General features: G+C 49.2%; 6 protein-coding genes, 1 long non-coding RNA gene, 1 other non-coding gene and 1 pseudogene across 17 annotated transcripts; 3 read left to right on the top strand and 6 right to left on the bottom strand.

The window, feature by feature from the left end:
• Window positions 1–1,967: 1,967 nt before the first annotated feature.
• Window positions 1,968–8,004, bottom strand: DCTPP1 (dCTP pyrophosphatase 1). Its single transcript, XM_003918678.2, has 3 exons — window positions 7,815–8,004; window positions 6,988–7,098; window positions 1,968–2,807 (listed from the first exon to the last, which is right to left on the bottom strand). The coding sequence occupies exons 1-3, from the start codon at window positions 7,913–7,915 to the stop codon at window positions 2,507–2,509; spliced, it is 513 nt and encodes a 170-aa protein (XP_003918727.1). The 5' UTR covers window positions 7,916–8,004; the 3' UTR covers window positions 1,968–2,506.
• Window positions 8,005–17,888: 9,884 nt separating this feature from the next.
• Window positions 17,889–20,453, bottom strand: SEPHS2 (selenophosphate synthetase 2). The gene has a single exon (XM_003919512.5). It carries the CDS (start codon window positions 19,988–19,990, stop codon window positions 18,635–18,637), a length of 1,356 nt encoding a protein of 451 aa, XP_003919561.2. The 5' UTR covers window positions 19,991–20,453; the 3' UTR covers window positions 17,889–18,634.
• Window positions 20,454–53,053: 32,600 nt separating this feature from the next.
• ITGAL (integrin subunit alpha L) lies at window positions 53,054–106,067 on the top strand. Of its 5 annotated transcripts, none has more exons than XM_009198842.4 (31): window positions 53,054–53,289; window positions 54,598–54,700; window positions 55,669–55,763; window positions 55,876–55,943; window positions 59,048–59,165; window positions 59,287–59,417; window positions 61,979–62,124; window positions 64,799–64,931; window positions 65,085–65,235; window positions 70,494–70,567; window positions 70,666–70,798; window positions 75,303–75,454; window positions 75,798–75,935; window positions 77,187–77,384; window positions 77,526–77,656; window positions 80,319–80,479; window positions 80,585–80,736; window positions 86,617–86,706; window positions 87,728–87,781; window positions 87,870–87,943; window positions 88,895–89,036; window positions 91,851–91,961; window positions 92,371–92,450; window positions 92,540–92,626; window positions 96,710–96,785; window positions 99,581–99,694; window positions 100,260–100,316; window positions 100,408–100,506; window positions 101,230–101,325; window positions 102,465–102,575; window positions 104,382–106,067. In XM_009198842.4, exons 1-31 carry the CDS (start codon window positions 53,229–53,231, stop codon window positions 104,553–104,555), a joined length of 3,510 nt encoding a protein of 1,169 aa, XP_009197106.2. In that variant the 5' UTR covers window positions 53,054–53,228; the 3' UTR covers window positions 104,556–106,067. The 5 variants fall into 5 exon arrangements, with proteins under 5 accessions (XP_009197106.2, XP_021788969.2, XP_031514176.1 ...); XM_009198844.4 differs by lacking the exon at window positions 53,054–53,289 and adding an exon at window positions 53,811–54,062; XM_021933277.2 differs by lacking the exon at window positions 86,617–86,706.
• Window positions 64,111–64,171, bottom strand: LOC116271357. Its single transcript, XR_004179920.1, has one exon. It is a non-coding gene; the product is annotated as a U7 small nuclear RNA (small nuclear RNA).
• An 847-nt stretch (window positions 106,068–106,914) lies between the features above and the next one.
• On the bottom strand, window positions 106,915–115,302 carry ZNF768 (zinc finger protein 768). Of its 2 annotated transcripts, none has more exons than XM_009198840.4 (2): window positions 115,115–115,302; window positions 106,915–108,988 (listed from the first exon to the last, which is right to left on the bottom strand). In XM_009198840.4, the coding sequence occupies exon 2, from the start codon at window positions 108,981–108,983 to the stop codon at window positions 107,433–107,435; it is 1,551 nt and encodes a 516-aa protein (XP_009197104.2). In that variant the 5' UTR covers window positions 108,984–108,988; window positions 115,115–115,302; the 3' UTR covers window positions 106,915–107,432. The 2 variants fall into 2 exon arrangements, with proteins under 2 accessions (XP_009197104.2, XP_017810039.2); XM_017954550.2 differs by lacking the exon at window positions 115,115–115,302 and adding an exon at window positions 109,273–109,538.
• On the top strand, window positions 109,770–111,202 carry LOC116271304. Its single transcript, XM_031658315.1, has one exon. It carries the CDS (start codon window positions 109,919–109,921, stop codon window positions 110,252–110,254), a length of 336 nt encoding a protein of 111 aa, XP_031514175.1. The 5' UTR covers window positions 109,770–109,918; the 3' UTR covers window positions 110,255–111,202.
• LOC116268593 (zinc finger protein 764-like) lies at window positions 113,267–118,415 on the bottom strand. 5 transcript variants are annotated; one of them, XM_031658310.1, is made up of 3 exons: window positions 117,848–118,415; window positions 117,043–117,156; window positions 113,267–115,987 (listed from the first exon to the last, which is right to left on the bottom strand). In XM_031658310.1, exons 1-3 carry the CDS (start codon window positions 118,209–118,211, stop codon window positions 115,335–115,337), a joined length of 1,131 nt encoding a protein of 376 aa, XP_031514170.1. In that variant the 5' UTR covers window positions 118,212–118,415; the 3' UTR covers window positions 113,267–115,334. The 5 variants fall into 5 exon arrangements, with proteins under 5 accessions (XP_031514170.1, XP_031514171.1, XP_031514172.1 ...); XM_031658311.1 differs by having other exon boundaries at window positions 113,267–115,984; XM_031658312.1 differs by lacking the exon at window positions 117,848–118,415 and adding an exon at window positions 117,297–117,837.
• Window positions 118,200–119,958, top strand: LOC110742267. Its single transcript, XR_004179810.1, has 2 exons — window positions 118,200–118,314; window positions 118,554–119,958. It is a non-coding gene; the product is annotated as an uncharacterized LOC110742267 (long non-coding RNA).
• LOC108584008 lies at window positions 119,948–121,099 on the bottom strand (annotated as a pseudogene).
• Window positions 121,100–139,046: the final 17,947 nt, after the last annotated feature.

Raw genomic sequence — 139,046 nt, 5'->3', positions numbered from 1 at the left:
CAGACACCCAATTAAGGAGAGGAAGGAATCAGGGCTTCGTAAGGATGCGGATCCCATTATCACTGGAGAGCCAGAAGAAAGGCGGGTTTGGGCACATAATCTGATGCGCTGTTTTACCTGGGAAATAAGAATGGGGGTCACTGGATAAGAAACGTAAGAGAGTGAGGCCAGGAAAGGAGAATGCCTCATTTTACTGATGTGCAGACTGCCTCAGAGAGACAGCAAATCAGCGATCATTGTAGATTCTGAAAGCACGGATGTCCTTTGGTATACGTGGGGGACTATTTCCAGGACACACCCCACCGTGTTCACAAATCCACGCATACTCAAGCCCCTGTCAGCCCTGCGGAACCCACGTATAGGAAAAGCTGGTCCTCCACACACATGGGTTTTGCATCCCACAAATACTGTATTATTGAACCATGTTTGGTTGAAAAAAATTCAACCAAATGTGGACTCATGCAGCTCAAACCCATGCTGTTCAAGGGTCAACTGTAGTTTAAAAGTCCTTTCCCCTGCATTAGCCTACCCTGTGACGGAGGCAGTCAGAGATATCTCAGAAAAAAGTGATGTGCCCAAAGTCACAGAACAGGCAAATCTTACACACTCAACACTATCTTTTTTTTTCTTTTTTGAGACGGAGTCTTGCTCTGTCGCCCAGGCTGGAGTGCAGTGGCATGATCTTGGCTCACTGCAACCTCTGACTCCCAGGTTCAAGCAATTTTCCCTGCCTCAGCCTCTGGAGTAGCTGGGATTACAGCCACCCACTACCACGCCCAGCTAATTTTTGTATTTTTAGTAGACATGGGGTTTCATCATGTTGGCTGGGTTGGTCTCGAACTCCTGACATCAGGTGATCCACCTGCCTCGGCCTCCCAAAGTGCTGGGATTACAGGCGTGAGCCACCGCGCTCGACCCTCAACACTATCTTTAGGTGGAGAGGAAAAACAATAAATTGGCCTTAGTGTGGCAGGGTGGGTAGCCTTTACTTCTACCAAGGAGGAAACCCTGTTTCGCCCCACATCAGAGACCTGACCCTGATTTCCTGCTCTAGGCCCCTGATAGTTGAGTTAAAAAGGCAAATAAGGCCAGGTGCGGTGATTCACGCCTATAGTCCCAGCACTTTGGGAGGCTGAGGTGAACGTATCATGAAGTCAGGAGATTGAGACCAGCCTGGCCAACATAGTGAAACCCCATTTCTACTAAAATTACAAAAATTAGCTGGATATGGTGGCATGCACCTGTAATCCCAGCTACTTGGGAGGCTGAGGCAGGAGAATTGCTGGAACCGAGAAGGTAGAGGTTGCAGTGAGCCGAGATCACGCCACTGCACTCCAGCCTGGGTGACAGAGCGAGACTCAGTTTCAACACTATATTTAAATAATAATAATAAAAAAAGGCAAATGGCTGGGCGCGGTGGCTCGGGCCTGTAATCCCAGCACTCTGGGAGGCCGAAGCGGGCAGATCACCTAAGGTCAGAAGTTCAAGACCAGCCTGGCCAACGGGGTGAAACTCCATCTCTACTAAAAATACAAAAAATTAGCCGGGCGTAGTGGCGGGCACCTGTAGTCCCAGCTACTTGGGAGGTTGAGGCAGGAGAATGGTGTGAACCCAGGAGGCGGAGCTTGCAGTGAGCTGAGATCGCACCACTGCACTCCAGCCTGGGAGAAAGAGTGAGACTCCATCTCAAAAAAATAAAACAAAAAAAACTGGGCGTGATGGTGGGCGTCTGTAATCCCAGCTGCTGGGAGGCTAAGGCATGAGATTCACTTGAACTCAGGAGGCAGAGGTTGCAGGGAGCCGAGATCACACCGCTGCACTCCAGCCAGGCCAACAAAAGTGGGATTCTGTCTTTAAAAAAAAAAAAAAGGAAAACAGGTGATAACAATAACCGCAAACTTACCCTTTACTACGTGCCAGGCCCCACCCTGAGCACTCACGTAACTCATTGAAACCTCACAACCCTATTGGGCAGGTACTATTCTTTTTATTTTATAGACAAGGAAGCTGAAGTGCACAAAGATTAATTTGAGTAATGTCATCCAGCTTGCAAGTGTCAAAGATGGCATCTGAACCCAGACAGCCTGGCTCCAACATCTGGACTCTTATAGCCTCCAATCTCTAAAAGGAGGGGGAAGGAACTTACATGACATCCTACTGGGAATTTGCTAAAAACCAGATCTCTCTGCCCTGCAGGCAAAAGGTAAAAACAGGGAAACACGAGAATGGGGCTCAGAGGCACCCCTGGTCCCCTCGCCATCACCTGCAGAGACAGAGAGCCTCCCTGGCCATCCAGGAAGAATCTAGAAGTTATTGCCCAAAACCATTTTACTGGGAGAGCAAATACCAGGAGGCTACCTTCTAGAGGTTGCTGGGCCTCAGACCTCAAGAAGTGGAGACCTCAGGCCCATGATCTATTTGGAAAAGACTAGAAAATGGCTCCAGGGCCGGGCCACCCTCTGCTCTTCAGACACCACCCTGAGTTGCAAGTCCTGCGGCCACCTTTCTAGGTTGAGGTCTGGCCCGTGGTGTCACAGGGAAGGTCCGCAGGCCCCACAGCCTGGTCTTCAGAGATGGCACCATGGGGCAATTCTGTATACTTGCGGGAAGAGCTGCGGGCCAGATGGGCTGGGTAGCGTCGCCGGTTGATGTCCATTTTGGAGAGCACTGCTAGCGGTAGATCCACACGGCAGCGGGCTGCTAATGCCACCAGGTAGATGAGGACGTCACTAAGCTCCTCTTGAAGGGCTAACCGTTCCCTGGGGGACCAGCCTTGGGGGCCAGGTTCCCCATCGGTTTTCCACTGACTAGGGGCAGAACACAGACAGACACACACTCAGATGTAACCTGGAACAATGGGCTCTGCCAGTCTTTGCAGTAATAACACTCACCTCCAATGATGACCCAACCCATCTGGGCCCTGGGAAGAGTCAGGTGGGGAAGAAAGCCCAACAGATGATATCAAGATGTCTGTGTCTCTCCCTGGGCCAACGAGTGGCCAAAAGAACATTTCATTTGTTGAGACAAAGCTTTGAGGCCCAATTCTAATTCTCCCCAGCCCTAGCCATCACCACCCCAGACCAAACCTTGGACCTAGACCACTGCAGAAGCCTCCCCACTCATCTCCCTGCTAACTCATCTTTTACTCCTGCCCAGACCATCTTTTCTTTTTTTTGAGACAGAGTCTCACTCTGTCACCCAGGCTGGAGTGGAGTGCAATGGCGTGATCTCACTGCAACCTCCACCTCCTGGGTTCAAGCGATTCTCCTGCCTCAGCCTTCCGAGTGGCTGGGATTACAGGCATGTGCTGCCATGCCCAGCTAATTTTGTTTTTCTAGGAGAGACAGGGTTTTGCCATATTGGCCAGGCTGGACTCGAACTCCTGACCTCAGGTGATCTGCCCTCCTCGGCCTCTCAAAGTGCCGGGATTACAGACATGAGCCACCGCAGCCAGCAGAGACCATCTTTTAAAATCACAAATCAGGCCGGGCGCAGTGGCTGACGCCTGTAATCCCAGCACTTTGGGAAGCTGAAGCGGGTGGATTACGAGGTCAGGAGTTCAAGACCAGCCTGGCGAAGACAGTGAAACCCCGTCTCTATTAAATAAACAAAAAAATTAGTTGGGCGTGGTGGGGGGCACCTATAATCCCAGGTACTCAGGAGGCTGAGGCAGATAAATTCTTGAACCGGGAAGCAGAGGTTTCAGTGAGCTGAGATCGCACCACTGCATTCCAGCCTGGGCGACAGAGCAAGACTCCATCTCAAAAAAACAAAAACAAAAACAAAACAAAACAAAAATCTGCTGGGTGGTGTGGCTTATGCCTGTAATCCCAGCACTTTGGGAGGCTGAGGTGGGTAGATCACCTGAGGTCAGGAATTCGAGAATCACCTGGCCAACATGGTGAAACCCCATCTCTACTAAAAATACAAAGTAGCCAGGCGTGGTGGCACATGCCTGTAATCTCAGCTACTGGGGAGCCTGAGGCAGGAGAATCACTTGAACCTGGGAGGCGGAGGTTGCAGTGACCTGATATCATGCCCTCACGCCATCACACTCCAGACTGGGCAACAAGAGCAGAACTCCGTCTGAAAACAAACAAACAAAAAACCCCACAAATTACATTTTCCCCCTTCTCTGCTAAAATCCAAACTGTGCTTAGAATATAATCTAAACTCCCGACAAAGCCCTCCTGTCCTGCATGGGCTGATGCCTGCCTTTTCCAATGCCCCTGCCCACCACTCTCACTCCCCACCTAAGGCCACTCTGGCTTGTTCTGCCTTGCACACAGGCCAAGCTGTCACAGGGCCTTTGCACTCACTACTCCCTCCGCCTTGAACGCTTCCCCATCCCCCAGCATTCCCCGGGCTAGCTCCTTCCTGTTATTTAGGGCTCAGCCTAGATGTCACCTCCTGGCTCGTCACCTTGTGGTTTTTTTTTTTAAGACAGTCTCGCTCTGTCACCCAGGCTGGAGTGCAGTGGTGCGATCTCGGCTCACTGTGCAAGTTCCGCCTCCCGGGTTCACGCCAGTCTCCTGCCTCAGCCTTCTGAGTAGCTGGGACTACAGGGGCCCGCCACCACGCCTGGCTAATTCTTTTGTATTTTTAGTAGAGATGGGGTTTCACCGTGTTAGCCAGGATGGTCTTGATCTCCTGACCTCATGATCCACCTGCCTCGACCTCCTGAAATGCTGGGATTACAGGCATGAGCCACAGTGCCCGGTGGTTTTTTTTTTTTTTTTTTTTGAGACAGAGTCTCGTTGTCGCCCATGCTGGAGTGCAATGGCGTGATCTCGGCTCACTGCCATCTCTGCCTCCCGAGTTCAAGCGATTCTCCTGCCTCAGCCTCCCAAGTAGCTGGGATTATAGGCGCCTGCAACCACACCTGGCTAATTTTTGCATTTTTAGTAGAGACAGGGTTTTGGCATGTTGGCCAGGCTGGTCTTTTTTGTTTTGTTTTGTTTTTTGAGATGGAGTTTTGCTCTGTCGCCCTGGCTGGAATGCAGTGGTACAATCTTGACTTACTGCAACCTCCGCCTCCGGGGTTCAAACGATTCTCCTGCCTCAGCCTCCAGAGGAGCTGGGACTACAGGGGCATGCCACCATGCCCAGCTAATGGTTGTATTTTTTAGTAAAGACAGGGTTTCACCATGTTGGCCAGGCTGGTCTTAAACTCCTGACCTCAAGTGATCTGCCCGCCTTGGCCTCCCAAAATGCTGGGATTACAGGCGTGAGTCACCGCACCTGGCCCTTTTCTGTTTTTTTAAGACAGAGTCTTGCTCTGTCGCCCAGGCTGGAGTGCAGTGGTGCGATCTTGGCTAACTGCAGTCTCTGCCTCCCGGGTTCAAGCGATTCTTGTGCCTCAGCCTCTTGAGTAGCTGGGATTACAGATGCCCGCCACCATGCCTGGCTAAGTTTTGTATTTTTAGTAGGGAATAGCTGGGTGTCTCTACTGGGTATTGTCCAGGCTGGGTTTCACCATGTTGGCCAGACTGGGTTATCACGTTGTGTTCTTTTCCTCATAGAACTTGTCATAATTCCACATCTTCTAATATGAGATTACTGATGTACTGTCAATCTCCTTCCATTGTGAAGGCGGAAACCTTTCTGCCTTGTTCCAGGCCATATCTCGATTCTAGAAGACCTAGCACATAGGTGATGTTCATAAATCTGTCATGAGGTCATGTGCAGTGGTTCAACCTGTAACCCCAGTGCTGTGGGAGGGTGAGGCAAGTGAATCACTTAAGACCAGGAGTTTGAGACCAGCCTGGGCAACAACAGCGAAATATCCCACCTCTAAAAAAAATAAAAATAAATTAGCCAGGCTGGGTGGTGGCGCATGCCTGTAGATCCAGCTACTCGGGAGGCTGAGGTAGGAGGATCGTTTGAGCTCCCTGGGCTGCAGTGAGCTATGATCACATCACTACACTCCAGCCTCGGCAACAAAGTGAGACCCTTTCTCTTAAAAAAATGACTGTCCTGGTCTAGGGCTCATCGCCTCTTGCCTGGTCTACACCAGCCAACTCTCTGGTGTACCCTGCCCCATTCTCTCAGTGATCCATCCAATCCACCCTGTAGACACAGTCATCTTTCCAACACTCACCTCTGGTCAGGTCTTCTGTCCAAACTCTCCATCACGCTCTAGCCCTAATCCTATCTTCATGGGTTCATCTCCCACCCCTCTCCTCCACAGCCCTATCACTCATCCAACACATGCCTGTTGAGTGCCTACTATGCACTGGGCACTTGGGACACATCAGAAAAAACAGATCCCAAATCCCTGATTTTTCCCGAGAAGATTACACTGAAGGAGCGTCAGATTCTCCCTGAATTGAACTTGCCCTATCTTGCCTCACTGCCCCTGCAAATGTAGTTTCCATGTCTGGAATGCCACAGGCAGGTCCTCTACGGAATACCTTCCTTTCAGCCCCAGAGGCAGAGGAAAAGGGTTGTTGGGCCGGGCGTGGTGGCTCACCCTTGTAATCCCAGCACTTTGGGAGATCAAGGCAGGTGGATCACCTGAGGTCAGGAGTTCGAGACTAGCCTGACCAATATGGTGGAACCACTAAAAATACAAAAATTAGCCAGGCATCTGTAGTCCCAGCTACTCGAGAGGCTGAGGCAGAATTGTTTAAACCCGGGAGATCGATGTTGCAGTGAGCCGAGATCAAGCCACTGCACTCCAGCCTGGGCGACAGAGTGAGACTCTGTCTCAAAAAAAAAAAAAAAAAAAGGAAAAGGGTTGTTGCCACTACTTCTTCCTAGATGGGACCTACCCTGCTGCTTTCACACCTCACACCTCTGTCTTCCAGGAGGCTGGGTGCCCCTAAAGGGCAGGGACCCGTGAGTCCTTTCTGCATCCCCGACAACAGCAAAGAGCCTTGCAATGAGGAGAGGAAATTGAACCCATGAATGTTTGAAGACCAAATAAATGCTCCCCTCCCCTCCCCCACAACTCAGACTCTACCAGGAAGCTTTCCATCTACTTACAAGAGTTCTGCGAGCTCCCCCACTTCCCCGACCAAGGCCAGGAGGAGGTTCCGAGGCTGATGGAACTGTTCCCAGTCTCGTTCTGCAGCAAACTCGGCATGGAGGCGGCGACTGAAACAGGACAAAGGCGTGTAAGCCCAAGTCTCAGGGTTAGAGAGTGATGCAGGGCCCAGAGGCAGCTACCCCAGTAGTATGTAATGGGGGCCTGGGACCAGGAGATTCTGCAACTAATTCATTGGATGGTACTGTGCAGATCATTTCCTCTTTCTGGAACTTGGTTCCCTCATCTATAAAATGGGCGTGCCCCTGAGCTGCCCTTAACATCTTGCCAAATGTAACAAAACCTTCTTCATTATTCCATCTCCTGCTGCTACTTCTGCAGTTTCTTTCCTCCACCTGGAATCGCCGCACATCAAAATCCAATTTCTCTTACAGAAGGCAGTTCCACAGGCCCTTCCTCTAAGAAGCCTTTCTTGACCTCCTCCAGCAAGAAATACCTCTCCCACCTCTCAGCACACCATTTGCCCCTCTCGTACGCCCGGCGCCTGGAGAGCAGAGGCGGTATCGGGTGCCGGTATCTTCCCAGGGCTAGGCTGAAGGGCGTTCCTAGTGATCACTCGGGGCCACCACCCAATTTCCCTTGCCTCAGGTGTGCACCGCTGCGCCCATTTTGCAGATGAGGTAAGAAGGCTCGCCCAGGGACAGCCCGCAGAGCCAGGACCCGAGCCCCGCTGCCAGCCCGCTTCCCGACCACATGCAGGAACCCTCCCCAAAACGCGGGAGAAAGGGGCGACTTCCCCACCCCGAGCTGGGCCAGGCCTGCTTACATGTCCTCAAGCGTGGGCTCCGGGCTGAAGCTGAACCGGCCGGGAGCAGCAGTGTCCTCTCCCGCCGTGTCTCCACGAATCTCCCCACCGGCCACAGACATGCCGCCCACCCGCTGCAGCCGCGACTGCACGGAAACCCACGCGCCACGCTAGAAGCCCCGCCTCCAGAGCTCTGACCAATTATGGGCGTTCTCTTTTGCCTCACGGGGCGGAGCCTGAGTAAAGAGACCAGTGACTTTTGTGGAGTTTGCTACAGCCCGCCCCTTCCCTCACTGGACCAATCTGAGGGAGCTTCAAGCGCGCGCTCTAGTCTTAGGCCCTGGAATTCTTCCGCTAGGCCCTGCGTCTTAAAGGTATAGGTACCAATTCGACTCGAGGAAGAGACGAAGAGCAGAGGACGCGGGAAGCGCAGGCGCGTCACTTCTTTTATGGGCTCCAGAGGGCGCCAAAGCGAAATGGCGGCAGAAGAGGGCCTGCCAGGTGGAAAACCCTATAAATGAAAGGTCCTATGCATAGATATTAAATCTCTCAGGGCTTAAGGACATTGAGAACCTTCGAGGCCAACCCCCCCAATATTTGGATGGGATTGAAGGGGAAGAGTGGAGTAAGATCAGGCCACAGTAGGACTTCAGCTCCCTGCCATCGCTGTGTCCTGTGGTTGAAACGATGGAGGGCGCCCCATCCCTGTCCTAAGGAAAGTAATAGGCCCCAGCGCAGAGTACATTGCCCTGAAACACGTGGCCTGTTATGGTCTGGCCTGTGCCGGCCTCTCCAGCCTCATGGGTCTCGAGCACCTCCTCCACCCCACACACTGGAACTCCAGGCTCACTCACACCTGGGAATATGCGAGGTGGCGAGTCACAGAGTTGCCGCTTTCAAATCAGAACCACTGAATTATTGGCCATGGGAGAAGCAGAGATCTTTATGAAACCCTAGAACAGGTGTAGTCTTGTAAAGAATGATTTATTATTGTATCCTTATTAGGGCTACTATCTCTGATTTCCACATGTTTAAAGAGGCTTCCAGCTTGGTGGAAGTGAAAGCGTAAGAAAGTGCAGGAAAAGGCAGAGTCAGATTTTGGAAATTAAAATACCAAGGCTGTGACAATTGCAATTCTAGGTATATGCCTTAGAGAAACTAATGAATATGTGCAGAGAGACACATGCAAGAAGTTCATTACAGTTTTGTTTCTAAGAGTGAAAACAATTGAAAATAAAATGACTATCAACAGAAGAATGGGTACATGGAGGTATATTTATACAAATGATATTATCCAGCAGTCAAAATTGGATACATGCAACAGAAACAAATTTAAACTGGTTTTAGCGAGAAAAAAAAATCTATTATTTTTATTTTTTTAAGTTTTTGTAGAGACAGGGTTTCACCATGTTGCCTAGGCCGGTCTTGAACCAGGACTGCTGGATTGGGCTCTAGCAATCCTCCTGCTTCAGCCTCCCGAAGAGCTGGAATTACAGGCATGAGCCACCCCCACCGGCCAAAAGGAATTTATTTTAAGGATACAAGAGTGTCTTTAGAATACAGTGAGACCTCAGGAATGAACTGGAACTGGGGTAGCTGTTTTAAGCATTTTACATATTTATCCTCATAGCAACTGATTTAATCCTTACAACAACCCGATATGGTAGGTAATATTGTTGTCATCCCCATTTTAAAGATAAGGAAACTGAGAGGTTAAATAACTTGACAGCTAGTAAAGTGTTAGAGCCGGCGTCAAATCCAGGCAGTTTGGCTTCACAGTCTGTTGTTAGACGCTATGATGTACTGCCTGAAATGGCGATAAATATTATGAAAAAAAAATGTGACTGTATTTTAAATACTATGAAAGGCTGGGCATAGTGGCTCACGTTTGTAATCCTAGCACTTTGGGAGGGCAAGGTGGGTGGATCACTTGAGGTCAGGAGTTTGTCAAGACCAGCCTGGGCAATATGGTGAAACCCTGTCTCTATTTAAAATACAAACTTAGCTGAGTGTGGTGGTGCACGCCTGTAGTCCCAGCTACTCGGGAGGCTGAGGCATGAGAATCGCTTGAACCTGAGAGATGGAGGTTGCAGTGAGCCGAGATTGTGCCACTGTTCTCTAGCCTGGGTGACAAAGCAAGACCCTGTCTCAAAAAAAAAAAAAAAAATCTGGGCATGGTGGTGCACACTTGTGGTCCCAGCTACTTGGGAGGCTGAGGTGGGAGGATCACCTGAGCCTAGGAAGGTCAAGCCTGCAGTAAGACATGATTACGTCATGCTCTGCAGCCTGGGCAACAGAGTGAGACCTTGTCTCAATAAATATTTACATACATACTATGAAAAGTGACTGGGGGCATGTTTAGATTGCATAGTCCAGGAAGATATATAGTAAGCACTGTAGGTTACCTACTTAATTGCTCTTTTTCCTCTTCTCCAGTCTTTTTTTTTTTTTTTTTGAGGAAGAGACAGGGTCTGGCTCTGTTGTCCAGGCTAGAGTGCAGTGGCATAATCACAGCTCACTTGTGTAAAGACTACAGGTGAGCATCACCATGCCTGGCTCCTCTTCTTTTTTTTTTTTTTTTTTTTTTTTTTTTTTTTTTTTTTTTAGGAGTCTGGCTCTGTCACCCAGGCTGGAGTGCTGTGGTGTGATCTCTGCTCACTGCAACCTCCGTCTCCTGGGTTCACGTGATTCTCCTGCCTCAGCCTTCCAAGTAGCTGAGATTACAGATGCACACCACCACACCCAGCTGATTTTTGTATTTTTAGTAGAGATGGGGTTTCACCATGTTGGCCAGACTGGTCTTGAACTCCTGACCTCAAGTGATGCTCCCCCTTCTACCTCCCAAAGTGTTGGGATTACAGGCATGAGCCACTGCGTCCGGCCACTTATAGAATCTTGATTTTGTTCGGGAGTCCACGCTCCTCCACTTATTGTTCTACTTGACTGGTCATAGTATTCCCATTGCCCTGGCCATTGATTGGTTTATGAATGAGCATGTTATGGATAGTAAGTTGGAGGAAGTCTTTTTTTTTTTTTTTTTTTTTTGAGCCAGAATCTCACTCTGTCACCAGGCTGGAGTGCAGTGGCGCAATCTCGGCTCACTGCAACCTCCACCTCCTGGATTCAAGCGATTCCCCTGCCTCAGTCTCCTGAGTATCTGGGACTACAGGCACGCGTCACCACGCCCGGTTAATTTTTTGTATTTTAGTAGACACGGGGTTTCACCACGTTGGTCAGGTCTCGATTTCCTGACCTCGTGATCTGCCCGCCTCGGCCTCCCAAAGTGCTGGGGTTGCAGGTATGAGCCACTGCCTGGCCAAGTTGGAGGAAGTCTATTGGAAATTTCTGGGACATGTTCTTCTTAGTGCTTTAAAGAAATTACAGAGGCTGGGCATGGTTGTTGATGCCTGTAAACCCAGCAGTTTCAGAGGCCGAGGCAGGAGGATCTATTGAGGCCAGCCCTGGCAACATGGCAACACTCTACACAAAATTAAAAAAAAATTAGCCAGGCATGGTGGCATGCACCTGTATTCCCAGCTACTCATAGGCTAAGGTGGGAGGATCACTTGAGCCCAGGAGTGTTTGTTATAGTGAGCTATGATCAACCTGCTGCACTCCAACCTGGATGATGGAGACCTTGTCTCAAAAAAAAAAAAAAAAAAAAAAAATCAAACAAACAAAACCCCAAAAGACACAGGATGTTTCTACCTCTAGATGTTGGTATGTGAAGAGAGGATTGAGAGGAAACCTAGTCCGCAGGCTGAAATTGGCAAGTCAGCCAGATAGAAAGGAACTTGATCCTTCCTAACATTGCTGAGCCACTTATTGTACAAGTTCCAGAAATACCCTAATTTAGGACTCTGGCTATATAAGAAAATAAACCCCTTTAATGGCCAAACTACTTTTAGTTCGGTTTTCTGTTACTTGCCTTTTAGAAAGTGACATTTAAGCTGAGGACAAATCAAGGGGAATAGAGTTCTAGGCAGAGGGAACAACCAATGCCTAATGCAGGAAAGGCCTGGCATATTGCAGTGTGGCAGGAAGGTAGTGAGCAAAAGAGAGAGTGGTTGCATGTGTACGGTGTAGGAGAAGTAAAAAGAGGTCAGATCAGACCAATTCACCATGAGTTTCATTTTAGATTTTTTTTTTTTGTAGTCGTAGTCTCCCTCCGTTGCTCAGGCTGAAATGCAGTGGTGTGATCTCAGCTCACTGCAACCTCTGCTTCCCGGGTTCAAGAAATTATCCTGCTTCAGCCTCCCTAGTAGCTGGGATTACAGGCATGCACCACCGCACCCAGCTAATTTTTGTGTTTTTAGTAGAGACAGGGTTTCACCATGTTGGTTAGGCTGGCCTCGAACTCCTGACCTCAGGTGATCTGCCTGCCTTGGCCTCCCAAAGTGCTGGGATTACAAGTGTGAGCCACCGCTCCCAGCCTCAGAGGGTTTTAAGCAGGAGAGTGATCATATTTTGGGCAGATCATTTGAACCCAGGAGTTCGAGGCTGCAGGGAGCTATGATTGTGCCACTGCACTCCAGCCTGGGTGACAGAGCGAGACTCTGTCTCCACAAAAAAAAAAAAAAAAAAAAAAAAAAAGAATTAGAGAAGGCAAGAGTAGAAGCAGGGGGATGAGTTACTGCTGTTGTCCAGGCAAGAGATGATGATGACTTGAGCCAGGTGATGGGGGGTGAAGATGGAGAGAAGTGGATGTCTTGGGGACGTATTTTGAAGGTAGATTTGGAGGTTTTTGTTGATTTTGAATGGGGGATGGGAGAAAGGATAGAATGGCTTACAGATTTTGAGGGTTTGGCAACCCCGTGGGTGGATGGTGACTGATTTGGGGATGGAAAAGATGAGGGGCAGGACTGAACACGTATGGCCTCAGGCGTGTGGTTTAGGGCAAGGCAAGTTGAAGAGGCATGGTGAGTTGGCAGTGAAGTTTTGAATCTAAGGTTTAGAGGAGCAATCAGGGCTACCATTCAGATGTGGCAGTCTCAATCATTTAGACAATACTGAAAGTCAAGGAACTGGAGATGAATAACTAACACAAGAATCTAGGCAGAAAAGACCAAGATTTGGAGCCAGGTATGGTGGCTCACTTCTGTAATCCTAGGGCTTTGGGAAGCTGAGGCGGGAGGATTGCTTGAGCGCAGGGGTTCGACACTAGCCTGGGCAACATGGTGAGATGTTTTCTATATTATTAATGTTTACTTATTTATTTATTTTTTTATTATTATTTTTTGAGGTGGAGTCTTGCTGTGTCACCCAGGCTGGAGTGCAGTGGCATGATCTCAGCTCACTGCAACCTCCGTTCAAGTGATTCTCCTGCCTCAGCCTCCTGAGTAGCTGGGACTACAGGCACACGCCACCATGCTTGGCTAATTTTTGTATTTTTATTAGAGATGGGGTCTCACCATGTTCGCCAGGCTGGAGTACAGTGATGTAATCACAGCTCACTGCAGCCTCGAGCTCGTGGACTCAAGTGATCCTGCTGCCTCAGACTCCCAAAGTGCTGGGGTTACAGGCATCAGCCACTGTGCCACAGTGACTTGCCCTTTATGAGCCTATCTTCCCAAGAGATGGAATGCCTGAGTCTTTTCAAATCAAAGGTGTTTTTCCAGTGCAAGCCAATAAAGGTTTAATGACAGGATGGATGGATTGGGCCAGGCGAGCAGGCCATGCCTGCAGCACATCCTTCTGCTACTGGGAGAAAAGGTGCTGCTATAATTCAGAATATTTGTTGTTAAATTTTTCAGGGGGAGTCACGACAGAGGCTTTTAGGAATCTCCAGCCTAGCTCATTCAGGCCAGAGAGTCCCCAACACCCTTTGAAGGCTTCTTTCAACCTGCTTTTCCATCCTGTGCCCATACACACTTGCTGAAGTCCAGACAGATGTTCTGGACTCTTCCCTCCCAACCTTTGCTTCCTCAGTTCCCTCCATCTGGAATGCCTGCCCCGTTCTGTGCACATCCAAATCCAAATGCCACCCATCCTGCAGAGCCCCGTTTCAAGGCCACCTCCTCTGAAAAGCCTTCCTACACTTCCTCCTAAAAGGAAATAGGGTCAGGCGCAGTGGCTCATGCCTGTAATCCCAGGACTTTGGGAGGCCAAGGCAGGAGGATCACTTGAAAAACCAGGAGTTTTCTTCTTTTTTTCTTTTTTTTTTTTTTTTTTGAGACGGAGTCTTGCTCTGTCGCCCAGGCTGGGGTGCAGTGGCCGGATCTCAGCTCACTGCAAGCTCCGCCTCCCGGGTTTACGCCATTCTCCTGCCTCAGCCTCCCGAGTAGCTGGGACTACAGGCACCCGCCAACCCGCCCGGCTAGTTTTTTTGCATTTTTTAGTAGAGACAGGGTTTCACCGTGTTAGCCAGGATGGTCTCGATCTCCTGACCTTGTGATCCGCCCGTCTCGGCCTCCCAAAGTGCTGGGATTACAGGCTTGAGCCACCGCGCCGGGCCTGCTTTATTGTTTTTAAGCTTCCAATTTGAGGTTGCGAAGTCTGATGTCACTATGACATACAAAGGTGTGTCATTATTCCCACACCTTTGTATGTGATCATAGTGATCAGAAGCATGAGTTCTGGAGTCAGACCGCCTACAAGACTGACTATGCAACCTTGGACAAATTTCTTATTCTCCCTATACCTCAGCTTCCTCATATGCAAATCGGGGTTGTTAGAAGATTGGGTTAATACATATAAAGCACTTACTTCCTGCACAGAGTATGTGCTGTATAAACATTTGCTATCATTATTATTAGGATCTCTTCTTCATACCTGGCATTTTGAAATTTAATAAAATTATCATGGGTCTTTTAAAATGTACTATGCTAGGAATTCAAGAGGTATGTGGTTTATGACTTTTAAGTTCTAGAAAACTTTGATAATATTTTTTCTTCCATCTGCTTTACTGCCTTATTCTAGAACTCCACTTAGATGTTGAACCTCCTGCCTCATTTGATCTTCATAGATTTTCTTTTATTATGCATCTTTTTGGGCTACTTTTTGTTTTTAATTTTACTTCAAGTTCTGGGATACATGTGCAGAACAGGCAGGCCTGTTACATAGGTATACATGTGCCATGGTGGTTTGCTGCACCTATCAACCCATCATCTAGGTTTTAAGCCTCGCATGCATTACCTATTTGTCCTAATGTTCTCCCTCCCCTTGCCCCCAACCCCCTAGTAGGTCCCGGTATGTGATGTTCCCCTCCCTGTGTCCGTGTGTTCTCATTTGTTCAACTCCCACTTATGAGTGAGAATTTGTGTTTTTTGGTCTTCTGTTCCTGTGTTAGTTTGCTAAGAATGATGGCTTCCAGCTTCATCTGTATCCCTGCGAAGGACATGAACTCATTCCTTGTTATGGCTACATGGTCTACTTTCTTATTTATTTATTTATTTATTTATTTATTTATTTTTGAGATAGAGTCTTGCTCTGTCACCCAGGCTGGAGTGCAGTGGCATGGTCTTGGCTCACTGCCAGCTCTGCCTCCCAGGTTCACACCATTCTCCTGCCTCAGCCTCCCAAGTAGCTGGGACTACAAGCACCTGCCACCACGCCCGGCTAATTTTTTGTATTTTTAGTAGGGGTTTCACCGTGGTAGCCAGGATGGTCTCTATCTCCTGACCTCGTGATCCACCCGCCTTGGCCTCCCAAAGTGCTGGGATTACAGGCGTGAGTCACCGCGCCCGGCTTATTTATTTTTTGAGACAGGGTCTCACTGTGTCACCCAGGCTGGACTGCAGTGGTGCAATCTCAGCTCACTGCAGCCTCCACCTCCCAGGCTCAAGCGATCCTCCCACCCTAGCCTCCAGAGAAGCTGGGACTACAAATGCACACCACCATGCCCTGCTAATTTTTGTATTTTTTGTAGAGACAGGTTTTTGCTATGTTGCCCAGGTTGGTATTGAACTCATGGGCTCAAGCCCGCCTTGGCCTCCTAAAGTGCAAGTTATTACAGGTGTGAGTTACTGCGCCTGGCCTTTTGGGGCTACTTGCTGATGAATTTCTGCAACTTTATGCCTCCTATTAGAAATTTTTTTTTTTTTTTTTTTTGAGACAGAGTTTTGCTCTTGTCGTCCAGGCTGAAGTGCAATGGCATGATCTCGGCTCACTGTATCCTCTGCCTCCTGGGTTCAAGTGATTCTCCTGCCTCAGCCTCCCAAGTAGCTGGGATTACAGGCACGCGCCACCAAGCCCAGCTAATTTTTATATTTTTAGTAAAGGTGGGGTTTCACCATGTCGGCCAGGCTGGTCTCAAACTCCTGACCTCTGGTGATCCGCCCACCTTTTGGCCTCCCAAAATGCTGGGATTACAGGCATGAGCCACCACTCCCAGCCCCCTACTAAAAATTTTCAAGTTTTATCTTTATCTTTATATTCTAAGTGGCTGGTTCTCTTAATTATTGCTTTGTGGATTTTTTTTTTATTCTTTTTTCCTATTTCCTGTATTGTCCCTCTGAGTTTCCTTTTTCTGTTTAAGTTAGAGGCTCTCCTCACATGCCTGGTGATCCTTGACTGCTCATATTTAAGAATGAAGCATTAAAAAGCTTAACATTAGCTGGGCGTGGTGGCTCACGCCTGTAATCCCAGCACTTCGGGAGGCTGAGGTGGGTAGATGGAGGTTAGGAGTTCGAGACCAGCCTAGCCAATTTGGTGAAACCACATCTTTCCTAAGAACACAAAATTCACCGGGTGTGGTGGCGCACACTTGTAATCTCAGCTACTTGGGAGGCTGAGGCAGGAGAATCACTTGAACCCGGGAGGCAGAGGTTGCAGTGAGCCGAGATCGTACCACTGCACTCCAGCCTTGGCAACAGAGTGACTCTGGGGAGAAAAAAAAAAAAAAAACAAAAAACAAAAACCCCCAAAAAACCAGCTTAACATCATTCAATAAAGGCTTTCACCTAGGAGGCCTTGTGGTACAGTGATTTTGGGCTTTTTTTATTTTTTTGAGACAGGGTTTCACTCCCATTGCCCAGGCTGGACTGCAGTGTTTGTGCACTGCAACCTCTGCCTTGTGGGTTCAAGGTTCTCCCACTTCAGCCTCCCGAGTAGCTGGGACTACAGGGGCATGCTATCACGCTTGGGTATTTTTGTATTTTTTTTGTTTTAGTAGAGACAGAGTTTTGCCATATTGGCCAGGCTGAACTTGAACCCCTGAGCTCAAGAGATCGGCCCACCTTGGCCTCCCAAAGTGCTGGGATTATAGGCCTGAGCCACTGGGCTTGGCCTGGCCAGTGTTTTTAGTAGCTAGTTGAGGAAGCGGGCTGGGCAGTCTCATTTTAGATTTTTATTCTCTTTTCAGTTAGGCTCCCTATCCTCTGCTGTGTGTGGTGCTCCCAACTTTACCTGCGTAGGTGAGGGGCAGTCACCTGGCTGTGTGAAATAAGAGTGTGGAGAACGCTAGAGATCTAATTACCGTGTATAAACTCTCAACCAGTATGTTTTTTTTTTTTGAGACGGAGTCTTTGCTCTGTAGCCCGGGCTGGAGTGCAGTGGCCGGATCTCAGCTCACTGCAAGCTCCGCCTCCCGGGTTTGTGCCATTCTCCCGCCTCAGCCTCCCGAGTAGCTGGGACCACAAGCGCCCGCCACCTCGCCCGGCTAGTTTTTTGTATTTTTAGTAGAGACGGGGTTTCACCGTGTTAGCCAGGATGGTCTCGATCTCCTGACCTCGTGATCCGCCCGTCTCGGCCTCCCAAAGTGCTGGGATTACAGGCTTGAGCCACCGCGCCCGGCTCAACCAGTATGTTTTTATCCCCAGCCCTTACCCCATCTTCTGAGCAATCTTCTTGCTTCTTGTTTTCCCCTACTGTGAAGGATTCCTCTAAGTCAGTTACCCCTCTTCCACCTCCTTTCCATCTTTCAAGAATTGTTGACACCTTCCTTTTGCTATTTCCTGCCCCATCCTCTAACCCTTGGGGTGTATGCCTGCTTTTGAGTCCTTTTCTGTCATCTCAGGGGGAAGGTACAACCCTAAATCTGGGTGTTAAATCCCCCAATTCACCAGGATCAGGGAAAACACTCACTCTGCTATGCCAGACTCAATGTATCGTTTTATGACTGTATTGAATTTCAAACAACCAAACATTAGCCAGAAAAGTTTTTCAAGGTCTCTTTTATTTATTTAGCAAGAAATTACTCTTTATTGATCAAATCACCAGGAATTTGCAGCAAAAGACTTAACATCTTAATGACCACCAAGGCCTGGGCTCTGAGGCTTGCTCTGCCTCTCCCAGTCCTTAATGGAGTTTAGAGGGAGAGACGTCATTAACAGAGACCAAGTCAGATGGTTGCAGGTCCTCCTTTCCCAGTCATCAGACAAGCTGCTCAATTCTTGTCCAGAGCAGGAAAGAGCCAGTACTTCAGTAACACTGAATAAAGAATTTGATGTTGCATTATACGATCTCTCTTGACAATTTAGTTATCAACAATATTGGTCCAAAACTCATTTGCTTCTGATCTAAATTTTTTTCATTTTGCAATTTACTTTGTGTGTTATTTTAATAATTTCACTCCCTGTGCAGAAATTAATCAACCCAGTGCAAAGAAAAATCCCTCAACCTGGAATAGCCTCATCTTACTTTGGAAAGAGAAAACAGAGGTATTTTTGCTCCTCTTCTACCCAAGTGATGAACAAACATCCCCCCAAAGTTCAAAATGTTACTCTGGCCTCAGAATGTACGTAAAGGCTGTTTTTGATGGGCTGATTCCAATCACCTAGAAAGGGCAGCCAGAACCACTATGCAGGCAGCCTTCTTTGGAAATTTCTTAAAATCAACTCTTGAGAACCATCCGTGATTGTGGACAATGGCTCTAAAGTCCAAACAACTTCTGTTCTTTCATCTCACGAGCTAGGCTCAGAGGAGGCATTTGAACTGTCAGGAGCAAGAGCAGCAGCTGTGGCCCCACGAGGTAGGACTTCAATAACTCGCGGCTTGTCAATGATCCGGGCCGTTCGGTTTCCCTTTTCCACAATGCCAACGATCCACGCTTGGTGACCCTCTCCGTACTTGGAGGATTTGATTTCGGAACAAAAGCGAGCCGCCTGTTCTCTTGGCAGACAAATCAGTAATCCCCCAGAGGTTTCAGCTGAGGTTCCTTGAAGAAGCCCAAACCGTCCACTGGCCTTGCTGACGGCAGCCATCTTGGCAATTATCGGCAGATTATGAATAACAAAGGACACTTCATTTCTTTGTTGTTTTGCAAGGTTCTGGGAGTGTCCCAGAATGCCAAAACCTGTGATATCTGTGGCCGCATGGGCATTAAATGTGTGCATTAAACCTGCAGCAGTTCTGTTGAGGGTAGCCATATTGAACATGGCTTCCTGATAGGCCAGCTCCACCTCTTCTCTGGAGACCACCATCTTTACTTTATTCCATCTTTCAGGATTATCCAGCCATTGGTGGGCATTGACAGCAACCTGGGTTCCTAATGGTTTGGTTAACACCAGCACGTCCCCAACGACGGCACTGTCCGGCATTATGAACTCATTTGGCTGGCATACCACAGTGGCAACTCCACCGATTATAATCCAAGGGTTGACCACCGTTTGCCCACCGGTCACTGCCGTCCCTCCTTCCTCCGCGGCATCCCGAAAGCCTTTGACCATGAGTGGCGTTACCTTTTCGCGTTCCTCCTCACTCATACTCTGGCTGACGCTGAGTAACATCAACATGTTGTCACACTCAGTAATCCCCATGGCGTAGAGGTCACTCAGCACGTTGGCACAAGCTATGCGCCCCATCATGTAGGGATCTTCCACCAAGGGGTAAAAGAAGTCCGTGGTCTGCACCAGTGACAGGCCCCCGTGCCTCAGGGGGATGACGCAAGAGTCCATCCCGATGCCCAGGGCTGGAAAGGTGGGGCTGGAGCCCGCTCCTGTTGGCATGCCGGCTTCCTGGGACGCCTCTTCCTGGCCGCCCACCAGGCCCCGGCCCAGCTGGGGCCGCACGTCCGGCCGCGTCAGTCCCGCCAGGAGTTTGAGCAACGTCTCCTGCGGGACCTTGCAGCCTCAGCCCTTCATGCCGGAGAAGCCCGTCAGCCGCCAGCTCGGGCTGAGGCCCAACGCCTGGGGCTCGAAGGGCCGGTAGTTCGAGAAGCTCCGGCCCACAGTCAAGCCCGCCGGGCCCGAGGAGCCTTCCGCTCCTGCCATTGCCGCCATCGCCTCTCCGCAGGCGCCCGTCGCCGAGGCTTCCGCCATCGCGCCTGCCCGGCAGGGAAGGGAGGGGAGAAGAGGGCCCTTTTATTTTCCACTCAGGTTAATATGAAGTAAAAGTCAAATATTACCTGCAGGGATTCTACGCAGCGCGACTCACACCGCCAGCCCCACGGCAGGCGCAATCTTCCTGATAGAGGAGCCGCCGGACTCCCTTATTTATACCCCAGGTGATTGACAGCTGCAACATCCAATGACGACTCCGCCACCGAGAGGCGGGCTTCCTAGACTCTAAAAGGCGCAACAACCTCAGGCTTGCAAAACCCATCGCAGAGGGATAGCAGAACGTCACGTGTTTTCCTTCGCTCTCGTAGTAATGTAAATGGTTTCTTGGCAGCGGCTGACGGAACATTGCTCCTTTCGAGTAACTTTTCCAAGTCCAACAAATTGTAGACGAGGGAAGATTGGTCACTCGACAAACCTCATGATCGGCAGGATTCAAGGGTCACTTGACAGCGCACATGATCGATCCAGGGTAGCAACATAGCCCAAGGGGAAAAACAGAAAGCTTGAGAAATTAGAAATTAAACTACTACCATTAAGTAAGCAAACTGCAGGCAGCATCAGTATAATGAAATGTTAACATGAACTTCAAGAACTCTAGGACTCAGGAGGTCAAGGCTGCAGTGAGCTGTGACTGCGCCACTGCACTCCAGTCTGGGCGACACAGCGAGAAACTGACTCTAAAAAAGCAAACAACAATAACAAACAAACAAACAGCCCCCGACAAAAAAAAAAAAAAAAAAAAAAAAAAAAAAGAGAGAGAGAGAGAGAGAGATTTAGGACTGAAAGTCCAGACACCTGCATGGATTCTAATGGTGCTTCCCACCAGCTGTGTGTGGAGTCACTTTCAGCATCGGTTGACTCATTCATCTGTGGAACAGAGTAGGTTACACAGGACTGGTCTATTCTAAAATTTCTATATCGCTGTAAATATATATAGCCATGAAGGGCAGTTTGCCAATATCTATTAAAAACTCCACCTCCTGGGTTCAAGTGATTCTCCTGTTTCAGCCTCCTGAATAGCTGGGATTACAGGTATGCACCACCACACTCGGCTAATTACTGCATTTTTAGTAGAGACGGTGTTTCACCATGTTGACCAGGCTGGTCTCAAACTGCTGACCTCAGGTGATCTGCTGGCCTCGGCCTCCCAAAGTGCTGGGATTACAGGCATGAGCCACCACGCCCAGCCAATAAAAACTTTTTAAAAGACAAGAGAATAGAAAACTTAGCATAGGGGCTATTTCTAGGGAGGGCTACATAGGGAGCTTCTGGGCTATGTTTAATTCTGTTCCTTGCGCTGGTGGTGGGTACACGGTACATGGTTGTTCTTTTTTTTTTTTTTTTTGAGACGGAGTCTCACTCTGTCACCCAAGCTGGAGTGCAGTGGCGCGATCTCGACTCACTGCAAGCTCCGCCTCCCGGGTTCACGACATTCTCCTGCCTCAGCCTCCCCTGTAGCTGGGACTGCAGGCGCCCACCACCGCGACCGGCTAATTTTTTGTATTTTTAGTAGAGACTGGGGTTTCACAGTGTTAGCCAGGATGGTCTCGATCTCCTGACCTTGTGATCCACCCATCTCGGCCTCCCAAAGTGCTGGGATTACAGGCGTGAGCCACCGCGCCCGGCCCATGGTTGTTCTTTAAACTGTACATGGATATTTTCCCACACTCTTTTTGTAAGTATGCTATATTTCAGAATTTAAAAAACAAACAAAAAGAAAACATGATGGAGTGGGAAAATAGAGTGAAAGCAAAAGACCTTGTGTAATGTCTGCATTGTGGTCAGTGAGCTGGCTGACCTTGAGGAAGTGATCTAGCCTCTCTGCACTTTAGTCTCCTCTTCTGTTAAACCAGGGTCACAATCTCTGCTAGTGGAAGGGCCACAGGCAACCTCAGCTGAGAAGTGTTTTGCAAAATGTTCAACCTATTGTACAGGGAAAGGATCTCATATCTCTAAGGGAAAGAGGAAAACATTGTATTACGTCTGTAATCACCTCACCTGAGTTAAAAAGTGACTAGGTCAGGAGCTGCTGGTTATACATTCTCTTAGTTCTTTGGACTTCTTCTCCCTCTCCACACTTAGCACAATTTGTAATTCTTTTTTTTTTTTGGAAACAGAGTCTCACACTGTCACCCAGGCTGGAATGCAGTGGTGCGATCTCGGCTTACTGCAACCTCCACCTCCCGGCTTCAAGCAGTTCTCCTTCTTCAGCCTCCCAAGTAGCTGGGATTACAGGCACCCGCCACCATGACCAACAAATGTTTTGTATTTTTAGTAGAGATGGGGTTGCACCATGTTGGCCAGGATGGTCTTGATTTCTTCACCTCGTGATCCGCCCCGGTCTGCCTCCCAAATTGCTGGGATTACAGGCATGAGCCACCGCGCCCGGCCCTGTAATTTTTTAATCATGTGATAATGCCATGCCTATCTGTCTGGCCCCCTTGTTTGTAAGTTCTGCAGAGCAGGGGCTGCTCTGTTGTTTTTGTTTGTTTTGTTTTGTTTTGAGACAGTTTTGCTCTTGTCACTCAGGCTGGAGTGCAGTGGCTTAATCTCAGCTCACTGCAACCTCTGCCTCCCAGGTTCAAGCGATTCTCCTGCCTCAGCCTTCCAAGTAGCTGGGATTATAGGCACCTGACACCACGCCTGGCTGATTTTTGTATTTTTAGTAGCGATGGGTTGGCCAGGCTGGTCTTGAACTCCTGACCTCAGGTGATCCTCCTGCCTCAGCCTCCCAAAGTGCTGGGGTTACAGGCATGAGCCACTGCGCCTGGCTGAGGGGCCTCCTTGATAATACTCATAACCTCTACTCCGTGCCCTTCTAGGAAGCAGAGGTCTTTGGGGGAAGGTTTTCATCCATACAGTTCCCTGTTGCTTCTACTTGGAACAATATTCACTTGGGCCGATGCAAAGAAAGTCACAAATCTGCCTTGGCCAGTCACCAACCTGCTGTGCTTAGAATGACACATGCATGTGCCTCTGTGCAGGTGACCCATAGGGGCCTCTCCAGGGTGACCGTGTGAGGGCTGCAGCATCAGCACCTGGAAGCATTCCTTTTGTTCTTTTTCTCACTGAGAGGTCCATTGAGCTATGTTTACTATTTGTGACTGGGCGCAGTGGCTCATGCCTGTAATAGCAGTACTTTGGGAGGCCAACGTGAGCAGATCACCTGAGGTCAGGAGTTCGAGACCAGCTTAACCAATATGGCGAAACCCTATCTCTACTAAAAATACAAAAATTAGCCGGGCATGGTGGTGCATGCCTGTAATTTCAGCTCCTCAGGAGGCTGAGGCAGGAGGATTAATTGAACTCGGGAGGCGAAGGTTGCAGTGAGCAGAGATTGCACCACTGTACTCCAGCCTGGGTGACAGAGGGAGACTCCATCTCAAAAAAAAAAAAAAAAAAAAAGAACAAGAGGACCTCGCTTGAGCCTGGGAGTTCAAGGTGACAGTGAGCTATGATGGCACCACTGCACTCCAGGCTGGGAAAAGAATAACAGGTTTGGAGTCCCAGTCCCTGGTTTGCTTTTCACACACAACAAAAGCATTTGGGTCAGGCATGTGGCCCAATTATGATAATCATTTGGGGTTATAACACTACACTTGAAGGATCAGTACACCTAAGAAATTCTTATTTTTCACTGTGGTAAAATAATACATACCTTTAGTACACTAGTCCCATTTTCCCCTTTATTTTCTCTTTTTCTTTTTCTTTTTTTTTTTTTTTTGAGACACGGTCTTGCTATGTCACCCCAGCTGGAGTGCAGTGGTTTAATCATAGCTCACTGCAGCCTTGACCTCCTGGGCTCAAGCAATCCTCCCACCCCAGCCTCCCAAGTAGCTGGGACTACAGGTGCACACCACCACTCCTGCTAAATTGTGTAGAGATAGGGTCTTGATATGTTTTCCAGGCTGATCTCCAACTCCTGGGCTCGAGTAATCCACTCACCTGAGCCTCCCAAAATGCTGGGATTACAGGTATGAACCACAACACCCGGTCCCATTTTTTTTTTCTTATTGCAAAATCATTCTGTTGTCATTGTAGAAAAATCATAAAATACAGCTTCGTTAAAAGGAGGAATATTAAAACAACTTGAAATCCCATTTCCTAAAGAGAACTCCTATTAATACCTTAATGGATGGTGTTTTAAACATTTTCCACCTACACACGTCACCACCTCACACCGAACTCCAGCGGGCGCCCTGTCACCCTCCACCCTGTGGGGAGCCCCGCCCTATGTGCTGTGTATGTATATATATTTTTTTAATTAGCAAAAATGGGATAATCTCATTTATTTATTTATTTTATTATTTTTTGGTGAGACGGCGTCCCACTGTCGCCCAGGCTGGAGTGCAGTGGCACGATCTTGACTCACTGCAACCTCCACCCCCAAGGTTCAAGCGATTCTTCTGTCTCAGCCTGGCGAGTAGCTGGGATTACAGGCCCCTGCCATCATGCCCAGCTAATTTTTTGTATTTTTAGTAAAGATGGGGTTTCACCGTGTTGGCCAGGCTGGTCTTGAACTCCCAACCTCAGGTGATCCGCCTGCCTTGGGCTCCCAAAGTGCTAGGGTTACAGGCGTGAGCCACCGCGGCCAGCCTCATTTATTTCTAGTAAGAAATAAAATAATGGTTAAAAATTACCGGGCATACCTGGTTATAGATGCTTAACAATCCCTTGGTTCATTCACAAGTATTTACTGAAGACCTCCTCTGTGCCAGCCACTGTGCTAGATAGACCTGGGGATACAGCAGTGAACACAACAGACAAAATTGTCTCACAGCAGTGAGCCGAGATCACGCTACTGCACTCCAGCCTGGGCAACAAGAGCAAAACTCCGTCTCAAAAAAAAAAAAAAAATAAATTCAAGAGGTTCGGAACCTCTGAAACGTCCTTCCCACTGAATGAGTGCTCCCTTTGTCGGTCCCTGACCTGGGCCTGACCGAGGCCTGGCATGGTCTCAGTTCCCAAGCCCCACTTCCCCTGGACTTGCCTGTGGGACTTAACAGTATCAGGCTCTGCATCAGAAAACTTGAGAGATGACACCTATGACCACCACTCTCACACCTTCATCAGCTGCCACCAACCCAAGCGACAGAAAGCTTCAGCTCTGTATCTGTGGCAAATGTGAGAAGCCCTAGTGCATCATCTCTTGCCACAAGGGCAAGAGAGCCACATGTGCTGGGGCCAGCCTATAGTCCCAGCTAGTTGGGAGGCTGAGGCAGGAGGATCACTAGAGTCCAGGAGTTCAAGGCCATAGTGTGCTATGATGGCACCTGTGAATGGCCACTGCACTCCAGCCCAGGCAACACAGTGGCTGCTCTCAATTGTCCTTTGGAATGGCTGTTTCTCTGCCCAAGAAACACTATTATCTTCAAGAGGAAGTCCCTCCTCTGTGATCTCACACCTTGGTCTTTCCTCTGTTCCAGCATTTACCATGCTGAGTTTTCTGTGACACCTGTGAGCTCCTACAGCTGGAACCCCTCTTCAGTGGTCTCCATGTGCCCAAGGCTCAGCATGGGGTCTGGTACAAAGAAAGTCTTAGACAGTGTTTGTTGAATGAATAAATGCTAAGAAAAGTGAAGAAGGAAACAGTGCAACACCCTGACTTTCAGAGGTCATCAAAGCATTGCAAATCCTTTTTAAAAATTGTAATTTTTTGACCGGGCAAGGTGGCTCATGCCTGTAATCCCAGCACTTTGGGAGGCTGAGGCAAGTGGATCACAAGGTCAGGAGTTTGAGACCAGCATGACCAACAAGGTGAAACCCTGTCTTTACTAAAAATACAAAAACTAGCCAGGCATGGTGGCACATGTCTGTAATCCCAACTACTCGGGAGGCTGAAGTGGGAGAATCACTTGAACCCTGGGGCGGAGGTTGCAGTGAGATGAGATCGCGCCACTGTACTCCAGCCTGGGTGACAGAGCAAGATTCTATCTCAAAAAAAAAAAGAAATTATAATTTTTTTGAGACAGAGTTTTGCTCTGTCACTGAGGCTGGAGTGCAATGGCACAATCTTGGCTCACTGCAATCTCCGCCTCCCAGGTTCAGGTGATTCTCCCGCTTCAGTCTCCCCAGTATCTGGGACTATTTTTAGTAGAGATGTGGTTTCATCATATTGTCCAGGCTGATCTCGAACTCCTGACCTCAATGGATCCGCCTGCCTCAGCCTCTCAAAGTGATGGGATTACAGTTGTGAACTACCACATCTGGCCAAAAATTAATTGATTTTTTTTGAGACGGAGTCTTGCTGTGTAGCCCAGGCTGGAATGCAATGGCATGATCTCATCTCACTGCGACCTCTGCCTCCTGGGTTCAAGTGATTCTCCTGCCTCAGCCTCCCGAGTAGCTGGGATTACAGGCGCCTGTCACTTTGCCTGGCTAGTTTTTGTATTTTTAATAGAGATGGGGTTTCACCATGTTGGCCAGGCTGGTCTCGAACTCCTGACCTCTGGTCATCCGCCTGCCTTGGCCTTCCAAAGTGCTAGGATCATAGGCGTGCCCAGCCAATTATTTTTTTAAAAAGAGATTAAGTCTCTCACCCATGCTGCACTCACCCGGGCTGGAGTGCAGTGGCGCAATCACAGTTCACTGCAGCCTGAAACTCCTGGGCTCAAGCGATCCTCCTGCCTTATCTTCCCACCATGCCATGCTTATCTCAAATCCATTATTAATTTTTTTATTTTAAAAGTAATATGTGCTCTTTATTTGAAAGCAAACATTATGGAGATATGTACACAGACAGCCCTTCGTATCTGTGAGTTTCATGTCCGTGGATTCAACCAATCATGCATTGAAAATGATTATAAAAGAAAGAATGAATGGTTATCTCTGCACCGAACATATACAGACTTTTTTTCTTGTAATTATTTCCTAAACAATACAGTGTACTAATGATTTACATGCCATTTACATTGTATTAGGTATTATAAGTAATCTAGAAATGATTTGTGTAGGTTACATACGAATACTATACCATTTTATATAAGGGACTTGAGCATCTGCGGAACTTGTTATTTGCAGGGCTTCCTGGAATCAATCCCCCATTGATATAGGAGGGACGACTGTGTATGTCAATATCAATATCATTGCACATGGAAGGTTCCCAAAACCTCATGTCTTCTGTGCTCTATAAATAAGACATTTCTAAAATCTAGAAATAACTGTGCAGAGTTCCTTGCACCAATTTGTTTTAAAGTATACCTAACAAATGTTTAGTAGGCAGAGATGTGGAAGTGAGAGGCTGAGAAAAAACAGATTTCCTGCCTAATGGATAAATAAGATGTGACACACACTGTTTTGTAACTTGATTTTTTTCTGCTTACATTATCATAACAATCTTTCTATGCTAGCACATGTAAATTTACCTTTTTATTTTCGGGACAGGGTCTGGTTTTGTTGCCTAGGCTGGAGTGCAGTGGCGTGACCTCAGCTCACTGCAACCTCTGCCTCCTGGGCTGAAATGATCCTCCCACCTCAGCCTCCCAAGTAGCTAGAACCACAGGCATGCACCACCATACCCGGCTAATTTTTGTATCTTTTGCAAAGATAGGGTTTTGTCACGTTGCTGAAGCTGGTTTCAAACTCCTGGGCTCAGGCGATCTGCTCACTTTGGCCTCCCAAAGTGTTGAGATTACAGGCATGAGTCACTGTGCACAGTCAATATTTTGTTAAAGGTTGGATAGTATTCTATGAAATTGATATATTTAATTGATTTAACCAACTGGTTATTGCTGTATATTTCATTTGTCTTGTCTTCTTCCTCTTTTTTTTAATTAAAAGATTTCCTTGGTTGGGTGTGGCGGTTCATGCCAAGTAATCTCAACACTTTAGAAGACTGAGGTGGGAGGATTGCTTGAGCTTAGGAGTTCTAGACCACCCTGAGCAATGTGGCTAGACCACGTCTCTACAAAAAATAAAGTTGGCTGGGCATGTGGTACTTGCCTGTGGTCCCAGCTACTTGGGAGGCTGAGGCGAGAAGATCACTTCAGTGAACCAAGATTGTGCCACTGCACTCCAGCCTGGGTGACAGAATAAGACCCTGCATTAAAAAAAAAAAAGATTTCCTGGAACATGCCTTTGCATTGATTGATTGACTGATTGATTGATTTTAGGCTAGTCAGGTGAAGCAGTGGGAGTGGAGAAAGATACAGGAATCTGTAACTGGTTGTGATCAATTGCTGTAAACACCACTGCACTTGGGCCAGCCCCTCTTGCTTTTGAGGAAAGAGAGAGACCCTCTCATGTTGTTTTATATTGTTTTATACTCAGTACCTGTTTTAAGAAAAAACAATGAAGTAAAACCAAAGACAGGCAGCCCGGCGCCGGGCCCGGAACCAGGCCTGGGTCTGCCTGGCCTAAACCCAGTAGTTAAAAATCAATTCATGACTTAGAAACCGATATTCCTTACATTGTGTAGAAGAACACTGTGAAACTCCTGGCCCTGTTCTGTTTCTCTCTGACTACCAGTGCATGAAACCCCTGTCACGTATCCCCTAGACTGCTCAATCAATCACAACCCTTTCATATGAAATCTTTAGTGTTGTGAGGGACAGAAATTGTGCACTCAGAGAGCTCGGATTTTAAGGCAGTAGCTTGCCAACGCTCCCAGCTGAATAAAGCCTTTCCTTCTACAACTTGGTGTCTGAGAAGTTTTGTCTGCGGCTCGTCCTGCTACACTTTTATTCTGAGGCATCAGATGTCCTAAAATTTGAAGCACGTGTTCCCCGTGTGGTGATCAGAGGACTTGGGAATTTGTCTTATGGGGGAATATTAGTTATAACTAAGGATGATCAGCCAGAAAGAGAGAAGACTAAGAGGTGACATGAGCCCTGTCCAAATTTCTGACGGGGCTTCCAGGTGTGGAATGAAACAGACTCGTCCTGGGCATTTCCACAGGGCAGAGCCAGCTCTCAGCATGGGAGTCACAGGGAAGCATTTCCTATAGGCAGAGCTGCAATGGATCTCTGTGGGAAGTTGTAAGCATCCTGTCTGGAGGTGCATAAGCGGGGCTGGCTGAACACTTAGTGGGAGGGAATAGAGAAGGGACTTGTGTGAGGCAGGGGAGCATTGGATTAGATGATATTTGGGAGTCCTTTCAAATCTGACGTTTTATTACTACACTTCCAGTTGATGTCTCACGGGTACATGTGAAGAGACCACCAAACAGGCTTTGTGTGAGCAACAAGGCTGTGCTTCTCTTTTCACGGGAAGCATAGACAGGGAAGTCCAGGAGTTCGTCTGTTTTTATGGGCAGTAGGAAGAAAGATGGTTTAATAGTACCAATAACACAACTACCTGCCCACTGGTCAGGTAATTTGGCATAAGCTCTATGCCCACATATCCAGTATAATTCAGTGGGGGCTGTCCAGTCCCGGTGGGACTCTGGGTGGGTCCACACGGTTTACAACTTTGGGAATTTGCTAAATGGATTCCTCTCTGTGTGATTTGAACTCCACCAAGTGACTGTTTTGTGGTACAGTTTCTGTCTCAGACAACTAAGTTGTCCTATGGGGTGAGTGAATTCTTTTCCTTCTCTAGCTTTGCAATATTGTCCAATAATTGAGGCTTTTAGGACCCAGAAATTATCAGGGTGATTCTTCTGAGCCAGGAATTCATCAGGAACTGGGTCTGTAGGTACTAATTCTTGGGCTTCCCATAGCCATTGATCTCTTATTACAGTTCCTCCACATACATAACATGAAGTGACATTGAGAGACTGGGCTACATGCTCAACTAATTGCAAAAACAAATTTCTTGTTTTTCCTGGAATTTCCAATTTACATTTTTATTAACTGTTACCCACCAAAATATTGACTCACATCCTGCAGCTATTTGATTTTAAGCTTTAAATTGATCTGGTATTGCCCATGGGACTCCAGTTGTATCTAAATGGATGTGAGAGTTGAAAGACCCATAAGGGGCTTCTCTCACTTTACGATGTCTTATTTTTCCTCCCTCTGGTTGATGAAATGCCAGGGTGAGAGGGATAGACAATTGGACTAAAGCACAAGTGCCACTCCAGTTATTTGGCAGAGTGCCCAGTAAAGGTCCACCACAATACCACCACACATCCGCTCGGGGATGAACAAGGGCTGACTGATTGATAAGCTCTTGAAAATTCTTAAGCTCATCACATCCCTTCAGGTCTCCAAGGAATGCTAAGGTTCCTCCCTGTCGTGAGAGACACGAAGTGAACTTAGGGTTGGGAGACGGAGGCTGGATGGCCTTCGGAGGCTGAACTGCAGGGTGCCCGACTTTGGGATATAGCAGAGAAAGCTTGGCATGACTTATTACTCCAGGCTGTAGAATCCTGGGAAAAAGCTACCATGCAGCCTCTGCCTGGTCGACTGGAGGACCACCTTAGTGGAAAGGGACAATCTGGGCCTCTGGCCTGCCATGTGCACAAGCATAACAAGTGGTTTTTTTTAACGTGCAGATGGAATATTTGATCCATTTTAAGCAGGCATTTGCATCTTGGTATCCTGTGTTAATTGCTAAAGTTTGTTTTAAGTCTTTAGCTTCTATGATCCTCTAGTAAAATGAACATATGGTTTTAGGGAAATTACAAAAACCAGTTGGGGCAGTCCATCCTTTCAGCTAATATATTTACACACAGAATTTTCTTTACAATTAACATTTTAAAACTTGCTTAAACCTTCAAAACAATAAGTTTTTTTTTAACTTTTTAATGTAGGTAAAAATGTACATTCTTATGCCTCCTTATAATCCTTTTACCAAAGGTATATTTTACTTTTCTTACCCACCTTGCACATAAACTGTTTTTCTTTTTTTTTTTCAATAGTTTTACATTCAGGAGGCCTAGTTACTTTTAAATTATACAACATTTTTTGCATAAATCTTTTCTTAACATACATTTTTTCTCTTTCAAGACTTTCGCAGACAATTCTTCGACATGCCTCAACTTTCTGACTTATTATAAATATTTCTTTCTTTAAACAACCAGTTAATTTATTTCAGGACAAGAATTTACCATATAATACTCTTTTTATATAAATTCGGCCCCCCCTTTTTTTTTCCTTTTTTCTTCCCCCCTCTTAGGATACTTCTGAACTAGTGAGGTGTGCTCACAATGAGGTTTCCTCTAAAAGTCACTTTTTTTCACTTTTTTTGTTGTTGTTGTTAGCAAAGCAGTTGCTGCTACAGATTGCATGCATTTGAGCCATCCGTGGGTTAAGGATTTTTGATAGGAAGGCCTCAGTGCTTTCGGGATACACCCTTGTTTACACTGACAACAAAGTGGTACTGAAGTGTTATAGGGTTATGGAGAATACCTTCAATTATCAATTATAGGTTTTAAATTTATCTTGGCTTTTAACAGAATAGCGTATACTTTTTTTTAACTACTTGTATACCTCTCTCCTTCTCTCTTTCTTTCTCTCTTTGACTTTGTCTTTCTCTCTTTGACTTTCCTTTTGCCTGTCTCTTCTTCTCTCTCTCTTCCTCTCTCTTTCTCTCTCTCTCCTTGACTCCCTCTTTGTCTGTCTCTTCCTCTCTGTCTCTTTCTGTCTCTCTTTGCCTCTTGTCCTCTCTGTATCTTTCCTTTCTCTCTCTCTGCTGGTCTTGCTTTGCCTCTGCCCGCTGCTTATGCTGCTGTTCTCTCAACCACTGTGTGTTGGGGGTGGGGGGTCTAAAACCAGCTGGTCTGGGTTCCCTGGCTTACAGGTTATCTTGTGCCATACCTTTGAAACAAGGGACCTGTCCAGGCTTCCTTCTAATGGCCAACCTACCTCTAATGCTGGCCAGTCTATCTCACACAAAGTCTTAAGTTTTCCTGGTGTCATAGTATTCCACAGTCTCCCTTAAACCTTTTTTTTGAAATTTTTCTTTTTTTTTTTTTTTTTTTGAGACGGAGTCTTGCTCTGTTGCCCAGGCTGGAGTGCAGTGGCTATCTCGGCTCACTGCAAGCTCCGCCTCCCGGGCTCACGCCATTCTCCTGCCTCAGCCTCCCGAGTAGCTGGGACCACAGGCGCCCGCCACCTCGCCCGGCTAGTTTTTTGTATTTTTTAGTAGAGACGGGGTTTCACCGTGTTCGCCAGGGTGGTCTCGATCTCCTGACCTCGTGATCCGCCCGTCTCGGCCTCCCAAAGTGCTGGGATTACAGGCTTGAGCCACCGCGCCCGGCCTGAAATTTTTCAACATAGTTCCTAGTAGCGTGGGCTTCTTTGTGCCTGACCTATGCTTCTTCAAGACAAAACACCATGCTCACACCACACGCATACCACAAAACAAAGAACGGGTAAAAAGGGCACACACACACTTTTGCAGTTTGCACCAAACCAAAATCAAAATCAAAATCAGAGTATCCAGAAATCCAAGCCAGGTCAAAACCAAAACCAAAGTGTCAAGCAATCCAAGTCAAGTCAAAAACAAAAACCAAAGTGCCAGTACAGGCACCCCGTGGGTGATCAAGCCACGCTTCCACTCAAATGGAGTAGGCAAGTTCCCAAGACCAATCCTGTCAAGGAATTCAAACCAAGTCAAAACCAAAACCAAAGTGCCGATAAAGGCACGCCGTCGGTGATCAGGCCACGCTTCCCCTCAAATGGAGTGGGCAAGTTCCTAAGACCTGTCCTGTCAAGCAATTCAAACCAAATCAAAGCCAAAACCAAAACCAAAGTGCCGATAAAGGCACACCATGGGTGATCAGGCCATGCTTCCACTTAAATGGAGTGGGCAAGTTTCAAAGACTAGTCTTACGAAGTTTTAGATGTCCAGACTCCAAGTGTCCGTTCCTTCCCGGTGTTCAGCCACTGTGTTGATCCTCCACGGGGGCCTGCCACACACTGCTCTGGCGAGGCGTCCAACTGGGGCAAATGCTTACCTGGGAGCGCTCTCAGGATCCACATCGCTGGGGCTGGTCTGAGTCTCCCGCAGGGATGTTCCACAGGGCAGGCTTAAGTCACCTAAGGAGCTGCCTCGATCATCTGCCATTCACCTCGCTTTCCGGTCAGGGAACCAAGAAATGTAGCAGGACGTGTGGCAGACAAAACTCCTCAGACACTGAGTTAAAGAAAGAAGGGGTTTATTCGGCTGGGGGCATCGGCAAGACTCCTGTCTCAAGAGCCAAGCTCCCCGAGTGGGCAATTCTTGTTCCTTTTAAGGGCTCACAACTCTAAGGGGGTGCGTGTGAGAGGGTCGTGATCGATTGAGCAAGCACAGGGTACGTGACTGGGGGCTGCATGCACCAGTAATTAGATCGGAACAAAACAGGACAGGGATTTTCACAGTGCATTTCTATACAATGTCTGTAATCTATAGATAACATAACCGATTAGGTCAGGGGTCGATCTTTAACTACCAGGCCCAGGGTGCGGCGCTGGGCTGGCTGCTTGTGGATTTCATTTCTGCCTTTTAGTTTTTACTTCTTCTTTCTTTGGCGGGAGAAACTGGGTGTAAGACGATATGAGGGGTGGTCTCCTCCCTTATGGGGATATTTTGGCAAGTGGTGAGGAGGGGTGTGTTTTCCAGGCGAAGGGAACAGGCTGATCAAGAGACTGAGGAAGGGAAGCAGGGTGTAAGATCAAAGAGAGAGGCTGGGCCAAGCTATGGCATAAGATTGAACATCACCGCAGGTGACAAATAATTTTATTGTGTCTGCCTAGCGCGACAACCTCCACGTGAGAACTACTTCCCCATGCAGGTGAGGTGGCCGGGTGCTGGGTTTGTGTGTAGGATATGACCCTGTTCCTTTGACCATAGGTTATAGCAGGCTGGACATTTGACTCCAGCTGGGCCAATCAGATCCTCCCTCCTAAGACCTAAGACTGTGGAAATTGAGATCATAGACTACATGGTCTTTCTTTTTTTTTTTTTTTTTTTTGAGACATGATCTCACTCTGTCACCCAGGCTGGGGTGCAGTGCGAGATCTTAGCTCACTGCAACTTCCACCTCCCAGGTTCAAGCGATTCTCCTGCCTCAGCCTCCCAAGTAGCTGGGACTACAGGCCGTGCCACCACCCCTGGCTAATTTTTGTATTTTTAATAGAGACGGGGTTTCATCATGTTGGCCAGGCTGGTCTCAAACTGCTGACCTCAGGTGATCTGCTGGCCTCGGCCTCCCAAAGTGCTGGGATTACAGGCATGAGCCACCACGCCCAGCCAATAAAAACTTTTTTAAAAGACAAAAGAATAGAAAACTTAGCATAGGGGCTATTTCTAGGGAGGGCTACATCAGGAGCTTCTGGGCTATGTTTAATTCTGTTCCTTGGGCTGGTGGTGGGTACATGGTACATAGTTGTTCTTTAAACTGTACATGGATATTTTCCCACACTCTTTTTGTAAGTATGCTATATTTCAGAATTCAAAAAACAAACAAAAAGAAAATATGATGAAGTGGGAAAATAGAGTGAAAGCAAAAGACCTTGTGTGATATCTGCATTGTTCTCAGTGAGCTGGCTGACCTTGAGGAAGTGATCTAGCCTCTCTGCACTTTAGTCTCCTCTTCTGTTAAACCAGGGTCACAATCTCTGCTAGTGGAGGGGCCATAGAAAACCTCAGCTGAGAAGTGTTTTGCAAAATGTTCAGCCTATTGTACAGGGAAAGGATCCTCATATCTCTAAGGGAAAGAGGAAAACATTGTATTACGTCTGTAATCACCTCACCTGAGTTAAAAAGTGACTAGGTCAGGTGCTGCTGGTTATACATTCTCTTAGTTCTTTGGACTTCTTCTCCCTCTCCACACTTAGCACAATTTGTAATTTTTTTAAAATGACAGTCTCGCACTGTCACCCGGGCTGAAATGCAGTGGTGCGATCTTGGCTTACTGCAACCTCCACCTCCCGGCTTCAAGCAGTTCTCCTTCTTCAGCCTCCCAAGTAGCTGGGATTACAGGCACCCGCCACCATGACCAACGAATGTTTTGTATTTTTAGTAGAGATGGGGTTGCACCATGTTGGCCAGGATGGTCTTGATCTCTTCACCTCGTGATCCGCCCCGGTCTGCCTCCCAAAGTGCTGGGATTACAGGCATGAGCCACCGCGACCGGCCCTGTAATTTTTTAATCATGTGATAATGCCATGCCTATCTGTCTGGCCCCCTCGTTTGTAAGCTCCGCAGAGCAAGGGTTGCTCTGTTGTTTTTGTTTGTTTTGTTTTGAGACAGTTTTGCTCTTGTCACTCAGGCTGGAGTGCAGTGGCTTGATCTCAGCTCACTGCAACCTCTGCCTCCCAGGTTCAAGCGATTCTCCTGCCTCAGCCTTCCAAGTAGCTGGGATTATAGGCACCTGACACCACGCCTGGCTGATTTTTGTATTTTTAGTAGCGATGGGTTGGCCAGGCTGGTCTTGAACTCCTGACCTCAGGTGATCCTCCTGCCTCAGCCTCCAAAAGTGCTAGGGTTACAGGCATGAGCCACTGCGCCTGGCTGAGGGGCTTCCTTGATAATACTCATAACCTCTACTCCGTGCCCTTCTAGGAAGCAGAGGTCTTTGGGGGAAGGTTTTCATCCATACAGTTCCCTGTTGCTTCTACTTGGAACAATATTCACTTGGGCCAATGCAAAGAAAGTCACAAATCTGCCTTGGCCAGTCACCAACCTGCTGTGCTCAGAATGACACATGCATGTGCCTCTGTGCAGGTGACCCATAGGGGCCTCTCCAGGGTGACCGTATGAGGGCTGCAGTATCAGCACCTGGAAGCATTCCTTTTGTTCTTTTTCTCACTGAGAGGTCCATTGAGCTATGTTTACTATTTGTGACTGGGTGCAGTGGCTCATGCCTGTAATAGCAGTACTTTGGGAGGCCAACGTGAGCAGATCACCTGAGGTCAGGAGTTCGAGACCAGCCTAACCAATATGGCGAAACCCTATCTCTACTAAAAATACAAAAATTAGCCGGGCATGGTGGTGCATGCCTGTAATTTCAGCTACTGAGGCAGGAGGATTACTTGAAGCCGGGAGGCGAAGGTTGCAGTGAGCAGAGATTGTACCACTGTACTCCAGCCTGGGTGACAGAGTGAGACTCCATCTCAAAAAAAAAAAAAAAAAAAAAAAAAGAACAGGAGGACCTCGCTTGAGCCTGGGAGTTCAAGGTGACAGTGAGCTATCATCGCGCCACTGCACTGCTAATTTTTGTATTTTTAGTAGAGATCGGGTTTCACCATGTTGGCCAGGCTGGTCTCGAACTCCTAACCTCAAATGATCCACCCACTTTGGCCTACCAAAGTGGTGGGATTACAGGCATGAGCCACCGCGCCTGGCTGTCCATGGTCTTTCAATTAAGTAAATGCCAAGTTGGGAACTAACGTTGCCACTGAAGGGCAGTTATCTTCACTGTGTGTTGAAGAGGAGAAGGTGACCTGCAGAGAGAGGGCGAATGGAGGGATGTGGCGGCCTCCTCCAGCCTCCCAGAAGACCTAATGTATTTGGGTTCCTCTAAGGATTTTTTGATAGACCTTAAATTATTGGGGGGTATTGTTTGTTTGTTTGGTTGGTTTTTGAGACAGGCTCTGGCTCGTCACCCAGGCTGGAGTGTGGTGGTATGATTTTAGTTCCCTGCAGCCTCGGCCTCCTGGGCTCAAGTACTCCTCCTGCCTCAGCCTCCTGAGCAGCTGGGACTGCAGGCGAATGCCACCATGTGCGGTTACAAATTATTCTTTTAGTTCTAGCCAGCTCTCAGGGGCTCCTCCTACTTGCCACAGTATGAGCTTTGGCCAAGAACTTCCAAAATAATAGTGAGCCATCCAGAGCTTTGAAGGGAGTCATCCATGGCTCCCCAGTGAGCTTCAGGAATATTCAGCTGAAGGAGGAGTGGCAGAAGGGGCTGAGAGGAGTCCAGCAGCTGGTGAAGCCAGCAGGAGGCCTTCCTAATCATTCAGCTATTAGAGGTGCTATTGGAGATGATTAGAAAGATGCTATAGGAATTTCCCCAAACACTTTAGCGCCTTACACCATGGAAACACATCAGTCACTAACAGGTGCCCCACTTTCTGTTTCTATTTGATATTTCCCTTCCCTTCTCTTCCCTTCCCTTCCCTTCCCCTTTCTTTCTCTTTCTTTCTTTTAGATGGGGTCTTACTCTGCTCAGCCCAGGCTGGATCACCACTCACGGCAGCCTCGAGCTCCTGGGCTCAAGGGATCCTCTCATCTCAGCCTCCTGAATTGCTGGGACTACGAATGTGTGCCACCATGCCTGGCTAATATTTTTATTTTTTGTAGGAATGAGAACTCAATACATTGCCCCCAGGCGGGTCTTGAGCTCCTGGCTTCAAGTCATCCTCCCACCTTGGCCTCCCAAAGCCCTGGGAATACAGGCATGAGCCACTGCACCCAGCCGAGGAACAAAATCTTAGTCATCCTTGGGGAGTAGTGACACCACCGGTGGCATGGTGGCTATTATTCAAGTGTGTTTCTGGCTCAGTCTCCCTGAATATAAATCTGGTTTCAAGAGGCAGAGGGAGACAGAAAGAAGAATCGGTAAAAACTGAAAGAGCTGGCCGGGCGAGGTGGCTCATGCCTGTAATCCTAGCACTTTGGGAGGCCGAGGCAGGCGGATCCCTTGATGTCAGGAGTTCGAGGCCAGCCTGGCCAACATGGTGAAACCCCGTTTCTACTAAAAATACAAAAATTAGAGGGCGTGGTGTCACACGCCTGTAGTCCCTGCTACTCGGGAGGCTGAGACAGGAGAATTGCTTGAACCTGGAAGGCTGAGGTTGCAGTGAACTGAGATCGCGCCGCTGCACTCCAGCCTGGGTGACAGAGCAAGACTCCGTCTCAAAACAAACAAACAAACAAGACGGGAAGAGCTACTTCGCTAGGCTGTTCACCCTGGAGCCCAAGCAGTAGCTTTGGGACACCTTCTGCATGACGCAAAGCAGGGAGAGCCCTTCTCCCCAGCTCTGCCACAGCTCCTTCAGCTCTGGCACGTCCGGGGCTCAGGGCCAAAAGCAAGGGGAATGGCTATGTCTGAAGTCGGGCTTTAGAACAGCAGCCGAGGGGCAAAGCTTGGAGCAGATCACACTCCAGGAAGAGGAGTGGAGCACCAGTGAGATAGCGCTGGAGGCTTTCTGCAAGAACTCGGGTTTGCAGGAAGCTAGAGAGCCTGGACTGGCAGGTGGAGGCAGTGAGGCCACAGCATGGGTATGTGAAAGTTAGTATGATGCTATTGGAACTCACAGGTTGGTGAGTTCTGTAGAGGTGTGAGCTATATATATATATATACAGAAGGAGGCCCAGAGAGAGGAATACCTTCATCCACATTATTTGTTTGTTTTTTGTTTTGAGACAGAGTCTTGCTCTGTTTCCCAGGCTGGAGTGCAGATAAGTGATCTCTGCTCACTGCAACCTCCACCTCCGGGCTCAAGCAATTCTCATGCCTCAGCCTCCCGAGAAGCTGGGATTACAGGCATCTGCCACCACGCCGAGCTAATTTTGTGCTTTTAGTAGAGACAGGGTTTAACCATATTGGCCAGGTTGGTCTCAAACTTTTGGCCTAGGTGATTCGCCTTTCTTGGCCTCCCAAAGTGCTGGGATGACAGGTGTGAGCCACCGTGCCCAGCCCATTCATCGACATTAAAGGCAAGAGAGTGTTGCCCATATCTGGTTCCCAGGTCTCTGGCCCTCAACTACATACTTGTTTGCAAACACACACACACACACACACACACACACATACACACAAATCAACCATCCACTTAGAGGCTGGAAATGAAGCCCCTGGAGTGAGCTCACCCCGTGACAACAGACCCTATGGACTGCATGTGAACACCCCCAAGGGATGCCATCCTTCCAAAATCCTGCCTGTGGTGCATTTAGCTCAGCCCTTCCTCTGAAAATCCAGGTTGAGATTCTAGAACTTTAGTATTTATTTATTTATTTATTTAAGACGAACTTTCACTCTGTCACCCAGGCTGGAGTGCAGTGACGTGATCTCGGCTCACTGCAACCTCTGCCTCCCGAATTCAAGCAATTCTCCTGCCTCAGCCTCCCAAGTAGGTGGGACTATAGGTGCCCGCCACCACGCCTGGCTAATTTTTTTTTTTTTTTTTTGTATTTTTAGTATAGACAGGGTTTCACCATATTGGTCAGGCTGGTCTGGAACTCTTGACGTCAAATGTTCCACCCGCCTCAGCCTCCCAAAGTGCTGGGACTACAGGCATGAGCCACTGTCCCCGGCCTTGAGTTTTTAGAACTTTGGAATGCCCAGACCCACCTACCACGAGATCACAAGGGCCTTGGAATATGATGGTGGCCTTCAAGCCTCACCCATTGTAAGCTCCCACCACCACCTTAGAAACCACTCCCCTGAGGTGCAGACTCCCCTTAACCTCTTGGCAGGTGGGAAGAAGGGGAAGGAGCAGTGTGGTGACCCACAAACATCTGTCAGAGCCATCCTAACCGAAGTGGCCTTTGTCACGAACCCAGGAGGAAGTGGTGGGTGGGGAGCCAGGCTGGCGGGGAGAGCGGCAGCTGTCAGTGAGGCAGCGCCTGCCCCAGCAAGGCCTCTGTGAAGTTGCAGACAGACCTTTAGCCCTGAGCCCTCCAGGGACTGGAGGCAGCCAGGCCTGGCAGACTGGTGTGGGACAGGGAAGCCCTAGCCTGCTTCTCCAGCCCAAGCCCTGCTGCCGGCTCCATATCCGTGGCCCATTTGTCCCAAGTGTGCCCAGCAGCCTCCTACTGCCACACCCCAGCTTACTCCTTTTTTTCTTTTTTTGAGGCAAGGTCTCATTCTGTCACTCAGCAAGGAGTGCAGTGGCGCTATCTCGGCTCACCGCAGCCTCGACCACCCCAGGCTCAGGAGATCCTCCTACTTCAGCCTCCTGGATAGCTGGACCACAGGCACATGCCACCACAGCCACCTAATTATTTTTTTTTTTTCATAGAGAAGAGGTTTTGCCATGTTGCCCAGGCTTACCCTAGATTTTATTCATTTTATTCATTTAAAAGCCACAAGAGGCCAGGCATGGTGGCTCACACCTGTAATCTCAGCACTTTGGGAGGCCAAGGTGGGTGGATCACGAGGTCAGGAGTTCAAGACCAACCTGACCAACATGGTGAAACCCCGTCTTTACTAAAAATACAAAAATTAGCTAGGCTGGGCGTGGTGGCGTGCACCTGTAATCCCAGCTATTCAGGTGGCTGAGGCAGGGAATCGCTTGAACCTGGGAGGTGGAGCTTGCAGTGGGATGAGATTTCACCACTGCACTCCAGCCTGGGTGACAGAGTGAGACTCCATCTCAAAAAAAAAACAAGAGGAAGGGGAAGGGGAGGGGGCGCAACTGTTGCTAATGGAATGCTATAATGCACAAGGTCAAGGATTGAATAATTCTAAGTCTCCACATGAATCAGGGATAACCACATTATTAGAAATATAAATGCATAGAATATAAAGTATATGGTATTAAAAACAGACCTTGCTAATATAAACATATATAAAGTATGTCACTTCTCTTGTAATAACAGTATAAAGATCGATCTACAGTTTGCCCTTTGCCTGGTACTCTTTTTTTTTGAGACGGAGTCTCGCTCTGTTGCCCAGTTTGAAGTGCAGTGGCGCGATCTCAGCTCACTGAAAGCTCCACCTCCCGGGTTCATGCCATTCTCCTGCCTCAGCTTACTGAGTAGCTGGGACTACAGGTGCACGCTGCCACGCCCAACTAATTTTTTTGTATTTTTAGTAGGGACAGGGTTTCACCATGTTAACCAGGATGGTCTCAATCTCCTGACCTTGTGATCCGCCCCCCTTGGCCTCCCAAAGTGCTGGGATTATAGGCGTGAGCCACTGCGCCCAGCCTGCCTGGTACTCTTAAACCACTCCCCCTATGGTCAATGTTGACCTTGAAGCAACAGCTGCTGAACCCAGGAGACCCCACAGATGTCTAGATTCAGCACCTGGGGGCCCCACCTACCCTCTATGGTATGTGTTCCCATGACTCCAGAAATAATTAATTGCAATTTGCATTATCAAGTCTACAGGCAAGTTTGAAATCTAGCTAGAAAAAGTAGCAACAAAGGCAAAATAAGCTGGAGTTTGTTAGAAAAGCAATGAGAAGATTTCTTAAAATGCTTCCAGTTCAAGTCAGAATTAAGGTAAACATTAGGTCCCACCAGCTTTGCAGAACTGTAGATATTTTGTTCTTTCCAAAAAAAAGAATCTATAATAAGCATGTTTGGCCTGGCATGATGGCTCATGCCTGTAATCCCAGCACTTGGGAGGCCAAGGCGGGCAGATCACCTATGGTCAGAAGTTTGAGACTAGCCTGATCAACATGGTGAAACCCTGTCTCTACTTGAACCTGTGCCTCAGCCTCCCAAGTAGCTGGGACTACAGGCTTGAGCCACCATGCCTGGCTATTTTTTTTTTTTTTTTTTTTTTTGTATTTTTAGTAGAGATAGGAATGTAAATTAGTGTAGCTACTATGGAGAACAGTTTGGAGGTTCCTCAAAAACTAAAAATAGAGCTACCATATAATTCAGCAATCCCATGCTGAGAATATACCCAAAAGAAAGATAATCAGGGCCAGTCGTGGTGGTTCACACCTGTAATCCCAGCACGTTGGGAGGCTGAGGCAGGCAGATCACTTAAGGCTGAGGCAGGAGAATCACTTGGATCCGGGAGGCAGAGGTTGCAGTAAGCTGAGATTGGGCCATTGCACTCCAGCCTGGGTGACAGAGGGAGACTCCATCTCAAAAAAAAAAAAGACAATCAGCCTATCAAAGAGATATGTGTACTCACATGTTTGCTGCAGCACTGTTTCCAATAGCTAAGATTTGGAAGCAACCTAAATGTCTATCAGCAGAAGAATGGATAAAGAAAATGTGGTTCAGGCAGGGCGTGGTGGCTCACGCCTGTAATCCCAGCACTTTGGGAGGCCGAGGCAGATGGATCACTTGAGGTCAGATGTTTCAGACCAGTCTGGCCAACATAATGAATCCTTGTCCCTACTAAAAATACAAAAATTAGCCGGTCATGGTGGCAGATGCCTGTAATCCCAGCTATATGGGAGGCTGAGGGAGGAGAATTGCTTGAACCCAGAAGGTGGAGGTTGCAGTGAACCAAGACTGTGCCACTGCATTCCAGCCTGGGTGATGGAGCAAGACTCTGTCACCTTGTCAAAAAAGAGTAGAATGAACCAGACCCATTATTTGCTAACACAACAGGGTGACTATAGTCCACAATAACTTAACTGTACATTTCAATATAACTAAAAGAGTATAACTGGATTGTTTAAAACATGAAGCATAAATGCTTGAAGGGATGGAGACCCCATTCTCTATGGTGTGATTATTTCACATTGCATACCTGTGTCAAAACATCTCATGCACCCCATAAATATATACACTTACTACATTCCCACAAAATTTGAAATAAAACTATTTTTAAAAAAACTGCAACAACAGCTAGGCACAGTGGCTCATGCCCGTAATCCCAGCACTCTGGGAGGCCGAGGCAGGCAGATCACCTGAGGTCAGGAGTTCAAGACAAGCCTGGCAAACATGGTGAAACCCTGTCTCTACTAAAAACACAAAAATTAGCTGGGCATGGTGGCGAGTGCCTGTAATCTCAGCTACTTGGGAAGCTGAGGCAGGAGAATCACTTGAACCCAGGAGGTGGAACTTGCAGTGAGCCAAGACCATGCCATTCCACTCCAGCCTGGGCAACAAGAGCAAAACTGTGTCTCAAAGAAAAAAAAAATGCACCAACATAGATGAATTTCAATAGCATTATGCTGAGTGAATGAAGCCAAGCACAAAAGGCTACAGACTATATGTCACCCAAAAGCATGTGTTAAAAAAATGAACCCCCAATGCAACAGTGTTGGGAGGTGGGGCCTAATGGGAGGTGTTTAGGTCATGAGGGCTCTGCTTCCCTAAATAGATTAATACTGATTATAAAGGGACTGGTGGGAGGCTGAGACAGAGAATTGCTTGAATCTGGGAAGTGGAGGTTGCAGTGAGCCAAGATCACGCCACTGTACTCCAGCCTGGGCTACAGAGCGAGACTCTGCCTTTAAAAAAAAAAAAAAAAAAGGGACTTGATGCTATGAGTTGAAGCTCTTGTTAGTTAGTTTGTTTGTTTTGTTTTTTTATTGTTGCTCTTTTTTGGAATGCTGTCTCCTTCAAAAGATGTGATGTGCTACCTTCTACTGTGGGATGACACAGCAAGAAGGCCCTTACCAGATGCAGGTCCTTTAGCCTCAGACTTCCCAGCCTCCAGAACCATAAGCCAAATAATAAATCTCTGTTCTTTATAAATTACCCAGTCTCAGGTATTCTGTCAGAGCAGCACAAAGCAGACTAAGACTCTACATGATTCCTTTTTAGGATATTCTGAAAAAGCAAAACTGTAGGAACAGAGAACAGATCAATAGTTGCCAGGGAGTTGGGGTAAATGGAAGAAATTTACTACTAAATAGCAAAAAAGGGGCATTTGAGTGCGATGGAAATATTCTATATCTTGATTGTCATAGTGGTTAATCAACAGTATACATTTGTCAAAACTCATGAACTACACTCTTTTAAAGGGTGAATGTTAATGAGTATAAATGATACATAAACAAATCTGGCTTTTAGTTTTTAATTTAATTTTTTTTTTTAAATAGAGATGAGGTCTCACCATGTTGCCCAGGCTGGTGTCGAACTCCTGGGCTCAAGTGATCCTCCCGCCTCAGCCTCCCAAAGTGCTGGGATTACAGGTGTGGGCCACAACACCCACCCTAAATCTGGCTTTAAAGAGTCCTGGGAGGTTTATGTATTTCAAAAATTAGATGGAGGGTTTTTGGTCTTCCCTGTCTTGGTGGCTATGGGGATGCTCATGTCCAAGCTGTCTGTTTCATGCTAAAGTAATGGTTCTACTCAAGGGATTTCGTATCTTCATGTCCAGATTGGACACTGGAACCTGTCTTGCAGCCTCTAAATTCAGGGGTCTGGGATTCTGTCTCCAGACCTCCATACATCACCCTCCAGGACTGCCTCTTCCAGCACAGAGAGTCACAGACACAGATCGTCCTCACTTGCAGAACCAGAAGCATTCTTCACGGCCCAGTCACTGGGAATTTAGCCCTCTTGTTTTTCTTTTTTTTTGAGATGGAGTCTTGCTCCGTCGCCCAGGCTGGAGTGCAGTGGTGCAAACTCTGTTGACTGCAACCTCCGCTTCCTGGTTCAAACAATTCTCTTGCCCCAGCCTTCCCAGTAGCTGGAAGTACAGTCACGCACCACCATACCCAGCTAATTTTTTGTTTTGTTTTGTTTTTGAGAAGGAGTCTCACTCTGTCACCCAGGCTGGAGTGCAGTGGCGCCATCTCAGCTCACTGCAAGCTCTGTCTCACAAGTTCATGCCATTCTCCTGCCTCAGTCTCCCGAGTAGCTGGGACTACAGGCACCCGCTACCACGCCCGGCTAATTTTTTTTGTATTTTTAGTAGAGACTGGGTTTCACTGTGTTAGCCAGGATGGTCTCGATCTCCTGACCTTGTGATCCGCCCGTTTCAGCCTCCCAAAGGACTGGGATTACAGGTGTGAGCCACTATGCCTGGCCATACCCAGCTAATTTTTTGTTTGTTTGTTTGTTTTGTTTTGTTTTTTGAGACGGAGTCTCACTCTGTCGCCCAGGCTGGAGTGCAGTGGCGCGATCTCCACTCACTGCAAGCTCCACCTTCCGGGTTCACACCATTCTCCTGCCTCAGCCTTCTGTGTAGCTGGGACTACAGGCGCCCGCTACCACGCCCGGCTAATTTTTGTATTTTTAGTAGAGACGGGGTTTCACTGTGTTAGCCAGGGTGGTCTCGATCTCCTGACCTCGTGATTCGCCCGTCTCGGCCTCCCAAAGTGCTGGGATTACAGGCATGAGCCACTGCGCCCGGCCTTTACCCAGCTAATTTTTATGTATTTTTTTTTTTAGTAGAGATGGGGTTTTGCTATGTAGGCCAGGCTGGTCTCGAGCTCCTGACCTCAGGTGATCCGCCCACCTCAGCCTCCCAAAGTGCTGGGGTTACAGGCGTGAGCCACCATGGCCCAGCCTAACCCTCTTCATTCAACCCCTACAACCCATCCCTTTTGGACAATACAGCTCTTTGCTTCTAAGAATCTAGACCTTCAAAAGCAAAAGGCTCTTTTTTTTTTTTTTTTTTTTGAGACAGAGTCTTGCTCTGTTGCCCAGGCTGGAGTGCAGTGGCACCATCTCGGCTCACTGCACCTTCCGACTCCCGGGTTCAAGTGATTCTCCTGCCTCAGCCTCCTGAGTAGCTGGGATTACAGGCGCCTGCCACTATGCCAGGCTAATTTTTGTATTTTTAGTAGAGATGGGGTTTTACCATGTTGGTCAGGCTGGTCTTGAACTCCTGATCTTGTGATCTGCCTGCCTCAGCCTCCCAAAGTGCTGGGATTACAGGGGTGAGCCACTGCACCCAGCAAAAGAGAAAGCCTCTTAACTCTCCTTAGGGGCAGGGGCAACCCCAAACATTTACTCATTCAGTAATATTTACTGAGCATCTACTATGCTCCAGGCACTGTTTTAGGTCCTGGGGATAGAACAGTGAAGAAAAACAAATAATAATAATACTTCCTCTGTGGAGTTTACATTCTAGTAGGAAAAATGGACAATAAACTGTACAACTAAGTAAATTAGATAGTATGGGGTCAGGCACAGTGGCTCAGGCCTATAGTCGCCACACTTGGGGAGGCCAAGGCAAGTGGATCTTCTGAGGTCAGGAGTTTGAGACCAGCCTGGCCAACATGGTGAAACCCCGTCTCTACTAAAAATACAAAAATTAACCAGGCATGGCAGTGCGTACCTGTAATCCTAGCTACTCAGGAGGCTGAGGTAGGAGAATCGCTTGAACTCCGGAGGTGGAAGTTGCAGTGAGCCAAGATCATGCCACTGCACTCCAACCTGGGCAGAAGAGCGAGACTCCATATCAAAAAATAAAATAAAATAAAATAGATAGTATAGGAGGAGGCTATAAATGTAAAGGAGAAGCTGATGGTCAAGCAGAGACCGAAAGGACACGAGGGTACAAGGGTACAAGCCATGTATGAGGCTTTCTTTCTTTTTTTTTTTTTTTGAGATGGAGTCTAGCTTTGTCACCAGGCTAGAGTGCAGTGGTGTGATCTTGGCTCTCTGCAACCTCCGCCTCCTGGGTTCAAGAGATTCTCCTGCCTCAGCCTCCCAAGCAGTTGGGACTACAGGCACGCGCCGCCATGCCCAGCTAATTTTTGTACTTTTAGTAGAGACAGGGTTTCATCATGTTGGCCAGGATGGTCTCAATCTCCTGACCTCATGATCCACCCACCTCGGCCTCCCAAAGTGCTGGGATTACAGGCATCAGCCACCGCGCCCGGCCATGTATGAGGTTTGCTTGGCAAAGAGCATTCAAGCAAGAGAACAGGCATGCTGGAATGATCATAGTCTAGGGCAGCAGCGTGACTGGCGAGGAGAGGGCCAAAGGGCCATGAAGTCAGAGAGGAAACGAGATCTCTGACGGGTTAAGGCTCTGTAGGCCACAGTGAGAACTTTAGCTTGTATTTTGAGTGAAATATGGAGCCACCTGAGGTTTTTATTTTTCTTTTTTATAATTTTTCCTTTCAGTTTTAGAGATGGGGATCTCACTGTGTTGCCCAGGCTGGTCTCAAACTCCTGGCCTCAGGTGATCCTCCCACCTCGGCCTCCCAAAGTGCTGGGGTTACAGGTGTGAGCCACTGCCCCTGGCTACACTGGAGAGTTCTGAACAAGAAAGTGACATGATCTGGCTTTCCCCACCCACACCCCTACCCACTGTTTCCTGATCCTCCCAGCCCCTAGCAACTGCCATTCTTCTTTTTCTTCCTTTTCCTTCCTTCCTTCCTTCCTTCCTTCCTTCCTTCCTTCCTTCCTTTCTCTTTTTCTTTCTTTCTTTCTCTCTCTCTCTCTCTCTCTCTCCCCCTGTCTCTCCCTCACTTTCTTTCTTTCTTTCTTGGGTCAGAGTCTCACTCTGTTATCCAGGCTGGAGTGGAGTGACATGATCTTGGCTCACTACAACCTCCGCCTCCTGGGTTCAAGCGATTCTCATGCCTCAGCCTCCCGAGTAGCTGGGATTACAAGCATGTGCCACCATGCCCAGCTAATTTTTGTATTTTTAGTAGAGACAGGGTTTTACCATGTTGTCCAGGCTGGTCTCGAACTCCTGATCTCCAATTATCTACCCGCCTCGGCCTCCCAAGGTGTTGGGATTACAGGCATGAGCCACCTATGCCCAGCCTTGCTTATTTTAAATCTGAAAACATAATGTGATAAATATGTATAAGCTTGCCTGCTGAAACTTAAACCCTAATTCAAGTATCTAAATTTTGAAGATAGCCTGAGGGAAAACCTTCACACAGGAGACGGCTGACTTAGCCATTAATTCTCAGTTGGATGTTCTGTGGTGAGATAATTACAGTTTTTCCAAACAGGTCAAACCTGTATGGTTAACTAACAACTCAATTTTTTTCTTTTCTTTTTCTTTCTTTCTTTTTTTTTTTTTTGAGACAGAATCTCGCTCTGTTGCGCAGGCTACAGTGCAGTGGCTTGATCTCGGCTCACTGCAATCTGCGCCTCCAAGGTTCATGTGATTCTCCTGTCTCAGCCTCCTGAGTAGCTGGGATTATAGGCGCGCGCCACAATGCCCGGCTAATTTTTGCATTTTTAGTAGAGACGAGGTTTCACCATGTTGGCCAGGCTGGTCTTCAACTCCTGACCTCAGGCGACCTGCCCACCTCAGCGTCCAAAAGTGTTGGGATTACAGGCTTGAGCCACAGTGCCCGGCCTAAGTTTTTCTTAATTCATGAAAAATATATGGCTTCAATTGTTAACAATGATTCCTCCTGGGGTTTAGGGATGGAGAGTGGACATTAAGACAATACTTATTCTTCTTTACACATTTCATAGTGCTTGAATTTAAAAATGTATATTCTTTTTGTAATTTCAGAACAAAACAAAAGAATTTGGTTGGAACTGCTCTACAGAGAATCAAAGAAATCAGCCTGAATTATCTGATCGTAACTGAATTTTCAAAAGACTATCTAATATCTTCTAATTACCACAAGCCAGCTTGTTCCGTTCCAACCACCTGGCAGTACAGATAATAGATAATCTGCCTGAAAAAGGCTTCCTCAGGGCAATGACGTCTTTGCAGGTTGAACAGGATTTCTTCACAGCACAGGGAGAATCTGAAGATCCTTCCCAATGTCTTATAAACGAATACAGTTCCTTACTCTGTTGTGTTTTAAATATTTTTATGTTTTGGTTTGTTTGCTTGTTTGTGTATAAAGATAGGGTATCGCTCTGTCACCCAGGCTGCAGTGCAGTGGTCTGATCACAGCTCACTGCAGCCTCTACCACCTGGGCTCAAGTGATCCTCCCACGTCAGTTTCCCAAGTAGCTAGGACTACAGGCATACACCAGCACGCTTGGCTAATTTTTTATTTTTATTTTTAGTAGACACGAGGTCTTGCTAAATTGCCCAGGCTGGTCTCAAACTCCTGAGCTCAAGCAATCCTTCCACCTTGGCTTCCCAAAGGGCTGCAATTACAGGTGTAAGCCACCATGCCTGGCTAATATTTTTGTGCTTTTTAAAGGTAGTTTAATTGTTTTTTTTTTTTTTTGTTTTTTTTTTTTCCGAGACAGAGTTTCGCTCCTGTTGCCCAGACTGGAGTGCAATGGTGCACTCTGGGCTCCCTGCAACTTCCACCTCCTGGGTTCAAGTGATTCTCCTGCCTCAGCCTCCCGAGTAACTGGGATTACAGGCATGCGCCACCACACCCGGGTAATTTTGTATTTTTAGTAGAGACAGGGTTTCTCCATGTTAGTCAGGCTGGTCTTGAACTCCCGACCTCAGGTGATCCACCCAACTTGGCCTCCCAAAGTGCTGGGATTACAGGCATAAGCCATGGCGCCCAGGGTTTTTGTTTTTTTTTTTTGAGACAGAGTCTTGCCCAGTCGCCCAGGCTGGAGTGCAATGGCGCGATCTCGTCTCACTGCAACCTCCGCCTCCTAGATTTAAGCTATTCTCCTGCCTCAGCCTCCCAAGTGGCTGGGATTACAGGCACACGCCACCACACCCAGCTAATTTTTGTATTTTTAGTAGAGGCGGGGTTTCACCATGTTGGCCAGACTGGTCTCAAACTCCTGACCTCAGGGGTTCCGCCCGCCTCGGTCTCCCAAAGTGCTGGGATTACAGGTGTGAGGCACCACGCCTAGCTAATTTTTTTAATGGTAAAGTTATACGTCCTCGTTGTAAAAAAATATGCAGACCATATAGAAATGTATAAACCTCATTCTGCAGAGCTAACCACTGTTTAAAGTACAGTTGTATATCCTTTCCAATTTAACAAATATGTACATACATATATAATTTCATGTTTATTTTTTATTGAGATACAATTCACATACCATAAAACTCACCATTCTAAAGTATACAATTCACCAGGCACAGTGGCTGCACTTTGGGAGGCTAAGGAGAGAGGATCAATTGAGCCCAGGAGTTTGAGACCAGCCTAGACAACATAGTGAAATCCTGTCTCTACAAAAAATACAAAAGTTAGTTGGGTGTGGTGGCACACACCTGTAGTTCCAGCTACTTGGGAGGGTGAGGTGGGAGGATTGCTTGAGCCAGGGAAGTCGAGGCTGCAGTGAGCCATGATTGCACCACTGCACTCCAGCCTGGGTGACAGAACAAGATCCTATATCAAAAATTTAAAAAAAAAAAAGTATTGGCCGGGCGCAGTGGCTCAAGCCTGTAATCCCAGCACTTTGGGAGGCCGAGACGGGCGGATCACGAGGTCAGGAGATCGAGACCATCCTGGCTAACACGGTGAAACCCCGTCTCTACTAAAAATACAAAAAAACTAGCCGGGTGAGGTGGCGGGCGCCTGGAGTCCCAGCTACTCGGGAGGCTGAGGCAGGAGAATGGCATAAACCTGGGAGACAGAGCTTGCAGTGAGCTGAGATCCGGCCACTGCACTCCAGCCTGGGTGATGGAGCGAGACTCCGTCTCAAAAAAAAAAAAAAAAAAAAAAAAAAAGTATAGAATTCAGTGGTTTTTAAATAGATTCACGAAATTGTGCAATCACTACCACAGTCTATTTCCAGAACATTTCATCACCTAAAATGAAACCCTATGCCCATTAGCACTCACTCCCTAGCCTCCATTTTCACGGCAAGCACCAACCTGCTTTCTGTCTCTCTATATTTGCCTGTTCTGGATATTTCACTTACTGGAGTCAGACCATATGTGATTTTTCTTTGCTGCCTTCTTTCACTAAGCATATTTTCAAGGCTTACTCATATAGTAGTATGTACTAGTACTCTATTTTTTTTTTTTTTTGAGATGGAGTCTCACTCCATCACCCAGGCAGGAGTGCAGTGGTGTGATTGCCACTCACGGCAACCTCTGCCTCCGGGTTCAAGCGATTCTCCTGCCTCAGCCTCCCAAATAGCTGGGACTATAGGCCGTGCCACCACCCCTGGCTAATTTTTGTATTTTTAATAGAGACGGGGTTTCACCATGTCGGCCAGGCTGGTCTCGAACTCCTGACCTCAGCTGATTTACCTGCCTTGGTCTCCCACAGTGCTGGGACTACAGGCATGAATCACTGCACCCGGCCTGATTCTTTTTTATAGGCAAATAATATTACATTGCATGGCTATGCCCTATTTTGTTCATCCATTTGTCAGTTGATAGACATGTGGGTTGTTTCCAGTTTGGGGCTAGTATGAGTCATTATTGATACTGCTATGAGCATACATGTATAAGTTTTTGTAGGAACATATGATTTCAATTCTTTGGGGTATATACCTCGGAGGAGAACTTCTGGGTCATATAGTAACTCTATGTTTAACTTTCTGTTTTTGTTTCCTGAGATGGAGTCTCACTCTGTTTCCCAGGCTGGAGTACAGTGGTGTGATCTCAGCTCACTGCAACCTCTGCCTCCCAGGTTCAAGCAATTCTCCCGCCTCAGCCTCGCGAGTAGCTGGGACTACAGGACGCACCACCACACCCGGATAATTTTTGTACTGTTAGTAGAGACGGGGTTTTTCCATGTTGCCCAGGCTGGTCTCGAACTCCTGAACTCAGGAGTTCTCACCTCAGCCTCCCAAAGTGCTGGGATTACAGGGATGAGCCACCATGCCCAGCCTATGTTTAACTTTTTTAAAGAACTGTTGGGCTAGGTGCAATCCCAACACTTCGGGAGGCTGAGGCGGGCAAATCATTCGAGCTCAGAAATTCAAGACCAGCCTGGGCAAGGTAGAGAGACCCCCATGTCTACAAAAAATAAAAAATTAGTCAGGTGTGGTGGCCTGCAACTGTAGTTCCAGCTACTCAAGAGGCTGAGGTGGGAGAATGACTCAAACCAGTAAGGTTGAGGCTGCAGAGAGCCGAGACCACACCACTGCACTCCAGCCTAGGCAAGCCTCTCTCAAAAAAAAAAAAAAAGAACCATCAAAGTGTTTTGCACAGCATCCACACCATTTTACATTTCTTCCAGCAATGCGTTTGGCCTCCAATTTCTTCACATCTTCACTAACTCTTATTTCCTTTGTTTTAAACTCTAACCATCCAAGTAGGTGTAAAGGGTATCTCACTGTGGTTTTGATTTGCATTTCTCTAATGACTAATAATGTTGAGTATCATTTCATGTGCATGTTGGCCATTTATATGTCATTGGAGAAATGTCTACTCAACCCCTTTGCTCATTTAGAAACTTAGGTAGGTTGGTCTGAGTGCAGTCGTGTTTAAAACTAATTTTTTTTTTTTTTTTTTTTTTTTTTTTGAGACAGAGTCTCACCCTGTCGCCCAGGCTGGAATGCAACGGTGAGATCTTGGCTCACTACAACCTCCATCTCCTGGGTTCAAGCAATTCTCCTGCCTCAGCCTCTCAAGTAGCTGGAATTACAGGCATGTGCCACCACGCCTGGCTAATTTTTGTAATTTTAGTAGAGACGGGGGTTTCACCATGTTGGCCAGGCTGGTCTCGAACTCCTGACCTCAGGTGATCCACCTGGCTCGGGCTCCCACAGGGCTGGGATTAGAGGTGTGAGCCACCGCACCCATCCATTTAAAACTAATTGAGCACAACCAGTTACTAATATCTTTGTTCCTTCTGCACTGCCTCTGCTTCACTTCACTAGCCTAAAACAAATAAATAAAAATAAACTGGGCACAGTGGCTCATACCTGTAATCCCAGCTCTTTGAGAGGCTGAGGCAGGAGGATTACTTGAGCATAGGAGTTCAAGATCAGCCTGGGCAACATAGTGAGAAACCATCTCAAAAAAGAAAAATTAGCCAGGCATGGTGGCATGCACCTGTGGTTCCAGCTACTTAGGAGCAGAGGTGGGAGGATTGCTTGACTCTGGGAGTTCAAAGTTGCAGTGAGCTGTGATCGCGCCACTGCACTCTCACTTGGGTGACAGAGCAAGACCTTGTCTCAAAAAATTTAAAACAAAACAAAAAAAAAAGTGGTTATTTGTCTTTTTATTGTTGAATTATAAGAGTTTTAAAAAATATATTCTGGAGACAAATCCCTTATTAGATATATGATTTGCAAATATTTTCTCCAATTTTTTTTTTTTTAAAAGACAAAGTTTCACTTTGTTGCCCAGGCTGGTCTTGATTCCTGGCTTCAGGCGATCCTCTTACCTCCACCTCCTGAAGTCCCACAGTGCTGGGATTACAGCCAGTGAGCCACTGAACCCAGCCTCCAATTCTTTAGATTTTGCATTTCAGAACCAAAATGGGTCACTAAATACACTGTTCTGTAATCCATTCTTTTCTTTAATAGTGGTTCATGTACATCTTCTCCTCCTGTTTTATTTTCCTTCCCTCATTCTTTTTCACTGCGGCATAGCATTCCATTGTAATTTTGCCACCGTTTATTGGACCAGTCCTCTGCTGAGCTTTACAGAGCCCTTAGGTGGGATGTTCGTGAGAAACTATGTCAGCAGTGGAGACAGTCATCTCCCTGCTATGCTGTCAGCTTTTGGATGATGTGAAAATGCAAGCAGGCACAGGAAATGTCTCTAACTTGCTTACACTTCCTCCCTGAACCCTTGCGGTTTCACAACTCCTGCAGGCACGCCTCCCTCCCCGCCTGCCAGTGTCACCAGCCTAGTGCTTCTGTGAGAAAGTACCATTGTAAGAGGCCAAAGGGCATGATCATTTTCCTCTTTCACCCTGTCTAGGTTGCCAGCAAATCCCACGGGCCTCCTGACGCTGCCCCTGGGGACACAGGTCCCTTGAGTGCTGGAAGGATGAAGGATTCCTGCATCACCGTGATGACCATGGCGCTGCTGTCTGGGTTCTTTTTCTTCGGTAGGCAAGGGAGGAGGCAGGGGAAGGGACATGTGTCTATGACCAGAGAAACTGCAGAGCTTGGTGGAGCTGGAGTAAACAAGGAGCTGCCCCCTAAAAGTGGAATTGGCCTTAGGGATACGGGGCCCAGGGATCTTGGAAGGAGAAAGTGGGGAATGGGGAAAGAAAAGAAATAAATAGGCAAGGGGTGGAAGCAAAGATAGAGAAGGGAACATAAGAAGGGGCAGTGGGTTCTTTAAAAAGGCAGATGGGGCTGGGTGCTGTGGCTCACGCCTGTAATCCCAGCACTTTAGGAGGCTAAGGTGGGCAGATTACTTGAGGCCAGGAATTTGAGACCAGACTGGCCAACATGGCAAAAACCTCATCTCTACTAAAAATACAGTAAAATTAGCTGGGCGTGGTGGTACAGGCCTGTAATCCCAGCTACTTGGGAGGCTGAGGCATGAGAATCATTTGATTCCAGGAGGCGGAGGTTGCAGTGAGCCAAGCTTGTGCCAATGCACTCTAGCCTGGATGACAGAGCAAGACCCTGTCTCTTAAACAACAAACAAACAAAAGGCAGATAGTTAATGAGTAGCTAAAGCTGGGAGGAGGGTGCTGGGTTCTGGGGCCACCCGTGGTACCACCTCTGTGCGTTTTAGGCAAGTCCTTTCCCCTTTCCAGTCCCACACTCTTCATCTAAACAAATGAAGGCCTGGCCTCCATGACATTCTAGGATGCTCTGAACTAAACTCCACGGCGGGAGAGAAAGCAGGGCGGAAAGGACAGCCTGGGTGTGCCAGGGCGCCTGGGCAGGCCGACTGAGGGGGAAGGGGGTTGGGATCTACCCGCGCTCCAAAAGACTGGCCCTGTGGGGTGGGAAGGCAGCCCCCCAGGGATCAGGGGAGCTACAATCTGAGACTGTGGGAGGAGGCGCCTGGGTCCCATGACCGCAGAAGTGGGTGGCAGAGGCGCACCCGGCCCTGGGGCATCCCCATCTTGGCCTCTGCCTGGGAACTTGGCCAGCCTCTGCCTTGGGGCCCCTTGGGTCTGCTCCTCTCTCTGGAGCCTCTAACTTCTCATCCTTCCTTCTTTGCAGAGAGGCCAAACGGGAAGTTGTGTTCTCGGGGCCTGGGAAGAGCTTTCAGAGCTCTAGAGGGGCCGGGAGTTGCTCCTTCCATATTCCCCAAAGTTAACGCCCTGGAGGGGAAGCGCAGGGCGCGGGCGGCCTGGGGAGCGAGAGCCAGGTGGGCCTGGGATCGGCCACCTGCCGGGCACGTGCAGGGCGGGGGTCCCTGGGTCGCAGCTGACGCCCCTTGCCTTCCTCAGCGCCGGCCTCGAGCTACAACCTGGACGTGCGGGGCGCGCGGAGCTTCTCCCCACCGCGCGCCGGGAGGCACTTTGGATACCGCGTCCTGCAGGTCGGAAACGGGTGAGCTGTGCCCCGCAAGTCCTCCTCCTGATGCCCGCCCTGGGGCAGCCCCCAAGGGGCGGCTCTCCAGGGGTTCCCGTCTGGAGGAGCCTGTGGTGGGTGGGAATCCTCAGAGATAGGAGTGAGGGATCAAAAAGCGGGACACAGGCGATCAGGGAGGCCATGGAAGTGCAGAACAGGGAAGGATCCCAGCCCCCAAACACTTCGCATTGCCCAGTAGGTTCCTGACACTCCCTTACTTCCCTGCGAGCGCCTGGAAGCCAGGAGTTTGTTCTCTCTTACTAACCCTTCTTAGATATACCACCGCCCAGCACACAGTAGGTAAGCCATGAATGGCTTTTGAATCAAGCACTGAATGAATGAACCTGTCATGAGACATTCTGGCGGATCATTCTCTGGGCCTCAAAGACTGTAAATGCAAAGGAACCTTAATTTTCTAGGATTTTGGCATTTGGAATTATTTCTCTGGGATTCTGTAGGGAAGAGGTGAGGATGGAGGCACCTTCCTTTTTTTTTTTTTTTTTTTTTTTTCCTGTTTGACACGGAGTTTTGCTCTTGTTACCCAGGCTGCAGGGCAACGGTTAGATCTCGGCTCACTGCAATCTCTGCCTCCCAGGTTCAAGCCATTCTCCTGCCTCAGCCTCCTGAATAGCTGGGATTACAGGCATGCGCCACTATGCCGGGCTCATTTTTGTATTTTTAGTAGAGACGGGGTTTCACCATATTGGCCAGGCTAGTCTCAAATTCCTGACCTCAGGTGATCTGCCCATGTCGGCCTCCCAAAGTACCTTGGCCTCATGCCAAAGTTACAGGCATGAGCCACCCCGCCCGGCCGGAGGCACCTTCTTGAAGGGGAATGGCTGCAGTGCTTGGAGAGATGAGGCGGGAGATCTGAACCTCCTGAGCAGGCAGGAGGAGGTGGGTACAGATCTGGGCCACTCCCTCTCACAGGTGAGATTTCTCCCCAGGGTCATCGTGGGAGCTCCAGGGGAGGGGAACAGCACGGGAAGCCTCTATCAGTGCCAGTCAGGCACAGGACACTGCCTGCCAGTCAGCCTGAGAGGTGAGTAACTGGGGGGTGAGCTGGGAGGAATGGGATCTTGGGGAATCTGAGGCTGGCCCCAGCTCACCTAGATTGCCTGAGCTCCTCCAGACCAACTTTCTGGTGCCTACAGGTTCCAACTATACCTCCAAGTACTTGGGAATGACCTTGGCAACAGATCCCACAGATGGAAGCGTTTTGGTAAGAATTTTGTACAGTGTAGCCGGGCGACGTGGCGGGCGCCTGTAGTCCCAGCTACTCGGGAGGCTGAGGCAGGAGAATGGCGTAAGCCTGGGAAGCGGAGCTTGCAGTGAGCTGAGATCCGGCCACTGCACTCCAGCCTGGGCGACAGAGCCAGACTCCGTCTCAAAAAAAAAAAAAAAAAAAAAAAGAATTTTGTACAGTGGTGTTATCAGAGCCTGTGAAGCTCGATCCAAGTAATGAGAGAAGAAAAGAGGAAGAATGTGGACAAAAGTTCCCACAGACAGTCAAAGGCATCGGAGTCAATTAGTGTTTATTGAGAACCAATGATGAGCCAGCTTTTTTGTTTTTGAGACAAGGTCTCATTCTATTATTCTATTGCCCAGGCTGGAGTGCAGTGGCGTGATCACAGCCTCACTGTAGCCTCAACCTCCCTGTGCTCAAGTAATCCTCCCGCCTCAGCCTCCCAATTAGGTGGGACTATAGGTGCATGCTACCACACCCAGCTAATTTTTATATTTTTTGTAGAGAGAGAGTGTCACCATGTTGCCCAGACTGGTCTTGAGCTGAAGAATCCTCCTGCCTCAGCTTCCCAAAGTGTTGGGATTACAGGTGTGAGTCACCACACCCAGCAGAGCCAGCTATTTTCAAGAACTTACCTCATTTTTCTTCCAGATATGAAATATCTGTGATCATTGATATGCAATATGATTTTTAGTGGTATACAAGCTTTTAATGTTTTCATGGTTATAAATTTCTTTAGTGGCTTATTAGAAAAAAATCTATGACAAGCACATCAAATTTATAATTTCCTACATCATATTGCTTAGGAAGGCTGAAGTTAAACAAAAATTTAAAGGAAACTATTAAGAAAATAAAAGTATGCTCATATGGCAGATATTGTGAAGTATTACACAAATGCCTAAAGTTTAGGAAACACTGCTTTTTTTTTTTTTTTTTTTTTTTGAGACAGAGTTTCACTCTTGTCACCCCGGCTGGATTGCAGTGGCATGATCTCGGTTCACTGCAAATTCTGCCTCCCGAGTTCAAATGATTCTCCTGCCTCAGCCTCCAGAGTAGCTGGGATTACAGGCATATGCCACCATACCCGGCTAATTTTTGTATTTTTAGTAGAGATGGAATTTCACCATGTTGGTCAGGCTGGTCTCGAACTCCTGACCTCAGGTGATATGCCCGGCTCGGCCTCCCAAAGTGCTGGGATTACAGGTATGAGCTACTACACCTTGTCACTTTATTTCTTTTAACCCCGCAAGACACTTAGATGAGATAGGGATCAGTGTACACATTTCACACACGAGGAAACAGGACCAAAGGATTAAGAGACTTGACCAAGGTCACGTGGTTGTAAAGTGGTAAAGTCAGGATTTGAACAAAATTCTCATTTGATCCCAAGTTCATTGCTGTTTCCAGCCAGCATCCTTCTGTGTGAGAGATAGAAAACTGAATGAAATACTGATCCAGTGTTTAAGTAGAACTTGTTTATTTAGCTACTATTATATGCCAGGCATCAGGCTAGGTTCTGACAGGGGAAGGGGAGTGAAATACAAAGTTGATGAGGCCAGGCCGGTGGCTTATACCCGTAACCCCAGCACTTTGGGAAGCCAAAACTGGATGATTGATTGAGGCCAGGAGTTCAAGACCAGCCTGGTCAACCCTGTCCCTACAAAAAAAAAAAAAAATGTTTTTTTCATTAGCTGGGCATGGTGGCACACGTGTGTAGTCCCAGCTACTCGGGAGGATCAGTTGAGGCCAGGAGTTCAAGGCTACAGTGAGCTATGATCACACCATTACACTCTAGCCAGGGAGACAGAGTGACACCTGTGTCTAAAAAAAACAAAAGCAAAACAAAACGAAAAGATGACCATGATACGAGCCCAGACTTTGAAGAAATTGTAATCTGGCAGGAAAGGGTCATAAATGAAAGAAATGACTTTGGGAGGCCGAGGCAGGTGGATCGCTTGAGCCTAGGAGTTTAAGACTGGCCTGGGCAACATGGAAAACTCCAGCTCTACAAAAAAATTAGCTGGGCATGGTGGCGTGTGCCTGTAGTGCCAGTTATTTGGGAGGCTGAGGTGGGAGGATCACCTGAGCCCAGGAAGTTGAGGCTGCAGTGAGCCATGATTGTGCCACTGCACTCCAGCCTGGGTGATGAGAGTGAGACCCAAGAAGAAAGAAAGCAAGGAAAGAAAGAAAGGAGGGAGGGAGGGAGGGAAAAAGGGAGGGAGGGAGGGGAGAGGAGGAGAGAGAGAGATAGAGAGGAAGGAAAGAAAAGGGAAGGAAGAAAGAAGAAAAAGAAAGAGGAGGGAAGGAAGGAAGGAAAGAAAGAAAGAAAAGGCCGGGTGCAGTGGCTCACTCCTGTAATCCCAGCACTTTGGGAGGCCGAGGTGGACAGACACAAGGTCAGGAGTTTGAGACCATCCTGGCCAATATGGTGAAACCCTGTCTTTACTAAAAATACAAAAATTAACTGGGCATGGTGGTGGGCACCTGTAGTTCCAGCTACTCAGGAAGATGAGGCAGGAGAATCGCTTGAACCTGGGAAGCAGAGGTTGCAGTGAGCCAAGATCACGCCACTGCACTCCAGACTGGGCGACAGAGCGAGACTCTGTCAAAAAAAAAAAAAAAAAAAAAAGACGGAGAAAGAAAGAGAGAGAGAAAAAGAAAGAAAAGAAAAAGAGAAAGAAGAAACAAACAAACAAACAAACAAATAAATAAATGAGGGGAGGGGGAAGGGAAGGGAAAAAGAAAGAAAGAGACACCTTTTATTCTGGGAATCTTGATAATTTGATTCGGCTGGAACACAGAAAGAGAGATTGGGACCAGGAGAAGATAGGCCTGGAAATGTGGGGTCGTGCCCAATGTAAGCCCAGCTAAGGAGTCCAGACTTTATCCTGCAGGCGGTGAGGATCCATTGGCATAGAGCATTGGTAGGATGGGAGGGATGGACACTAGAGACTTGCCTTGGTAACCAGTTGGATAGAGGAAGTGAGAAAGGACTCTGAACGTTCTTATTCTTGGTTGATGGTGCCCAGAAGACACATAGCAAATAGGAGACCCAAATCTTTGGCCTTTGCTTCCTTTAGGCCTGTGACCCTGGGCTGTCTCGAACGTGTGACCAGAACACCTATCTGAGTGGCCTGTGTTACCTCTTCCACCAGAATCTGCAGGGTGCCATGCTGCAGGGGCGCCCTGGTTTTCAGGGTAAGGAACTGGGGACTCAGTGGATAAAAATACCTCCCAGTGGCTGCCCCTAGGGAGAACCAGCATGGGCGGTCAAACACCAGAGATGCTTCATTGGGTCCCTTGCGTCTGGCCTCTGCAGAATGTATCAAGGGCAACGTAGACCTGGTATTTCTGTTTGATGGTTCGATGAGCTTGCAGCCAGATGAATTTCAGAAAATTCTGGACTTCATGAAGGATGTGATGAAGAAACTCAGCAACACTTCCTACCAGGTAAAAATGCTAGTTAGGATTCTTGGTTGCAGGCAACCAAGAATGGCTTAAACCATGAAAGGAAATTTTAGTATGTGGTATCCTCAGAGCCTATGGGCATGGCTATAACTGGGCCTCTGGAAGGGATAAGAACCAGGGAGTTGAAGGCTTCTAGGAGTCTCTCTAGTTCTCATTTCCTTGTTTTTTTTTTTTTTTTTTTGAGACGGAGTCTGGCTCTGTCTCCCAGGCTGGGGTGCAGTGGCCAGATCTCAGCTCACTGCAAGCTCTGCCTCCCGGGTTTACGCCATTCTCCTGCCTCAGCCTCCCGAGTAGCTGGGACTACAGGCGCCCGCCACCACGCCCAGCTAGTTTTTGTTGTATTTTTTAGTAGAGACGGGGTTTCACCGTGTTAGCCAGGATGGTCGCGATCTCCTGACCTTGTGATCCGCCCGTCTCGGCCTCCCAAAGTGCTGGGATTACAGGCTTGAGCCACCGCGCCTGGCCTTTTTTTTTTTCTTGAGATGGAGTTTCACTCTTGTTGCCCAGACTGGAGTGCAATGGCACAATCTCAACTCACTGAAACCTCCGCCTCCCGGGTTCAAGCGAGTCTCCTGCCTCAGCCTCCCAAGTAGCTGGGATTACAGGCACCTGCCACTATGCCCAGCTGATTTTTGTATTTTTAGTAGAGACGGGGTCTCACCATGTTGGCCAGGCTGGTCTCAAACTCCTGACCTTGTGATCCACCCACCTTGACCTCCCAAAGTGTGGGATTACAGGCGTGAGTCACCGTGCACGGCCTTTTTTTCTTTTTGAGACAGGGTCTCACTGTGTCCCCAAGGCTGGAATGCAGTGACACGATCATAGCTCACTGTAGCCTCAAACTCATGTGCTCAAATGATCCTCCCAAGCAGCTGGGACTACCCGTGTGCACCACTGTGCGTGACTAATTTTTATTTTTTATTTATTTTTATTTTTTATTTATTTTTTTGAGACGGAGTCTCGTTCTGTCGCCCAGGTTGGAGTGCAGTGGCGCGATCTTGGCTCACTGCAAGCTCCGCCTCCCAGGTTCACGCCATTTTCCTGCCTCAGCCTCTGGAGTAGCTGGGACTACAGGCGCCCACCACCATGCCCGTCTAATTTTTTGTATTTTTAGTAGAGACGGAGTTTCACCGTGTTAGCCAGGATGGTCTCGATCTCCTGACCTCGTGATCCGCCCGCCTCGGCCTCCCAAAGTGCTGGGATTACAGGCATGAACCACTGCGCCTGGCCCATGCGTGGCTAATTTTTAAATTTTCTGTAGAGATGGTTTATCATTGTGTTGCCCAGACTGATCTCAAACTCCTGGACGTCTCAAGAGATCCTCCTGCCTCGGCCTCCCAAAGTGCTGGGGTTACAGGCATGAGCCACTGTGCCCAGCTAGTTCTCATTTCTGTTTCTTTTTGAGTCTTTGCTTCCTTATTCTCTTTTCTCAGTCTCTGTAGACTGGCTCCCTTAGCACCTTTAGACCACATGGACCTATGGAAAGCTCCTAAGTTCACATGTTAAAGTTCCAAGAGGGCTTTTTACCTTTCCCTCAGCCAACGCCTCCCTTTGCAAATTCCCAGTTCTCAGAGAAGAAGCTCTGGCTGGCCTAGCTTCAGTCAGGTGTTGATCCCTGGCGCAGCCAACTGTGTCTAGTTAAGCACGGTCACTCAGCAGAAATATGGCTACTGGAACCCATCCCTGTCAGTGACATAGGTGGACCCAGAGAATAGGAGCTCAACACACAGTATTACATGAGGGAGCAAGGTTTATTTCGTTTTATTTCTGTGCTTATTTGTATATTGCCTCATTTTCAAAAGAATTATCTAAGGCAAGGATGTGGAGTTGAGTTGCCCAGGTCCTGCATAAGAAGACATTGAGCCAGGCACAGTGGCTCACACCTGTAATCCCAGCACATTGGGAGGCTTAGCCGGGAGGATCACTTGAAGCCAGGAGTTCGAGACCAGCCTAGGCAACATAGCAAGACCCCATTTCTACAAAAAATAAAAGCTAGCCCAATGTGGTGGCATGTGCCTGTAGTCCCAGCTATTTCGGAGGCTGATGAGGGAGGATGGCTCGAGCCTGGGAGGCTGAGGCTGTAGTGAGCTATGGTTGTGCCCTGCACTCTAGCCTGGGAGACAGAACAAGACCCTGTCTTGAAAAAGAAGAAGTAGAGTTTGGGGCTGGGCACTGTGGCTCACGCCTGTAATCCCACACTTTGGGAGGCTGAGGCAGGTGGATCACCTGAAGTCAGGAGTTCGAGACCAGCCTGACCAATACGGTGAAACACCGTCTCTACTGAGAATACACACACACACAAAATAGTCAGGTGTGGTGGCACGTGCCTGTAATCACAGCTACTTGGGAGGCTGAGGCACGAAAATCGCTGGAACCCGGGAGGCAGAGGTTGCAGTGAGCCAAGATCATGCCACTGCACTCTAGCCTGAGCAACAAGAGTGAAACTCCATCTCAAAAAAAAAAAAAAAAAGAAAAGAAAAGTTTGGAACAGACAAATGGAAAGGGATATATAATTGAATATCATTTCTTCCTTCCTTTTCTAGTTTGCTGCTGTTCAGTTTTCCACAAGCTACAAAACGGAATTTGATTTCTCAGATTATGTTAAACAGAAGGACCCTGATACTCTGCTGGAGCATGTAAAGCACATGTTGCTGTTGACCAACACCTTTGGTGCCATCAACTATGTCGCGTGAGTTCCCTTTTGCAGGAGAGCGCGTGTCCAGTCATTTGTTCTGGGTGATCTACCCTCTTCCAGCTGCAGGGCGCGGGAACTCAGTAGGTAGGTACAGCAAGGGGCAGTTTATTGTCTGAATTAAAGTGGAACAATTTTACTGCAGGTTCTTTTGGTTGTACATAACAGAAATCTACTCTGTACTAATTAAATCCAAAAGAGAAACTCTAAGCCAGGTGCACAATCTGTAATCCCAGTGCTTTGGGAAGCTGGGGTGGGAGGATCTCTTGAGCCCAAAAGTTTTTGTTTGTTTGGTTGATTTTTGTTTTTGTTTTTTGAGACTGAGTTTTGCTCTTGTTGCCCAGGCTGTAGTGCATTGGCACGATCTCGGCTCACTGTAACCTCCGCCTCCCAGGTTCAAGCCATTCTCCTGCCTCAGCCTCCCAAGTAGCTGGGATTACAGACCTGTGCCACCATACCCGGCTAATATTTTTTTGTATTTTTAGTAGAGATGGGCTTTTACCATGTTGGCCAGGCTGGTCTCAAACTCCTGACCTCGTGATCCGCCCGTCTCGGCCTCCCAAAGTGCTGGGATTACAGGCTTGAGCCACCGCGCCCGGCCCAAACTCTTGACCTCAGGTGATCCACCTGCCTTGCCCTCCCAAGGTGCTGGGATTTACAGCACTTTGAGTGCTGTAGTCCCAGCTACTTCGGAGGCTGGGACTACAGGTGTGAGTCACCACACCCGGCCTATGAGCCAGGAGTTTGAAGCTGCAGTGAGCTATGATCACATCATTGCACTCCAGCCTGGGCAACAGAGCAAGATCCTATCTCTAAAAAATAAAAAATAATTTAAAAATGAAGAGCCAGGACACCAATGTGGCTGGAGAGAAATAAGTGAGAGGGGGAAAATAGTAGGTGATGAGGTCGGAGAGATCATGAGGGTCTGGATGGGTTAGTGACTTGGAGGCCATAGTGAGGACTTTGGCTTTCCTCTGAGTAAGATGAGAAGTCATTAGAGGTTTTGAGTAGAAGAGTGATGATCTGATTTATGTTTTTTAAAAGGTCCCTCTGGCTGCGGGGTTGATATTAGACTGTAGAGGGGGCAAAGGCGGGGGGAAGCGATAGGGCCAGTTAGGACGCTATTGAAAAATCCAGATAGAGACAATGGTTGTCTAAGCCAGGGTGGAAATCCATGAACGGGACCCACAATAGGCCCATGTCTGTGTGGATGGAGATTGGAGAAGCATTTTGCATCCAGATAGAACCAGAGGTCTTGATAGCAGGTGTTCATGGGTAAGACGGTTCACATCTCGCTGCTGTTTCAGCAAGAGCTATGGCCAACCCAGCTTACTCAGAGGGAGGTTGTGGACAAGGCAGGAATTTTATTTTTCTTTTTTTTAGAGTCAAGTCTCAGTCTGTTGCCCAGGCTGGAGTGCAGTGACGTGATCCTAGCTCACTGTAGCCTTAAACTCCTGGGCTCAAGCGAACCTCCTGCCTCAGCCTCCTGAGTAGAGACTACAATCACACACCACCATGCCTGGCTAATTGTTTTCATCTTTGTAGAGTTGGGGTCTCGCTATGTTGCCCAGACTGGTCTGGAACTCCCAGGACAGAAAACTTTAGCCTTGGCCCATCTGGTGTTCAGTTCTCCCTTCTTCATTTATTTATTTATTTTTTTTTGAGACGGAGTTTCGCTCTGTCGCGGCCCAGGCTGGAGTGCAGTGGCCGGATCTCAGCTCACTGCAAGCTTTGCCTCCCAGGTTTACGCCATTCTCCTGCCTCAGCCTCCCGAGTAGCTGGGACTACAGGCGCCCGCCACCTCGCCCGGCTAGTTTTTTGTTTTTTGTTTTTTTTTTTTTAGTAGAGACGGGGTTTCACCGTGTTAGCCAGGATGGTCTTGATCTCTTGACCTCGTGATCCACCCGTCTCGGCCTCCCAAAGTGCTGGGATTACAGGCTTGAGCCACCGCGCCCGGCCTATTTTTTAAATTTTTTGGAGGGTGGAGGATTTTAACAAAAAACAGAAAGCCTGCTAGACAAAATCTAAAAGAACTGTAACACTGGTTCTCCCTCCTTCATCTCACATGCACAAGCACCTCCTCTCTGCTGGGAGCCAGAGATAAAGCAACAAATCCAACATGGTCCTTTCCTTGAGGAGCTCATGGTTTAGGGGGAAAATTGACAGAGAAGTCATGGTAATTCATTGGGTTCACTGCTATAGTAGAGATCCGGAGGCGGGCTGGGTACTATGGGAAGGCAGAGGAGGTGCTGGAAGAGTTTGCTCTGGAAGAGTGACTCCCCAATTTTCTTAAGCTGTGGGACCCTCTCTTCCACATTGAAATCTCACTTGGATCAACATCTGTAACTGATTAAAGAGTGGTGGCCATGTGGTTGCAATGGAGGGTGGGAAGCCCAGAGTCATTTCTCACAAAACCTCCTCCTCCTGCCCATGGGCTCTGGGACACCCTCTGGACTGCCCAGGATGCAATGTGAGGACCCCTGGTCCAGAAGGAAAGGGGTGGCAGCAAGGAGGTTTAGAGGTGACTGTTGCAGGCTTGGAATCCCGGCCTGGGAGATCCAGGAAGGGCTTCTGCGTAACCAGTATGGCGGTGACTTGATGAGCAGGTGGGGAAGGAGACCTCAGGCCCTGGTTTTGGGGAGTCTCTCACCTCCTCCTTTCCTGGACACAGGACAGAGGTGTTCCGGGAGGAGCTGGGGGCCCGGCCAGATGCCACCAAAGTGCTCATCATCATCACAGATGGGGAGGCCACTGACAGTGGCGACATCGATGCGGCCAAAGACATCATCCGCTACATCATCGGGGTAGGGTCCCGGCTGCTTCCTACATCTCGCCTTCCCTCTCCTCTTTCTGAACCCCAGGCCCCTTTCTTCCTGGGGTCAAACTCTTGTGAAAATAATGGCAAACTGGACTGAGGTTTGGGGGATTTCAGCTCCTCACTCTCCTCTCCCTCACAGATTGGAAAGCATTTTCAGACCAAGGAGAGTCAGGAGACACTTCACAAATTTGCCTCAAAACCTGCGAGCGAGTTTGTAAAAATTCTGGACACATTTGAGAAGCTGAAAGATCTATTCACTGAGCTGCAGAAGAAGATCTATGTCATTGAGGGTGAGTGACAGGCCCTGGGAGAGGGCTCGGGAGGCTGAATACAGAAATTCCCCTGGGACATCAGGCCAGGCTCAGCGGATCACGCCTGTAATCCCAGCACTTTGGGAGGCTGAGGCAGGCGGATCAATTGAGCCCAGGAGTTTGAGACCAGCCTGGGCAACATGGAGAAACCCCATCTATACTAAAAATACAAAAAATGGCCAGGTGTGGTGGTGAGTGCCTGTAATCCCAGCTACTCAGGAGGCTGAGGCACAAGAATCTCTTGAACTCAGGAGGCAGAGGACGCAGTGAGCCAAGATCGCACCACTGCACTCCAGTCTGGGTGGCAGAGGAAGACTCCATTTCAAGAAACAAAAAACAAAAAACGAAAACGGCTGAGCGCGGTGGCTCACACCTGTAATCTCAGCCCTTTGGGAGGCCGAGGCGGGCAGATCACCTGAAGTCAGAAGATCGAGACCAGCCTGGCCAACGTGGCAAAACCCCGTCTCTACTAAAAATACAAAAATTAGCTGGGCATGGTGGCGCACGCCTGTAATCCCAGCTACTCAGGGGGCTGAGGCAGGAGAATTGCTTGAACCCAGGAGGCGGAGGTTGCAGTGAGCCGAGATCACGCCATTGCACTCCAGCCTGGTAGGCAACAGAGTGAGACTCAGTCTCAAAAAAAAAAAAAAAAAAAAAGAACAAAAGACCTCCCCTAGGACATCATATTAGAAACACAAATAATAATAAGCACTTACTGAATATCTGATCTTGTGCTAAGGGCTTACCTAAATAAAACAGACCTTTAGAAGGAATTTAGGAGAGGGTCATTTGGGAGCAGCCTCTGTGATCTTCCTTTCTCTTCCTTCTTTCTCTCCTTCCTTCCTTCCTCCCTTCCTTCCCTGTCCCTCCCCTCCCCTCCTCTTCTCTTCTTTTCTCTTCTCTTTCTTTTCTATTCTTTTTGTTTTTTTTTTGAGACAGAGTCTCGCTCTGTTGCCCAGGCTGGAGTGTAGTCACACGATCTTAGCTCACTGCAAGCTCCACTTCCCAGGTTCACGCCATTTTCCTGCCTCAGCCTCCCGAGTAGCTGGGACCACAGGCACCCACCACCACGCCCAGCTAATTTTTTGTATTTTTGTATTTTTTAGTATTTTTTAGTAGAGCCTCTGCACCTGGCCTCTTTTTTTTGCTTTTCTTTCACAGGGTCTCACTCTGTCACCCAGGCTGGGGTACAGTGGCATGATCACAGTTCACTGCAGCCTTAGCCTTCCAGGATCAGGTGATCCTCCCACCTCAGCCTCCCAAGTAGCTGGGACTATAGGTATATGATACCACACCTGGCTAATTTTTTTTTTTCATTTGGTACTTTTTGTAGAGGCAGGGGTCTCGCTATGTTGCCCAGGCTGGTCTCGAATTCCTGGCCCCAAGCAATCTGCCCGCCTCGGCCTCCTAAAGTGTTAGGATTATGGGCGTGAGCCACCACACCCGGCCCTCTGTGATATTTCTTTCTGAAATTCCATCTTCTCTTGGAGCTCAGGTTGATCCAGGACTGACCTATGTCTTGCTGGTGTGATCTGAGCCCTGCAGAGTGAATATAATTCCTCCCCCTTCTTGCTCAATGTCTTGCTGTCACTTATCTGAGGCTCCACATTACTTCAGAAGGGCAGACGGCAGGGGCCAGTGTGAAGAACCCACAAGTCTTCTTTCCTGGCCTAAGATAAGAAAAGATTTGTATCGTGGTCACCGGATGGAGGACTGATTATGGAGGGCATTTCCCCAGGAAGCTTACTTGGCTGAAAGATATGTGATTCCTACAGGAAAGTCTCCTTTGCTAGGACACAGCCTTGGTGTTCAGTTCAGTTAAAGAAGCAATGGGCTGGCCGGGCGCGGTGGCTCACGCCTGTAATCCCAGCACTTTGGGACGCCTACGCGGCTGGATCACGAGGTCAGGAGATCGAGACCATCCTGGCTAACACAGTGAAACCCCGTCTCTACTAAAAATACAAAAAATTAGCCGGGCGTGGCGGCGGGCGCCTGTAGTCCCAGTTACTCGGGAGGCTGAGGCAGGAGAATGGTGTGAACCTGGGAGGTGGAGCTTGCAGTAAGCCGAGATTATGCCACTGCACTCTAGCCTGGGCGACAGAGCGAGACTCCGTCTCAGGAAAAAAAAAAAAAAAAAAAGAAGCAATGGGCTGAGAGCGGGGGCTCATGCCTGTTATCCCAACACTCTGGGAGGCCTAGGTGGGCGGATCACTTGAGGTCAGGAGTTTGAGACCAGCCTGACCAACATGGTGAAACCCAGTCTCTATTAAAAATACAAAAATTAGTTGGGTGTGGCGGCGGGTGCCTGTAATCCCAGCTACTTGGGAGGCTAAGGCAGGAGAATCACTTGAACCCAGGAGGCAGAGGTCACAGTGAGCTGAGATTGTGACACTGCACTCCAGCCTGGGTGACGAAAGCAAAATTCTGTCTCAAAAAAAAAAAAAAAAAAAAGAAAAAAGAAAAAAAGAGCAATGGTCCAGTCTGGGCAGCATAGCAAGACCCCATGTCTAAATAAATAATAAAAATGAAAAGTGAATTTAAAAAAAATTTTTTTTTAAAAATTCACTCTCTGGCCAGGCACAGTGGCTTACGCATGTAATCCCAGCACTTTGGGAGGCCAAAGTGGGCGGATCAAGAGGTCAGGAGATCAAGATCATCCTGTCTAACACAGTGAAACCCCAAACCCCGTCTCTACTAAAAAAATTAGCCAGGCGTGGTGGTGTGTGCTTCTAGTCCCAGCTACTCAGGAGGCTGAGGCAGGATAATCGCTTGAACCTGGGGGTGGAGGTTGCAGCCACTGTACTCCAGCCTGAGTGACAGAGACTCTGTCTAAAAAAAAAAAAAAAAAAAAAATTCACTCTCAACTGGCTTTTAAGCTGAGATATGAAAGATGAGATTCAAACAGCAACATGAGGAAGGTGGAATGAGGGCAGAGAGAAGCACAGGTGCAAGACCAGGGGCAGGGAAAGGGCTCAGCATGCCAGGAAAATGGAAAAAGTTCAGTGTGACCGGAGCACGGTGAGGAAGGGAGAGAGAAGGTTGGCAAGGAGGTAAGTGTCTTCCAGACCCTCAGAAAGAGTTTCGATTTCAGTGTGAAGATTGATGAGAAATCATGAGGAGTTTTTTGTTGCTGTTGTTTTGAGACAGGGACTCACTCTGTTGCCCAGACTGGAGTGCAGTGGCGCGATCACAGCTCACTGCAGCCTCAAACTCCTGGGCTCAAGCAGTCCTTCCACGTCGACCTCCTGAGTAGCTGGGACTACAGATACACATCACCACACCTGGCTAATTTTTTAATTTTTTTGTAGAGACAAGAGTTTCTACTATATTGCCCAAGCAGGTCTTGAACTTCTGGGCTCAAGCAATCCTCCTGCCTCAGCCTCACATAGTGCTGGGATTACAGGCATGAGCCACTATGCCTGGCTGAGGCAGAGTTTCTACTATATTTCCCAGGCTGGTCTTTAACTCCTGAGCTCAAGCAATTCTTCTGCCTCAGCCTCACAAAGCGTTGAGATTACAGGCATAAGCCACTGCGCCCAGTCCATGAAGAATTCTTTTTTTTTTTTTTTTTTCCTGAGACAGAGTCTTGCTCTGTCACCCAGGCTGGAGTGCAGTGGCGTGATCTTGGCTCACTGCAACCTCAGCCTCCTGGGTTCAAGCAATTCTCCTGCCTCAGCCTCCCGAGTAGCTGGGAGTACAGGTGCCTGCCACCACACCCAGATAATTTTTTTGTATTTTTAGTAGAGATAGGGTTTCACCATATTGGCCAGGCTGGTCTCGAACTCCTGACCTCAGGTAATCCACCCGCCTCAGCCTCCCAAAGTGCTTGGATTACAGGTGTGAGCCACTGTGCCTGACCTTTTTTTTTTTTTGAGACAGAGTTTCACTCTGTCGGCCAGGCTGGAGAGCAGTGGCGTGATCTTGGCTCACTGCAACCTCCAGTTGTTTTTGAGCCTCCCAAGCTCAAGCAATTCTCCTACCTCAGCGTCCCAAGTAGCTGGGATTACAGGCGTGTCCCACCATGCCTGGCTAATTTTTGTATTTTCAGTAGAGACAGGGTTTCACCATGCTGGCCAGGCTGGTCTCGAACTCCTGACCTCAGGTAATCTGCCCGCCTTGGTCTCCCAAAGTGCTGGGATTACAGGTCTAAGCCACCACGCCCAGCCAGTGAAGCATTCTTAAGGAGAAGCTATATAAGCCAGGCACAGTGGTGCATGCCAGTAGTCCCAGCTACTTGGGATGCTGAGACAGGAGTATCTCTTGAGCCTAGGAGTTTGAGACTGCAGTGAGCTATGATGACACCACTGCACTCCAGCCTGGGCAACACAGCGAGTCCCTGTCTCAAAAAACAGAAAGAAGGTGTATTTCAAAGGCAGGAATATCATGATTTGGTGACGTGTTGGAGACGAGATGGAGGAAAGAGAAGACTGCAGGTGGATTTGGTTTCTTAGCATGGTTCATTAGGTGAGTGGGAGTGCCATTCATTGATGTGAGAAGCCTGAGTTAGAGCAGAAACCAAGAGCTGAGTCTTGGACACACGGAGATGAGTAATTGGATATTCAAATCTGGAGGCTGGGCACGGTGGTTCACACCTGTCATTGTCCCAACACATTGGGAGGCCGAGGCGGGTGGATCACCTGAGGTCAGGAGTTCAAGACCAGCCTGGCCAACATCGTGAAACCCCATCTCTACTAAAAATCCAAAAATTAGCTGGGGATGGTGATGCACCTGTAATTCCAGCTACTTTGGGAGGCTCATGCAGGAGAATCGCTTGAACCCAGGAGGCAGAAGCTTTAGTGAGCTGAGATTGCGCTGCTGCACTACAGCCTTGGCCATGGAGAGAGACGCCATCTCAAAAAAAAAAAAAAAAAAATTAGCCAGGCGTGATGGTGTGTGCCTGTAGTCCCAGCTATCCAGGAGGCTAAGCCGGGAGGATTGCTTGAGCTTGGGAGGTTGAGGCTGCAGTAGGCTGTGATTGTGCCACTGCACTCCAACCTGGGCAACAGAGCAAGACCTTGTCTCAAAAACAAAAAACAAACAAATCTGGGACTCCCAGGGTATTACATGAGAAAGTCAACTCAGCATTAAGTCACTCCCTGGGTCTGCCTGACCCTCACATGCATGCCTTCTACCCTAACCCAGAGGTAAATACCTCACTTCTTCCCTGTCCTGCCATGAATTTTTTTCACTGCATTTACGGCTGTTGGGTCTCACCTGTTCTCTGCTTTGTTCCCCAGGCACAAGCAAACAGGACCTGACTTCCTTCAACATGGAGCTGTCCTCCAGCGGCATCAGTGCTGACCTCAGCAGGGTGCGTGCTGGTCTGGAGCAATGAGCTGCAGGGAGTGCAGCTGACTCCGGGGGGTGGATCGGTGGGTAGCTGACCCGCTCATCTCCTTCCCTGGGCAGGGCCATGCAGTCGTGGGGGCCGTAGGAGCCAAGGACTGGGCTGGGGGCCTTCTCTACCTGAAGGCAGACATGCAGGATGACACATTTATTGGGAACGAACCGTTGACACCAGAAGTAAGAGCGGGCTATTTGGGTGAGTACTTCTCTTTTCTGCTGGGTTCTTCTGGTTGTAGGGTCAGACGGTCGCTTAGCCTGGCTTCCAAAATAATAATGAAAGCAGTTAAGCAACCAGCATGAACAAAGTCAGAGTTTAAATATGGCTATAACATTCATAATTTATTGTCTGTATTTTCTGATGCTTTAACATCTTGGGGCTGTGCTCATCCTGAAGAGACTACGCCTCCCAGGGTTGGCGAATTCCTAGAGATAGTAAATAACTTGCCTGTGAATATACCTTGTAGCTGCTCATGGTGGCTCACGCCTTTAATCCCAGCACTTTGGGAGACTGAAGCATGTGGATCACCTGAGGTCAGGAGTTCAAGACCAGCCTGGCCAACATGGTGAAACCGTCTCTACTAAAAATACAAAAGTTAGCCAGGCGTGGTGGTGCATGCCTGTAGTCCCAGCTATTCTGGAGGCTGAGGCAGGAGAATTGTTAGAACCCGAGAGGTGGAGGTTGCAGCAAGCGGAGATCACGCCGCTGCACACCGGCCTGGGCAAAAGAGCAAGACTGTGTCTCAAAAAACAGGGTCGGGCACAGCGGTTCACACCAGTAATCCCAGCACTTTGGGAGTGAGGTGGGTGAATCACCTGAGGTTGGGAGTTTGAGACTAGTCTGGTCAACATGGCGAAACCCCATCTCTATTAAAAATACAAAAATTAGTCGGGCATGATGGCGGGTGTCTTTAATTCCAGCTACTCAGGGGGCTGAGGCAAGAGTATCTCTTGAACCCAGGAGGCAGAGGTTGCAGTGACTGAGGATCACGCCACTGCACTCCAGCCTAGATGACAGAGCAAGACTCCGTCTCAAAAAAAAAAAAAAAAAAAGGCCTTTTATATGCAAACCAACCAATTCCAAGCCCATATCCCCAGCCACCTCCTTTGTCTAATCCGTACACACCAAGCCAATAGTTCCTCTGCCCTAAATCAGCTCAGGGCCAGGCATCAATCAACCAGAGGCCACCGCTATAGCCCAGAGTCAGCCAAAATTAGTCAAACTGTGCAATCCTAAACTTGCTTGAACTTGCCAACCTAACTTACCACCCTTCCTTGTGGAAACCACAAGAAGAGCTCTGGGCCATGCTCTTCCCTGGCTCCTCCTGCCTCTCCACTAATCTGATGTTTCTCTGTCTGGCCCTGCGTGGCATCCAGTGCCTCCTGCCTCTTGGAACTGTGACTAGTAAACTTCTTTCAATGACAGTAACTCTCTATACCACCAGTCACACCTATATATTAAATCCCAGGCACATTTTTAAACAACCTGCCTTATTAGTAAGAGGACTGGCTACTCCTTTTTGAGGCTTCCTCCTCTTGAATTGTCCAAGATTACCTGAGGTCAAGAGTTCGAGACCAACCTGGCCAACATGGTGAAGCCCTGTCTCTACTAAAAATACAAAAAAATTAGCTGGACATGGTGACGCGCACCTCTAGTCCCAGCTACTTGGGAGGCTGAGGCAGGAGAATCACCTGAACCTGGGAGGCGAAAGTTACAGTGAGCCGAGATTACACTACTGCACTCCAGCCTGGGCGACAGAGACAGACTTTGTCTCAAAAAAAAAAAAAAAAAAAATTAGTTGGGCATGGTTGTGCATGCCTGTGGTCCCAGCTACTTGGGAGGCTGAGATGGGAGGATCACTTGAGCCTGGGAGGTTAAGGCTGTGGTGAAGAAAAAAAAAAAGAAAAAATAACTCTAAAATTTAATCTCTAGCTGGGCATGGTGGCTCACACTGTAATCCCAGCACTTTGGGAGGCTGAGGTTGGCAGATCATTTGAGGTCAGGAGTTCGAGACCAACCTGGCCAACATGGTGAAAGTCCGTCTCTAGTAAAAATGCAAAAAATTAGCAAGGCATGGTGGCGTGCACCTGTAATCCCAGCTACTCGGGAAGCTGAGGCAGGAGAATAGCTTGAACGCAGGAGGCAGAGGTTGCAGTGAGCTGAGATTGTACCACTGCAGTCCAGCCTGGGTGACAGAGCAAAACTCTGTTTCAAACAAAAAAAAAAGAAAAAAAGTTTAATCTCTAGTTAGACACCCACCCCACTATCCACACACGTAAATATATACATATATGTGGATAGATAAATAAACAGAATCCTGAGTGTCTACTATGCTACTATCCTTCAGATCTCCGTTTAGCTATCACTAGCATAGCACTAAGCATTTTATATATGCATCTTATTTAACTCTCAAAACACACCCCATGAGATTGGTACTGTTCCTTTTTTCTTCTTTAGACATAGGGTCTCGCTCTGTCACCCAGGTTGGAGTGCAGTGGCGCCATCTTGGCTCACTGCTGCCTTGACCTCCTGACTTTGAGAAAGCCTCCTGTTTCAGCCTCCCAAAGTGCTGAGGTTATAGCCGTGAGCCACAATGTCCAGCCTCTTCCCTTTTTGTAGATGAGAAAACTGAGGCAGTGCAGAGGCATGAAGCAATGTACTTAAGACTACACAGCTAGGAAACAGTAGCACTAGGATTTAAACCTTGTCTCACTGAGTTCAAGGATCTGAAGTTCTTAACCCTTGTGCTTCCAGACTCCATACGACAATAGGGAAGTGGTTCCGTCTCTTCACTCTTCCTTCCATGTGCTGTAGAGCCCTGGCCAGCTCTGTTTTATTCACTCACTTTCAACTTCTCTGCACAGAGACCATCAGATGGGGTCAGTGACTCATCCCAGAGGATTCCTGCTGGTGGCTCCTGTCTCTAGGCCAAGCCTGGGTCCAATTTCCTGCAGTGTTTCCTAGAACATTCAATAGTGATTGTCCTGGTATCTTAGAGGAAAGAACCTTGTTACCGGAAGTTGAAGATGAAGACAGCCTGACACTGACATGATATCTTTTTTTTTTTCGAGACTGAGTCTCTCTGTTGCCTAGGCTGGAGTGAAGTGGTGCAATCTCAGCTCACTGCAACCTTCGCCTCCCGGGTTCAAGTGATTCTCTTGCCTTAGCCTCCCATATAGCCAGGACTACAGGTGCATGCCACCATGCCCAGTCAATTTTTTGTATTTTTAGTAGAGACGGGGTTTCACCATGTTGACCAGGCTGGTCTCGAACTCCTGACCTCAGGTGATCCACCCACCTCAGCCTCCCAAAGTGCTGGGATTACAGGCGTGTGCCACCACGCCTGGCCAGCATGATATCTTTAAGCATGAAAATTTTTCAAATTTCCTGCTTTATTTTATTTTGTTAGAGACAGGGTCTCACTCTGTCACCCAGGCTAGAGTGTAATGGCACCATCGTAGTTCACTGCAGCCTTGAACTCCTGGGTTCAAGCAATCCTTTTGCCTCTCAGCCTCTCTAGTACCTGGGACCACAGGTGTGCACCACCACACCTGGCTAGTTTTTGTAATTTTTTGTAGAGATGGGGTCTCACTATGTTGCCCAGACTGGTCTCAAACTTCTGGCCTCAAGTGATCCTCCTACCTCGGCTTCCCAAAATGTTAGGATTACAGGCGGGAGCCACTGCACCTAGACAACATGCTTTATTTTTAATATCCATGCCAACTTTGCATTCTTCTAATATATCCCATTTTATTTTATTTTATTTTATTTATTTTGAGACAGAGTCTCACTATGTCGCCCAGGCTGGAGTGCAGTGGCGCTATCTTGGCTCACTGCAAGCTCCACCTCCCAGGTTCACGTCAGTCTCCTGCCTTAGCTTTCCAAGTAGCTGAGACTACAGGCGCCTGCCACCATGCCCAGCTAATTTTTCATATTTTTAGTAGAGATGTGGTTTTACCGTGTTAGCCAGGATGCTCTCAATCTCCTGACGTCGTGATCCGCCCGCCTCAGCTTCCCAAAGTGCTGGGATTACAGGTGTGAGCCACCGCACCCAGCCTCCCATTTTATTTTATTTTATTTTATTATTTAAGAAAAAAGAGGCCAGGCATGGTGGCTTACACCTGTAACCCCAGCACTTTGGGAGGCTGAGGTAGGTGGATCACGTGAGGCCAGGAGTTCGAGACCACCCTGGCCAACATGGCAAAACCCTGTTTCTACTAAAAATACAAAAAAGTATCTGGGTGTGGTGGCTGGGCACCTGTAATCCCAGCTACTTGGGAGGTTGAGGCAGAAAATTGCTTGAACCCGGGAGGCGGAGGTTGCAATGAGCTGAGAACACGCCATTGCATTCCAGCCTGGGCAAGAAAGCGAGACTCTGTCTCTAAAAAAGAAGAAAGAATGGAGTCTTCCTTACTAATCCTCAGGTAAACTGAGGCTCAGAAGAGGCTCCACACTCCACTTGTGGTGCACAGCTGCTTTTCCCTGGGTGTGCATGTCACCCACAGTTGAAGAAATGCCATCCCCAAGATGGCAGGATTTGGTCGGCTGGGAGCACATGGCTGCTTTTCTCAGGAGAAGGTCTTCAGCTGTTTTGATGCATCTCTGCTACTAACCCAATTCCCTGGGGCCCCTGCCCCTCTCCTGCTGGGTGTTCTTCCAGCATCCTCTGTTCCTAACTCCACTCCCCGCACACTTTCCTCAGGTTACACCGTGACCTGGCTGCCCTCCGGGGAAAAGACTTCGTTGTTGGCCTCAGGAGCCCCTCGATACCAGCACGTGGGCCGAGTGCTGCTGTTCCAAGAGCCACAGGGCGAAGGACGCTGGAGCCAGATCCAGACAATCCATGGGACCCAGGTGCGCACAGTCCAAGGGCATCTGCAGACCAGGGACTGGAGGGACACATGTCACACTCCCTTCTGTCCTTTGAACGCTCATCCACTTACGTGTTTACCCTGTGCTAAACACCATCACATTTGTCCCTCATAACACACGGAGGTAAGCCCTGTCATCTCCCTCTCTAGTTTAAGAAACAACCTCAAAGAGCCCACCTTGTCTTAATGCACGTAGACTAGGGGTGGATCCAGGATTGGAACCTGCATTTGAGGGAGTGGCATAAGATGAACTCGGTACAGGTATATCCCTGCCAGCCTCTGCTGTTCCCACAGGCGTCTCCCCAAACACCTGCCTCTCCCCACAGATTGGCTCTTATTTCGGTGGCGAGCTGTGCGGCGTCGACGTGGACCAAGATGGAGAGACAGAGCTGCTGCTGATTGGCGCCCCACTGTTCTACGGGGAGCAGAGAGGAGGCCGGGTGTTTATCTACCAGAGAAAACAGGTGGGGCCAGGACCTGGGGCTGAGAGGGAGGAGGCGGAGCAGCAGAGATTCGCAGCTCCCAGTTATTCTGAAGGCTTTCTCTGTCTGGTCATGTGGTGATCAAACTTTTAGAACGACAGAGAGGCAATAGCGAATCCTCACTGGGGAAAGACTGTGTGCAGGGTCCAGTGCCAATATTTCTTTTTCCTTTTGAGACAGAGTCTCGCTCTTGTGGCTCAGGCTGGAGTGCAGTGGTGCAATCAGTGCTCACCACAACCTCTGCCTCCTGGGTTCAAGGGATTCTCCTGCCTCAGCCTCCCGAGTAGCTGGGATTACAGGTGTGTGTCTCCATGCCCAGCTAATTTTTGTATTTTTAGTAGACACGGGGTTTTGCCATGTTGGTCAGGCTAGTCTTGAACTCCTGACTTCAGGTGATCCACCCGCCTCAGCCTCCCAAAGTGCTGGGATTACAGGTGCCCTCCACCACACCCAGCTAATTTTTGTATTTTTAGTAGAGACAGCATTTTGACATGTTGGCCAGGCTGGTCTCTAATCCTGACCTCAGGTGATCCACCCGCCTCGGCCTTCCAAACTGCTGGGATTATAGGCGTGAACAGCTGCACCTGGCAGGCGGCGCCAAACTTTTTATAGACACGACCTCACTTTCCTCATAACCACCTGCTGAGATACTACAAGCTTTATTTTATAAATGGAAATCCCTGGGGTGCAGTGGCTCATGCGTGTAATCCCAGCACTTTGAGAGGCTGAGGCAAGACGATTGCTTGAAGCCAGGAGTTCAAGACCAGCCTGGGCAACATGACAATATCCTGTTTCTACAAAAATAAAAATAAATAAATTAAAATTTTAAAGTTAGCCAGATGTGGTGGTACATGCCTGTAGTCCCAGCTATTTGGGAGGCTAAGGTGGGAGGATTGCTTGAGCTCAGGAGTTCGAGGCTGTAGTGAGCTGTGATTACGCCACTGTACTCCAGCCAATGCAACAGAGCAAGACTCCCTCTCAAAAAAAATTATCCAAAAAATGTATATATATAAAGGGAAACCCCAAGGCTCAGCAGGGGGATGTCTGAAACCACAAGGTCACAGTAAGAGGACAGTAAGAGGCTGGGCTGGTGCTTGAACCCTGGTTAGTCTGACAGCTCCATTCCAATTCTTGGAGGGACCCCGTCTTACCATTTTTAGCGTTCTTCACTCAGTTGCTCTGTGACAGCTTGCTGAGTGACTTGGGTGTGACCTGTCTCTTGCTACTTCCTAGTTGGGGTTTGAAGAGGTCTCAGAGCTGCAGGGGGACCCTGGCTACCCACTCGGGCGTTTTGGAGAAGCCATCACTGCTCTGACAGACATCAACGGCGATGGGCTGGTGGACGTGGCTGTGGGGGCCCCTCTGGAGGAGCAGGGAGCTGTGTACATCTTCAATGGGAGGCATGGGGGGCTTAGCCCCCAGTCAAGTCAGGTGAGGTATCCTGCCTGCCAATCACACTCCATTCTCGGGTGCCCTAAGCCCCCAAGCCCAGATCCCACTCCCCAGCCCGACCCTTCCCTCCCTCCAACCTACTTCTCCTCAACTTAGTGATAATTCCTTTCTTGCTCTCAGCGGATAGAAGGGACCCAGGTGCTCTCAGGAGTTCGGTGGTTTGGACGCTCCATCCATGGGGTGAAGGACCTTGAAGGGGACGGCTTGGCAGACGTGGCTGTGGGGGCTGAGAGCCAGATGATCGTGCTGAGGTGAGATGGGGCTCCCGGGTCATACCTGATGACCCCAGCTCTTATCCTATGTTTTGTTTATATTTTATTTATTTATTTATGTTGGGTTTTTTTAGAGACAGGGTCTCTCTTTGTTGCTCAGGCTGGAGTGCAGTGGCGTGATCACAACTCACTGCAGCCTCAAACTGCTGGGCTTAAGTGATCCTCCCACCTCAGCCTCCCAGGTAGCTGGGACTACAAATGCTCGCCACCACAGCTGGCTAATTTTTTTTTTTTTTTTTTTTTTTCGTAGCAATGGGGACTTGCTATGTTGCCCTAGCTGGTCTCAAACTCCTGGTCTCAAACTATGCTTTCTCCTCAGCCTCCCAGAGTGCTGGGGTTACAGGCAGGAGCCACTATGCATGGCCTAATTTTTATTTTTTTAATATATGGTCTTCCAGGCCAGGCACAGTGGCTCACACTTGTAATCCCAGCACTTTGGGAGGCCAGGGCAGGTGGATTACTTGGGGTCAGGAGTTCAAGACCAGCCTGATCAACATGGTGAAACCCTGTCTTTACTAAAAATACAAAATTTGCCAGGCATGGTGGCAGGCACCTATAATCCCAGCTATTCAGGAGGCTGAGGCAGGAAAATTGCTTGAACCCGGGAGGCAGAGGTTGCAGTGAGCCGAGATCGTGCCATTGCACTCCAGCCTGGGCGACAGAGTGAGATTCCATCTCAAAATAAAAAAGAAAAGAAAAGAAAAAAAGATACAGTCTTGTTACTTTGCCCAGGCTGGTCTCAAACTCCTGGGTTCATGGGATCCTCCTGCCTCAACCTCCCAAGTAGCTGGGATTACAGGCATGAGCACCGCACCTGGCCACATCCTCTGTGCAGTTACTATGTGCCAGGCCCTATGCAGATGTTTCGTGGGCATGAGCTCGTTGGGTCTTCACCCAGCACTGTTAAATAGGTTTGCTTTTTATAGAGTCTTCATGTTTTACTCCAGGTTGAACAGCTGCCATCAGTGATGGAACTGGGATGTGCACCCAGGCCTACCTGACACTAAAACTCAAAAAGAAGCAATATCATGGGATTGGGAAAAGCATAGCTTTAGAACATGGTGATCTGGATTCAAGTTAAAGCTCTGCGGTTTACTTCTGGGATGCTGTTACCCCAGTCACTTAGCTTTTTTTTTTTTTTTTCTTTTTCTTTTGAGACAGAGTCTCGCTCTTATCACCCAGGCTGGAGTGCAGTGGTGCGAATTTGGCTCACTGCAACCTCCACCTCCTGGATTCAAGTGATTCTCCTGCCTCAGCCTCCCAAGTAGCTGGGATTACAGGCGTGCACCACCATGCCTTGCTAATTTTTTTGTATTTTTAGTAGAGACGGGGTTTCACCATGTTGGCCAGGCTGGTTTTGAACTCCTGACCTCAAGTGATCCGCCCGTCTCGGCCTCCCAAAGTGCTAGGATTACAGAATGAGCCACCGTGCCCAGCCTTTTTTTTTTTTTTTAGCCAGGTACGGTGGTGCGTGACTGTAGGCTCAGCTACTTGGGATGCTGAGGCAGGAGGATGACTTGAGCCTGGGAGGTCGAGGTTGCAGTGAGCTGTGATCATGCCACTGCACTCCAGCCTGAGCGACAGAGTGAGATTCTATCACAAAAAAATAATAATAATAAATAGGCAGGGTGCGATGACTCATGCCTGTAATCCCAACACTTTTGGAGGCTGAGGCGGGCGGATCATTTGAGGTCAGGAGTTCAAGACCAGCCTGGCCAACCTGTTAAAACCCCATCTCTACTAAAAATACAAAAATTAGCTGGGCGTGGTGGTGCGCGCCTGTAATCCCAGCTATTCTGGAGGCTGAGGCGGGAGAATTGCTTGAGCTCAGGAGGCGGATCTCAAAAAAAAAGGAGCCAGGCGCTGGGGCTCACTCCTGTAATCCCAGCTATGCAGGAGTCTGAGACAGGAGGATCACTGGAGGCCAGGAGTGTGAGGATGCAGTGAGCTATGACTGCACCACTGCACTCCAGCCTGGGCAACAAAGCGAGGCTCTAACAACAACAAAAGCTGCAACTTTATTATGAAGCATAATAAAATTCATGCAAGCATCATTGAAGGCTTAAACATAAGCAAGAAAGTAACTCATGATTTCTCTTCCTAAGAGCTTATTCTTCTTCATGGAAAATGGGTCAGAGGCTGCTAGAATGAACTGGGCGCCCTAATTAGTTATCATCATTATTGGCCAGGCATGGTGGCTCACACCTATAATCCTAGCACTTTGGGAGCCCAAGATGGGAGGATTGCTTGAGCTCAGGAGTTCACGACGAGCCTGGACAACATAGGAAGATCCCTTCTCTACAAAAATTTATTTAAAGTTAGCCAGGTGTGGTGGCACGTGCCTGTGGTCCCAGATCCTTGGGAGGCTGAGGTGGGAGGATCACTAGAGCCTGGGAGGCCAAGGCTGTAGTGAGCTGTGATCATGCCACTGCACTCCAGCCTGGGCAACAGAGTGAGACCCTGTCTCAAAATAAATAAATAAAAAGTGTTATTATTATTTTCCTTAAGAGGAGGCAGTGACATGTTGAGGTCTGCTTTAGGGAAGGAGAGTTATCTGGGCTCTGCTGGTGGGAGCTCCACATCTGAGGGGGGACGTGCAGTTGGGTTGGAGGGAGAGAATTGGTTGCTTTCTGCCCTGCAGCTCCCGGCCCGTGGTGGATGTGGTCACCCTGATGTCCTTCTCTCCAGCCGAGATCCCAGTGCATGAAGTGGAGTGCTCCTATTCAACAAGTAACAAGATGAAAGAAGGTGTTAATATCACAATCTGTTTCCAGATCAAGTCTCTCATCCCCCAGTTCCAAGGTCAGAGCTCTCCTCCTGCTCCCCAGGGTAGCTGCTGCCCCAAATCCAGGCTTATGGCCCTGGGATCCCCCACCATTCAACTCTTGCCTTTTCCGCCCTGCCCAGGCCACCTGGTTGCCAATCTCACTTACACTCTGCAGCTGGATGGCCACCGGACCAGAAGACGGGGCTTGTTCCCAGGAGGGAGACATGAACTCAGAAGGAACACAGCTGTCACCACCACCATGTCCTGCACTGACTTCTCATTTCATTTCCCGGTAAGGGAGCCAGCGCCAGTGCTCTGGGATGAGCTACCTGCAGGGGCAGGCTCAGCTCCGTCACTGTCCAGTGGATGACACGTCACTTTCATCCCTCTGTGCTGTCACTTCCTCTTCTGCGCAATGGTAGTAATAACACCTTTAGCATATTTTCTTCTAGTGTTTTTAAAAAATTATATATATGGCCAGGCGCGGTGGCTCACACCTGTAATCCCAGCACTTTGGGAGGCCAAGACAGGCAGATCACGAGGTCAGGAGATCGAGACCAGCCTGGCTAACATGGTGAAACCCCGTCTCTACTAAAAATACAAAAAATTAGCCTGGCGAGGTGGCGGGCGCCTATAGTCCCAGCTATTCGGGAGGCTGAGGCAGGAGAATGGCATGAACCCGGGAGGCAGAGGTTGCAGTGAGCCGAGATCATGCCATTGCACTCCAGCCTGGACGACACAGCGAGACTCCATCTCAAGAAATATATATATATAAAATATATATTTTATATAAATTTTAAATATATATTTTAATTTTAAATATATATTAAATTTTAAATTGTATATAAAATTATATGAAAATGTATATATTTTACATAAATTTTAAATAAATATATATTTTTATATATAAAATTATACATATTTTTTTTTGAGACAGAGTCTCGCTCTTATTGCCCAGGCTGGAGTGCAGTGGCGTGATCTTGGCTCACTGCAACCTCCGCTGCCTGGGTTCTAGTGATTCTCCTGCCTCAGCCTCCTGAGTAGCTGGGATTACAGGCATGCACCACCATGCCCGACAATTTTTGTATTTTTAGTACAGAAGGGGTTTCACCAAGTTTGTCAGGCTGGTCTCGAACTCCTGACCTTAGGTGATCTGCCTGCCTTGGCCTCCCAAAGTGCTGGGATTACAGGTGTGAGCCACCACACCCGGCTACATATATTTTTTTGACACAGAGTCTCGCTCTGTCACCCAGGCTGTAGTGCAGTGGCACAGTCTCACTCACTACAGCATGATCTCTGCTCACAGCAACCTCCGCCTCCTGGGTTCAAGCAATTCTCCTACCTCAGTCTCCCGAGTACCTGGGATTACAGGCACCTGCCACTACGCCCAGCTAATTTTTGTATTTTTAGTAGAGACAGGGTTTTACCATGTTAGTCAGGCTGGTCTCGAGCTCCTGACCTCAGGTGATCCACCTGCATTGGCTCCCAAAGTGCTGGGATTACAGGCATGAGCCATCACGCCTGGCCTATTTTGTATTATTTATTTATTTATTTGAGACAGAGTCTCGCTCTGTCACCCAGGCTGGAGTGCAATGGCATGAACTTGGCTCACTACAGCCTCTACCTCCTAGGTTCAAGCGATTCTTCTGCCTCAGCCTCCCGAATAGCTGGGATTACAGGTATGTGCCACCATGCCCAGCTAATTTTTGTATATTTAGTAGAGTTGGGGTTTCACTATGTTGGTCAGGTTGGTCTCGAGCTCCTGACCTCAGGTGATCCTCCTACCTCAGCCTCCCAAAGTGCTGGGATTACAGGCATGAGCCACTGCACCTGGCCATATTTTATGTTTTTAGAGATGGGGGTCTTACTGTGTTGCCCAGACTGGACTCTAACTTCTGGCCTCAAGAGGTTCTCCTGCCTCAGCTTCCTGAATAGTGGGGACTACAGGTGCACACCACTGTGCCTGGCTCCTTCTAGTTTTTTAATTTTTTAAATTTTGTATTAAAATTCTTTTTTTAAAGACAAGACCTCACTTTATCATCCAGGCTGGAGTGGAGTGATGCAATCATGGCTCACTGCAGCCTCCAACTTCTGGGCTCAAATGATCCTCCCACCTCAGCCTCCCGAGTAGATAGGACTACAGGCATGCACCACCATATCTGGATAATTTTTTTAAATGTTTTTGTAGGCTGAGCACGGTGGCTCAGCACTTTGGGAGGCCGAGGTGGGCGGATCACCTGAGGTCAGGAGTTCGAGACCAGCCTGGCCAATGTGGTGAAACCTCGTCTCTACTAAAAATGCAAAATTAGCCTCACGTGGTGGCACATGCCTGTAATCCCAGCTACTTGGGAAGCTGAGGCAGGAGAATTGCTTGAACCCAGGAGGCAGAGGTTGCAGTGAGCCAAGATCGCGTTATTTCACTCCAGCCTGGGCAACAAGAGTGAAACTCCATCTCAAAAAAAAAAAAAAAAAAAAGTTTTTGTAGAGACAGGATCTTGCTGTATTGCCCAGGCTGGTCTAAAACTCCTGGTGTCAAGTAATCCTCTTACCTTGGCCTCCAAAAGTGCTGGGATTACAGGCTCGAGCCACCGTGCCCAGCAGCTTCTACTTTTTAATATATTTATGGGCATTTTTAACACGATTACAATGGCAATGTAGTTACTATTTTTCCCTACTCTTTTCATACATTATATATTAATGCTGCTACACAGCTTTCATAATTTTAAATTATGAAATATTAAAATATTTGGGCCGGGCACGGTGGCTCACATCTGTAATCCCAGCACTTTGGGAGGCTGAGGTGGGTGGATCATGAGGTCAGAAGATCAAGACCATCCTGGTTAACATGGTGAAACCCCGTCTCTACTGAAAATAACAACAACAAAAAAAAATTAGCCAGGTGTGGTGGCGGGCGCGTGTAGTCCCAGCTACTTGGGAGGCTGAGGCAGGAGAATGGCGTGAACCCGAAAAAATTTGGCTGGGCACGGTGGCTCATACCTGTAATCCCAGCACTTTGGGAGGCCAAGGCAGGCGGATCATATGAGATTGGCAGTTCAAGACCAGCCTGGCCAACATGGAGAAACCCCATCTCTACTAAAAAAAGTACAAAATTAGCCGGGAGTGGTGGCCCATGCCTGTAATCCCAGCTACTTGGGAGACTGAGGCAGGAAAATCACCTGAACCCAGGAGGTGGAGGTTGCAGTGAGCTGAGATCATGCCATTGCACTCCAGCCTGGGCAATAAGAGTGAAACTCCATCTCAAAAAAAGAAATATTAAAATATTTAATTTTTACAGAATATTCAATCATCATGGTATGTCATTATTTGCCAGGTACATATCATGCATCCCAGGAAAAAGTTGGGGCATTTTTTTTAAGTTTTTAAATTAAGTCTCATGTATGGTACATGGGGGAAAAAAAAAGTTTTTAAAAAAGTTTAAACAGGCCAGGCATGGTGGCTCATGCCAGCACTTTGAGAGGCTGAAATAGGTGGATCACTTGAGCTTAGGAGTTCAACACCAGCCTAGGCAACATAGTGAGACCCCTTCTCTACAAAAAATACAAAAAAATTCGCTAGGCTTGGTGGAAGACACCTGTAGTCCCAGCTACCTTGGAGGCTGAAGCAGGAGGATTGCTTGAACCCAGGAGGTGGAGGTTGCAGTGAGTTGTGATTGTGCCACTGCACTCCAGCCTGCAACAGAATGAGACTCTGTCTCCAAAAAAATAAAGTTTAAACAACTGTTGAAATACCCAGATTTAGTTGCTTATAAGCAATCCTGTATAAAAATGGGATTGATATGGCCGGGCGCGGTGGCTCACACCTCTAATCCTAGCACTTTGGGAGGCCAAGGCAGGTGGATCACGAGGTCAGGAGATTGAGACCATCCTGGCTTACACGGTGAAACCCCATCTCTACTAAAAATACAAAAAAATTAGCCGGGCGTGGTGACGGGCGCCTGTAGTCCCAGCTACTTGAGAGGCTGAGACACGAGAATGGCTTGAACCCGGGAGGCGGAGCTTGCAGTGAGCCAAGATTGCGCCATTGCACTCCAGCCTGGGTGACAAAGCGAGACTCCATCTCAAAAAAAAAAAAAAAAAGAGATTGCTATAAAATTGTTTTGTTCTCTTAAATATTTCATAAAAGGCCAGACGTGGTGGCTCATGCCTATAATCCCAGCACTTTGGGAGGCTGAGGTGGGCGGATTACTTGAGGTCAGGAGTTCGAGACCAGCCTGGTCAACATGGTGAAAACCCATCTCTACTAAAAATACAAAAAATTAACCAGGTATGGGTGGCAGATGCCTGTAATCCCAGCTACTCAGGAGGCTGAGGCAGGAGAATTATTTGAACCCGGGAGGCAGAGGTTGCAGTGAGCCGAGATCGTGCCATCGCATTCCAGCCTGGGCAACGATAGTGAAATTCCGTCTCAAAAAACAAAACAAAACAAAACAAAATCATATAAGACAGTATAGGATTGGGACACAAGAATTTGAAAATTTGAAGTTTGTTTTAAACTTTTATTTTTTGAGATGGAGTCTTACTCTTTTGCCCAGGCTGGAGTGCATTGGTATGATCTGGGCTCACTGCGACCTCTGCCTCCTGGATTCAAGTAATTCTCCTACCTCATCCTACCGAGTAGCTGGGACTACAGGTGTGCACCACCACACCTGGCTAATTATGGTATTTTTAATAAAGACGGGGTTTCACCATGTTGGCCAGGCTGGTCTCAAACTCCTGACCTCAGGTGATCCACCCACCTCGGCCTCCCACAGTGCTGGGATTACAGGTGTGAGTCACCACACCTGGCCTGTTTTAAACTTTTTATTATGGGGAATGTGAATCATACAAAACTCGAAAAAAATAGTTTAATGAATCCCCAGGTCCTCATCACCCAGTTTCAACAATTACCGACTCACCCTCTATTTCATTCAAACCACTACTCAGTGCCCCTCTGCCTCCTCCCTTTCCACCTCTTATAAGATTTAGACATTTTTAATCCCAGCACTTTGGGGGGCCAAGGTGGGTGGATCACGAGGTCAGGAGATTGAGACTATCCTGGCTAACACGGTGAAACCCCGTCTCTACTAATAAAATACAAAAAAATTAGCCGGGCACGGTGGTGGGTGCCTGTAGTCCCAGCTACTCTGGAGGCTGAGGCAGGAGAATGGCGTGAACCTGAGAGGTGGAGCTTGCAGTGAGCCGACGTTGCGCCACTGCACTCCAGCCTGGGTGACAGAGCGAGACTCCGTCTCAAAAAAAAAAAAAAAAAAAAGATTTAGACATTTTAAACATAAATTTGCCAGAAAAGAAAGCAGTGTGACATGGTGGAAAGATCCTGGACTTTGTATTTGGACAGATTTGGGTTCAAATCTTGACTCTGTCACTCCAAGTTCTTAGGACAATTGTGCCACCATTTTAGTTTTCATTTTCTTCTTTTTCTTTTCTAGAGTGGGGTGAAAGGAGGGAGGATGAAAGAGAAAGAGAAAGAAAGGAGGGGAGGAAGGAAGGACAAGGGAGGAAGGAAGGAAGGAAGGGAGGGAGAGAGGGAGGGAGGAAGAAATGGGGGAGGGAGGGAGGGAAAAGAAGAAAGAAAAAAGAAAAGAAGAAAGAAAGAAGAAGGGAAGGAAGGAAAAGAGAAAAAAGAAAAGGAAGGAAGGGAGAGCTCATTTTCCTTATTTTAAATGTTGGGGTAATAATACCTACCTCTTAGGGTTAGGAGAACCTTCAGGTGAAAAACTATTTGAGTACCTATAGAATGCCAGTGTCAGGCATTGGTAATAACAAGTGACTAAGACCCAGACCTGTTCTCAAGGAACAAAATTCTAGAACTAGGATATTCTAGTTATTCTGAAATTTTCTTATGTAAACTTTGATAATGGCTGCCTAGGTCAAAATTCAGGGGCTTCAGTTATGACGCAGTGGGAAAAAGTGCTGGGATTGATTAGTGATGTCTGATGGGGAACTGGTGCTCAGGGATGATAACTTTGCTGAGAACCCCCTGGGTGTGCTATACACACCTGCTATGTAGTCAATGGATTTTCACTACTGGTAGAGTCTTAGACAGCGAAATACCAGAATTTCACCACTTGTAAAATGCTGACAAGGTATACATCTCATCGGAAGTGTGGTAAAGGTTAGATTCATGACATAGGCTGTATTCTTATCACCCTCAGGTATGTGTTCAAGACCTCATCTCCCCCATCAATGTTTCCCTGAATTTCTCTCTTTGGGAGGAGGAAGGGACACCGAGGGACCAAAGGGCGGTAAGAAGAGATGGCTAGGGACGGTGGGGAGTTTATCAGAGAAATCCATTTGTCAAGAAGAGCCACCCATGGCCAGGCGGCTCACTCCTTTAATCCCAGCACTTTGAGAGGCTGAAATGGGTGGATCACTTGAGGTCAGGGGTTCGAGACCAGCCTGGCCAACATGGTGAAACCCCCGTCTCTACTAAAAATACAAAGATTAGTCAGGTGTGATGGTGCACTTGAGGCCAGGAGTTTGAGACCAGCCTGGGCAACATAGTGGGACTCCCTTTCTACAAAACATAAAAAATTAATTGGTATGATGGTGCGCCCCTATAGTCCCAGCTACTTGGGAGGCTGAGCAGGGAGGATCACTTGAGCCCAGAGTGAGGCTGCAGTGAGCCATTGAGCTGTGACTGCACCACTGCACTCCAGCCTGGGCAACAACGTGAGACTGTGTCTCTAAATAAGAAAAAAACAAAAAACAAAAAAAGAGCCAGCCAGATTTGGTGGCTCACACCTATAATCCCAGCACTTTGGGAAGCTGAGAGGGGGTGGATTGCTTGAGACCAGGAGTTCAAGACCAGCGTGGCCAACATGGCGAAAACCTGTCTCTACTAAAAATATTTTTAAAAAATTAGCCAGGCATGGTGGTAGATGCCTGATGGATGCCTGTAATCCCAGCTACTCAGGAGGCTGAGGCATGAGAATCACTTGAACCGAGGAGGCAGAGGTTGCAGTGAGCAGAGATCATGCCACTGCACTCCAGCCTGGGCCTGGGCAACAGAGTAAGACTCTGTCTAAAAAAAAAAAAAAAAAAAAAAAAAGGAGCGGCCAGCAGAGTACGACTGCACAAGTGGCAGTGGGCTGAGGCAGCAGAGTGGGGCAGCCCTGGGAAGGCAGCTGGCTCCTGGGCAGGGCCAGCCACAGCCAGTTCAGTTAAGCTAAGCCCCTGCCCCACCAGCTCTCATTCATTCATGAGGTCTGCTGCCTCAGCTAATCTCTCTTCTCTCCATCCTGCCCACTACCCCTCGCCCGGCAGAGCAAGGACATACCGCCCATCCTGAGGCCCTCCCTGCACTCAGAAACCTGGGAGGTAAGAGGGGAGGAGGGGCAGGCAGAGAGGCCTGGGGTCAGGTCCCTCCTGGTCTGAGCCTCTTACTCCTTTCTTCTTGGCCTTTCAGATCCCTTTTGAGAAGAACTGTGGGGAGGACAAGAAGTGTGAGGCAAACCTGAGAGTGTCCTTCTCTCCTGCAAGGTCAGTAAGGCCTCCCGCCCTCCAGCCTCCATCCACTCTGTTTTAAGACCCCCTGCTCCACTCACCAGATATGTCATTTGGAGATGCCACTTCCCTCTCTTGGGCTTTAGTTTCCTTTTCTGAGAAATTCGAGGCTGAACTCAGTGGCTCATGCCTGTAATCCCAGCACTTCAGGAGGCCAACCAAGGTGGGAAGATTGGTTAAGGCCAAGAGTTCAAGACCAGCCTGGGCAACATAGCAAGACCCTGTCGCTACACCAAATTTAAAAATTAACTGGGCATGGTGGCTCATGCCTGTATTCCCAGCTACTTGGGAGATTGAGGCAAGAGGATTGCTTGAGCCTGGGAGTTCGAGGCTGCAGTAAGCACCACTGCACTCCAGCTTGGGTGACAGAGCAAGACCCTATCTCTAAAAAATAAAAAGTAAATAAAATAGAAAGCAAATCCCTCATGGAACTCCCATCAGTCAGCAGTAAATAAGATTGCAAGAATTACAAAACTGAAAGTCTGAGCATAGCTGGGCGGGGTGGCTCACACCTATAATCCCAGCACTTTGGGAGGCCAAGGCAGATGGGCCATCTGAGTTCAGGAGTTCAAGACCAGCCTGGCCAACATGGTGAAACCCCGTCTCTACTGAAAATACAAAGCTTAGCCGGGCGTGGTAGCGCATGCCTGTAATCCCAGCTACTTGGGAGTCTGAGGCAGTTTAGTTGCTTGAACTCTGGAGGTAGAGGTTGCAGTAAGCCGAGACTGTGCCATTGCACTCCAGCCTGGGCTACAGAGTGAGATTCCGTCTCAAAAAAAAAAAAATAAAAAAATGACTGAGCAAAAAAGATGATTGGTTTTGATTTAATTCTTTCAGGCCCACCAGATCCTTCAGTTCTGATATTCCCCACCCTGATCCTCCCTCCTCCATCTCGGCCCCTAACTTTTCCCTGATCATCCCCCACAGATCCAGAGCCCTGCGTCTGACTGCTTTTGCCAGCCTCTCTGTGGAGCTGAGCCTGAGTAACTTGGGAGAAGATGCTTACTGGGTCCAGCTGGACCTGCACTTCCCACGGGGACTCTCCTTCCGCAAAGTGGAGATGCTGAAGGTGGGTGAGAGTACACTGCCTGCCTACGGGTGTGCGTTCCACAGCCGCCACTCCCTTCTCTGAGCCCCAGGCAACCAGGACAGCCTGAACACGTGGGCAGCCGCGGGTGGACAGGGGTCTTAGGGTCATATCTGGGTTCCCAGCCTCGAGCTGTATGATCTGAGGTACGAGGTTTACCCTCTCAGGCTCGGTGCCGTGGTTCACGCCTGTAATCCCAACACTTTGGGAGGCCAAGGCGGGCAGATCACCTGAGGCCAGGAGTTCAAGACCAGCCTGGCCAACATGGTGAAACCCTGTCTCTACTAAAAAATACAAAAATTAGCCAGGTGTGGTGGTGTGCACCTGTAATCCTAGCTACTAGGGAGGCTGAAGCTGGAGAATCGTTTGAACCTGTGAGGCAGAGGCTACTGTGAGGCGAGATTGTGCCACTGCACTCCAGCCTGGTGACAGAGCAAGACTCCATCTCAAAAAAACAAATTTAAATAGAGAGAGGCTCTCACTATGTTCCCCAGGCTAGTCTCAAACTCCTGAGCTCAAGCAATCTGCCCACCTCAGCTTCCCAAAGTGCTAGGATTACAGGTGTGAACCAGTGCGCCCCACCAAATTTCCTTTCTTTTTAAGGTTGAATAATATTCCATTTTATGTACAGACCATATTTTATCTATTTATCTGTTGATGAACACTTGAATTTTTTATTTATTTTTTTTTTTTTTTGAGATGAAGTCTCACTCTTGTCCCCCGGGCTGGAGTGTAATGGCGCGATCTCGGCTCACTGCAAACTCCGCCTACGGGGTTCAAGTGATTCTCCTGACTCAGCCTCCTGAGTAGCTGGGATTACAGGCGCCCGCCACCATGCCTGGCTAATTTTTGTATTTTTAGTAGAGACAGAGTTTCACCATGTTGGCCAGGCTGGTCTCAAACTCCTGACCTCAGGTGATCTGCCCACTTTGGCCTCCCAAAGTGCTGGGATTACAGGCATGAGTCACCATGCCCGGCCGAATTATTCTTATACAACAACATTAAATGCTTCTTTGCTGGATGTAGTGGCACAATTCCAGCTACCTGGGGGGCTGAGGTAGAGAAGTGCTTATGCCAAAGGGTTCGAGGCCACAGGGAGCTATGATCGTGCCAATGCACTCTAGCCTGGGCAACAGAGCAAGACTCTGTCTACACAAAATTAAATAATTAGCCAGGTGTGGTGGGGTGTGCCTGTAGTCCTGCTACCCAGGAGGCTGAGGTGGGTGGATCGCTGGAGTCATGTTTGAGGCTGCAGTGAGCTATGATTACACCATTGCCCTCCAGCTTGGGCAACACAGGGAGACCTTGTTTCAGAAACAAACAAACAAACAAAAAAACAGAAACAAAAAAAACTGGGCTGGGTGTGGTGGCTCACGCCTGTAATCCCAGCACTTTGGGAGGCTGAGGTGGGCAGATCACCTGAGGTCAGGAGTTCAAAACAAGACAGGGCAACATGTTGAAACCGCATCTCTACTAAAAATACAAAAATTAGCTGGGCGTGGTAGCCTGTCCTGTAATCCCAGCTGCTTGGGAGGCTGAGGCAGGAGAATCACTTGAACCCAGGAGGTGGAGGTTCAGTGAGCTGAGATCACTCCACTGCACTCTAGCCTGGGTGACAACAGCAAGACTCCATCTCAATAAAAAAAGAAAAAAGAAAAAAAATAACTGGAATCAAACAGTTCTGTGTTCAAGTTCTTACGGATCCCTACTGTTACCCAGTTATGACACCTTGGGAAAGTCCCTTAACCTCCCTGAACCTCTATTTCCTTATCTGTTTCCTTCCCAGGCTGAGACTGAAATCTGTCCTTTACAAAATTGGGATGAATGGTTTAATAATGCTTAGCCCACGATAAGGCTCATTTTGTAAATGGTTACTGAATGCATAGAGGTAGTGGCATTTTAAAAACTTCACAGTAGTCTCCTCTTTGATCATGCCACACTTTCCTGAGCCGTTATTATCTCTTTGACCTGTTTGAGCACTTCCGGTTTTTCAGCATTATAAATAGTGTTGCAATTACCCCCTACACCCAACTTTTATTTTTGAGATAAGGTCTCACTCTGTTGCCCAGGCTAACGTGTAGTGGCGCAAGCATGGCCCACTGCAGCCTCAAACTCCTGGGCTCAAGTGACTCTCCTGTCTAATAGCTGGGACGACAGGCACACCCCACTATGCCCAGCTAATTTTTAAAAATCTTTTGTAGGCCAGGTATGGCGGCTTACACTTGTAATCCCAGCACGTTGGTAGGCCAAGGCAGGCAGATTCCTTGAGCCCAGGAGTTCAAGAGCAGCCTGAGTGACATAGAGAGACTCCATCTCTGCTAAAAACACAAAAATTAGCCGGACATGGTGGCACATCCCTGTAGTCCCAGCTACTTGGGAGGCTGAGGCAGGAGGACTGCTTGAGCCTGGGAGTCAGAGGTTGCAGCGAGCCGAGATCGCACCACTGCACTCTAGCCTGGGCAACAGAGTAAGATCCTGTATTTAAAAGAAAAAAGATTATTTTGTAGAGATGGTGTCTCACTGCTGTTCAGGTTGATCCCAAACTCCTCAAGTAATTCTCCCACCTCAGCCTCCCAAAATGCTGGGATTTCCAGTGTGAGCTACCTTACCTGGCCTTGCAGTGACTATTTTGTACTAAGCCTCTGTCTGCAGCCCTAATTCTTGGGCCCTTTCCCTCTGAGAAGGTGCCATGACAGGGACAGAGCCCCTGGGGGACGTAGGCCAGGAGGGCTGGTGGCCTCTGGGGGAAACTTGGCCTTGTTCATTAACAAACCTGTTCCCTCCTTTCACTCCCAGCCCCATAGCCAGATGCCTGTGAGCTGTGAGGAGCTTCCTGAAGAGTCCAAGCTTCTGTCCAGGGCGTTATCTTGCAACGTGAGCTCTCCCATCTTCAAAGCAGGCCACTCGGTGAGTGCTTCAAGTCTCCAGGGACCAAGCAGCCTAGGGACCCTGAGCTGGCAGAGGGCAGGGAGCTCTTGGCTCAGGAGGAGGGAGTAGGTGATTGTCAGGAAGGGTGTACCTTGCCCCTACCCAAGAGAAATGTATGTGAATCTGTTTCGTGTCATGTTTGAGAGCCTGGACTTTGGAATCAGGCAAAGCTGGGATTGGGTTATTCATTTTGTGACCTTATAGACATGACTTAACCGTTTGGAGCCTTGGTTGCCTCATCTTCGCATTGGGTAGAATCCTAGCTCAGTGCTTGGGGTGCAGCGAGTACTTGATAAGGGGTCCCTGAGATGATGGTGATTGGATGTGGGGGCCGTGGGGCTGCTCCTCACGCCCCTTCCATTTCCATTCCCCTCTCCTTCCCTGCCAGGTTGCTCTGCAGATGATGTTTAATACGCTGGTAAACAGCTCCTGGGGGGACTTGGTCGAGTTGCGTGCCAATGTGACCTGGTGAGCAGGCCCCGCCCACATCCCTGCCCTGGTCTCAGACCTGGCCAAGCCCTTCTCCTAACACTGGCCTCTTCCTTGCCTCAATGCAGTAACAATGAGGACTCAGGCCTCCTGAAGGACAACTCGGCCACTACCAGCATCCCCATCCTGTACCCCATCAACGTCCTCATCCAGGAGTAAGTCCTTCCCAGCAGACAGCCAACCCTCTCCTCCCACCGCAGCCTCCCAACCCAGGGCCCCGACTTTGCCCCCTGGGGCTCCCCTTCTGAACCTCCTTCCTTTCCCAGAGCCCCCTGGGGTAATTAGAACTGATTCCAGCCACAGCCCCAACAGTTTTCCACGTTCCAAAATGTGAGGGCCCTGGAAGAGTTCGGGGAAGGATCAGCATTTACTGATGGAAGAAAAGGCTCATTGAACACTGATCTTATATCAGACTGAGGGCCGGCTGCACTGCGCGGTTGCTGACATTGCCTGGAGCCCTCAGCACCTCTGTGAGGCAGCTGTGCCTCTCTCCATTTTACCAATGAACAAGCTGAGGCTCAGAGAAGGCCAGCACTTACCCGAGGTCCAATAGCTGGAAGTACTAAAGCCAGGGTCTGAGCTTCAGCCTGTCTGACTCCAAATGCCCAGCCAAACTCCTGACTGTTTCAGTCACCTAGATTCTCTCCCCTCCTGGGGGCCGATAATGTCAGGAGAGACAGGAGAAAAGTTATCACAATACCTCTTGCCCTCAGGGAGCTTACAGTCAAGTTGGAGAGACCAAACTCATGCACACACATAGTCAGTGACTCTCAGAACGCAGTAGCAGGAAGGAACCATGGGGATCACTAGTTGGGTTTGTAACTGAACCATGGTCTGACTGCTTGTTACTTGAAAGCCAGACTTAAGAGGCAAGAGTTGGTGGGAGGAAAGGCAGGTTTATCTGGAAAGCCAGGCAATTGAGAAGATAGTGAACTAGTGTTCTAAAGGACCATCTTTAATGTTAAGGGTAGGGGTGAGGCCGGGCGCAGTGGCTCAAGCCTGTAATCCCTGCACTTTGGGAGGCCGAGACGGGTGGATCACGAGGTCAGGAGATCGAGACCATCCTGGCTAACCCGGTGAAACCCCGTCTCTACTCGGGAAAAATGGCTGGGGGTCAGGCTGGTTAGGTGGCGATGCTGTGTAGTCCCAGCAGCCTGAGGCAGGGATGAACCTCGAGGCAGAGCTGCAGTGAGCTGAGATCTCGCCATGGTGACTGCCCCAAAAAAAAAAAAGGGTAGGGGTGAGATCAAGAGGTAACTTAGCAGCACAGACATCAGGGCACCAGAGACGATACAAGGAGGTTGGGAACTTCTGGTCCTTAATGGGTCACAGTGCTTCTATAACCTTTTTTTTTTGAGACGGAGTCTCATTTGTCGCCCAGGCTGGAGTGCAGTGGCACCATCTCGCCCCTGCAGCTCCCGGTTCACTTCTATTCTCCCCGCCTTCCTAGCCTCCGGAGGCCTGACTACAGGCTAATCGGGCCACCACAATCTCGCTAATTTCTTTTTTTTTTTTTTTTGTATTTTTAGTAGAGACGTAATTTCACCTGTTAGCCAGGATGGTCTCGACTCCTGACTTCAGGATCTGCCTGCTCGCCTCCCAAAGTGCTGGGATTTCAGGCTTGATCACTGCGCCCGCCGTTTCTATATAAATCTTTAAAACGAAGTTAGTTGCTTCATACACGCCCCTTTAATGCCAGACTTAGTTTTAAAACTACATGATTGCTGTTTTGCATGTTATCTCAGTGCTCTAAAATTATCCTAACTCATGGGTGAATGGGTAAGGGCCTCTTCAACAAAAAATAGAGGGAGTTACGCCGTTTTTTGCTTTTTTTTTTTTTTTTGAGCCAGGCTGAATGTAGTGATGGATCTCAGCTCACTGTAAGCTCCACTTCCGGTTTATGCCATGCCTCAGCTCTCGAGTGTTGGGACTACAGGCTCAGCCACCTCGCCTCAAGCAGCTAGATTTTTAGAGACGGGTTTCACCAGGTCACAGATGGTTCTATCTCCTGACCTCGTGATCCGCCTGCCTTGGCCTCCCAGTGCTGGATTACAGGCTTGAGCCACCAAGGCCTGCCTAGTTTTTGCTATTTCAAAAACCTGTTAAAGGTCTTCTTCGCTATAGAAAAGGAAACTTGGCCAGGTGCAGTGGCTCACACCTGTAATCCCAGCACTTGGTAGGCCAAGGTGGGTGGATCACTTGAGGTCAGAATTCAAGACCAGCCTGGCCACCATGCAGAAACCCTGTTCCCCATTAAATACAAAAATTAGCTGGGTGTTGGCAGGCACCTATAATCCCAGCTACTTGGGAGGCTGAGGCAGGAGAATCACTTGAACTCGGTGGAGGAGAGATTGCAGTGAGCTGAGATCACACCACTGCACTCCAGCCTGGGTGACAGAGTGAGTTTGTCTGAAAAAAAAAAAGGAAACCTCAAATGAAAGTGGTTTCCAGTTGGCTCAGTTACAGAAGGAAAGAAGGATGAGGACAGTGTCTGAGCCCGGCTCCAGTGCTTTTAAAATTTTCTTATTTTTTTATTTTATTTATTATTTATTTATTTTTTATTTATTTTATTTTTATTTTATTTATTTTTTTTTTTGAGACAGAGTCTCACTCTCTCTGTCAGCCCAGGCTGGAGTGCAATGGTGTGATCTCGCTCACTGCAAGTCTACTTCCCGGGTTCACCATTCTCCTGCTTCAGCCTCCTGAGTGCTGACTACAGGTGCCTGCCACCATGCCCGCTAATTTTTTTATATTTCTTTAGTAGAGACTGGTTTCACCGAAGAAGTCAGGATGGTCTTGATCTCCTGACCTTCATGATCCGGCTTCTGCCTCGCCTCTCAGTGCTGGGATTGGCAGGCGAGCCACCAAGGCCTGGCCAAATTTTTTTCATTTTTAAGAGATAGGGTCTCGGCTTGTTGCTCAGGATGGAGTGCAGTCGCGACACCGGCTCACTGCAACCTCCACCTCCTCGAAGTTCAAGCAATTCTCCTGCCTCAGCCTCCCAAGTAGCTGGACTCTAGGTGCCCATGACCACTTCTGACTAATTTTTGTATTTTTTTTTTTTTTTTGAGACGGAGTCTTGCTCTGTCGCCCAGGCTGAGTGCAGTGGCGCAATCTCGCTCACTGCAAGCTCCCGCCTCCCCGGTTCACGCCATTCTCCTGTCTCAGCCTCCCGAGTAGCTGGGACTACAGGTGCCCGCCATCATGCTCGCTAATTTTTTCTATTTTTAGTAGAGACGGGGTTTCACCATGGTCTCGATCTCCTGACCTTGTGATCCACCCGCCTCGGCCTCCCAAAGTGCTGGGATTACAGGCGTGAGCCACCGCGCCCGGCCTAATTTTTGTATTTTTAGTAGAGATGGGGTTTCACCGTGTTGGCCAGGCTGGTCTTGAACTCCTGATCTCAGGTGATCTACCTGCCTCAGCCTCCCAAAGTGCTGGGATTACAGGTGTGAGCCACCGCACCTGGCCTGCAGTACTTTTGAACATTAATGCCACACAGTATGATACTGACATGAAATTAGAGCCAGGAAAGATGAGTGTGGGTTGGAGGACAAATGGAAGGGTTTGTGGAGAAAGTGCGGCTTGGATTGGGGTCTAGAGGATGAGGCCATGAGGGGAAGAGCTAAAAAGGAACCTAGGTGTCCTCATCAGAAACCATGGCCCAGACAAAGGCAAGGAGGGAGGAAGCAGTGGGGCAGACATGGGGGACGGGGAGTGGGCAGGATTACCCGAGGGCAGGTGTGTGCAGGGGAGCAGTGGGGAGACAGCCTGGACACGGGAGGCTTTGGACCTGACCCTCCCTCGCAGTAGGGGGCGGTTGGCAGATGCTGAGCAGGTGAGTTGCAGGACTAGAGAGTGATGTTGGGAAGGTCACCCAGCAGTGTGTGTTGGAAGGATGGGTGTGAGAGGCATCAGCAGTGGATGTGATTATTCAGGAGATGAGCAGGGCCCAGAGGACAGTGGAGACACCAATGAGGTGGCGCACAGTGGGAAGGACATAGCCTCCACTGGACACACCTCCCTGGGCTCCAGTCCTGTCTCTCTACTGTGGGGCTTTGGACAAGAGGCTGGCCCTGTCCAGGAGCCTTAGTTTCTGGGAAAGAACAGGTTGTGGTAGGGATTGAATGAGATGGTGTCTGTGCAGTTCCTAGCACAGTGGCTGGGTGCTCAGAAGCTTCCTGGAGCCCAGGTTGCTGTCACTTCGTTCTTCCATCACTGCCCTTCTCTCTCCACAGCCAGGAAAACTCCACACTCTATGTCAGTTTCACCCCCAAAGGCCCCAAGATCCACCAAGTCAAGCACATCTACCAGGTATGAACCCCAATGTGGAAGGTCCTTATAGGTCACACATTCATTCCTTATCCTGGGGACTGAGGATGCAGGCACCAAGTAGACACAGTCCTCATCCTAGCCATCCACCTGTTCAATAATCCTTTCTCTAGAGTGTCACAGCCTCCACTTATAGGCTTCCAGCAGCAGCATATGCTAACTCCTTTCTGCCACTGGATACATTATTTCAAGAATCACAGGGCTTGAGAGCAAGGAGGATGCTGAGAGAGAACCTACTTTTTCATACTCACATTGAATGAGCTGCTATTCTTTGCTCTATTACCCAGGCTTGAGTGCAGGGGTGGGATCTCGGCTCACTGCAAACTCTGCCTCCCAAGTTCAATTCTCCTGTCTCAGCCTCCCAAGTAGCTGAGGTTACAGGCATCCACCACCATGCCCAGCTAATTTTTGTATTTTCTATAAAGACGGAGTTTCGCCATGTGGGCCAGGCTGGTCTGGAACTCCTAACTTCAAGTGATCTACCCACCTCGGCCTCCCAAAGTACTGGGACTACAGGCATGAGCCACCGCGCCCGGCCTATTCTAAGTTAGGTATTTAGCTAGGTGCTGGCACCCTGCCCAGTCTCTAAACCCAGGTTCTGTGCCTGGTGCTTTATTTTTATTTTTACCTTTTTACTTTTTTTTTTTTTTTTTTTTTCAGACAGAGTCTTGCTCTGTCACCCAGGCTGGAGTGCAGTGGCGTAATCTCAGCTCACTGCAACCTCTGCCTCCTGGATTCAAGCGATTCTCCTGCCTCAGCCTCCTGAGTAGCTGGGATTACAGGTGCCCACCACCACACCCAGCTAACGTTTGTATTTTTGGTAGAGACAGGGTTTCACCGTGTTGGCCAGGCTGGTCTCAAGCTCCTGACCTCAAGTAATCCACCCACCTCGGCCTCCCAAAGTGCTGGGATTACAGGCATGAGCCACTGTGCCCGGCCTGGTCTCAACACATTCTAAACCAAATTTGCTGTCTTCCCCTAAGCCAGCATCTCCTCTGGCTTGCATGGAATCTTTTGAAAGCACCCTCTCTTCCTCAAGGAAAACTTACGTGTCTGGGTGAATTTCTCCTCCCTTCTGCCTTGTCCCACTGCCTCCCGGAGTCTGATTGTCTGTGTCCTTTTTCTGCTACTGCCCAGACCCAGTTCCTCACCTTCTTGCAACTGGACTATTGAGAGAGGCTCCCAACGTGGGCCATGACCCGCCTCTCCCAGCCTCTTTCCAGCTCATGCCTGCAGGGGATGGACCTCCCTGGAGCCACTCTCTTCCTCTGCCATCTTCCGTGACTTCCCACTGCCTCCTTGATGCTGCTCCAACTCCTCACTCTCAAGCCTTCCAGGCCCCCATAGTCTGATCTTGGGCTTCCTTTCCAGCCTCAGCTCCCGTTCTCCTTCCCAGGCACCCTCCCTCCGGCCACATCACTCTCATCTGGAGTCATCCTGGCTCCCTGCATGTCTCTTCTTGGATGCCCTCTCCCACCCTCATCTGTTAAAATCCTGTCCATCTGGTCGGGCGTGGTGGTTCACACCTGTAACCCCAGCACTTTGGGAGGCCCAGGTGGGCGGATCACCTGAGGTCAGGAGTTTAAGACCAGCCTGGCCAACATGGGGAAACCCTGTCTCTACTAAAAATACAAAAATTAGCTAGGCGTGGTGGTGTGTGCCTGTAGTCCCAGCTACTGGGGAGGCTGAGGCAGGAGAATCGCTTGAACCTGGGAGGTGGAGGTTGCAGTGAGCTGTGATCGTGTCACCGCACTCCAGCCTGGGTGACAGAGTGAGACTCTGTCAAAAATAAATAAAAATAAAAATCCTGTCCATCTTTCACAGTCAAATTCAAATCCTGCCCCTGACATTTGGCCTTTTTAATTTAACTGGTATTTCAAGTGTCCACAAATGTTTGTTGAATGAATAAATGATAGAATCCTTCTAATCTGACACACATTTTCCTGCTTCCTAAGACATTGTTAGTGCCACTTCTGTGTCACTTTCTTATACATATCTGGGTCTCCTAGCCTTAACACAGGTAGTTCTTTTTTTAACAAAAGGTGCTCAAAAAAATTTTTTTTTTTTTGTCGCCCAGGTTGGAGTGCAGTAGTGTGATTTCGGCTCACTGCAACCTCTGCCTCCTGGGTTTAAGCAATTCTCCTGCCTCAGCCTCTGAAGTACCCAGCACTATATGATTGCGCCACCACGTCTGGCTAATTTTTGTATTTTTAGTAGAGACAGGGTTTTTCACCATCTTGGTCAGGCTGGTCTCAAACTCCTGACCTCAGGTGATCCGCCCACGTTGGCCTCTCAAAGTGCTGAGATTACAGGTGTGAGTCACCACACTAGGCACCGTGTCAAGCAGTAGGGGATTGGAAGTGGCGTAAGAATGGCTCCTGTCCTCAGGGAGCTCATGGTCTAGTGGAGATGCAGACATCCAAGCAGATCCTTCGCTGTCCTGCTGGGGACGCAGAGGACTCTGTGGGAGCCCAGTAAGGGGAGCTGCCCTGTCCTTGGGGAGTCAGCGAATCCTTCAGAGATAATATTAGAGCAGAATGTTGCAGGGTGTGTGAAAGTGTACTGGGTGGAGAAAGCTGGAAGAGCATGGAAGCCACACTGCAAGGCCCTGAGGATGGAAGCTGGCCACGCCCAGTCACTGGACACTGCCTAACCACCAAGGGCCCTGGGGACTCAGCTGATGAGGACTGGAAGAGGCGTGCAAGGGCACACAGGGTCTGGGTAGCAGCTGGGTTGGCTGGCATTTAGGGCTCTGCATCCCTTGTCCTCTGTGCCAGGTGAGGATCCAGCCTTCCATCCATGACCACAACGTCCCCACCCTGGAAGCCGTGGTTGGGGTGCCACAGCCTCCCAGCGAGGGGCCCATCACACAACAGTGGAGCGTGCAGATGGTGAGTGCTGCCTGGAGAGGGAGGGGCTGCCCTCCCCAGGTCTTGGGGGTGAGTGCATTTGAGGGTGCAGAGGGCAGGGCTTGGCCGGGTGCGGTGGCTCTGCCTCCCAAATCCCAGCACTTTGGGAGGCCAAAGTGGGAGAATCGATTGAGGCCAGGATTTTGAGACCAGCCTGGGCAACACAGCAAGACCCCAGTCTCTACGAACAAATTTTAAAATTAGCCAGGCATGCATGGCGGCCCGTGCCTGTGGTCCCAGCTACTCAGGAGGCAGAGGCCGGAGGATCACTTGAGCCCAGGAGTTTGAGGTTGCAGTGAACTATGATCGCACCTCTGCACTCCAGCCTCGGCGACAGAACAAGACCCTGTCTCTAACAAAGAAAAAGAGAAATTCAAGGGGGCAAGGCTGGGTGTGTGGGGAGTGAGGATGGATTAATTCAGATCCTGCTGTACTCAGAGATGTCTGAACTCACCCAGGACTAGCGCCAGGGTAGGGGAACGCTGGGATGCCAGGGTCTTACCTGGGCTGTAGAGGCTCTAACTGAAGACCTGCCGCTCATTCCTAGGAGCCTCCTGTGCCCTGCCACTATGAGGATCTGGAGTGGCTGCCGGATACGGCTGAGGTATGGGCGTGTGAGCTGAGAGACGGTGGGGCTGGGCGGCACACGGTTCGGAACGAGGCCGCCCTGACCCCTCTTTCCTCATCCTCGTCAGCCTTGTCTCCCCGGAGCCCTGTTCCGCTGCCCTGTTGTCTTCAGGCAGGAGATCCTCGTCCAAGTCATCGGGACCCTGGAGCTGGTGGGAGAGATTGAGGTAGTTCCTGCTCCTAACAGATGTGGAATCGCTGTGGGGGCCCCAATGCCTGGGGCTGTTGGGGGTGGGCTCCCACCAGACAGTCTGCCTCCATTTTTCTTTTCCATCTTCATGAAATATCCCCTGTTGACACAGTTACAGGTGAAAGAGAACCATGATTTCTGTGAAATGTGCAATGCTGTTTCCATGGGCCTATGGATAGTTCCTATGTGTTCTTTATAGAAAAGCTTTCCTTACAACAATGGGGAGTGACATATTAGGGTGCCACAGTAGAGGCTGAGGCAGGGCTCATGCCTGTAATCCTAGCACTTCAGGAGGCTGAGGTGGGCGGATCACTTGAGGTCGGGAGTTCGAGACCAGCCTGGCCAACATAGTGAAACCCGGTCTGTACTAAAAATATAAAACTTTAGCCGGGCGTGGTGGCACATGCCTGTAATCCCAGCTACTCAAGAGGCTGAGGCATGAGAATCCCTTAAACCCGGGAGGCAGAGGTTGCAGTGAGCCAAGATGGCACCGCTGCACTCCAGCCTGGGTGACAGAGCAAGATTCCATCTCAAAAAAAAATTGAAAGGAAAGAATGCCACACTAGAAAGTTGAGTAGAGATGGGTGCACCCCACTGGAACCCCTTCTCTGCCCTTCCCCACTGTGTTGTGATGGGGGCAGAGGCCAGTGGGTCCTGTCCTCCTTCTCCCGGGTTCTGATGCCTTTCCCCACTCCCGCAGGCCTCCTCCATGTTCAGCCTCTGCAGCTCCCTCTCCATCTCCTTCAACAGCAGCAGGCATTTCCACCTCTATGGCAGCAACGCCTCCCTGGCCCAGGTATCTCTACCTCCTCGGAAGCCCCAGGAACAGGCAACAGAGGGAGTCCAGGAGCCCCGGGGTAGACCGAGATGTAGGACAGCTCCTGGGCTCTGTGCCAGTCAGAGCTTCCCCACTGCCAGAGCCATCAGCCTGGGAGAAGCTTCTTCTTCCCTTGGTGGGCTCACAACCCCAAAGTCACCTGAGATGTAGTGGACTTATGTGTCAAGTAAAGATCAATCGAGGCCAGGTGTGGTAGCTCACACCTGTTATCCTAGCACTTTGGGAGGTCAGGTAGGCAGATCATGTCAAGTCAGGAGTTCAAGACCAGCCTGGCCAACATGGTGAAACCCCATCTCTACAAAAATACAAAAATTAGCCGGGCATGATGGTGGGTGCCTGTAACCCCAGCTGTTCGGGAGGCTAAGGTGAGAGAATCACTTGAACCTGGGAGGCAGAGGCTGCAGTGAGCTGAGATCCTGCCATTGCACTCCAGCCTGGGCAACAGAGTGAGACTTCATCTCAAAAGGATCTGTCAGAGGCAGGCATGGTGGTTCATGCCTGTACTTAGCGCTCTGGGAGGCTGAAATGGGAGGATCGTTTGAGCACAGGAGTTCAAGGCTGCAGTGAGCTATGATTATGCCACTGCAATCCAGCCTGGGCAACACAGTGAGACCCTACCTCAAAAAAAAAAAAAATCAATCTGATGGCAACTTAGCAAAGGAGCTACCAAGCCAAGAGTCAGACAGTGAAGAAAGGGTGCTCTAAGCAGCGGCAGCGGCAAGTTCAGGGGCCTCTGTGGTGAGCGTGGGCAGGGCAGGTTTGAAGAGCAGAAAGTTCAGTGTGGCTGGCAGGCAGAGGGGAGGAGGGAAGATGCATCTAACAGGTAAGCAGAAGCCAGATTCTGGACAGCTTTGAATGCTGAGCTGCGTGTGATTCCAGGGAAGCCATTGAAGGTCTAGGGCTGCCTAAGGTGTGTATTGGCCAAGTCACGGCAGCGACTGCAATAGGTGATGCGTTGAAGGGAGAGGGTCTGCAGCAGGAGACTCCAGGCGGGTGATGCAGTCCGGATAGGAGGAGATGGAGAATGCCACCAGGTTCACAGGGACTTTCGGGGGTGGAAAAGGCATTTTCCGACACTCTCCTCCCCCTACCCCCAGGTTGTCATGAAGATTGACGTTGTGTATGAGAAGCAGATGCTCTACCTCTATGTGCTGAGCGGCATCGGGGGGCTTCTGCTGCTGCTGCTAATTTTCATAGTGCTGTACAAGGTGGGTGCCTCCGGGGGCCACGGGCATTGCTGAGACAGCCAGGCTGGGGAAGGGTATCTGGTGGGAGCCAGGGAGGAGAATACCAAGCCAGAGGGCATTAGAGCCAGGGAGCCTCAGCTTACTCCCTCCTTCGACAGAGAAGGCTACTGAGGTCCAAAGAACAGGTAGAGTGGCTCATACCTGTAATCCCAGCACTCTGGAGGCCGAGGCAGGTGGATCACGTGAGCCCAGGAGTTCAAGACCAGCCTGGGCAACATGGCAAGCATCCGCCTCTACAAAAAAATTTTCAAATTAGGGGGACGTGATGCCACCCACCTATCGTCCCAGCTACTCGGGAGGTTGAGGTGGGAGGATCCCTTGAGCTCAGGAGGTCAAGGCTGCAGTGAGCCATGATGATGCCACTGCGCTCCAGCCTGGGTGACACAGCGAGACCTTGTCTCACACACACACAAAGAGCAAAAGAGACTTTTCCACTGTCATTCAGCCCATCCCTGGCAGAGCCAAGACAAGGCACCCTGGGAGAGGAAAAGGAAGTACCCCAAATATGGAGGTCCTTCTGGCTGCTGGGCACTGTCCCAGGAAGCACATGCCACAAACATGCTCCCTGCCATTGTGGCGCTCGCAGTCTAAGAGGGGACACAGGCAGGAGCAAGCAGAATGAGGGTTGCAAAGGGTCTGTGTGGCCTGGGGCTTAGAACCCAGGAGACTCACTTAGGCTGTGAAGGCCTGGCAGGCCTCCCAGGAAAGGTGGCATTTGAGGTGGGATTTGAAGGCTAAGTAGAAGTTACAGATTAAAAGGCCGGGCACGGTGGCTCAAGCCTGTAATCCCAGCACTTTGGGAGGCCGAGACGGGCGGATCACGAGGTCAGGAGATCGAGACTGTCCTGGCTAATATGGTGAAACCCCGTCTCTACTAAAAAATACAAAAAAACTAGCCGGGCGAGGTGGCGGGCGCCTGTAGTCCCAGCTACTCGGGAGGCTGAGGCAGGAGAATGGCGTAAACCCGGGAGGCGGAGCTTGCAGTGAGCTGAGATCCGGCCACTGCACTCCAGCCTGGGTGACAGAGCGAGACTCCATCTCAAAAAAAAAAAAAAAAAAAAGAAGTTACAGATGAAGGCCAGGTACGGTGGCTCACACCTGTAATCCCAGCACTTTGGGAGGCAGAGGCAGGTGGATCACCTGAGGTCGCAAGTTCGAGACCAGCCTGACCAACATGGAGAAACCCTGTCTCTACCAAAAATAGAAAATTAGCTGGGCATGGTGGCTCATGCCTGTAATCCCAGCAGCTTAGGAGGCTGAGGCAGGAGAATTGCTTGAACCTGGGAGGCGGAGCTTGCGGTGAGCCAAGATGGTGCCATTGTACTCCAGCCTGGGCAATAAGAACAAAACTTCATCTCAAAAATAAAATAAAGTGTTCTCGCTCGGCTCGGGGACTCATGCCTGTAATCCCAGAACTTTAGGAGGTCAAGGAGGGCAGATCACTTGAGGACAGGAGTTTGAGACCAGCCTGGCCAACATGGTGAAACCCTGTCTCTACTAAAAATACAAAAATTAGCCGGGCGTGGTGGCAGATGCCTGTAATCCCAGCTACTCAGGAGGCTGAGGCAGGAGAATTGCTTAAGTCTGGGAGGCAGAGGCTGCAGTGAGCCGAGATCCCACCACTGCACTCCAGCCTAGGCAACAGAGTGAGACTCCATCTCAAAAAAAAAAAAAAAAAAAGAGAGAGAAAGAAAAAAGTGTTCTCACATTTTCTTGGGGCCAGTGCTCGGTGAATTTTTTGCTCATTCAAATTTTGTGTTTGTACAGGTTGGTTTCTTCAAACGGAACCTGAAGGAGAAGATGGAGGCTGGCGGAGGTGTCCCAAATGGAATCCCTGCAGAAGACTCTGGGCAGCCGGCGTCTGGGGAAGAGGCTGGGGATCCGGGCTGCCTGAAACCCCTCCACGAGGAGGACTCTGAGAGTGGTGGTGGCAAGGACTGAGTCCAGGCCTGTGATGTGCAGAGGGTCCAGAACTGAACTCAGGACGCCCAGGGCCACTCTGCCTCCGCCTGCATTCCGCTGTGTGCCCTCGGGCGAGTCACTGTCCCTCCTTGGCCCTCAGTTTCCCTATCTTGAACATGGAGCTCATGCCTGCCTGTCTCCTTTGCAGGCTCATAGGGAGGACCTGCTGAGGGACCAGCCAGGAGGGCTGCAAAAGTGAGGGTTTGTCATGAGCAGACGGTCCACCAGCCTTTCTTGGTTTCCTTCCTTGGAAGAGAATGTCTGATCTAAATGTGGAGAAACTGTAGTCTCAGGACCTAGGGATGTTCTGGCCCTCACACCTTCCCTGAGATGTCCACAGATGCCTCCCCCTCCGCAGAACCTCTCCCTGCCCACTCCCCTGCACTGGAGTCCAGTCTCTTCTGCTGGCAGAGAGCAAATGTGACCTGTCTCACTACATGACTGCGGCACATGCCTTGCTCTTGGCCAAAGACCAAATTCCTTGGCGTGCCTTTCAGCACCCTGCAAAATGAGACCTTTGTGGCCTTCCCCAACCTATTCTAGAGCCATGCTGCCTCCTTGTCGAAGCTCCAGTGACACCAGCCTTTCTCCCAGGTCAGGCTCCTTCCTGTCTTCCTGCATTCACCCAGACGGCTCCCTCTGTCTGAACCTTCCACCTGGCCACCCCTCCTTCCTCGGCTGGCAGATCCTAGCTCACATGTCAGACTCGGTTGGGTCCCCACGTCTTTCACACTTCCTCCAGCCTGCACTACTCCTTCAAAGCATACGTCATGTTTCTTCATCCAGCAGCCTGGATGTTTTTTCCTGTTTAATGATTGACATACTTAGCAGCTATCTTTCAGTGAACTCTGAGGGTAAAGGTCATACTTGTCTTGTTCACCTTGGGATGCCTCGTGATATGTCAGGGCGTGGGACATCTAGTAGGTGCTTGACACAATTTCATTGAATTAATGACAAAGCCTGTGGGAAGATACAGAAAAAGAGGGGATGGACTGGGCGTGGTGGTTCATGCCTGTAATCCCAGCACTTTGGGAGGCCAAGGAGGTGGATCACCTGAGGTCAGGTAAAGACCAGCCTGGCAAAATCCCATTTCTACTAAAAATACAAAAGCCAGGCGTGGTGGCACACGCCTGTAGTTCCAGCTACTCAAGAGGCTGAGGTAGGAGAATCGCTTGAACCCGGGAGGTGAAGGTTGTGGTGAGCCAAGATTGTGCCATTATACTCCAGCCTGGGCAGCAACAGAGCGAGACTCCGTCTGGAGGAAAAAATAAAAAGAGGGCACGGCCTGTGACATCCCCATCCTTGGAGGCCGTCTTCCCAGGCTCTGCCCCTGCCCTGGCTCCACACCCTCTCCCAGGACCCATCACACCTGTGCAATGGCTCCCACAGAAAGACTGAGCTCAAAGTGGGAACCACGTCTGCTCACTTGGAGCCCCAGTGCCAAGCACTGTGCCTGCGTGTATTTATCCAATAAATGTGAAATTCTGTCCAGTTTTGCGGTGTTTTTGTGCTGGTGCAATATTGCAGCCCTACTCAATTAAGTGAACATTTCTGGCTGTGTTCTATGGCTCACAACTGTATTCCCAGCACTTTGGGAACCCAAGGCGGGAGGATCCTTCGAGGCCAGGAGTTTGAGACCAACCTGGGCAACATGGCAAAACGTTGTCTCTATAAAAAATTAAAATATAAAAACTTATTTGAGCCTGATTGCACGTACCTGTAGTCCCAGCTACTCAGGAGGCTGAGACAGAAGGATCACATGAGCACAGGAGATCAAGGCTGCAGTGAGCAATGGTCACATCACTGCAATCCAGCCTGGGCCACAGAGCATGATACTGCCTCCAAAAAAAAAAAAAAAAAAAAAAAAAAGCCAGACGCAATGGCTCACATCTGTAATCCCAGCACTCTGGGAGGCTGAGGTGAGCGGATCACATGAGGTCAGGAGTTCAAGACCAGCCTGGCCAACATGGTGAAAACCCCATCTCTACTAAAAATACAAAAAAAATTAGCCAGGCGTGGTGGCGGGCACCTGTAATCCCAGCTACTCAGGAGGCTGAGGCAGGAGAATCACTTGAACCCAGGAGGTGGAGATTGCGGTGAGTCGAGACCACACCATAGCACTCCAGCCTGGGTGACAGAGTAAGACTCCATCTCAAAAAAAATAAAGAAAAAAATAGCACTTCCAACCAGGCGCGGTGGCGCGCTGCAACACAGCCAGACCTGTTTTCTAGCAGCAGCAGCAGCAGCAAGGCACTACCCAGATAAGGCCCCTGGCTACTACTGGTGTCTCCCACTTCCCAGGGCGCTGTCCACGCACATGTTTTAAGGACAAGTCTCGTTTACCACATAAAGGTTTTTATTGAACTCAAACTCAGGGGCTCCAAAGCCTGAGGAAAAAGAGGGAGGCTGGGGTTTGCACGCAGAGGCCCAGGCCCCACCCCGAGGCCCCACTCCCCACCCCACCTACCCTTTTATCTGCTCCTGACTCAACAAGGGTTTCAGCAGCTACCAATCTAAGCTAACCCACTCTAATTAGGTAATCCCCCGCCCTCCCCCCTCCCTGCTCTAGCACGTTGCCAAGCCAGGCACCCACCGAGGAGCCACCACTGCAAGGCCAGCCCTCCGCTGACCTCTCTCCATTTCTCCCAGGGCCTCCCGCTGCCGGCCTGGCCTCCCTCCAACCCACTTCCCACAAGTCTCCAGGGCATGTCACTTCCTCCACCCTGGCCCTCTTCTTCCAGCATCCTCAGCTCCTCCATCCTGCTGCGGCTTCTCCACTATCCTCCCTAAAGGTTCTTCTAGTTCCCTGGCCCCTTATCTTCTGCCCAAACCTCCCACCCCTGCTGGGGCCCTGGGTCAGCGCCGGCCCGCCGCATGGGTCCGCTGGTGGCGGATGAGGTCGGAGCTCTGGGAGAAGGCCTTTCCGCAGTCATCGCACTTGTAGGGCCGCTCGCCGCTGTGCACCCGGTGATGCTGCAGCAGCGTGGAGGAGCGGCAGAAGCCCTTGCCGCACACAGCGCACCTGTAGGGCCGCTCGCCCGTGTGGGAGCGCTGGTGCTGGATGAGCGTGGAGGAGCGATTGAAGGTCTTGCCGCAGTCGGGGCAGCTATAGGTGCGGCCTGGCAGGTGGGTGCGGGCGTGGATGGCCAGCACCGAGCTCTGGCCAAAGCGCTTGCCGCACTCAGGGCACTTGAAGGGCTTCTCCCGGGCGTGGCTGCGGGCATGGGGGATAAGGGCCGACCGCTGGGAGAAGCTCTTGCCGCAGATGCCACAGCTGAAGGGCCTCTGACCGGTATGCACCCTCTGATGGCTGCGCAGGGACGAGTTCTGGCTATAGCACTTGCCGCACTCGGTGCAGCTGTAGGGCCTCTCGTGGCTGTGGGTGCGCTGGTGTCGCAGGAGGTAGGAGCTGTCGCCGAAGGCCTTGCCACAATGTGGGCACTTGTAGGGCTTCTGGCCAGAGTGAGTGCGCTGGTGGCGAAGCAGGTAAGAGCTGTCAGCGAAGGCCTTGCCGCAACGGGGACATTTGTAGGGTCGCTCGCCAGTGTGGGTGCGCTGGTGTTTGATGAGGTCAGAGCTCTGGGAAAAGGCCTTGCTGCAGACCTCACATTTGTAGGGCTTCTCACCGGTGTGAATGCGCTGGTGCTGGATCAGGGTGGAACCCCGCCCGAAGCTCTTCCCGCAGATGCCGCAGATGTTAGGCCGAGGGCCCTGCCCACCCCTGGCCCGGCCACCCCGCCGGCTTGGACCTCGAAGGGCTCCTGTGAGACCCAGGGGATTCTGAAGCATCTCAAACTGTGGTGTAGACAGCAGGGCCCCTGTGGGCATCTCAAAAGGTGGTCCTATGGGCAGGTCCCCTGTGGGCTGCTCCCCAAACCCCTGAGTGAAGGAGTCCAGGGGGTGAACTCCTACAGAGATATTCAAGGGACTCTTTTCCTCGGGGTTCAGAAGCATCTCTGCACCCTCCTGGAACTTGGAACTTTGAGCTTCAAATTCTGGGCTTTGGGTTTTGAGCTCAGGGTTCTGGGATTCATATCTAGAGCTCTCAGATTCATAGCTAGGGCTCCGGGGTTCGTAGCCGGGGCTCCGGGGTTCATAGCCAGGGCTCCGGGGTTCATAGCCAGGGCTTTGGGGTTCATACCTAGGGCTCTGGGATTCAAACTCAGGGCTCTGAGAATCTGATTCAGGGCTTCTGGGTGCAAACTCAGGGCTTGGGGGCACAAGCCCAGGGCTTCGGGACTCAAATCCCGGGCTTTCAGGCTCAAATCTGGGGCTTTGGGGTTCAAACTCGGGGCTTTGTGGCTCAAACCCAGGGCTCTGGGGTTCAAGCCCAAATGGTATCTCTTCGACTTCATAGTCCCCAGTGCCTTCTTGCTGAGAAATTTCCTCTTCCTCATTCTCACTCATGTTGCCTGCAGGATCAGAGAATTACAGAAAATCCAGATCGTGTGAGACCTGGAAGGTCATTTGGTCTATTAGCAACCACACACCTCCCACCTCACAAGCAGGGTTGCTGGCCCCTAGACAAGTGCTGAAATTCCCACGCCCCCCTGAGCGGACTCAGGACACCCCAGTCCCCGCCTGCCCCTCCTCCGAGTCCCAGGTGTCCCAGTCCCGGGCCCTCGCTCCCTCCCTAGAGCCACAGTCCCTTCTCCTGCTCGCAGGTCCACTCCTCGGACGGGCGCTCCCTCCTCACCTCTGAGGGACCCTTCGGGGCTCCTCATTTCGTCAGAACTCTGCACATCCTGGGGCTCGAGGCCCCACGGCGACGCCTCCCGCTCCATCCCCGCGGGCTCCCCGTGCAGCGGCGGCGGCGATGGCGGCCGATCCTGCGACCCGGCCTGGGTTGCCCTGAGCCCCGGGGCCCCGCCGCCCGCCCGCTCAGCGCCGCCCAAGGGACGCGGCGGCCCAGCCCGAGCCCCCGAGGCCGGACGTCTTGACCCCGCGCCTCTCCAGCGCGCCGGGCCCCTCCCCTGCCCGCGGCCCCGCCCCCTCCCAAGGTCTCGGCCTCCCCGTGGCCCTCACCGGCCCCCGCGCGTCGCGGCCTCGGGGATGAGGGGCTTCGCGACTACCCCGGCGGCCCCCGGCCCCGCTCCCGCCCGAGCCCCCACCGTCTGGCCCCCGGCCCCGGGCTGGGCTGCGCTGTCCAACGGCCGCCCGGCCCCCTCCCCCGCACAGGAAGTGTCCGTCCGCGGCCAGGTCCCCCCGCCGGCTCGCGCCGCGGCCTCTCTAGGAGCCGCTGGAGGTGGAAACTCGTTGGCATTAACCCTGGGCTGGAGGGGCCCGGCCTCGGGGTGGGCGAGGACCTGACACCCCGGAGCCCACCGGGCTACGGGGGCAGTATGTGTGCCTATGTTCTAGGTCCCCGTCCCTCCAAAGGCCCGTCTGTCCATCTCCCTGGCCCCGCGTTGTCGGTGCGTGTGGCCAAGGGCGAGGCGACAAGCGAGACCAAGGTCAGCGAGAAGGAGCGACGCTTCCCGGCGCCAGCGGGGGCGGTGTCTCTCTCCCTCCCCTCCCGGGCCTCCGGGTCAGCTCCGGCAGCGCCTCGGGAACCGGGACGGACTACCCTTGGCCTCGCCGAGGTCCTGGAGCCTGGGACCCCCTCCTGGAACTCCGCTCCCCCGCACCTGCGCGCCCGCTCCCGTTCCTCCGGTCCCCACCCCGCTCGGCTCTCCTGATCCCCCTCCTCCCTCCTAGAGAGCTAGGATAGTTGCCAAGGAGACAGCCCCGCCCCGGCTCCCAGAGGCACCGCTTCTCCGCGCCAGGAAGCCTGGCGGTTGGCCGATGGGGCTCGTGCTCTAGCCGCCCCGCCTCCTCCAACCCCGCGGACGGCGGGGCATTAATGGTCGCCAGGGAACGCCAGGCGCCTTCCTGATTGGCCGGGGGCGCTCTGGTCGGGTCCGCCTCCCCTGTCGGCCAGAAGCCCCTGCAGGAGGTAGTGGGAGGGAGGTGTCAGGCGTCTCCCATCCAGCCGGGCCTGTGCCTTCAAAACTTTTCCCGCCCCTACTTAACCTCTATTATGTTTTATGAAAGCCAGAAGATCTGAGAACAGACACCCTTCCTCCTCGTCAGCCTCACACCCCTTGCCTCTCCCCTCCACCTTCCCCAGCGCCTGAGTTTAACCCAATCCCTGGCAGCCTTTGTCCCTGGTTGCTGGATTTCCTCACAGGGAGGCAGGGTTCCTTCCAGGTGAGGGTGATACAGAGGAGAATTGGACTGAGAGAACCATCTGGCCTTCGAGGCATCATCTAACAATTCTCCAGTCTTGTCTGACTCGAATGGAGGCTTGCAGAGGAAGAGAACCTGAGAAACACTGCCTCGGGTGCAGCTTTGAATTGAGGAAGTGAGCCTGGACAGACAACTTAATATCATCCAATTATTGTCTTTTTTTCTACGCTTCGTGCTGAAACAAGTTTGGCAGCGTTCTTGACAGTTAATGAGCCCGATGCCCCTGTGTGATGCAGGAGCCATGGATCGTGTTTTCTTGTCGCCTACCCAGACAAATGAAGAGAATGTTTGGGAAGAAGGATGGCCTCTTCTTCATGAAAAGGGATGAGAACAAGAACTTGGAGAATGCCAAGTCGTAAAAAGTGGAGAGAAACTATCTAAAGGCTTACAGGCGGGGCGCGGTGGCTCATGTCTGTAATCCCAGCACTTTGAGAGGCCCAGGCAGGTAGATCACGAGGTCAGGAGTTCGAGACCAGCCTGGCCAAATTGGTGAAACCCTGTCTCTACTAAAAAGTACAAAAATTAGCCAGGCGCGATGGCGGGCACCTGTAATCCCAGCTACTTAGGAGGCTGAGGCAGGAGAATCCCTTGAAACGGGGAGGCAGAGGTTGCAGTGAGCCGAGATCTCGCTACTGCACTCTTGTCTGAGTGACAGAGCAGGACTCTATCTCTAATAATAATAGTAATATAAAGGCTTACAAATAAAATCACAAGAGCTCATCCCACAAATGAAGCAGGGAAAACTTTTTGCCCTCCAGAGGAACAACTTCCAGCTCCACAGCTCTCTCCCATCCCAATGTGTTTGTCCTGAAACCTTTGCTAAGAATGGCTTACATGGTCCAGTACTAGAGTCCACAGTCAGGACAGCCTACAAGAGGACAAGTTTTGGGAAGAGCTGGACATGGGGTACTCTCTGGTCATCCCCAAAGCACTCAGGTAGGAAACAAATCTCCACAAGATATTTTTCTCTGACCTCCAAATTGCTGATCCACGAAAATTCACACAGGAGAGCAGCCACACCCTAAAAATGGGTGGTGAGACCTCCAACCACAGCTCTGACACCGTCCACTGCCTGCACTCTTATGAGCCACAAGTCCCAGGTGTAGCAGAAGCTGGGCCAAGACTTCACGCTGCCCAGGCACCCGCATTTCCACGTGCAAATTCAGCCTCACTGGCACCTGGAGTAAGAGTGGCTCAGTTCCAGCCAGCCTCCTCCAGGACCAGGGTGCCATCTATGCATAGGGACTTCACAAGGAAGCCAGCCTCCACCTGACACACAGCCACAGCAGTGAGAGGCTCCAAGCCCAGTGACCCAACACCAGCTAATCAAGGCAGGAGAAACTTGGGAGTCCACTGGCCTTGTCCTACCTCTGCATCCATGAGGATGAACCCTGCGCATGTCCTGAGTCGGGTGGTCACTTTGTTCACAGCCTTGTCTCCTGGCATGCACAGCACTAGGGCAGAGCCATTCAGTGTGCAGCCAAGGTTTATGGTCCAGCCAACGTGGCCAGTGCTGCAGGATAGAGAGAGCCCTCACAGACGTTCTCAGTGAGAGGAGCTTCCATGTGCATTGCTCCCTCCCCTCATGCAAAGCACAAGCCCTCTTAAAGGCCTTCCATCTGATGCTACAGGAGATGCCCCTGTGTACTGAACATGATCCTAGGTACCCAGGAAGACAGCGGCCACGGTATAGGGCCCTTTGGAAAGAACAAAGAAATGGAAGTCTTTGTGTATGCCTGACATTGGGGACGGGCCCCGGGACGAACCACTACTCTTGCAAAACTAAGAGCAGTTTGAAAATAATGTTTTGTTCCCAGCAGTGGTTCTCTCAAACTTTCACAGGCATCAAATTCTATCCCTGGAGATTCTCATTCAATAGATGAGGAACTGGGCCCAGGGAGTAGCTACTTTTTTTTTTTTTTTTTTTTTTTTTGAGATGGAGTCTCACTGTTGCCCAGGCTGGAGTGCAGTGGCGCTATCTCTGCTCAGTGCAACCTCCGCCTCTGAGTTCAAGCGGTTCTCCTCTCAGCCTCCTGAGTAGCTAGGACTATAGGCACGTGCCACCATGCCTGGCAATTTTTTTTTTTTTTTTTTTAATGTATCTTTAGTGGAGACGGGGTTTCACCATGTTAGCCTGGATGCTCTCGGTCTCCTGACCTCGTGATCTGCCCGCCTCAGCCTCCCAAAGTGCTGGGATTACAGGTGTGAGCCACTACTCCAGCCGAGAGTAGCTACATTTTTAAAAGATACTCAGCCCAGCCCTGCCTCTAGATGGAAATATCTACACCACGAACTAAGGAGCTGAGAATGGGGTGGGGCTAAGGCTTAAGGGTTTCATGACACTAAAAAAGTTGATGAAATGCTGGAAAGTTGGGTCATGAGGGCAGGAAGCAGAGGAGTTGGAGTCTGGCTTCTGGGCCCTAAATAAGCTTTACAAACTTCAAAGCACTCAGAGACCTCTAGGTAATAATCATGGCACCTTTAATTGGCATACTCAGGGCCAAGATCTGGCTGTCAGTCTGGGCTGAGAACTGGTGTTGCAAGCTGGGCTTTCCCCAGGCTGTGTTGAGGGTTAGGGGAGGGGACTGGGATGTACACTGGGAATTAAAACCTGGTAGAAAGGTATCTCCTACTGCCAAGGTGCCTCTTCTCACCCTATGTGTCCCTGTGATAAGGTGACACACGAGTCAACCCACCCCAGAAAAGCTGAGGGAGAGAGACCTTGGTGGGGTCGGACTGGAGATGAGGTTGGAATAAAGTCAGTTCATTACTTCACTTGACACAGTGTCTTGTCTCCAAAACTTCTACCTCCTTCCAGGTTGACAAATCTGGTTTCTTCCTCCCTGGGTAGGCCAGACAGGGCTGAGCTGGGTGACAGGCGAGGGTGCACAGGCCAGCAGAGGTCACAGGCCCTTGCTCTCCTTGGGCAGGTGCTGCTCATGGCTGGACTCTGCCCACAAAGGAATTAGTGGTAGATGGATAATGGAGTCGTGAAGTGCTGGGGGGATTCTGTGTAGAGCTTGGGGATACAGATGGGTACAGTTGCCACTGGCTACAAATCTACCACCAGGTGTTCCTGGCCTAGTCCTCTCTGCCCGAGATGGCACATACTTAAAGACAGCAAAGATGGCGCGTACCTAAAGACAGGAAAGATGCAAGGACTGTTTTGACACAGACATGGGTTCAAGAAATACTTCCCTTTCTTCTTTGCTGTACTTTAAACACCAAAAACACTAGAAGCAAGCAATGATGAATGGCAACGCATGCTTGGTCAGGAGCTGATGGGATGAGTGGCCACGGTAAGTTGGGAGTTCTGGCTCCGGCCCAGCTCCCAACAACTGCGACTTTCTGAGAGCCTAGGTGGACTTGCAAAATCTTTGGATTTTTCTAGAGATGCCAGAAACCTGGATTTTGGTGCAAAATAACCTTTTAAATCTTCATCACTAATTGTTATCACTTAAAAACACTGCCTGGGCCCAAATCAATACAGCAACTGCAGGCCAGATCCAGTACAGGGCCACTGGTTTTTTAAGCTGTGCAGCAAAAAGACAATGAAGGCCAGTGCGGTGGCTCCCCTGTAATCCCAGCACTTTGGGAGGCCAAGGTGGGCAAATTGCTTGAACCCAGGAGTTTGAGACCAGCCTGATCAACATAGTGGGAACCCCATCTCTGCAAGAAAACTAAAACTTAGCCAGGCGTAGTGTAGCCCACCTGTAGTCTCAGCCATCTAAGAGGCTGGGGCAGGAGGATTCCTTGAGCCCAGCAGGTCTAGGCTGCAGTGAGCCCAGTTCACACCACTGCATTCCAGCCTGGGTGATGAGCAAGATGCTGTCTTAAAAATATGTAAATAAATAAACAGACAATGGGTATTGTGCTGTGGGAGGGTCAAAGCATAAAAAAGAAAAGGCCAGGTGAGGTGGCTTACGCCTGTAATCCCAGCACTTTGGGAGGCAGAGGTGGGTGGATCACCTGAGGGCAGGAGTTCGAGACCAGCCTAGCCAACATGGTGAAACCCCATCTCTACTAAAAATACAAAAATTAGCCAGGCATAGTGTGCCTGTAATTCCAGCTACTCAGGTGGCTGAGGCAGGAGAATCAATTGAACCCAGGAGGCGGACATTGCAGTGAGCGAAGATTGCACCATTGCACTTCCAGCCTGGGCAACAACAGCAAAACTCCATCTCAAAAAATTTAAAAAGTAAAAAGAAAAAACAGAGAAAACAAGGTTCTCCTCTACCTCAATCCTCTTAGCACCTTTGGGAGGAGAAACAGCTTTTGCTTCCCGGTATGGAGGTCTGGGGGGTTCTCACCTCAGCCCTGCCTCAGCAAAGGTGGCCTTGGAGAGCCCAGGGCATCGGGGAGCAAGGTGCTGCCAGAAGAGGCTGTTGAGTGCCCACGTTCAGAATGTCCACACCCCAGGCCAGCTCTTGCGGTGGATTCTGGGACCTCCCTGCAGGCCGCTGCAGAGGTTCGGGCCCCTGAGCCCATCTCGGGCCTCCCGCAATGTCTAGATAGTCACTTTTGAGGCCTTCATCCACATTCCTGGAATATCTCTGGGTACAGCTGGAAGCCCACGGGTGGGTCCAGGTCCCCGCGACCAGGGGTCAGGGTCACAGACAGCCCCCCAGGGCGCCGGCCCCTGCGCCCCTCGCCCCCTGGCCGATGGACCCACTGGTGCTTGGCCATGCCAGTCTTCAGGCCGAAGCAGCGGCCACACTGTGGGCACCGGTAGGGCTTCTCGCCGGTGTGGACGCGCAGGTGCGAAGTCAGAGCCGTGCGCCGCATGAAGGCCCTGCCACACTCGGAACAGCGGTGGGGCCGCTCCCCGCGATGGATGGCCCGGTGTTTGCTCAGGGAGGAAGCGTGGCCAAAGCCCTTGCCGCAGTCTGCGCAGTAGAAGGGCTTCTCGCCCCTGTGGCTGTAGATGTGCTCCACCAGCGTGGAGCGCCAGGCGAAGCTCTTCCCGCACACGTAGCAGCCGTGACGCTGGTCCGCTCGGGGGACAGGGGGGTGGACAAAAAAGCGGGGGCGACTCCGGCGCCGCGCCTTGGACAGCTGCTCCAATCTGGTAAAGGGGGCTTGGGGAACCTTCAGCCCAGGAGACCCGGCGGTCACAGGGACAGGCTTCTCCAGGGCTCCCATCCCTTCCCTTTGTCTTTCCTCTTCCTCGTTTCTGGAATCTGCTGGGAGATAAAGACAAGAGAGTTCAGGCTCGGCTCATCCTGGTCCTTGAATCCCACAGCCCGCGTGGACAGGGACAGGCCTGCTGGACCCCCGGCTGCCCCTGGGAGATAGAGCAGTGACACCTGTTCCTCGGCTGCTGAGCCAGACAGAACCAGGAGGGAGAAACAGTCCATTCCGCCTCGGGACTGGGGAAATGTCACCACATGGAAGGGCAGAGATGACATGAACATCTGGGCCTGATCCAGAAGGAGGAGCGGACACCTGGCGATATTCTAGGCAGAACGAACAGCACCAAGAAAGGCAGAACCAGGCGGGCATGGCCAAGTTCAGTGGGGCTGGATACTCTGCAAAGGCTGAGGCAAGAACTGAAGGAAGGAAATGGGAGGGCGGGGTGGGGGGCGCCTAGGGGGCATAGGAACCATCGTGCAGGAAAACGACTGGGGCGGGTCATGATGTGGAGGTAGAGCCAACGGAACTTAGAGGCCGGGCGCGGTGGCTCATGACTGTGATCCCAGTGCTTTGGGAGGCCGAGATAGAGGATGGCTAGAGTTCGAGACCAGCCCGGGCAACACACCAGGACCTCCACCTCTTTAAAAAAATTTTTTTAATTTAAAAAAAACAAACAAAACAAAACAGCCAGGCGTGGTGGCTAGTGCCTTTACAGTCTTAGGTACTCTGGAGGCCCAGGCGGGAGGATTGCTTGATCCGATTGCTTGAGCCCGGGAGTTCGAGGCTGCAGTGAGCTATGATGGCACCACTGCACCTCAGTCTGGGCAACAGAGACCCTATCTCTAAAGCAAAACAAAAAAGCCCCCAGAGTGTAGTGACCACGCAGAGGTGAGGACTTAGAGGCGGGTATGGCAGGGCCAGAGCCCCCATCACAGCCCCTTTCTAGGCTGCATCCGGGGCCAAGGCAAGGTCTCACCCTGCTGGCCGTAGTTGAGAAGGCAGTTCAGAGAGGAAACTGCTAAGCAGGTAGCTGGAGGTGGCAGAGGAAACCGGGATGGGACAGGAACAGAGAAGTCCCCATGGGACGTAGCACCCGATACTCCACCTGGGTCCGTTTCTGTCGGACACTTCGTCACCTCCGGATCCCGGGCAGCTGGATCCCATAGTTCGGCCTCCTCCTCCACCCAGGAGATGAGCGCCGGCTTGCTGCCTCCGACTCCTGGGGGAGAAGAACGCAAACCCCACGCTGCGGGGAAGCCGCCTGCCCGGCCCCGGGACCCCCAACTCCACGCGCAGCTCCCAGAGGCGCGGCAGGGCGTGTGGGGGCGCAGGGCCCAGGTGAGCAGGTGGGGCTCTCACCGAGCGCGCCCAGGTGGCCGTAGGTCTCCCGCATCACGTCCCGGTACAGGGCCCTCTGCGCGGGTCGCAGGCAGCCCCACTCCTCCCGAGAGAAGTACACGGCCACGTCGGCGAAGCTTACGGTCCCGGGCTTTCTCCACTCGGGTACTGCCCCGTTTGGATCCCGAGAAGGGAGCGGGGCCAGAGGCGGCGCCATGGGGACTGTCAGCCCCAGCGACGAATCGGTCACCTCCCCTGGCCGGGCCTGGGCATACGGAACCTCCCGCGCCCGAGAACGCCTCCCCGGCCCAGTCCCAAGGGAAGGAGGGAGGTCACTATAACCCCCGAGGGCCCACTAGAGGGGATGGAAACTAAGGGCCGATGGCTGCGAGTCCATAGTCAGAACTGGACTATTTCTTCAAAAAAAACTGCGGCTGCGCGACCTCCCGACCGTTGCCCCTGCGCAATTGTACCCAGGACGACGCCCCCGCCCCCACCCCCAGGCAGCGTTCTCTCCGTGCCCTAATCCAAAATGGCCGTTGCGGCTACAGGCGCCGGCCTTGAAAACCAACCGAGTATGCTCTGGCCCCGCCCGGTGAGGCCGCACAGCTCAGAACTCAGCCCGGGTTTGCAGAAACAAAGGAGCCTCCCACGGAAGGGAACCGTCGTGAACTCAAAAGTTAGTTTTCGTCCCAGGACCTTTTTAGAATCGGGCTCCAGCCCATCACCCTCTCGTTTTGTCCTCAGGAACGGCGGCAGCAGTCTCTTCCCAATGTTGAGAGCAAAAAGTGTGAACCCAGAAATTCCGAGATAGATCTCAATTTCTTGCCAAGGTTGACGACACGCGCGTGACAGCCTCAGGAAGTCCTCACGACATGTGCCCAAGGTGGTCGGGACACAGCTTAGTTTTATACATTTTATGGAGACATGAGACATCAATCAGTGTATGTAAGTACATTGGTTCTGTCTGGAAAGGCGGGACAACTTGAAGCAAAGGCAGGAAGACTCGAAGCAGGGAGGGGCTTCCAGGAAACTGAAGGTGAGGCACAAACGGTTGCGTTCTTTGGAGTTTCTGATTAGCGTTTCCAGAGGATGCAATCAGATATCCATCTCTGTCAGCCAGCAAAGGGGTGACTTTGAATAGAATGGGAGGCAGGTTGGCCCTAAGCAATTCCCAGCTTGACTTTTACCTTTAGGGTAGTGATTTGGGGGCCCCAAGATTTATTTGCCTTTCACAAAAGCCATGGAGTGGATACAGGAGACCCTCCTCTATTGTAGGCTTGTTGGAGCTTGAAATCCTTGGAGCTTCTAGATGGCGGAAGCAGCCAGGAGAGTAGGGTAAGGTTGAGAAGGTCAGAGGGTCCTCTCTTCTAGGAGTTTCTCCCATGTGCTGTGCAGGACGCCTCCCGACCGCCGGTCTCCCTCTAGCTGCAGCCAGGCTCTCGGCTCCCCTCAGGTCCTGCCCCTACGCGGATGGCCCAAGACTCCTCCGCTCAAAACCAGCTCATCCCTTTCTTACCCCAACCTGCTTTCCCTGGGATCTTTATGTCAGTAAATGTCGCCAGCTCTCCCACCAGACCTCCGTCTCACACTTCCTGATGGCCTACTCTGTGCTCCACCTGACTTCATACATGTCCTGTGTACTGGAGTCAGAGTAATCTCCAAGGCGCCTTTTAGCTCTTAGTGGGCTCTTTAGTTGAATCTAGGCCTAGATTGAGAATCGTCTGTAATCCTATCTACTGGGAGGTCGAGGCACGAGCATCTCTTGAGTCCAAGAGAATGAGATCCGCCTGCTCAACTTAGGAGACCCTGTCTCAAAAATAAATAAGAAAAAAGGAAAGAATACAAATTGTATCTGTTTTACATGTACTCAGGGATCTTCCCAAGACAGAGCAGTCAGAAAAAATGGCTGAAGCCAAGTTTTGCTTTTATATTTCTTTTTTTCTTTTCTTTCTTTCTTTTTTTTTTTTCCAGAGACAAGTGAACATTTATTTTTATGGCTTTCTTCCTATGTGTATTTCAAGTCTTTTTCAAAACAAGGCCCCAGGACTCTCCAGATTCAGTTATGTCCTTGGGCTTGGTCGGCTGCTGCAGGAGCCTTAAGGAGCCTTTTACAAGTGCTAGAGTTACTCATTTATCAACATTAAACCCTAGGATAGATGCAACGGAGCAAGACTCCTTCCTCCATGGAATGTGCTGATTTCAGATGACGTGGCACCCAATGTAGAAAATGCTGGAATTTTTCCTTGGAACTGCACTGTGATGAGAAGTGCTTGCCATGAACATAAGCTACTGTCTTTTCTTTTCTTTTTTTGAGACAGAGTTTTGCTCTCGTTGCCCAGGCTGGAGCACAATGGTGTGATCTCTGCTCACCACAACCTCCGCCTCCCAGGTTCCAGCGATTCTCCCACCTTAGCCTCCCAGTAGCTGGGATTACAGGCATGCGCCACCACGCCCAGCTAATTTTTATATTTTTACTAAAGACGGCGTTTCTCCATGTTGGTCAGGCTGGTCTCAAACTCCTGACCTCAGGTGATACGCCCGCCTCAGCCTCCCAAAGTGTTGGGATTATAGGCTTGAGCCATCGCGCCTGGCCAGCTACTGTCTTTTCTTTTCAGTTTTTGAAGATAAAGCAGGAAATAATCTCTGAAGTACTTGATAAAAATTCCCAAAACAACAAAAACACATGCTTCCACTTCATTGATAAAAATTTATCGCAGTTTGGCATCTGAGTCTAGTTCAGCTGACAGATGAGCTGATTGATGCATTCACCCTGATAACCAGGTGTGCCCATCTCCTTGAGGAAGCCCACTCTATTTTTGGTAGCGTCTTGGGCCACTGAGAGGTGGAAAGGACGCAAGAACCATGAGAGCTCCTGGAAATGCTTCCCTGGGAAGGCAATTTAATGAATGAGGTCTTCCAAGCAAATGACACCAAACTTCCCCAGGTCCTCCTCAATCACTGTGTTGTCTGTCAGAGGGATGGTCTTCCTCTTCTTCTTTTTTTTTTTTTTTTTTTTTGAGACAGAGTCTTGCTCTGTCACCCAGGCTAGAGTGCAGTGGCGTGATCTCGGCTCACTACAAGCTCTGCCTCCCGGGTTCACGCCATTCTCCTGCCTCAGCCTCCCGAGTAGCTGGGACTACAGGTGCCCGCCAACATGCCTGGCTAATTTTTTGTATTTTTAGTAGAGATGGGGTTTCACCGTGTTAGCCAGGATGGTCTCGATCTCCTGACCTCGTGATTCACCCGCCTTGGCCTCCCAAGGTGCTGGGATTACAGGCATGCGCCACCACACCTGGCTGATGGTCTTATTCTTGACCTTGGCTGGTCCATGTTTCAAAATGAGTTCCCAGACAGACTTCAGATTTGGAAATCCTCAGGTCACATAAGGTTCCACTATACGTAGCGTTTTTAGGTTCTAGGGGGTGACTTTTTACAAAGACACCACTAAAAATTTTCTTTAGGCGAAGTCTTGCAATGGTTCTCTGCACCAGTAAACTCACACCATCAATCCTTTTGATGCATACAACAAAGGCCAAGGAATGTTTATCTGGCAATTCCAAGGCATGAGGTTTCGCTTCTAGTCGTCTGAGATGCACCTTGTCATGTTTCTCCTGCCAGGAATCATGTAGGAATGATTCCAGTCGCTTAAACCTGAGCCCTTTTCCTTTCCTCTGCTCCTTCTTTGCCAAAAGTGCCTGCTTTGCCTGGGTGGCTTTGAGGGCTTGATAAGACCTCCTATTTTTCAGGATATTTTCTGGAACCAAAAGGATTTTTCTTTGCTCTTGCTCCGCCATCTTTCTAGTGGTGCAGCTACTAATCATTTTCTTTCTTTTCTTTCTTTCTTTCTCTTTCTTTCTTTCTTTCTTTCTTTCTTTCTTTCTTTCTTTCTTTTCTTTTCTTTTCTTTTCTTTCTTTTTCTTTTTTTTGACGAAGGCTCGCTTTGTCGCCCACGCCACTGCGCCCGGCCTATATTTCTTAAAGAACTATAATTTTTATTTTTTTTATTTTTTTGAGATGGAGTTTCGCTCTTGTTGCCCAGGCTGGAGTGCACTGGCGCGATCTCGGCTTACTGCAACCTCTGCCTCCCGGGTTCAAACGATTCTCCTGCCTCAGCACCCTGGATAGTTGAGACTACAGGCATGCACCACCACACCCAGCTAATTTTGTATTTTTAGTAGAGATAGGGTTTCACCATGTTGGTCAGGCTGGTCTTGAACTCCTGACCTCAAGCAATTCACCCACCTTGGCCTCCCAGAGTGCTGGGATTACAGGTGTGAGCCACTGCGCCCGGCCAAGGACAATAAATTTTAAAAGAAATGACAGGACAAAGAAAATCTGGCTAGGGCAGTACAATTTTCAAGGGGAGATCTATGTTGGGGGGAGGGTGTGAAACAGGTGGAAGATATGGATTACTTTGTTAAGTGTGTTTATTCTGGTCCCTTGTGGACTCTAAGGGCTATTTTCTCACCCTGGGGAGCGGAGGCAAAAAGTTTGGGAGGGGCATAAGGATTCAGTGTTGCCCAGGGGGTGTGGTCCCAGCCCTAGGTCTCCCAGGCTCTCAGGCCTCTGAAGGACACAAGAGAAAACTGAAAACTTCCCTTAAGAGCAATGACATTTCTTCTCTTACAGTGCCCACCCCTCAGCGTGGTGCCTATCACCCACAGTCTGGAAGAGCTCTGGGAGGTGCTGGAAGCTCCTGTGGGGGTCTGGACCCTCCTGGGAAAGAACCAGGGGCAGAGTTCGCAATCCTGGAGGTCAGCCTCTGAGGCCCATGTCACCAGGCCAGTGGATCCACTGAATGGCCCCTGGCTCAAGCATTGCCAGCAGTGGGGACAGGCGAAGGAGCACAGGCCCGCTGGGCAGCAGGAAGCAGGGGTGGACCTCGCTGTGGGAGAAGTGGGTGCTGTACCAGCTGCGGGAAAAAGGTCACTCCCCGGAGTACCTGGGGCCTGGCTGAAGGTACTGGCGAAGTGTGGCTGCACTGGGGACAGGAATGAGGTACTGGGTGAATGCCAGATGTTGATGCCGGGCAGAGACTGCAGGTTTGGGGAAGGTCTGGCTGCAGAGAGCCTTGGCCAAAAGCTCAGAGACCAGGTCAGTGTTTCTGACGCCAAGGGCTTATGACAGCTCCCAAATAGACTCCTGCTGGTCCCTTCCAAATGTGTTATTTTTCTGAGCGGCCATTGGGAAACTGCTGATTCAAAACTTTACCTCTTGCCTTGTCAACTCCCCAAGGCCTACTCATATTCAACCTTCACAACAGCAGCATTCAGATGGGTACCCCTGAGAGCCACCCTCATCCCCCACCCCCAGACAGTGCTGGCCAACTGAGGAGCTCACCAGGCAGTGACATTCCCGCATGCCTCAAGGCCAACCAGAGGAGCCACCATCAACCACACAGGCAGCTGTTCCAGGGTCCAGGGGCCTGGAGAGAGAAAGGTGAACTTTCTTCATCCTAAACTTGAATTCACGCACTACCACTGAATGGGCCGATTCATAGCATGGCCTGACTGTAGTCCCATGGAATGTCACCAGTCAAATTAAGTGCTGGGCGTGGTGCCTCATGCCTGTAATCCCAGCACTTTGGGAGGCCAAGGAGGGTGGATCACCTGAGATTAGGAGTTCAAGAGCAGCCTGGCAAACATGGTGAAACCCCATCTCTACTAAAAATACAAAAATTAGCTGGGTGTGGTGGCACATGCCTGCAATCCCAGCTACGCCAGAGGCTGAGTCAGGAGAATGACGCGAACCCGGGAGGCAGAGGTTGCAGTGAGCCGAGATCACACCACTGCATCCGAGCCTTGGTGACAGAGTGAGACCCTGTCTTTAAAAAGAAAAAAAAAAAAAGGCCGAGCACGGTGGCTCACACCTGTAATCTCAGCACTTTGGGAGGCTGAGGCAGGCCAATCAACTGAGGTCGGGAGTTTGAGACCAGTCTGACCAACATGGAGAAACCCCATCTCTACTAAAAATACAAAATTAGCCAGTCGTGATGGCGCATACCTGTAATCCCAGCTACTCAGGAGGCTGAGGCAGGAGAATCACTTGAACCCGGGAGACGGAGGTTGTGGTGAGCTAAGATTGCGCCATTGCACTCTAGCCTGGGTAACAAGAGCGAAACACCATCAAAAAAAAAGAAAAGAAAGACAAAAAGAAAGAAAGAAAGAAGGAAAGGGAAAAGAAGCCCAGTCTGGGCCAGGTGTGGTGCCTCACACCTGTAATCCCAGCACTTTGTGAGGCTGAGCTGGGGCAGATCCCCTGAGGTCAGGAGTTCATGACCAGCCTGGCCAACATGGTAAAACCGTGTCTCTACTAAAAATAAAAATAAAAATTAGCCAGGTGTGGTGGCAGGTGCCTGTAATCCCAGCTACTCGGTAGGCTGAGGCAGGAGAATCACTTGAACCTGGGAGGCGGAGGCTGCAGTGAGCAGAGATCGCTCTACTGCCCTCCAGCCTGGTCAGCAGAGCGAGACTGTCTCAAAAAAAAAAAAAAAAAAAAAAAAATTTGTAGCAGGACGAGCCTCAGACAAGAACCCCTCAGACACCGAATTGTCAAAGAAAGGGCTTTATTCAGCTGGGAGCATCAGCAGACTCACATCTCCAAAAACCGAGCTCCCCAAGTAAGCAATTCCTGTTCCTTTTAAGGGTTCACAACTATAAAGGGGTCTGCATGAGGGGGTCGTGATCGACTGAGCAAACAGTGGGTAGTGACAGGGAGCTGCATGCACCAGTAATCAGAAAGGAACAGAACAGGACTGGGATTTTTTTACAATGCTTTTCCATACAATGTCTGGAATCTATAGATAACACAAGCAGGGGTTGTTTTTTTTTTTTTTTTTTTTTTTTGAGTTGGAGTCTTGCTCTGTCACCCAGGCTGGAGTGCAGTGGTGCGATCTCGGCTCACTGCAACCTCCGCCTCCCAGGTTCAAGCAATTCTCCTGCCTCAGCCTCCTGAGTAGCTGGGACTACAGGCGCCCGCCACCACACCCGGCTAATTTTTTGTATTTTTGGTAGAGATGGGGTTTCACTGTGTTGGCCAGGATGGTCTCGATCTCCTGACCTCGTGATCCGCCCGCCTCGGCCTCCCAAAGTGCTGGGATTACAGGCGTGAGCCACCGCGCCTGGTCTAGGGGTTGATTTTTAACTACCAGGCCCAGGGTGCGGTGCTGGGCTATCTGCCTGTGGATTCCATTTCTGCCTTTTAGTTTTTACTTCTTCTTTCTTTGGAGGCAGAGACTGGGCATAAGACAATATGAGGGGTGGTCTCCTCCCTTAAAGTGAGAAAGAAAAGGTCAAGATCCCAGGCTCCAGGAAATGTAATAAATTCAGGTCAGCAAAAATGAGTCACACCAGGAGCAAGGAACATATAAGTAGCGTTTCTTCCTGAACAAAATATTCCTCTTCCAGCTGGGACTGAGACGTCAGCCGCTTTTGTCCCCTTTCTGCCTTTCTCTCAGGCTTCCTCCTTCCTGGGGATCCTGGGCATTTTGACCTCACAGCTGGGCCTCCTCCTACTCTCAGGAGATGAGGATGTAAGGTCAGCTGAGAGAAAGGAAAAATAGACCTAAAGTTAGGCAGGCAAGTTTTCATTAACCTGCCAGCTGCTCCCCTAATAGAGAAGCAGCAGCCCCAAGCTTACAGAATGACGGGTTTATATTGGGGAGGGGAGTTTGAGGGAGTTCTTTGGTATGGCCACATCCTGGGTTGTTTGCTGGTTAATTTTGCTACGTATTACCTTGTGACATCTATTATAGGAGGGTGAAGGTAAAGTTTATGTTTCCCACGACCTCCCCCGTCAGGTGTGGGTGGTTTGTAATTGGGGTTTGCTTATTGCAGCAAGGTCTGACAAGTGAAGTCTGCTGGCTTCGCTGTGGCACCTAGATAAGGGCTTAGAAATATAAAGAGGCTTGGGGGAAGGGTGGGCAGCACCAAGAAGCTTTCTTGGGCATTTTGTCCCTAACATTCCAGCCTTTTAATAGGTAATAGAAGAGGGGCACCATTGTCTGGCTGCTGCTTGCTGGGAAGGGGCGACGGCTGTTGGGGAAGGCTGGATGGAAGGGATTGCTGTTTTTGGAGCCATTGGTATTCCTGGAGCGGCATTATATCTTGTCTTGCCCCGTAGGTAAAGGCTCTGATATGGTCCTGTAAAAACTGGGCGAGAAGGTGTAAGAGACAAGGGCCAAATGCTAGAAAAAGAAAAATGGTTATGGCCGGGCCTAGGTGGGTCAAGCCGTGGAAACTAGGTATTAAAAGACCAGGAGGGCCACACTAGCCATCGAGGGATGTTTTCTTTAATTTTTTGTCCTCGGTCCTTTAGTCTTTTTACAGCATGTTGTACTAAGCCAGATTAGTTAAGATGAAAGCAACACTGTTCATCTAGAAAAGGGCAGAGTCCTCCTTTTTCGGCTGTGAGTAGATTAAGTTTCTGTGGTTTTGAAGAACCATCGCTGCTAAATAATTTATTTGTGATTGGAGAGTTGTAACGGATTTGGCTATTTTTTCCAAGCTATTTGTGAGGTCTTTGGAGAGGGACTGGTAATAGGAAACGGAGGTGGTTAATCCTGCAACCCCAGTTCCAACTCCTGTAGTTATTCTGAGGTCTACTCATAGAGGTATGAGTTGTATAGCATGGTGGTGTCAGACAGGGGTATTAACGGGGATTGGTAGGGGTTGGTCTCCTGAGGCAACGTTGATTTTTGGACTGAGGAAAACCAGGCTGCAGGTGCCCATCCAGTTAGATGGGAGGCAAATATAAGTTGAGGTACTGCATAGGAAAAGTATGCCTTGGTCTGGTAGACAGAACTGGTTGTGTATGCTAAAAATATATACTATTTTGTTATTTTCATGCGTTTATACTCCTAGGGTCCCGGCGAGGGCTGCTGCTGTAAGTGGTTGTAAAGGGGTGTTTGGTTTAGGCTGGGAGGCTGTGGGGTTCTTTTTTTCTCAGTGTAAGAGGAAGCGTTTTGTGTCCACTAAGATTCAACTGGGAGTGTTGTTTAATGTTGGGATAAGGAGACAGTCGCGGGTGGTGGGTGTAGGGTAGGGATGGTGCAGGGAGAGGGGAGTCGAGGGAAGAGGGATAAACAGGGGAGGTGGTGGCCATTATAGTACCCTTAATTTTTGTTAAGGAGGTGGAGGCTAGAGAAACGAAGCCTGTCTTTATTGTTGGCGGCTTTGAGAATAGTATGTTTGGTGGGAGGTTTCAGTTGTAGGGTAAAGTTGCAGTTTGGAATTCAGGTGGCTGAGGGGAATGCCAGAGGGTAGATGTCGTTGTACGCACAGTAGTGCTGGATAGAATAAGATTGTGTGGGTTGTTATGGCTCCTAATACGGGTTTATCACGGCTGCAGTAGGGGGATAGGTTGTGTAAATAGGGATGTAAGGTTGTAACAGCTGGACCAAACTCATTAGTTAACTGGGGGGAGATTTCTGTTAATGCCTGTATGTCAAGTTTGAGGGGGCTGTTAATGAGGATTTCGGGATGGTAGGTTACTTGGTTGGAAGTCCAGTTATAGGCTGAGGCAGGGATTGCATTGTATATTGTGGAGAGGAGGGATAGAAGAGGTTCCTGAAGGTAGGGCCTTAGCTTCAATTACTCAGTCAAGGGAAACAACCACATACCCAGCAATTTTGGGGGAGCCAGTGGGCACGGAAGAGGAGCTATTTTATAAATGGCTGGTCATTGCGGTTGGTGAGAGGCTGGGAGGAAATGTTTGGAAAGTGTGGTTGCAGATGATCTAGGATGCTAGTGCAAGAATGAGTAGGAGGCGAAGAATATACAGGGAGTGAGGATGCTGTGTTGAGGGGAGCACTTTTGACAAGACTGAATTTGGGGTTTTCCATAAAGAGGGCATGGAGTAAGCCAGGCGCGGTGGTTCACGCCTGTAATCCCAGGACTTTGGGAGCCTAAGGCGGGTGGATCATGTGAGGTCAGGAGTTCAGGACCAGCCTGGCCAACATGGTGAAACCCTGTCTCTACTGAAAATACAAAAATTAGCTGGGTGTGGTGGCACAGGCCTGTAATTCCAGCTATGTAAGACGCTGAGGCAAGAGTGAAACTCCATCTCAAAAAAAAAAAAAGAAGGCATGGAGTAATTGAATCCATGAAGGAGGAAGAGAGCCTAATGCTCAGGAGGAGGGGAGATCCTGTAGATTATGACGACTGTGGACAGTGGTATTCTGGCTGAAAGTTGGTTTCCTGCCTTTTAGAGCTAAAATGGGCACCACTGCTAGTGCTTTAAGACAGGTTGGTCACCCTTTGACTGTTATCTAGTTGTTTAGAGAGTTAAGTTACAGGGGCAAAAAAAGGAGGAATTTTTTCCGGTTGTCCTAAGACATCGAGGGTTATTGCTCGGTTTTTGGCAGTATAGAGTGAAAGGTTGGGAGATATTAGGTAAGGACAGAGTTGATACAGTGACAAGAGCAGTTTGGAGTTTGCAGAAGCTGGGGAGTATGTTATGTGAGGGGTTTAGGGGTTCATTGAGAGGGCCTTTGGCCACTTTATAGAGGGGGTGAGCTAGGAGGGTGAAGTTGGGAATCCATATTCTAAAGAAGCCTGCTAACCCTAGGAAGGAAAGGATTTCTCTTTTGGAGGAGGGCGGGGATAGATTATTTATTAATGCTGCTCGGGCTGGGGTCGTAGCCCGGGCCCCAGGGGAAAGCTGAATTTCTAAGTAGGTTACCATGGAGGTGGAGAGTAGTGGGAGTTTGAAAAGGATATCTCTGCCCAGGAGCAGAGTTGGACATGAGGGCAGGACTAAGGAAGAGTGAGTGAAGGAAAAGCTGTGCAGGGAGCAGAAGAGTGGAGGGGTGGCTCGGGGTTTGGAGACTTGTCCATCAATTCCTACAACAGAGACCTGGGAGGACTGGGTGGGTCCCGAAAAATTACGTAAAGCAGCGTAGGTTGTCCTGGTATTAATTTAAAAATATATATATACTGGCCTACTTGCCACCATTCGGGTTACTTTTGGCTTGAATGAAGAGATGGTAGTTGTGGGGGGCGTTCGTTCCAGGGCACCGTCAGTCTTCAGTGGCAAGGCCGATGAAATCTGAGTAGGAGGTTTTGGCTGGCTCAGGAGGGGATGGGGGTGGTCCTTGCCGGGGCCTCTCACAGTCTGACTTCCAGTGGGGTCCTCCACAGAGGGGGCACGGCCTGGTGGGCTTTCCTGGGTTTGGGCATTGTCTGGACCAGTGGCCTTTATTGCCACACTTGAAACAGGTGCCAGATGGGGTGAATTGTTAGGAGGCGTCCATGTGGAGCTGTGGCCCCGTGGGCCTGCAGGGCCTCTGATGGTGAAGGCAATCATTTGAAACTTTGCCAGTTTTTGCCTTTTATTTTCCTCATTATGATTGTTAAAGATTTTGAAGGCTAAATTAAGAAGGTCTCATTGTGGGGCTTGAGGGCCTTTGTCAAGCTTCTGAAACTTGCATCAAATATTGGGGGTGGATTGGGAGATGAACTGAAGGTTTAAAATAGTGGTTCTTTTTGGGCTGGCTGGGTCTGGGTTGGTATATTTTCTCATGGCTTCAGTTAAATCAGAGGGGAAAAGGGTTGGGTTTTCATTAGGACCTTGGGTGGTTTCTGAAAGTTTTTTATAGTTTACTGCTTTATACACATCCTTTTTGAGTCCTGCAAGAAGACGTACAATCATGTGGTCTTGATGGTGGCGTGCAGAGGCCCTGTCTTGATAATCCTAGAGGGGTCCTGGTTGGGGACTGCGTTTGCACCAGTAGGCTGGGCAGGAGCCTGGTGATGAATGGTATCAGCATGTGCCTGAGCTAGGGTCCAGATACAGTCTCAGTCTTCTGGGGTGAGGATGGAAAAGAGGATAATGTAGAGGTTATGCTAGGTTAGTTCGTAAGACTAGGTAAGATGCTGGAACTTCCTAATATAAGAGGTAGGGTCTTCTGGAAATGAACCAAGTCTTTTGTTAATTAGAGAGAGATCACCAAAAGAGAAGGGAACATGAACTCTAACAATACTTTCAGCTCCTGCTGCTTCCTGAAGGGGAAGTAAGGGAGCTGGTTGCTGAGCATTTTAGGCCCAAGAGCGGGTGAGGGGCGGAGACGGAGAGGACTCAGAGTCAGAAAGGGGGTGGTTTGAGAGATGAGGGGAAAGGGGTAGAGCCGGAACGGGGGCACACAGTGGAGGATTAGGATGCTCCTGTGGAGGATCGTGATGCTGTCGGGGAGGGGGAAAATTGGCGGGGTCAAGGGAAGAGGAATCATCCCCTGAGGCTGTGGGGAGGGGGACAGGAGATGAGTCAGGTTTGGAGCAGAGGAGGATTTGGAAAGTAGAACAAGACTGACAGAGGGAAGGGTGGTTACAGACAGTGAAGATGTAGCAGGACAAGCCGCAGACAAAACCCCTCAGACACCGAGTTAAAGAAGGAAGGGCTTTATTTGGCCGGGAACTTCGGCAAGACTCATGTCTCCAATAACCAAGCTCCCTGAGTGAGCAATTTCTGTCCCTTTTAAGGGCTCACAACTCTAAGGGGGTCCGCATGAGAGGGTCGTGATTGACTGAGCAAGCAGGGAGTACGTGACTGGGGGCTGCATGCACTGGTAATTAGATTGGAACGAAACAAGATAGGGATTTTCACAGTGCATTTCTATACAATGTCTGTAATCTATAGACAACAATCGATTAGGTCAGGGGTCGATCTTTTAACTACCAAGCCCAGGGTCTGGCACCAGGCTATCTGCTTATGGATTTCATTTCTGCCTTTTAGTTTTTACTTCTTCTTTTTTTGGAGGCAGAAATTGGGCATAAGACAATATGAGGAGTGGTCTCCTCCCTTCCGCCCCTTTGAGATGCTCACTCATTGGTGGGAGTTCTTACTTTCATTCTCACTATCCATGTCTTCTTGCAAGACAGATTGATAGTGATTCACATAGTACACTTGTGCTGAACCATTTTGGTGAACTAAGGTAGCGATGAAGCTTTTTATCATTTGAAGAAGTACAGGTAGCAAACAAGCAAGCAGTAAGCAGGTTTCTGTCACTATTATAACTCCTATTATAAGAGTTTTAAATCTTTTTAGTGCTGGGAACCATTTTCCAAACATGGCCCCAGGATCAAATCCATGCCACACTTGCAGAGGCACATGTGCCAGTTTTGTCTTATCTCTAACGATGTCTTCAACTACTTGCCCTTGATCATCTATGTGTAGACAGCAATTAGTAAGGTTAAATTTTCTACAGACCCCTCCTTCAGGGCTAGCAAGTAGTCGAGAGCTAATCTATTTTGATAGATAGCATTTCTCACCTGAGTTTCTTGCCAGGCCAGAATAGTCAATGCTCTGCCAGTCTTATTAGTGATTATTTCTAAGATAGCTTGTAACCGTATGATTTGGTTGAGCATGTAAATGGGAGTCGGGTATCCCTATGAACCGTCTTGTTCCTAAGTACCAGGCCCATAATATTGTATGATTCTCTGAGGGGGCCATTCATCATCTTTTTAATTTTCTATAGCTATGCTTCTCTTTTTGCGGGAAGCGCTGACAGGGAAGCTCAGGAGTTCACCTGTTTTTATGGACAGTAGGAAGCAAGATGGTTTAATAGTGCCAATAACACAACTACCTGCCCACTGGTTGGGTAATTTGGTGTAAGCTCTATGCCCACATATCCAGTGTAATCCAGTGGGAGCTGTCCAGTCCTGGTGGGACTCTGGATGGGTTCACACAGTTTGCAACTTTGGGAATTTACTAAATGGGTTTTTCTTAGTGTGGTTTGAACTCCACTAGGTGGCTCTTTTTGTAGTAGTATTATACAGTTTTTGCCCAAGGCGGCTGAGTCTTCCCACAGGAAGGGTGAAGTCCTTCCCTACTCTTGCTATACAGTATTGTGTAATGACTGAGGCTTTTAGGACCCAGAAGTTATCAGGGTGATTCTTTTGAGCTGGCAATTCATCAGGAACTGGGTCTGTAGATACTAATTCTCAGGCTTCCCATGGCTGTTGATCTCCCATTACAGTTCCTCTGCATACATAACATGAAGTGACATTGAGAGACTGGGCTACATTTTTCTTGTTTTTCCTGGAATTTCTGGTACTGACACATTCAGTTCATCATAGAAGATTTGAAATGCTGGCTCAGGAGAGCATTTGTAAACTTCTCCTCAAACCACGATATTTACTCAAGGATCTAGTCTAGCCTCATCCATTCCTAGGATTACATGCTCCCTTTCTTTCCAGTGAGGATCAAGGGGGTTGGTTATTACTAGTTCTAAGGGGTTACACTGACCACTGGTACAGGAAGGGCTACTTTTCCTTTTCTGAAGGTGGACAGGATCTTTTTTATTTTTTATCTAAGTAGCCTAAATGACACAAGACCACTATCCACATTCTTTTCCACACAGTCTTAATTCATGACAAATGTACTTATTTTCTGCCATATAGCCTCTTTCCTAATTAAAGAGAACCACATCCTATTCCTAACTTATTACAATTAATGACAGCACAAGCATCAAACTTCAAGGTGACTTGTTTGGACACCCCTTTTTCTTTTGTTTTCGCTAACCCTTTACTCGTATCATTTATGAGCCCCCACCAGTCCTCAGGCCTTAATCTTATTTTAAAAACTGTGGCCATGGGAGGCTCAGATGGGTCATAACACACATCAGGTTGGTCATTTCCTGGGCTACATACCTTGCAGAGAATAGCATTATACCAACAAGTTTTTTTGTTTTTTTTTTTTGTTTTTTTGTTTTTTTATTTTTTTTTGAGACAGAGTCTCGCTCTGTCACCCAGGCTGGAGTACAGTGGCCGGATCTCAGCTCACTGCAAGCTCCGCCTCCCGGGTTCACACCATTCTCCTGCCTCAGCCTCCCGAGTAGCTGGGACTACAGGCGCCCGCCACCTTGCCCGGCTAGTTTTTTGTATTTTTTCAGTAGAGACGGGGTTTCACAACAATTTTTTTTTTTTTGAGTCCCGATACACTTATAATAATCATAAAAATGGCCGGGCGCGGTGGCTCAAGCCTGTAATCCCAGCACTTTGGGAGGCCGAGACGGGCGGATCACGAGGTCAGGAGATCGAGACCATCCTGGCTAACACGGTGAAACCCCGTCTCTACTAAAAAATACAAAAAACTAGCCGGGCGAAGTGGCGGGCGCCTGTGGTCCCAGCTACTCGGGAGGCTGAGGCAGGAGAATGGCGTGAACCCGGGAGGCGGAGCTTGCAGTGAGCTGAGATCCGGCCACCGCACTCCAGCCTGGGCGACAGAGCCAGACTCAGTCTCAAAAAAAAAAAAAAAAAAAAAAAAAAAAAAAAAAAATCATCATAAAATAATAGGACTGTAGCAACTTTTTGTCCTACCTCACTGACTTGATGTATACACTGGGAACAGTCCTCAGTCTAAGGAAGGTCAGTTAAAGTCCTTACTGTACAAGTCCAAATTTTAAGGAAAATGAGTCCTGCGACGACTTTTCTCATGCTTCGGCTGTGCGTGGACCAGTCAGCTTCCAGGTGTGACTGGAGCATGGCTTGTTGTCTTCTTCAGAGTCACTTTGCAGGGGTTGGTGAAGCTGCTCCCGTCCACATACCTCTCACAGCCTACTGATGTTTAAGGATGTTCTCGGAGGTTGGGCCTGCTAGAATAAACTGAGTCCAACCCCTCTACACAGTTATGTTCAACTGGGCTCTCTGATACCGGGAGCAAGGTGACAGGGTTTAGGGTGTTGCAAACTTCAATGGTTATGTGGGGATTTTCACATAGCAAGCTTTGGTACTTGGTTAATCTAGCATTTGTTAACCAATGATGTCCTTTGGTAGTCATTAAAGTTATCACAGCATGGGGGCCTTTATATTCAGGTTTTTCCCAAGGGTTAATTTATCTGCTTCTTGTGCTAACAGGGCCGTTGCTGCTAGGGCCCTTAGACATGGGGGCCAGGCTGTGGAAACCCTGTCTAGGTGTTTTGAGAGATAGGCCACTGGCCTTGGCCAGGGCCCCACAGTCTGGGTTAAAACTCCAACTGCAGGCCGGGCGCGGTGGCTCAAGCCTGTAATCCCAGCACTTTGGGAGGCCGAGATGGGCGGATCACGAGGTCAGGAGATCGAGACCATCGTGGCTAACACGGTGAAACCCCGTCTCTACTAAAAATACAAAAAACTAGCCAGGCAAGGTGGCGGGCGCCTGTAGTCCCAGCTACTCTGGAGGCTGAGGCAGGAGAATGGCATAAACCCGGGAGGTGGAGCTTGCAGTGAGCTGAGATCCGGCCACTGCACTCCAGCCTGGGTGACAGAGCGAGACTCCGTCTCAAAAAAAAAAAAAAACTCCAACTGCCATTTTTTATCTTTCTGACACATAGGGCATAAAGGATTTTGTCAGGTCAGGTAGCCCCAGGGCTAGGGCCGACATGAGTTTTTCTTTTAATTCATGAAAAGCTTGTTGCTGGTTGTAATAGATGTAGTTTATCCAATTTACATTTTTATTAACTGTTACCCACCAAAATATTGACTCACATCCTGCAGCTATTTGATTTTAGGCTTTAAATTGATCTGGTATTGCCCATGGGACTCCAGTTGTGTCTAAATGGATGTGAGAGTTGAAAGACCCATAAGGGGCTTCTCTCACTTTACGACATCTTATTTTTCCTCCCTCTGGTTGATGAAATGCCAGGGTGAGAGGGATAGACAATTGGACTAAAGCACAAGTGCCACTCCAGTTATTCGGCAGAGTGCCCAGTAAATGTCCACAACAATACCACCACACATCTGCTCGGGGATGAATGAGGGCTGACTAATTGAAAACCTCTTGAAAGTTTTTAAGCTCATTGCATCCCTTCAGGTCTCCAAGGAATGCTAACTGTCCTCCCTGTCATGAGAGACACAAAATGAACTTAGTGTTGGGAGACAAAGGCTGGATGGCCCTTGGGGGCTGACCTGCAGGGTGCCAGACTTCAGAATATAGCCAAGAGAGCTTGGCACAACTTATTACTCCAGACTGTAGAATCCTGGAAAAGAGCTACTATGTAGCCCATGCCTGGTTGACTGGAGGACCTCCTTAGTGGAAAGGGGACAATCTGGGCCTCTGGCCTTCCACGTGCAAAGCATAACAATTGCTTTTGCTTAACTTGCAGATGGAATATTTGATCCGTTCTAACCAGGCATTTGCATCTTGGTGTGCTGTCTTAATTGTCAAAGTTTGTTTTAAGTCTTTAACTTCTATGATCCTCTAGTAAAATGAATGTATGATTTTGGGGAATTATAAAAACCAGTTGAGGCAGTCCATCCTTGCTCTTTAGTGGTCCACAGAATGTTGGACCAACTACAGCATAAAATCTCTACATTGGGGAGCAAGACTCCTGGTTGACACTGGAGTCTTTAGTGAAATTTCCCCAGATTAAATGGTCCTAATTTAATAATGCCCAGTCTGAGGAGAGTCAGGAAGGACAGAGGTACATTTCTGAAGTAGAGAGCTGTCTTTGACTTGGCAAGTCTGCACAGGGTACAACAAGGCAAGCATTAAATGCAATAGTTTGAGGCAAAAATTGACTTGGTTATGTTAATAACCAGATGGTCAGCAATCGAGTGAGGAAAGAAGGAAGAATAATAGAATAGATGAAAGAGTTAAATTTTTCTTAGCTTTAGTTTGGTAGGGTTTTTCTCTGGGATTGTGGCCCAAGACTCTGGAGAGCGTGGTGCTTTGACTTGGGTGTGATGAGTCTATCCTTTTTCTGCTATACGAAGAGCAGTCTTGGTGGTTAGCAGCACAAGGTAGGGTCTTTCCTAGGCTGGCTCGAGTTTATCTTCTTTCCACCCTTTGATAAGAAGGTGATCTTCAGGCTGGTGCTGGTTTACTGGAAATTCTAGGGGAAGTACCTGTGCTAAAAGACTTTTAGTTTTGAGGGAAAGGAAATTGGAAGATAAACCAAGTATATAATTTCTAAGAAATTGACTTTTTGTTTTAAATGTGGGGACATCAACAGTGGACTTTGTAGTCTTTGGTGCCTTCTTACTGAGAAGTTTCCTTTAGCACCGATTTTTATTAGTTTTTAGACCAAAGAAAGCCAAACACCATTTTATATTTAATAATGCTTCTTCTATGATTTTTATACCAGACAAGCTAAATTTCACCTTTATATTAGTGTGCTATTAATGTTAAACTTAGTTTTAATAAAACTTTGTTTACATATTTATTCAATTTTTAATGTCAGACCATAAGGTAAGATTTTTATAGACTCTTTTTAACTTTTTATAATCTTTGTTAAAGAGCAGATTAGTGATTTAAGAAAAATCTGCTGTGTTTTTACTTTAATGTCCAGTTCACAGAAAAACTGGATGATACTCCTTTAACTTTAGCCAATGTGTTTACACACAGAATTTTTAAAAATATAATTAACATTTTAAAACTTGTTTAAACCTTCAAAACAAAAAAATTTTTAACCTTTTAATGTAGGTAAAAATTTACGTTCTTAAACCTCCTTAAAATCCTTTTACCAAATGTATATTTTACTTTCTTTATACGCCTTGCACATAAACTGTTTTTTTTTTTTGTTTTTTTTTTTTTCCAGTAGTTTTACATTCAGGAGGCCTAGTTACTTTTAAATTATACAACATTTCTTGCATAAACTCTTTTTTTAATAACATTTTTCTCTTTCACGACTTTCACAGACAACTCTCCAACGTGCCTCAACTTTCTGACTTATTACAAACATTTATTTCTTTAAACAACCAGTTAATTTATTTCAGGTCAAAAATTTACCATAGAACACTCTTTTGACATAAATTCTGCCCCCCCCCTTTTTTCCTTTTTTTTTCCGAAGATGATAACTATTATTTTCCAAAGCGAACTTCTTTTATGTCTGTGGACTAGACTGTCTAGGGCCACAAGATTAGAAGTTACTATAATGCATGTTACACTGTTAACTTTTAGCAAACTTTACTTTTGTTGAAAACCTTGTAAGTCTGGTTTTTTAATTATCCTTTGCTATTAATGAGACCTTGTTTTGTCCAAATTAACTTAGAATTGGTGTCAGGCCTCTGAGCCCAAACTAAGCTATCTATCCCCTGTGACCTGCACATATACATCCAAATGGCCTGAAGCAACTGAAGATCCACAAGAGAAGTGAAAATAACCTGAACTGATGACATTCCACCATTGTGATTTGTTTCTGCCCCACCCTAACTGATCAATGTACTTTGTAATCTCCCCCACCCTTAAGAAGGTTCTTTGTAATTCTCCCCACCTGGAAAATGAACTTTGTGAGATCCGCCCCCTGCCCACAAAACATTGCTCCTAACTCCACTGTCTATCCCAAAACCTATAAGAGCTAATGATAATCCACCACCCTTTGCTGACTCTCTTTTTGGACTCAGCCTGCCTGCACCCCAGTGAAATAAACAGCCTTGTTGCTCACACAAAGCCTGTTTGGTGGTCTCTTCACTTGGAGGCACATGACAATTGGTATAGATGGCTATTTTTTTGTCCTTCAGTTACCTGGGAGGAACCATTGATTGTCCTGTCCTGAAGGGAGTTCCTCCTAGGTCTGGTCAGACCTTTGTATGGTAATTAAGATTTAGATCCCCTGTTAGGAAACCTGCTGGGTTAAGGGAATTTTCAGTGCTTAATGTTAAATCATCCTTTTTGGTTTTTTTGCCCTTAGGATACTTCTGAACTGGTGAGGTATGCTCACAATGAGGTTTCCTCTAAAAGTTATTTTTTTACTTTTTTCTGTTAACAAAGCAGTTGCCGCTACAGATTGAATGCATTTGGGCCATCTGTGGTTTACTGGGTTAAGGATTTTTGATAGGAAGGCCTCAGTGCTTTTGGGATATGCCCTTGTTTACACTGATAACAAAGTTGTATTGGTGTGTTATAGGGTTATGGAGAATACCTTCAATTATCAATTATAGGTTTTAAATTTACCTTGGCTCTTAAAGGAATAGGGTACACTGTTTTTTTTTCTTAACTACTTGTATATCACTTTCTTTCTTTCTCTCTCTGATTTTCTGTCTTTTTTTCTCTTTGACTTTCCTTTTGCCTCTGTCTCTTTCTCTCTCTCTCTGCTGGTCTTTCCTGCCTCTGCCAACAGCTTATGCTGCTGTTCTCTCAACCACTGTGGTGGGGGAAGGGGGGGGGGCAGTTTCCAAAACCAGCTGTAATGAAGTGTCTATATACAGGAACTGTGCTGGGTGCCCTGGCTTACAGGTAACTTTGTGCCATACCTTTGAAACAAGGGACCTGTTCAGGCTTCCTTCTGATGGCCAACCCATCTCTAATGCGGGCCAGTCTATCTTACACAAAGTTTTAAGTTTTCCTGGTGTCATAGTACTCCGTAGTCTCCCTTAAATCCTTTCTTGAAAATTTTCAACATAGTTCCTAGTTGGGTGGGCTTACTTTGTGCCTCACCCATGCTTCTTCGAGACAGAACACCACACTCACAACACACACACACCACAAAACAAAGAACGGATAAAAAGGGCACACACACACTTTTACAGTTTACACCAAACCAGAATCAAAACCAAAATCAGAGTATCAAGAAATCCAAGCCAGGTCAAAACCAAAACCAAAGTATTAAGCAATCCAAGTCAAGTCAAAAACAAAAACCAAAGTGCCGGTACAGGCACGTCGTGGGTGATCAGGCCACACTTCCACTCAAATGCAGTGGGCAAGTTCCAAAGACTAGTCTTACCAAGTTTCAGATGTCCGGACTCCTCAAGTGCCAGTTCCTTCCCGGTGTTCAGCCACTGTGTTGATCCTCCATGGGGACCTGTCATGCACTACTCTGGCAAGGCGTTCCACCGGGGCAATTGCCTACCCTGGGGCACTCTCAGGATCCGAGTCACTCAAGCTGGCTGGAGTCCCCCACAGGGATGCTCCACAGGGCAGGCCTAAGCCACCTAAGGGGCTGCCTCAACTTTCCGTTAATCACCTCGCTTCCCAGTCAGGGAACCAAGAAATGTAGCAGGACAAGCAGCAGACAAAACCTCTCAGATGCCAAGTTAAAGAAGGAAGGGCTTTATTCAGCTGGGAGCTTCAGCAAGTCTCACGTCTCCAACAACCGAGCTCCCTGAGTGAGTGATTCCTGTCCCTTTTAAGGGCTCACAACTCTAAGGGGGTTCACATGAGAGGGTCATGATCAATTGAGCAAGCAGGAGGTATGTGACTGGGGGCTGCATGCGCTGGTAATTAGATCAGAACAGTACAGGGATTTTCACAGTGCTTTTCTATACAATGTCTGTAATCTATAGATAACATAACCAATTAGGTCGGGGTCAATCTTTAACTACCAGACCCAGGGTGTGGCACCAGGCTGTCTGCTTGTGGATTTCATTTGTGCCTTTTAGTTTTTACTTCTTTCTTTGGAGGCAGAAATTGGGCATAAGACAATGTGATGGGTGGTCTCCTCCCTTAAGGCCTGAACATAAGGAATCTCAGACCATTTCCCATTGTGATGTCAATAGTTGTAAAGTGCTGTTTTGGGGCCATTGGGAACCATTGTCCAGTTGGTATTGAGGCCATGTGATATTGCAGTAAAAGATAAGCCTCTTAGAAGGGACCTCTGAACAGAGCCCAAGGGCACTGAGATTGTGGAATGGAGGAGGTGGGGGTAGAGGAAGAAGAGACTGCCAGTGACAAGAATGGCAGGAGAGGGCATCCCTTTTCTTGTGGAACTTGTCCGGAATAGAGGAGGTAACCGCCGTGTCAGGCATCCCTGAAATGGAAGAGCCAGAGGCCAGAGGAAGACCTTGGCCCAGCGCTGGGTCTTTTGGAAATGGAGAGATGGGCAGTCAAGGGTTCCAGGGAATGGCAAGTCTGTTTTTA

Source organism: Papio anubis, chromosome 18 (assembly GCF_008728515.1).
Source record: "Papio anubis isolate 15944 chromosome 18, Panubis1.0, whole genome shotgun sequence".
NCBI lineage: Eukaryota > Metazoa > Chordata > Mammalia > Primates > Cercopithecidae > Papio > Papio anubis.
This window is presented reverse-complemented; position numbering and strand designations above follow the sequence as displayed.

Excerpts from the sequence above, each read along its gene's own strand:
- DCTPP1 (XM_003918678.2), bottom strand. The coding sequence starts at position 7,915 with ATGTCTGTGGCCGGTGGGGAGATTCGTGGAGACACGGCGGGAGAGGAC. Across the intron at positions 7,099-7,814 it reads GAGCCCACGCTTGAGGACAT|TCGCCGCCTCCATGCCGAGT; the intron begins GTAAGCAGGCCT and ends GTCCTGTTTCAG. Across the intron at positions 2,808-6,987 it reads GGGGAGCTCGCAGAACTCTT|TCAGTGGAAAACCGATGGGG; the intron begins GTAAGTAGATGG and ends TTCTGCCCCTAG.
- ITGAL (XM_009198842.4), top strand. The coding sequence starts at position 53,229 with ATGAAGGATTCCTGCATCACCGTGATGACCATGGCGCTGCTGTCTGGG. Across the intron at positions 59,418-61,978 it reads TCAGCAACACTTCCTACCAG|TTTGCTGCTGTTCAGTTTTC; the intron begins GTAAAAATGCTA and ends TTCCTTTTCTAG. Across the intron at positions 77,657-80,318 it reads AGCCAGATGATCGTGCTGAG|CTCCCGGCCCGTGGTGGATG; the intron begins GTGAGATGGGGC and ends TCTGCCCTGCAG.
- ZNF768 (XM_017954550.2), bottom strand. The coding sequence starts at position 109,360 with ATGGAGCGGGAGGCGTCGCCGTGGGGCCTCGAGCCCCAGGATGTGCAG. Across the intron at positions 108,989-109,272 it reads CCCCGAAGGGTCCCTCAGAG|GCAACATGAGTGAGAATGAG; the intron begins GTGAGGAGGGAG and ends CTGATCCTGCAG.
- LOC116271304 (XM_031658315.1), top strand. The coding sequence starts at position 109,919 with ATGTGTGCCTATGTTCTAGGTCCCCGTCCCTCCAAAGGCCCGTCTGTC.
- LOC116268593 (XM_031658310.1), bottom strand. The coding sequence starts at position 118,211 with ATGTCTCATGTCTCCATAAAATGTATAAAACTAAGCTGTGTCCCGACC. Across the intron at positions 117,157-117,847 it reads GCGGGGCCAGAGCATACTCG|GAGTCGGAGGCAGCAAGCCG; the intron begins GTTGGTTTTCAA and ends CTTCTCCCCCAG. Across the intron at positions 115,988-117,042 it reads TCCGACAGAAACGGACCCAG|CAGATTCCAGAAACGAGGAA; the intron begins GTGGAGTATCGG and ends TTTATCTCCCAG.